This window comes from Anser cygnoides, chromosome Z (genome assembly GCF_040182565.1).
Source record: "Anser cygnoides isolate HZ-2024a breed goose chromosome Z, Taihu_goose_T2T_genome, whole genome shotgun sequence".
NCBI lineage: Eukaryota > Metazoa > Chordata > Aves > Anseriformes > Anatidae > Anser > Anser cygnoides.
Genome location: NC_089912.1, coordinates 1 through 142916, shown reverse-complemented (window position 1 = coordinate 142916; position 142916 = coordinate 1). Strand labels below are relative to the sequence as shown.

Below are 142916 nucleotides of genomic sequence, written 5' to 3'. Positions count from 1 at the left end.
ACTGGAGTGCTGAGGAACCCCCTCCTCCTGGCACCGAGTCAAAGGGAACCATTAGGCAGGCAGGCAGCTGCACAGGACGCAAGAGGAACAGGGACAAAAGGGGCCTGTGAATAGGCTACTCTCTGCAGGCAGGTGTTCTGACCAATCTACTGTAACTGCAAAGTAATAACGATGCTTGGCCTCTTTTATTAAATGCTTTTAAAATAAGAAAATGCAACTGGAACACTTGTGCAAGTAAGTGTGCCTAATTCAAAACATGACTAGGGATCTTTATGACAAGATTTAGAAATTTCTAAAGCTGTAGTTTGCTGGCAATGGGAGCACAAAACAGCAGAAATCTTTGGGTAACTGCTAGAATTGCAGAGATCCAGAGGATGTAACTTACGATTTTGAAGTATTTTACTGGGATATTTCATCTTGAGTAAGCTAAAATTTCATTTATTATCTGGACAATATTCACTGTGAGATTTCTCTTCCCCAGATTTTTTTTTTTTTAATTCTTTTACTCAGAGTTGTCCCGATTAGAAGTTGTGTTTTACACAGTAACAGTGGAGCAGCCAATAAACTCATTAAAGTTCACATATGTCAAGCAGTTACCAGGCCTTTTTAATAACCACCCACACACTTTTGCAGATCTTGGATTCCTGGTGTGTGCGCTATCTCATGCCTCCCATAGAGGTAGGACTCACTTAACAGGCCAAATGTCCCCGCACAGATTGAAGCATACCTTCTTCTTCCTTCATTTTCTTTGGGTCATCCTCTCCTACCAAGGAGACACGCCTGGGAGGCTTATCCATCTGCTGCTGCTTAACCTCAACTTCAAAATACTTCTGCCTCTCACGGAAGGGTCGCTGTTCGGGGCTGTGCAGTCCACTTGACATCGGCACCTGTGGGAGATGCACCAGCACTGCCCACAGAGCGACCAAGCCAAGGCTCTCTTCCCATACCCCCCTGAATGCGTGCCCTGTGCGTGCCCACCCCACTCACATGCTCCATACCCACACCCTCCTCCTCCTCCCCAGCCCTTCAGTGTGTGCCCGCACTGGGATCCTGTCTCCACATCCACAGTCCCGAAAGCCTGAATCCTCTTTGAGTCCCTGTCCTAGTTCCTGCTCCAGCCACCAGAACTCACCTCTAGGGCAGTTTTGGGTTTCTCTGTGCTGGTCTGACCAGGCAGTTCCTAAGGATACAGAGAAGTGGGCACACTCTAAAAAGAGGGTTTTCTACCATCACTCCTCTCCCACAACTAAGTGTCAATGATGCAATATAAAACAGCAGCAGTCAGGGACATCAGCTGATGGACTGGTTCACAGAACAGTCACAGAATTAACACAAGGCAAGGCAGCTTCAGACAGCAATTGTGAGTAGTGGGCAAAGAGGATTTAAGTTAATTGAGGGATAAACAAAAACAGATAGTGACAAAAGTTTTCAATTTTAAAAGGGCAGAAACTGAAACTTACAGGGAAATCAGTGAACCAAACAGGAGCAGAGGGCTTAGCTTAAGACAGAGGTTTAGATTTTCTTTAAATCAAAGATACAACTACGTAAAATTTACTTCTAAGAAGTGGAAATTTCACTATCAGGAAGTAAAAAAATCTTATTTAGCAGAATAAAATAACAGAATATTGGAAGAGTAGAATTACAGGGAAAAGAAGAAATTGATCCACAAAATCCATCCGTGAACCAGAAATCAGAAACTGTAAGGGTAAAATGAGAACTGCCAGAAGTTATTAAGAATCTCACCCCTGCAGATCACTTTTCAAGAATTCTGAATAAAAAGACCCAAGAAACTCAAAGTCCAACAAGGATCTTTTTTTAATTGACTTGTTTGACTAGGTGGGCATTTATGTCTAAAAGATAGCTAATATCTTGTCAGAATCAAGAAGCAGGCAAAAACAATTTGAGAAGGAGAGTCATTAGTCTAATATAAGCATTGTAAAAAGCTCTAGGACAAACATTCAAGGATGAAAATGCAACATGAAAATAAATGGAAAAAAGTACAGTGGAACAGGTGCAATGAAGATTAATCTAATACCCTCATTTGATAATATAATTTTTTAAACAAAGAACTGCAAAGATCTGTAGTCTTGAGACTACAAAGACCAGTTTTGTGACCAATCTTGGTTAACATTTGCATTGCCAAATTTGAATCAGAAACCAAGGAGGCATGAAAAAAGTTGATGAATGACAAAAAAGACCAGAACACAGCTTTGCAGAAATGCAGAGTTGTCAAAGGTCTCTGCACTTTATTTCATTCATCCACTCCACTGAATGGAGATAAGTACTGTTAAAATTCAAAAGGTTTGGAATAGAATCCTGGAATGATAGGTTGCTTTGAGGAGGATGAAAATAATTGAATTTAATAGTACAAAATACAAGGTGAGCTACTTCAGGATCAATAATTGCTTCCTAAACCATGATACAGCAGCTAGAACTTGAGAAATCATCCGTATACAAGATGAGTCAAGACATCTAACTCATGAACCTAGTTCATCCTCAACATCACACACAGCATATTTCTTTGGGGTAAACAAGTTGCTACCTCCTTCCTACCCTCACACTTCCCGTGCTCACTTGCAATGTTTTATCTTCTGTGTGTTCCACTGTTTGGGCAACATTTCCCCCAGTCAGCACCAGTTACCTGTATCTCGAGCAGAGGGTGTGACAAGGGTACTGCTGCAAAGGTCTTGTATGCTTCCTTGACATTGATGGGAATCTCGTCAGGAGAGGGTGGTGAAGGTGGCTTTGGCTAAAGGGACAAATACAGAATATAAAAAGAATCACAGATTTATAGAAAAAAAAACAACAACAACAACAAAAACAGAAAATGAGGGAAACTGCCTCAAAAGCCTGCCTTCAGCCTGCAAAGCCTGGAATACAGAAGTGACAGCTACTGCAGCCTTCTACAGAAAGGTGAGCAGTGGACACTATATACAGCAGCCTCATTTTATATATATATATATATATATATATATTTATTTATTTATATATATACATAGCCTCATTTTATTTCTTGGATGGTGGAGGACTGATACTTCTGGTGGTACAGATCCACACTGACTTCACCAGAATTTTGTGACTGATCTCTTGGCCAAGGTGCCAGACTGCTCTCTTGATCCTTAAGGATTTCCAGCCAATTCAACTAGAATGCACTTATTTGAATCAATGGGCTTTGGACGCTGGAATACAGCAGATATACAGTTGACTGACCCTTATTTAGAACTGATTAGCCAATTTTAGTCTGCTAGAAAATGGAAGATAAGCCCTGGCTTTATCTAGTACTTCTGACTGTGAGAAACTAAGTTGTGTTTTTGCAGTAGAGAACTAATTTTCTGTATTCAAAGGTAGCTGTGCAGTCATAATAGGGAGAAATGCTCAGTAGGTAAGTGGAGAGTAGAAGGCCTCATTGTTCCAAAATAAGGTAGAAGCTTGAGAAAAACAGGATGAGCAGTGTGAGAACAGTAAAACAAAGATCGCAAGTTCTCAAAACATAAGAAAGGAGAAATTAAAGGGTTGAAAAAAAGAAAACTTGTACATATATGGTATAGAGGAGCGTCGAGTAGCTTGTGAACCTGTAGTACTCAGCCAATGAGGAAACAGGGGAGGTGATCAGGCGTCGGGTAATTGGGAATAAAAGGTTATGATTTGTTTACTAAAATGTGCTCCTAATTGACAGGATGCCCGCCATTGCAATCACAAATAAAATAGCTTCGCAGAAGATCCTGTCTGAAGAAAATTATTTGAGATTTTTCTCACATGACTAAATGAGCCTTCCTTGTGGGAAGGGATCTATCAGTCTCAATCTATTTTTTTCCCCCAGTGGCTCTCGTGCTGTTTCTAAAATGACCGTTCCATAGTTCTGCACACTTCAAGGCTAATGGTCATAGCCTCCTAAACCAGTGGCAACCCACTCAGGGATCAATAATCTGGAGAATAATAGACCTTGATCTCAAGTCTTCCCTTCACTTATTCAGAGAAATGTCTGTAATCTGCTATAATTTCATATAGGTTTTAATAAAAGGGAAGAGCTATAATACAGGTGCACAAGTCATGACAATTCTTACCAAGGCAAAGACCAAAATACCTAATCTTTCTCCCCCATCAACATAAATCCCAGATAAAAATAATCTTTGAAAAAACAATTATTTTGCAAATCAAAAAACTTATTATCAGTGAGATGATATTGGCTTTTGTTCGAAGATACAAGACATTGACAGAAAAGATTCTGAATGATATATGCCTCAACAGAATGCAACAGTTCATAAATAAGGATTTAAAACTAAGTGCTGTGAGGATTTCAGCCACTATTCAGTTTCAACAATGCAAGATTTTTGAATGGATAAGTGAAGACACAAGGCAGCCTGGTGAGGCTCTTTTATGTTAGAAAACTGAACAGGACACATTGACTATAACTCTACTTGTAGCGTATGGGTTCTTAATCAGGGCATCCAGTCTGATGCAAATTCAAAACCAGCTTTAGCTAAGGCACATGGTCTGTAAACTACAAAGACACCACTGGGAGGCTGTGTCCAGCCTCCCCACCAGAAAAAGTGGCACTAGAGCAGCCTAGGACAAGCTTAGCAAGAAAGAACTGCAGGCCACTTACAGAGTTCTGGATACTGGAGCAGGGCTCAGGTTTCTGGAAGGGACTGGGGCTGTCCCTGTCCTCCGAATTATGTGAGGCAGCATTTTGACGCACTCGAGAAAGAGGCTGAATGACACCTGGTTTGGTCTGCTTGTGTCAATATCACATAGTAGGGGAAAAAGCAGAGGAAAAGAGAGAGAGAAGAGAGGTGAGAAGTTAGGGGAGCAAGGTGTCTCTGGCATGCAAGTGAATAAGACAAATCCATGCACCTGAGCTCAATTCTACTCAATTCAAGTAGTTCAACTCAGTTGAGCTACTGAAGCAAACACCAAACACCAAGCAATGCCTCTGGTACAAATACTTTGTACAGGCAAAGAGATTCAGACAAGTCAAGGTGATAACAGGAACAACAAAGAATAAGCCCAGGTCCCAAGCAAGAATCTGCCATAAAAGTGGCAGCGACAATGGTCAGAGGGGTACGGCACAAGTATGTCGGAGCTGGGAGAACGTATGCACCATGAATGGGAGATACAGCTGGGAAACATCAGTGATAAATGGGTACTGGCAAAAGCCGGAGGTGCAAATGAACAGAGAACCAGCTAGGCCTCCAATTAGAAATGCAGGCACAGATAGGAGCAAAGAGTGGACATAAAAGTCTGAGATTTGACCTAGATGCCATCACTGCTGGTTGTTGTGTGGAAGTGAACAAAACATCACATACTGAAGAGATTAGGAGCAGAACTTGAATAATCCAGCAAAAAGCACGAGTGAAAGCTGCAAGCGTAACCAGGAATAAAAACTGCAAGAACATTTGCATCAAGTTATCAAATTAGGAATATTTAAGTGCATTTGTACAAGCTTGATGTATCGTGGAGGACTGAAGGAGAGTACAAGAGCCAACACTGGAACTTACAGGGCTGAAAGTAAGCACACACAGAAGGAACAGGTAAGCTCTGTGCACTGCAGAACGCATAGGGACATTACAAAAAAGTCTCGTAACAGATGTACTTACTGATTTACTATCATCCTGTGATGCAATGAAATTAATGGAAGCCTGAAAACAGAAATAAAGGTGTAAATGTGAAGACCAAGCCAGAACCCTTTAGCTAACCCTGCTCCATACAAATAAAAAGATACAAAACTCTTTACCCACACCCCTCTCCCCTGTACCAGAAATAAATCTTAAGTCCCATATCAACCCCTGAAATGCCTTCTTCAGGTGGGGAGCCCATGTTCAGAGCCCTCCCACAAGAGGAACTGCTCCTAGCTCCTCTGTGATGTGAGAAGGCACTCACAGCTCTCTGTGCATCTCCATGCATTGACCCCCACCCGCTCCTTTTCTGCTCCAGCTCAGCTGATCCTGGCCCTTGTTTACATCCCCGGCACTCTGCACTTGCTACTGCACTCGAGCAAAGCCATCAGTGCCACAGCTTCTCTGCCAGAAAGCATTCCCAGATGCCATATCATCAGTATCTAGTGGAAAAAGCCTCTCATGCCTTGGCTGGCTGCTCTGGGCACTGCTCTCTGCATTGAGCCCACGGTGCACACCAAGACCAAGAGCTGGGGAGCACAGAGCTGGCGGAAGATGAGACGAGCAGCGGTGCCGGGTGAGATCAGCACAGAGCAGCAGCACACACTGCACACCAACAGGCGCTTACGAAGCGGGTCTCCCTGCCTGACAGGTGAGCAGGCCGAGTGGCTGCAGGTGTCTGGAGGGAGGTTACGCCAGAGGATTGCCAGGGGAGAAAATGGAGAGAAAATGAAGATACCAGGGTTCCTGCATGAGAGGCTTAGACAAGCACCTTTCTCAGCACAGAGACTGCAATTACCCAGAGCTATCAGTGCTCTGTCAGAGGTCCTTGCTGCCTGCCATGAAGGAAGCCCCACTGCCGTCCCCTGTACGTACGCCTAACCCCACCACAAACAGATCCTACATCCCCCCACCTTGCTTGCTCCCCATTGGAAGATGGCAGAACTCAAGGCCAGGCAATACCATCACGACACCAGCCTCTGGACAAAGGACTTGACTTCTCTGAATAATTCTCTGAGCTCTGAAATAAACCTGTAAATTCTGGTTTGACTACAAGATGTCAAAAACAATGAATTTACATTAAAAATAGATGGAGACAAAGAATTAGAGATGCCATTTCTTGGAATTTCTACTTTGGTGCAGTAACCTGAAGGCCAGTCTCCTGAAATCCCAGAAAACGTGCAAGCCCCAAGGCTATTAATTGCCTTATGTCCTTCATTATCATCTGGGGGACCTGTTCCATTTTGTGTAACATTCACTGTCCAAAGAGAACTAAATCTACCAGATATAATCTTACCTGACATGCAGGAGACTGCTGTACAAGGCTTTGATTCAAAAAGTATTAAATCATGTAATTGTGACAGAAAGCTCATGTACATAACACGGATGAAGAATACCACTAGCAAGACTAATGCTTCACTAACTGTGACACCAAAGCGCCTTCAAGAACTCGAGTCACTAATTCGTAACAAAAAGCATCAGGGGTATCACAAAAGCTGCCCATGACACGTTGAAACTAGGGACATTCTAGCCAAATGCCAGTTTAATTAAAAAAAAAAAAACCAAACCAAACCAAACAAAAAAAAAAAAAAAAAAACAAAACACCCAAAACAACAAACTCGCAGTGACGGTACTCAAACATTGAAACATTGGAGATGGTGTCTAGAAAGATGTGGATTGTCCATCTCTGAAGGTGTTCAGAATTTGAGTGGACATGGACCTCAGTAACCTGATCTAATTGGGTCTATTCCAAGCAGAGTCTTAAGTCCAGAGGTCCCTTCCACCCTAAATCACTCTGTGAGCAGATACAGGGCCACCCTTTGAGACCTGTGCTTGTTTTTTAACTGAGAGCTGATGTTCCTTAAATTCAGAGTAAATTAATATCACAGAATCATAGAATGGGTTGGGTTGGAAGGGACCTTAAGGATCATCTAACTCCAAGCCCCTGCCATAGGCAGGGAAGTCACCCACTCAGGTGGTTAGGTTGGCCAAGGCCCCATCCAGCCTGGCCTTGAACACCTCCAGGGATGGGGAATCCACAGCTTCTCCTGGCAACCTGTTCCCATGCCTCACTACCTTACAGTGAAGACTTTCCTTCTAATGTCTAAATCTATCTCTATCTATCTATCTATCTGTCTAAATCTATCTAAATCTATCCTCTTTTAGTTTAAGATCGTTCCCCCGTGTCCTATCATTATCTACTTGAGCAAAGTGTCCTTCTCCATCTTTTTTATAAGACCCCCTTTAACTATTGAAAGGCTGCAAGGAGGTGTCCCCGGAGCCTTCTCTTCTCCGGGCTGAACATCCCCAGCTCTCTCAGCCTTTCTTCATATGAGAAATGCTCTAGTCCTCTGATCACCTCTGGAGTCGTTCCAATATGTCCATGTCCTTCTTGTGTTAGGGTCCCAGAGCTGAACACAGTACTCCATATGGGGTCTCACAAGAGCAGAGTAGAGGCGGAGAATCACCTCCCTCAACCTGCTGGTCATGCTTCTTGTGATGTAGCCCAGGATATGGTTGGCTTTCTGGGCTGCAAGTGCACGTTGCTGGCAATATCTAGATTTCTTTCCAATGTAGAATGAGGAGTATCATCTTCACCCCAAGAATAGTTCTTGACAAAAAGACCTTAATCTCAAAGAAAACTGGCAGATAAACAGCCCAAAATACACCTCTGAGGATCTCTTGTCAAAAAAGCAAATAAATAAATGTATGGAGCTGAAACAGAATGCATTGAAATACCATTATTTTAATGAATAGTATCTTCTCCCAATCTTACTGTGTATCTGGTGCTCACTTGGTATCAAAGGATCTAAGAATCAAGGAATATGCAAGATAGGCTAAGGAAGCAAGGAAGCAATACTCCACAGCGGTATTCACTACCCCCAGCCATGTGGTCCTGACCCTTCTCCTTTGTCAGTGTTAATGGTCACCTCACCCCAAGATGATGTGATTTACCTCATTGAGCGGGCTAAAAATTAACAAAGCAAAAAAGTAGATAGCTTTTGTCAAGCTCAGGTTGCTGATATTGACTTGCAGAAAACGGACTCCACAATCAGTAAGATTGTGAAGTAGGTATGTTTATTCAGCGCTGGGCAGCACAGGGGGTAGTCTTGCCAAAGTCGTGCGCGCCTGACGCGACAACTTGCCTTGGTTATATGCAGCAAAGAGTTACATATGCATGAAGTTTCACAATACGCCTATACATATTCCTAACCTGTCCCCGCTTCATATTAAAATTAGTTCCAAGGAGTCATTTCCATAAGCTCCTCCCATCTGCGCTTGCGCAGTGTATTCTGGTGGTGGTCGTCGGGGGTCATGGGGATGAAGATTGATGACTCTTCCTCGTCACCGCTAGTTGACCTCTTGTCTTTGCACAGACTCAGTGGCTCCTTGGCTCTTGTCCATCTGCAGGACCAGTTTCTCCCAGTTTCTTAAGACAGGCTCACTCTCTTATTAGGAGACTGACCTTGGTAAGGGGCCCAAGGCTTCTTGCTTTAGGTAATTTGCACAACGCACCATAGTTAGCAAAGACGCTAAGTAGCATCCTAGTTTAATGCCGTCAGCGCTCTCTCTCTACTTGATAAGATTCTCCTAACTCCCTCTCTCAGTTACTTAACAGATGTGTTCACTGTGAGTCATTTCTAAACCCAAGATAAATCAGTGTGTTTGACACTGCTGTGCCACAAAGCCTATCCTATGGACTGGATGTAACACTGAGAACAAGAAGCTTCCACTTACATTCCAGTTTTCGGTGCTTTCACAGACCTTCACTTGTGAGCTGTGTTTAGCCTAGATTCTTCTACTTCCTAGAAAAAAAAAAGCTTGAAATGCACAAAGCAACTGTTTAAACCTCACAAATGTGGAAAAACCTTGAGAACAGGATCTAGAAACACTTCGGCTTAAAGACTTCTTAAAATTGAAATATTTTTTTTTAGTTACCCTCTGTCGTTCCTCACATACTCATGTTGAAATATCCAGTTTCCTGTACAAAACCCTATTATTAAAGGATACAATTAAATACAGCCAGAATTTCATCTCTCAGAATTAACTTTGCACGAGTGGCCACTGCAAAGGTTAGAACAGCACAAATGGCTAAATTAACTTAGAATCAGAGAGAAGAAAAAAACAAATTCAGAAACACTGTAACATCACTCTTACGTTGCACGTCATTTTACACACATTGACCATTTGATCACCCAGAAGTGTCAATATCCCAAACTCTCCAAGCTCCGAGGCTAATTATCTTGACTTCTTATCAGAACAATCAAGCCCACAGAAAGCTCCATTTTGTCACAGCTGGAATACTTTGTGTACACAAACTCCCAGCAAGCACTGCAGTCTTCACTAACATGAAGTTCTCTACAGTAGCTTATGATTCCTCGAGTCACGGAAGATACTTGTAGACTCACTGTTTGCTAGGCAAAGTCATCTGCTGCACTGTGGCTTTAATCAGCCGTCAGCCTCAAACAGCATTTGAGCTGCGCTGTTTGCCTGCTTGGTCATTTTTCCTCCCCCCTCTGTTGGGAAAATTACCTTTAATCAGAACAATCCTCTTCCCCAGAAAGATGTTTCGTGTGCGCATGTGCATGCACACAAAACCTTGGAAAGGGTTGGCTTTGCCGTGTAAAGTATCCGTGATGCAGAATCTGTGTCAAACCTCTCAGAAGACCCTACTCCCTCTTTTGGTTCACGATCCTGCAGTTGATATCAGTGGCAGCAAAATCAGGCCTGGCCAAGTTCCACCCTGAAGGCAGGCAGCAGACCTGGAGTTTACTGTAGAAACAGTTTTGTAACAACAGGGGGCTTGGAGCGACGTCGCAAAGACATCAGCAACTTGGAGCCAGACATCCGAATTTCTCATCTCTGCAGAGCACGACGTTCACAGCCATGCCAGCTGTTAAGAGTGTAAGCATTACCAGGTAACAAGAGATGAACAGGTATATGAAACAAAAAATTAAATACCTGTCTCAAGGTATCCAACATCAGGGAATTCTGTTATGCCAGGGAAGTCAGACAACAGTCTAATACAGCATTACTACTGCAGTGGCTGATTTAACCGGGCGGATTTTAACACACATTTTCAAAACGGCACACAGTAATTGCCGTTGACATGCACTCAGTCTATTTATCACTGCTTACCTGACAGTTTGCAGTGCAACAACAGTCCACTGTATGATCCCTGTTTTAAAACCTCCTCCTTTGGCATGCTGTCTCAATTCGAATGAATTGCCAGTCCACAAACTCACTGAAGCAGCAGCCTCTGCTATATCATTATTGGTGTATCAGCACTTTCACTCAGCTTCTGCTTAGACGTATACTTCAATTGCTCTAAAAATTAATCCTAGAATACAGCTTCTACAGAGCTGTAGGAAAAAATAAAACTAAAACGATACACACAAACAAGGTGTGCATATGCAGTTAGTTACAAGCTCCCAGGTTGTTTTCATTAACTGGCAGCAGGAAAGTGCCTTTCATGGATTGCAGCTGAACTTGCTGCTCTTCTCTCACCTTTCCATTTACTGCTACCTGCTTAAGCATGTAGCAAGTGTTTTTAAAATTCTGATAGCCTCCGTGCAGGTTTATTTACTAGTCATCAAACATTCAAACCCAACGGTAAATAAACTAGGGCCTACATATCTTACTGCAGTCAAAAAAAGTAGTTCTTATTACTTGCAGCTTTTAATATTTCCAGGCTCTATTGATACTTTGTTATTCAAAATTCAATTGTTTTGGAGCAGAACTTATCAACATTATATGCGCCACTGTCTCTATATGCAATAGCTAATAATATATCATAAAAATACAATGATATGGGTCTAAACTGCATACTACATTTAATATACCTATAATGATAAACCTCAGTTCTGTAAAGCGGTGAAAATCCTCTCATACACCTTGCGCTGCAAACATTTAAGACTTTGCTAGAGATCAACACTGAAAAGCCGTTCCTATATGGATACGCATGCTTAGAGTTCGGACAAAAATAAGGAAGTCATGTATTCTAGAGGATGAGTTTTATGTGGAAATACTTAAGTTTGGGCTACTATTTTAGTCACTAATGACATGGAAGTTGTTTAACTGAAATAAAGTTAGAGCTTTCTGCCAAAATCACAATACGGCAGGTATTGTCCATACAGCGCTAAACTTCAATTTATTTGAAAAAATACTGACTGTATAGATGACTTATTGCAGTACTTTTAAAAACCTTGTAAGGGCAGACATGCATCACTTACAGTCTTCTGAAGCAAGACTCTTTCCTAAAGAAGTTAACTGCCAGGTAAGAGAGATCTGGGATCTGTTTCTTACAGTTTCCAACAACTAATCTTCACAGTCATTCTTTTATTCTAACAGAAAAAAAGGTGAAAGAACAGGGATGTCAGAAAATCTACTGTGATAATCTTACAGTGCGAGTTCATAACGACAATTATTGTGTGTTGCTTCCTTAGAACACTGACCATTGCTCTTCTGGTATGCTTATTAATGCACGCTGATACTGATACAGCGGTTAAATCTAAGCAGAGCGTACCAATTAACACCACACGTACGCAAGTTACTTTAGCTCCAAGCAATCCCAGCCAGTGCCCAGAAGTCTGTTGATCAAAACCGACCGTACAATCCAAATTTCAACTACAGCCTTTTAAAGTTTTCTCTTCCAACAGATACCTTATTTTGGCAGAACAGAATTAAAAAGCCCAAGAAAAATCATCCAACAGCAATTTTAGTAATGAACTACGATTGAGCAAAATCAGTGTTCGAAATAACTTAGTACGAGTATTTACTTTCAAAAGAAATCTCATGTTGTCCACCCTAAAAGAACAACAGTAGAAATACTGTAAGAGCTGATTCATCATCCAGCTTCCATTTTAACTTGCATTTTCCACTTCTCCTTTGGACAAGTGAAGATACTACCGCGAGCTATACAAGTTGTATTAATCCAGTTGTATAAAATAACACACTTTCTAACCACTTCCCAATTTTTTCTTTTAAGCTCCCGTGCTTCTTACTTTCAAAAGGTGGCAGGGCAGAAGGCTTTACAGGAGTCTTGGGAAGTAATTTCTGCAATAAAGGTAAAAGGCTTCTTTCCCTTCCTTCGCTTTACATCAACATACTGGAGATACCAGGTGACAATCTGTGCTTCCCTCACACTTCAGTTCTCCTGCCCCCAGTAAACTAACAGTTAAACAAACCCATTAACATTTTAACAGCTATTAATTGTGTATGCTTCAAAGGCCTTCTTTAGAAGATTCCTGGCAGACACGTGCTTAAGAGTGTTTAATTCTACATCGCACCATCAAGTCAGCAGCCCAGAAGTTTCAAGTAATGCCGTGCCCAGGCCAACTTTGTGTTTTCTCCTCAGACCAGAGGGTGCTCTTTCATACAACACAGACTAGCGGTTTTGACACAAGCCGGGTATCCAACAGTTCACACGAGTTACCATAGGCATTGTATAAGCAGCCTTCTAGTCAAGCAACTAGGTTTTGAAAACGTTTGTTTCCTCCCTTATTGCCAAAAATGGTCCCTGATAGAACAGCAAAACAGAAGCCCTGAATAAAAACAGAGCAGAGAAAGACTGGCCATATATATGTTGTTCTTTATATGCACGTGCATGAATATTGAGATGAGACACGCACACATTTCACATTTTGGAAATTTCTTATATTACTATACTATGCGCGCAAATTAGTATTAGTTTCTGCATTGTAATTAACGCAGGTGAGTAATACTTCAAAGAAACAAGACAACTCAAATCTGCTCTGGATATATCTGTTCCAAATCAAGTTCTGCCAAAGACTATTTTCTGCCAAAGACTATTTCCAAGGAGTGTAAATAGAAGAGCAATAATCCAGAAGGCTGGACAACAGAAACTATATGTACTGCACGTCACATAAAACCTAACAATTAAGAAATGGCGCACTTCTTTCTGGAAGAAAGAAGTCAAAGAGTCATTTCTCAGTACACAACATTTCACGTTAAAAAAAATCTGTTTTACCTTACAGATGGCTGACTGTGCACAAGAAATCCCATCAGTGTTTTTCTGGTGAACTACATCTCCACGGCCAGTCAAGCTAAGGACGCTGAAGCACTGAACTGATAAAGGACTACATAAAGGAAGTCATTTGCAGTCTATCTATTAGGACAGTTGAGAAGCTCTACAAAACCCAAAATCCATTAAATAAATTTGAATGCCAGCTAACACAATATATATTCCAACAGAAAAAAAATGCTGTCATCTCAAAAGAGCTATGCTTGCCAAAAGGCCTGCATTTGAGAACAAATGCTTTAATTACATGCAGTGAAGTAGAGGAAGCAAACAGCCATTCTGGAAGCAACTGTTTACAAGCCAGCATGGAGAGGCATGTCCATTACGTGGAGAAGATAAAAGAGGCAGATCGGCAAGGAGTTCACCGTGGGTCAGTTCAACCAAGCTGCTATTCAGAAGAACATCTCAGCCTTTCTCTGTTCTCTCCTCGTGGAGAGACAACACTCATTTGTGCTTCTGCCTTACCTGAAAGCCTGTGTCCATCCCTATGGAACCTTATGAAACTGCTGAAGGAGACAGCAAGCAAAAGCTTCTAAAAGTGATTGAGAAGAGGCAGCAGCAAACAACCTTGAAGATCAAGGAATGAAAGGAATGGGAAGCAAACTGTGCAGAAAGACTAACAACAGATACTTTCGGCTGAAAGCAGTGGCAGCCCATTCTTTCACCAGGACTCGAGGCCCAGGTGGGCTTCTTGTTCCATATCAGAGCCCCAGGCAGTTAATTATGTGCAATGCCTGTGTCTTTTTACAAAAACAGATGCTAAGTACCTCTTCTAAACTCTCCCACCTGGGTTTCTAAGGCAATCTGTCCTAACATAGGAGCCATCCAATGCTTTCATTGGTGGGAAGAAGAATTAAGAGATAGATGTCCTGAAAGAAATTTCATGCTTTAAATCTTATAATCGAGATGCAAGTCATCATCCTCGCTTTTGTTTTAACAGGTCTCGGAGCAAAACATTCAAATACAAAAACATTCATGGGTGGTAACACCGCCTCAGGAGTTACAAAGGCTACTACTTTAAGTATACAGTGAGTGACACTGCATTGACACTGGCTTTCCACCTTGCATGGCTATTCTAGGTGTTTTGGGTTTTTCTGCTCTCCCCACCACAGGTGACTGACAGAGATGGCCTTTTCAGGCAAGCTAGCTTACCACGACATCCAGCTTCATATCCAGTTCACTCCAAGAGATGGAAGACATAAAAAGGTTAATTACTAAACCTGCATGCCAAGCACCTGTGAAGCCCGTTCAGCCTGGAGAAGAGGAGGCTGAGGGGGGACCTCATGGCAGTCTACAACTTCCTCGCGAGGGGGAGTGGAGAGGCAGATGAGCTATTCTCCGTAATCACCAGTGACAGAACCCGCGGGAACCGTGTTAAGCTGAGGCAGGGGAAGTTTAGGCTGGACATCAGGAAGAGGTTCTTCACTGAGAGGTTGGTCGCACACTGGAACAAGCTCCCCAGTGAAGCAGTCACTGCACCAAGCCTGTCTGAATTTAAGAAGCGATGGGACTGTGCACTTAGTCACGTGGTCTAAACTTTTGGGTAGACCTGTGCGGTGCCAGGAGTTGGACTCGATGATCCTTATGGGTCCCTTCCAACTCGGGATATTCTATGATTCTATGAGTCTAAGATACCAATAGTCAACAGATAACCACAGCCTCCAAAGAGAAAGGTGGTTTTCTAAACTGCCAAGTGTTGAAAGAGTAGAGGTTAAGTATCCTTACATTTGAAGCAATCCTTTTCTTCTGTTACATATTCAACAGAATAGATTCCTAAGTAGCATGGATCAGAAATAATCAATTAATTGGCTTCATAGTTCCCAGCATTAACAAATCAACATTAAAAGTATCACGTGTAATGGTGATAAAGAACAAAACTTCTAAGTGAATTGCTTCACAGAAATAATTTTCAGACTATGGTGCATGTGTTATTGCAAACTTCAGTCACATGCCAACACGGGAAGAGGGACATCATTGGATTGTAGGTACCTCTGAAAAAAAGCCTGCAGTGCAGGAATGCTTAAGCATACTTTCAGATCTAGTAAGATGCTTGCGGAGGTAACTAAAAATGCAACATACCTAATGTATTTGTTAAAGTATACCATCTTCAGTCACAGAAGCCATAATTTATTTTCAGCCACAGTCAGGTCTCTCACACGAGGTGTGGTCCTAGACCATTTAGGCTTTCCATTGCTAGCTTCATATATATCTCTATCTATCTATCTATCTATCTATCTATCTATCTATCTATCTATATATACACACACACACAGGTCATTTTAAAAAGGAATTACAGCTTAACTACTTACTACAGAATACTTAGCTTCAACAAGGAAGCCATTGTCTTTTCAAAATGATATACACCTACATGAAAGGTGTTCTCTTTAAAGTAAGTTTCCACAAGAATGGCAAAATAAGTTCTTTACATACTTAATTCAAGTCGGACAAAAAACTATCAAGGGCAAGTATAATGTAGCTCTTGTGTAATTAAGTCATTATTTGCCTTTCCAAGCAGATTCAAGAACGTATTCACATACAGTATAAATTGATTTTAAATGAACAAACACTGGACACGGGTGCTGGTCAGTGCATCAGTAAGAGCAACATCACAGTGTTCTCAAATAGAATTCTGTGCAACCAGAGCTTCAAGGAATCTTTATGTATTGCCTTAAACTGGGACTCAGGCTTTTCTTACAACTTGTTGCTTGTCTGAGTTTTACGTACCAAAACAAACAGTTTAAATTATTAGGTTTCAATCTGAAGAAATCTAAGGAATAGATGAAAAAACTGTTAACATGTTTCAAATTTTGCAGCAAGATGCCTCTTGCTCTGCTTGCCCAGCGAAACAAAAGGGTTTTATTGGGGTAGAGAGGAGAGTGTGCTTATGCATTGGTCTATCCATGCACCAAATTTCATAGCTCAGAGTTTTTAAAAAGCTATTAATTCATGAAGTATTTGCTAACATTACTTAGAATTTAAGAACAGGTTTCTCTCTTAATGAAAGCCTACACTTTGTCTAACTACAGTTACCAGTAATGTAAGTATCAACTAGGCATAATAAATTTTTTTTAAATACATTTAGCTTTTGAAGTCAGAAATGTAACTATCAAGTGCTGGCTCTGTATTCCCAACAAAAATCATTAAAAAAGAGGACGGTCAATGACTATTTTCCCCCCTCATGGTAATGTTCCCTTTTATCTTTTCAATGATAGGGTCAGTTCTGCTTTTGGAAAAGCAAATCGCTCATGCTGACAAACGCAAATAGAACGGGGCCAATTTTGAGCACAGAACTGAATCACTGAGTGCGTTCTGAAAACCAGGCAGGACAAAAGGCTTTTCCATGATGAAGAAGGGAGATTTTTTTTTTCCCTTTTAAAAGCAAAGTAGTCACCATTATGACCCTACTTTGAGAAGTGAAGAATCGGCAGAAGTAAAGACAAGTTATAGAAGTCCTCCAGTAGTTTTTCCAGGAGATCCACCAGCATTTGTACACTTCTGAAACTCTAAATCCTTTGCAGTTTTAGGATTTCAAATAAATAGGTCATTAAACTAGCAATTACTATGACAATATTTACCTTCCTCAATGTGGTGTAAAAATTAAAAGAAAAAAAATAAGTATGTTAAGGCAGATTTCAATCAAAATGTGCCAAATTGCACAGTTATGTTGGTCAGTGGTCTAAAACATTCTCTCCCCAGGTCAATGAATTAAAGTTATTTAAATGCTTGTCTAACGCCAATTCAGACCGGCACTTGACCGTTTTATTTTCTATGTCTTCTGGAAGATAGACAACTAACATTACATATACCATACCATATATTTTGCACTCCAATTTAAGATGAAATTATGCTTTTACAAAAGGTGAGATGACTATGTTACAGGCTTTGTGTAGTTAGACCACCATATGCATAGATGCCCTAGTGCTCAATTCTCTTCTTCAGTATCTCATAGTACTGGAGGCTCTGAAGTATGGGAGGAACTTGTAACACAGACTAACCACAAAGTACCAGATATTTCTTGCCATTTGTGATCTTGCAATAAAGATAACCCAGACCAGGATCACAAGAACTGTATTGAATCCATAGCGTATATTCCTTAACTTAAGTGGGGAAAAAGGAAAAAAAACCAAAAAAGTAAAAGCCAAGGTACGAAGAACTACAGGGAAAAGAATATTAAAATGACTTCTAATGTAGAATTTAACTTGTTCATCTATTCATCTCAAGATACTTTATTAAAGTGGTATTAAATTAGTGCATTAAATAAGCTAGTAAGTTGAAGAACAAGCAGAGAAGGCCTTTCTGGTTCTGATTAAGGATATTCACTTAGTCCTCTAGATCCCTCACTTTTTTCAGTCTTTTCTGCTTTCAGCGTTAATTCTGTCAGTCAAGTCCTTGTCAAGATTCAGAATTATTCTCTGAAAATCCAAAAAAACCTTCATTCCCATTAAAAATTGCCTGCAAACGTGTAATTCAGGCTTACAACATATCTAGCTGAAACCCATAATTTCTCACAAATTCAGATTACTTTGTTGCTATACCATGTGTATATTACAAGCATGTATCACAGCTGTGTCTCTGAATATGCTATTGTAAGGTTAACACTGGCAAGTTTGGCCAAAATTCTCACTGAGATTGTGCCATGCCAATCTCTTTTGAAGACGGCCTAGACCACTTTCCCTCAGGTTGTCAGCATAACAGATAAGCAATATTGCAGAACAAGATAAATTGTTCTTTTTTCTTTCTTTAAAGAGAAAAATCAAAAAGACTGTCTTTATGAATTGCCCAAGAATAAAACAAATGGAACTCTACCAGTAAAGTTCTGAATAATTACAACGCATTCAAATTGGAGGAGTTAAGCCACAGATAAGACGCTAAGAGACTTCGTCTTACAGCACCAACATCACAGTTTCCTGCGCTGAGGTGGAAAGTCCATGCCTGTTTACTTGCCTGCTTCCAGCAGTCATGTTCTCAAAAGAAACAATTATTGTTGTATTAAACCAGCGTAGTCGAACAAACCATTCTGACCCTGTATTACTGTGTACCTTTTTGATGTTCCAAAAAGGATACACAAGTAACATCAGAAACCTGGATTCCAGTATACGCTAGTGATCAGAGCTATAGCCATAAACCCAGACATACCAGGACTTCTAATACAGAGAACGAAGCAAGATCTACAAATGAAAGAAGAAAGATGGCATCTGACTAAAGCATTAGAAAACGCTTTAGACGACATGCCTGGAATAGAAGAACTCTGGTGGAACTAAACAAGTGCTATTAAGAACAGTATAGTATAAAATGGAAAAGTAAAACTTGACAAGGACAGAGAAACAAAAATAAGATGCACACTTACTTATTCAAGTGTTTCCAAGCTGCAGGGAGGCCAGACATTTCTTCATTCAGCACGTATTTCTTTGTTCCCATGCAGTAGTTTTCCATGTATTCTGCCCAATGTAGTTGTCGAACATCAAAATTAAAAGCCTGCATAAAATAAAAGCTTTCACTATTAACTGCCAAGAAAGTCAATCATTTCTGATAAAGATGTAAAGAAAGTAACTACCTTTCTATCAGATCAATTTCATTGCAATGACAATTTTTTTTTGTCCTTAATCATAAGAATGATTCACGTTTAGATCCATCTGTGACCCAACCAGCTTCTCGTACAATCAATCTCCTGCAAATTTCAACCATTCCATGCCTTATTTTTCCTCTTCAGTAATATTCTTCCCTCAGCTTCCAAGTGCACTAGTTTCACATTTCATTTGTCTGTAAAGAACTCTACTCTAGAAGTAACAATTTTGTGTTGTTTCCTTTCCAGCCAGGAAATAATTCTCACATGCTATAGAATAAGCACACTGCTCTGTACCGAGTTCACTGATAGAGATGCGGTTTGTTTAACTGTGCTTACAGTTGTACCACTATGTTTTAAAAAGAGTCATAAGAATACCTACTGCAGAAGTTACTACAGTACATTCACAACTTCACTTTCTCACTGACGTCCATTACTTCATCCCAAACGATACTACAGCAGCCAGTTAAGTCCCGATAAGGACAATAAAACCTCTAGCTCACAGCTTCTGAACAAAATACTTAAACGTTGCTCTGTAAGAACCTGCCTAATACGACCGTTCTATGAAATCGCACGCTAATACAACAGCTTGTTTACTGGTTCTGCAAGTTTCACTCCTCTGTTGTTCCCAATCCCTCCTAGCTTGCATGTTCCCACTAAATGTCTTGGAGTGCTCACAGTGATCAGCTTTGACACGTTAAAAGAGCAGAAAAAAATAATCCATTGAGCAGAGATGGGAAATCTCATGCTTAACTACTAAAAATACTGTATTTAATGACATTTGAACAAGCCGATAGTGAAATTTCACCAAACAGAGCAAGTCAGAAATCGATTACAGCTTATGCTATGAAATGTAGTTAGTAACAATGAACACACAGTTCCACTGTGCTTCAGAAAATAACATACCTAATTCTGGAAAAACTATCAAAATCTGGGAGGGGAGGGGATGGAACAGGAGGAAGAGTGAGGTATTTCTTATGAGACATTTCGTTCACTCTTACTCAGGTCCTCTGTTCAACAACAGTTTTTGTTCTTCCTCAACCACCTTCAGGACTTTCGTCATCCTGCTTCTAGGTAAACTTCCCCACTGCATGGGGCAGTTTTAGTTCACAGTGAGTGAGAGAATTTGAGGACATGTAGCTGTATTGCCAAAGCGTGAAAAGCACACACAGAAGTTGTCACTAGTTTGAAACACAAAGAGCAAACAAAAAAGCCCCTCAAAACCTACCTCCTGTTCCTCAGAAAAAGGAGACAGTGGTCAAGAAACAAAGCCTTGTTTTACTCATGATGCAGGTAAAACCAGTAACAGCTTGGCTACTTGGCTGACATATAGGGCAACACCTGATCATGTGCGATCAAGCCACGCTAACAACCATCATTGTATACAGCCTCCTTCAAGGGGTCCTGTCTTTCTTCATCTCCGATCAGATCACTGATCCGGCTTACAACACAGCCCTGTACAGACACCTCGGTACATTCAAATGGCTGTGGCAGGACTATCCAGAACTGAGTTAGTACCACACTTAGTTCTGCGTTGCGGTAAGCAGCATTACTGACTCGTGTCATCTTAGAACAGTAAGTTTGTATTTCACTTTCAGTCTCCATATCACACAGCTACTTACCTTTTTGTCTTCAGGGGTTAGCTGATTCATTAGCATAGTCATATTTTCGGTATTCCAGACCCAAGAATTGCTCGTAAAATATTCTAATAACATTATGGCCTTATGAAGACATGATATTGTTTTCAACATCCTACAGTCCAAGGAATAGAATGAACAGGTTACAGTGGTAAGTATTAGTTCAAACAAGTAAAACAATAAATTTTATAACCCCACACCTCTACTTCAACATAACCCATCCTACTCTGTACCCAAACCATGAAAAAAGTTATTCAGATACAGAACTACCCTATCAGTCTAAAGCGAGACGTTACTGGACTTTAGCTGTCCAATCTTGATATGAAAGCAGAGCTTACCAGACAGCCTTTTTTTTTTTAAATTCTACTTCCCCATGGAACAATAAGTTTCCTCTCTGAAAAGAGCGGCCAACAGAAGACAGCATTTTACCATCCTTTCTTTGTAATTTAGGACAGTGATACTTAATGCTTTTCACTTCAGTGTAACTGAAGCATCTAGCTGTACCGAACAATTTAAGTTGATGAACGTGTTTAAAATAGAGTTACACAGTGCAGAACACAGCAAGGGAGTAAGTTTCCCTAACCTTCTGGCACACTGTGCAAGGCCACATCTCTAAGAAAAGAAAACCCATTTATTACGGTCGGTAAGAGACCAAGGCTTAGAAGCACCAGAAATACAGCTTTGCCCCATTCTCCCTACTGTTACTGCAGCAAAGAGCAGGACGTATTCAGTGGGGCAGATAAACCATAGATCCTGCTAGTTGGGTGATCAGTGCCAGGCTACTTCAAAATATGCAGAAATACCTTCTGTTATCCTTTATTATGCAGGGGTAACAACTCTGTAAAGATATCACTTGGCGTACAGAGAAACTTTGTTAGAAGGATCAATTTGGGCAAGTTTCCCTTTGATCAGAATACCTGAAGTAGACCCAAAAACCATGAGTTATCCACTCTTAGATGAAAGAATTTCCTTGTTGTGAAGGTGGGAACTTTGCAAGCATTGCAGAACTACAGACGATCCCTCAGCTTTAGTAAGTACTAGCTAGTACTCACATGAAATGCTATTACATTTCCGCTTACGGGGCTTGAGCTATTTCCATCTCACAGAATTGCTTCCAATTTGATCCTCACAGCAGGGCACAATGGTCATTTTAAGCAAAGCAGAGGGGCACATAGGAAAAGCAAAGAAAGCAGAACAATGGCTTTCTGAAGCTAAGTTTTGTTCAATAAAATACATAGCAGCAATATAACTCCCCGATTTTTCTCTGAAAGTTGCCTTGGTACATTCATACTTGTAGGGGAGACAGAGCACAATCCCAGAAACTCTTCCATTACAACATATTGACTAACATTAATGACTGCTATCTCACTATCTAAGGGAATAGTGAAATTGCCTCTAAGTCTCACGAAACGGAGTATTACAAACGGCCGAGACCATTGAAAAAGCAAAATGTATTTGAAGTACAAAAAATATGAACACTTCCTTAAAACCTTCCACAGGAGCATACTTAAAGAACTGTATTCCAATTTTAGACCATCAGTTAATTTCATCTGAAAGCATCTAGGAATGTCTACTAACACCCATTTACAGTGTCCGCAGCTGGGCAAGTTGGCTGTATGGGAGCTGAGTTGGAGTTCCTCTGATTCAAAAAATAATTAAGCATATAGACTGTGTCCAATACATATCCTGCGCTAACAAGGCTGAACTAAACATCCAAAAAAAAAAAAAAAGGAATGATCCTCCAGCAACTGTCTTAACAGATATAAGTCCAAAATAGTCAGAAAAAGATAAACTCGGAAAGCAAAGAGCTCACTGGTCAGAAGAGCCAGAAAGACCACTTAGCAAAATGCCCTGGATAACAATAATGCAAAACAGGACAAGGCAGCTACATGCTTAGACTCTTCTGTGGATGCCTGTCCACTGACAGTCTTAAGTTTATTTAATGTAGTTGAACTTATTGTGCCACTCCGGTTTGTTCTGCTAAACCGGAAGAATAGCTGGATTCTAGTTAGAGCGCCTAGACTGCTTCAGTACAAGAAAACTTGCGTCCCTGCAAAAAACTAAATGGTGTAAATGAAAAATCTGAGTAAGTGTAGATTTGGAGCTTGCTACCGGCCCCTGACATTATTTTTAGCTCTTCGTTTTCTAAGAAGAGTCTCTAACATTTGCAGGGAATCCTGCTGTCTCTACTTATGGGGATGGTTTTAGAACACAGATAAGCTGATTTGAAAAATAAAACAAACACACTCAAAACAAGTGGCTAAAGACAATTCTTTTAGCTCAGCTGCAGATTCTGTCTCACGTTGCATTTAGTGACTGGCAACAGAACCAGCTAATTGAGTTCATCATCAGAAAACAGTGTTGTTTGCGGTGTGATTTTTTTTTAGGATTAGCTTCTCATTATATCAGCCAAAACAATCAAATGCCTCTACATTCTCTTAACTGCTCGATCCGACTCGAAGGAAGTGAACATGTGGCTAAGGGATGGCAGCTTCCCCAGTGACAACTTGGTAGCCTGCACTAAATGAACCTGAAACTATGTTTCCCTCTCCCACCCGCCTGGCAAAAGAAAAGGAATTATGGTGACAACCTCTTATATTCAGAGATGTCAGCAATAAGTGTCATTTACTGGACACTTATTCTGGCAGACTAAGTTTTGTTAGAGAGATTTTCTGACTTCAATAGCACCATATTCCTCCTGCAGATGGGAATACAGATGACAAAGGAGAATGTGAAAAGTATGTAATGAAGCTTTCTCTCTCAGCCTGAAACTGATATATACACTTGATGGCAGTTAGCTACAATTCTTTAATATCAAAACTATATATAACCAGTCAGCGTAATATCAAACACTGCATCACCCCTTCATAACCTTAGGACAGAAAAATCAGACCTGCTGATCGTAAGGAGCTGAACACTAGCTGCAGTCAGCCAGTCGGTGTGACAATATGCAAGGCTTTCACCTACGCTAGGTATAATTTTGCCTCTACTAGCCAGCCCTTATTGTCATTAGCACAAAATACACACAAAACACAACCGATCAAGAAGCACATCACAGAAATTAAGTTTTAAGCAACACTTAGACGAATCAAGTATCCATAAATTAGGTGGGTATGTTTCTGTAGCAGACAAAAAATAACCTGGCTTAAGGTTATCACCACATTTTCAAGTCTTACACCATCTATTTTCTCTAGGCTAAAAAGTTCTGAAGCCAATACAAGACATCCTTCAGAGGATCTGTGTCGTTAGTACGCAAGTCTCTGCATAAGCATTGGAGACAGTTGGAAAAAAAAATATTAAAGATTCCTCCTAAGGTATACGATACAAGTATTCACATTTGTAAAATGGTAAGTTTTTATTTAGCTGTAAGTGTTGAAGTGTAAGACAAGAGGAATTCTTTGTTTCTAGCAGCTCTGTTGTTCCTGTAAGTGCAGAACTTTTTTTGAAAGTATTTGCAAGGGGAAAAAGCACAGTCATCTACTGAATGAAAGCATACTGTTTACGCATTTCTGGTTTGTAAGACAGAGACTATGTCAAGGGTGCTTCGTGTTAAGCTTTAAGAAGCTTTGACTGAAGTGATCTCTTCATGCCTCCCTGCGCTCATCAGCTCTACCTCCTCTTTAGCTTTCTAAGAAGCAGTAGCAGAAAATGCATTGCTGGAGAAACACGTGAATTACAGCTTCAATATTTCATGCTACTTTCTCTTACAGAATCACAGAATGGTTGAGGTTGGAAGGGACTTCTGAAGATCATCCAGTCCAACCCCCCTGCCAAGCAGGATCACCTAGAGCACATTGTGCAGGATGGCACCCAGGTAGGTTTTGAATATCTCCAGAGAAGGAGACTCTACAACCTCTCTGGGCAACCTGTGCCAGTGCTCTGTCACCCTCACAGTAAAGAAGGGCCCTGTCATATTCAGGTAGTACTCCCTGTGCTTGTTCTTCCAGAGTAATTGGAAAGACCTGCCGGGTGTGTATTTTCAATGGCTTTAAGATTTCAAACGTACTGAGCTGCTTTTGAGAAGAGATGGTTCTGCTGTGATAAGTCCTGTGCAAAGTTACAGGCAAGAACTATGCCTTATATTAGACAATTAATAAGCTTTGCTATGCAACTAAGTACATATAGCAAGCTACTGACAACACTGTCAAACTTGTACAGCGAGAATTATCACCACTGTTTATACAGAGGCACAATACTACAAAAGTCTACTTAAGTAGTTTAAAATATTCAATCCTCACTATGACATTCGATCCTTATTGTACTTGTTCCATCTACAAAACTCAGAAGAATTACATGCATTATTTTTTCCTTCATTTTCCTTAACTCTTACTCAGAGAATTGTTAATTTCAAGAATGTTTCACTAGATGCAAAAGCAGTGAAAAATAAGTTCTCCATCTCACTAGAAGTTTTATCTACTTCCACGAGTACAGTGTACCAGAACAATTTCATATTGCATAAAGATTTCAATTGGTTACGTCTTCAAAAAGTCCAAACCCTTCAATAGAAGGGACTTTTGTTTGCTTGTTTGTTTTTTATAATTATGAGCATATTCATTTAGTCCTAAAGGGTTATAAAAACCAATTAGTTCTATTTGCTAAGAATTTCTCATATAGTGACAGTACAATATCCTGACAGTATGACAATAGTGCAGTTCAACCTACGCGGCAATTTCACTGATCAGTTTTTCCTACATTATATGCAATACAGAGCCTAGAAATGTATTCAGATTCTTCACAGAGGGCAGGCTGTAGACCAGGTGAAGTCAAGTTAGCACATATTCGGATTTGCTTGTGCTGATTTCATCATTTTTTTACTACACTGGTCAAGTTTTTCTTGCTAAATTGTGGTGCAGAGAGGTCACATTTTAGACTAAGCTAGCCCTTCACTCAGAAGAGCATAACAACAAGCTTAAAAATCTGCAATTAAGTTTCCAAGGCTCTAGAAGTTCCCTAGTGCACGCTACCTGGTAATTAAAACCAGAGGTCAACCAGACAGAATGACAACAGCAACAGTAGTACACCCCTATACTAGTGCCACCTCCAGCCCCTCAGTTAAAGTAGGTTTCAAAGTACTTTGAGCCAGACAACTAGAAAAAAGCAGAAGAATAAAGATCTGGCTCATTTCTCTGCTATTATTAAATAATGCATGAAACCCATTAGGATTTAAAACTGCATGTCTCCTTTGCATCTCGATCAGAGTTCCCTTCTATTACGCTTTAAAGAAAAAAATGCCCTCTTTTTAAAAGGGCTTAAAATTAAAGAAAAGAATCCCTGTATAATGAAAGCTATATTCCTGTAAGTGTGCTGGGCATCAAACTTAAAAAGTTTTAATTCCAAGCAACTGAATGAAGTGTGCTACAGTTTGCTACCTTAGCAACTGAAGAATCACTTTTTGATTTAGTTGAACCTCCCATCTTTCCTCCAAACTTGAAATCTTGTGCATGATAGGAAACCTATCCAGTCACTACTACATAAAACTAATTAGGAATACTCAAATAATTTATACTTCACAGGCCAGAAGATACACATTTAACGTCACCTCTTGTACTAGTACCGATTAAGGTTTAAATTCTGTGTTTGAACACTAAACAGGAACTCCAGAAAAAGCAAAAAAACAAGATTCAATGTTTCCAATGTTATACACCTGTAAGAGCGTTCTAAACAATGTGTTTATTTATAGCCTTGTTTTACTCCCATAGGTCAAATACTTAAAAGACTGGACTTCCAAAGACTGACACGACTCTGGCAGCATCATTTCCCGTTTGGAAGACAGCAGGTTGATATTTGTAGTATAATTATTTTTAGCAAGTGATGGAATCTTGACGTATATCAGGGAATTTCTATTAATTTTTATTAAGAACATTTTATATTGCAAAAGAACCTAAAAAGCTAGGAATTCATGCTTAATACCTTCCTGTGATACACAGAGCTTAAATCTTTTCAATGTGGAGAGATGACTGCTCAGGCAGAGATCTCTGTCCCTACTGTTGCTATGAGTGCTACGCTATTGAGTAGGCTTGGAACAATGGAACCCAAGGCAGTTTAGAAGTTTTTGCCTACGAACTACCTACATTGCTTCCTTTTATTGATCCGGTGCTAAGCATTAAAGAATTTTTCCCCTCCTTGTAAGACAGACCGAGACTACAGGACAATGAATGAATGCTCACTTGTATTAATACACTGTCACCGTAGTGGAGATTTTAGAGTCTGATGATGAATACTTTTGAAAACATAATATATGCAATGAGTTAAGATCATATGGCTTGGCAGATCTGAAACAAATTGCAGTGACATCTTATATTCCTTCTATGCAATCTAGTTTGGCCTAGTTAGCAGAATTATGCAATTTTTACCACTTCAGAAGTTAGCCAGCTAGTGGTGTAATTATTATAAACTGAATGGAATGTTGAGATGATACAAAGCATACCAGATGGAGCTGTATCATCTACAGGAATAACCCACAGTTATTTACTCTGCCTCCCTTCCACTTTCAGTTTATAATCGCAACAATAATCTTAATGCCAACCGCTTCCCCAAGTTTACTGACTGACTAGGATTCTGACCCGAGACACATCGTGGACAACGTTGGTGAGTCAGACATTAATCTCTTAGAAATGCAGTCAATGGATTGTTATTGCTTATAGTTAGTAAATCTAAATAGTACCCTTGTCGTGTCGTCTTCATCTCCACCACCTTATCAAAATATTTTTAGCCCTGTCCTTCTTACCATGGCTTATGACCTGTCAATCTGAGCAAAACATCATGAAAAAATGCAGGCGATATATGGGAGACTGTGGTCCGACAGTGATGCAGAAGGGGGTTTGAACAAAGACTCATGCTACGGTGCCTTACTGCACTGCTTAACGGATTTGTTGTGTAGTTCAAATATAGGTGCTTTGCTGTAGGAGAAAAATAAGGATCAACATATTTTAATTATTTATCATTGAAGAATGAACATAATTTGCTAGATCTTGTATTCTGTTTACCTTGATTACTCAAACCCCCAAACAAAATATCCAACAAAAAACATCCTCATTTTCGCTAGAAAGTTTAAACTCGCTTCGAATTCAATGACCTATTCTCAGAGAAAAAAGTAGAAAAGGTGAGTTTTAGTCACACAGCATTCAGGGGAAGAAGAAATCAATATACATCACAGTGGAAGCATAGCTTTGTTGTTTAAATCTAAGAGGAACAGAAGAGACAGAGCTAGTCACCATTACCTTGGGCTTCTTCCAGTAATCCTGAGGTAGATATCCTACAGGAATGCTGGGGCCTTATGGCTTACAGCAATCCAGTAATGATATAAAAGGTGATCGGAAGTTAGATTAACACTGGGCCGTCTGAAGGCCTGTTCAAGAGGATTCCTCTTGAAAGCAGAAATTACATGGCACTCTGAGAAAGAAAAGCTGCGTAACAGCTTTGGTATGTAAAGTTCAATGGTTTTCAAAGTACATTGCAGCGTACAATATTTACTTTAGTATGCTATTTAAGTAACCATCCTAGCTCTTCTAATAACCACAAAAACTAAAACAGCTATAAGCTTTAAACCTAAGATACTGTTAAACTGGTTCTTATTATATCGAAGCTTTTTAAACCTTTACCTTCAGAATATTTTACTGTAGCTTCTCTTTCTGGTCCTCTTCCCTACCGTCAGTTGATTTTGAGAATTCAGAGCAATTTCAGTTTACGTAGCATGTAAAGCTATTTAAATATCCATCTGTATTTCATAAAGAAGGCTATTCTAATCTTTTAAATGAAGAACACTTTAAAAAAAGTAGGCTGAGGACTTTGCAAGCATCTGAAGTGCATTTCAAATTACCCATATTCAAGCTTTTTTAAAAAACATTGTTAGCATTGGATTCCAGGTCAAACTCTCGTTGACAACTGAAAATTCTTCACATGGCAGACACGTACATCTTAAAAAACTACATCAGAATTCACTTTATCTTTGTAGTCATCTCTTGTAACTTCATTCCATTGCTTACAGGAAGCCTTTAAATACCTCAATTAGAATCGTAATATAAATGAAGCCAGCAACTTTCCAACTTCAGCTGAAATGATAAGGCTTATAAATATAGATACATAAAACAGCAAAAGCAAGTAAAAAGGGTGAAGAAAGTAGTCAAGAGATATAATATGGATTTAAGTATTTAAGATAAAGAAGAAAACTAATAATCTTTACTGAGAAATTATTTCTAAAAAAATGTAGAGCTAATTAACAGCTTTACCATACCAGCCAGCTTGCTTTGCTATTTATTACAGAGCTCTTAAGCCTATTACAGAGCTCTTAAGATGCAGGTTACATTTTAGTCGGGATATCTAAGATGAAAAGAAGTGGCCATACTTAGAGATTACTTTTCCCTCAACGGGAATAGAGGAAGTCTCATGTAACCATCTGAAGACTAAGAGCCACCTCAATCGACAATTAACTGAAGCTAGACACGACAAAAAAGCTTCAAGTGCAAAACTTGTCATACACCCTCAATTATGCAGCTGTATAAAGTAATCCCAATGTTGAGCTCTTTACTCATATATTTACAGGAAGGTTGGCATTAAACCCAACATTAGTACTGCTCCTCTCGGCAATGCTTTTCTCTGCACACTACCCACACTCTACAGATTAAGCCGTTGAAGCATCAAGCAGAAAAATCAGTTCTGCCATACTTTAAAAAAATTGAATTAAAAAAACAGGAACAAAATGGAAGCGATAACTCTACCAGGAGAGAAAATTAACGGAAGAGAACAAAAAAACATGAGGCACTGCAAAATTGAGTTATGGCTGTTATACTAATTTCAACTATAAAAATAAAATTTGACCTACAGACTATAGCCTGTGCTTTTATTACTGATCTTATTTTTCTATTAAAGCTCATAAAAAAAGAAATACGACATACCAACTTCACTCCAGTGGAAAGCGTTGGTACCACATGTTGTACAGTTGTATACCATAATATTTCTTGGTCTGGAGGGGAAAAACATCAAAGAGCACATCAGAAGACAAAAAAACACACAAAACACATCAAAAGCCATATCTAAAGTTCTCTTTGCCCTCACCATCATTTACATAAAGCAAAAGTTGTCAGCCTCACGTTAGGTTTTTTGCTTCCTGAATCCTTCCAGTATTTTAATCCATCTTTGACATCTGTATATATGATAGTTTATAACTATGTATATATATAAAACTGTGTGTATATATACATACATAAATGACAAAAAAACGTATATATTTTTCCCCAGAGAAGGCTTTGCCTACATTATTCTAAGTCATACTGATTGCACTGAGGCCCAGGAAAAAAAAATCAGGTATAGCTTATACAATAGTATCATAGGTGATGTCTTCCTCCTCATCGTCAAATGTTGGCCATTATCCTAAGTTACACTCTGCTGGACTAAAGCTGTTAAAACCTTAGAACCCTTTTGTCCTAGATGAATAGCAGGACACCGATTAGAAGTTCAACAGAAGACTGATTTATCAAAATGCACAGTACCATCACTTCAAAGTACTCAGTGCTTTCAATTGTCACCTGCTGTACCTATTAACTCCAGAATACTAGGCTGCAGACAGTGTCATACTGACAACAACATCTACTGGAACAAGACCTGCTACTGCACCATTGGTAGCTCTCATTGTTCAAAGAATTCCTTTTCCTGCCTTAAAGGAGAAAAAAGACAAGACGCACCAGTAAAACACAAGAAGCTTTGCTGTCTCCAAAAGGAAGAAACATTTTTTTTCATTACTTACAGCAATGAAGAGGCCACTAGGTCCACTGAAGTTATCAATCCATCCCTATCACAAGCAGGTAGGAAGGAAAGGTTTTCGTGTAGTGAAGTCAACAGTTTAAAGTGGAAATTTGACAAGTTAACCCAGGAGAGCAATACTAATTTCCATGTGTCTAAATGAAGTTCTTCCATAGTAACTTGTTATATCATCAGATTTTGCTACAACTCAGACATGAGATCCACCTGTAGTTTCACTGGCCCCTCCAGGTGAGTAGCTAGCTTGTTATTTCTTAGCTAATAAACCGCAAAGTATTTCCTACATAAATACATTTTGTTGAAAATATTTCACTAGCTTATATCAACTCAGTTTAACAGTCAATAGCAAAACTGCTTATCTGTCTTTTGTGTTGTGTTTTTTTTTTTTTGAATTTTCAGATAGACATTTTCACTCAACTTCAATGCCAGTGTTTAAACATTACATACTTAATTAAAATTTATATACTTACTGTCTGACATATATGTATATTGTACCTACTCAAAAAGGCATGTGATGTTGATGTATTTTTAAGTGCTTACGAAATATTCAGCGTTGAACTGGAAAAGCCGTTCCAGCGCTATCTCCCATACTGGAAGAAGCATATAGCATATATACTATACATCAATGTAACAGAGTTCATAAAGCTTCTGCCATCCCCTGCCTTGGCTAAAACAAGTGGAGTCCAAACAGTTTTACGTCCTGCAGACCCCAGTTTCATTAATGATACTATTCAGCTATTGACACACCAGAGCACCTCAAAGAGGGAAAATAGATGAAATTACCTTTCTTACTTCACGATTCTGTATAACTATTTTGTGTGTAAAACAGTATCTCCCATTGTGACAGATGTGTATTGTTCTATGCTTAGAAGTAATTTATCCCCTAAGCTTCCCACATACGAATGCTGTATTTGATATCTTTTGTATGAGAGTTGTTATTCAGAAGCAGTCAAGCCACAGCTTTAAGTTTAAAAGATTTTCCTCTATGAAGGTCACTACAAACACAAGCTGTCAATACGTGCTACAGTTTACAGGCGTGAGTCATGTGAAAACTCAACTCACAGGAAAAGGCTCCTTCCAGCTAGCACCAACAACAGATGGCCTTATAACGGCTATGTTTATTTTTGCAGCTTCTTGCTGTACTACATATTCGGCTAAGGCTTTTGCACAAGTGTAAGTGTTAGGCCTATCGCCAATCAGTTTAGGTGTAAGATTCGTTCACCAGGCCATCATCCATCCACCTACAAAAACAAAATAAGAGGCAAGTGTAAGTTACCGCATACTATTCTACTGGGGAAGCGAAGAAAAAAGGATAACTAGATAAATCAAAAATAATTCTGCAAGTAAAACTAAAATACAATCTTTTCTTCAAAATACCACCCAGGAAAACAAACGCGGAAGTATTATCATTACCTCAGTTCATTTTTAATGCTACTGCTGTTATATCTATAATCAGTAGTAAAATGTCTTCCTTACCTTGATAATTATGAAACTAAAAATGATTACCTTACAAAAGGTAAGATTTTCTATGACATGGAGGAAGGGATAGACTGATTTAGAGATATGATTATTATTATTAATTACATTGTATATGACTCATCTCATACTTGTCCCATTTCACTTAGGGCTTGACAGCTACTAAATAAGACTACTAGATAAGACCTCAGGACAGCAAACGTACACAGGCAATACAGAACAAGTAACTTTCCCCTAGTAATATCCAATTTAAGAGTAAAAATCTATAGAACACGGGTATTCAGAAAGCACCAACATTAAAGACCTAACAGAACTGCTTGTACATTTTTGTTTCTGAGCAGTTAAAAGTATTTCAGTATATCAGACCGATCTTGCAATGGCCTTAGGTGGAAGTAGTGAAGGTTGCTGCTAAAGGTGAGCTGCTGTCTTAGTTCTCTCTGTCCTTCACAGTACCAGCACCAGTACATCTGGAACAGTGCAGCTTTCTTCTGTTTGTTTTTAATAAAAAGCTCCCTTGTTTTAAAAAAAGCTCCTGATCTAGCTCCTCATACAGCCGAAGAGCCACCAGTCTCAGCATACAGGAGGCTTCAGGAATGGCCTGGAGCATCTCCCTCTTTCAGCACTGCTCCACACCTGGCTCAGCTTAAAAGCGACCATGAAACCTTAGCCTATTTCCCTTACAGGAAAGGGTAGCATCAGCCATGTATTAGACTAACAGAACACCATCAGCCAGTTTCTTCATCTTTGTTTCTTAATCATTGGTTGGTACTTCATTACTAGGAAGGCACGTGGTTACAGATTACTGAAGTAACTTGATAAAATAACACATACTCAAGAGAATCCATCAGTTTCTTGGGATCAACAGGAGGTGGATAAACAATTTCCTCAATGTGTTTTCGATTGCAATATGCATACGCAGTCGAAACACGTATGAATACTTCTAGATTCGTCATTCGGTGTGCCAATGAGAGGAGCTGTTTCGCAGAAAGCACATTTAACTGAACAGCATCTCTGTTGATTAAACAGAAACTTGATTAGTAGAAAGCAAAACGAAAACAGCAAGCAAAAAGAAATAACCAGTCAATCCCCTAATTCTTTCCTAAATGCTTCAGTGGTGGCTGTTTATACAGTAATTCTAACATTCTGGACCCCTTCCTCCACCCCCCAAAAACACTATGGACATTAGTATCCTAACCTTCTACTCAGAACAACATGACACATTCCATCTAGAAATTTCTCTCTGTCTTCAGGATAGTTTTCCTAAGTTTCCCCTTGTTCTTACTGGCATCCTCGTGCTCTGTTACTAAACAGGCAAAGTCAGCGTACCTTCGATCTGCTCAAGCTAAATTCTAATCCAGTAAGTTTTTCCTAAAATGTGATGGAACAACTGCAACAGGACACCTAGCTGCCAAATGATATAAATGCCAGTCAATTTTAACAGCAGCTTTGAGCTTCCTAGGTCAAGACCTCAGAATGAAGGTTTAGGGGGGCTAGTAAGTTGGAAGTGATTATCATCTTCATGTAAGATAGCACAAGACTCAATAGTGCAACAGGATTACAGGAAGGAAGAAAAAGTGAAAGGAGGAAAAAATAAATAAATCAAGATCCACACTTTCATCCCTCCAACCTGACTGCTTCTCATTAAAATAGAGTCCTTAAGTACACTGTAGCAGGCAAGGTATATCTCTACATTTTGCACTGTATCAGAACACAGCTTATGGCCCAACTGCTACGATGATTTTTATGTATTTCAGATCTTCTCTCCAGCCTCTAAAAACTTATTACAAGCACTAGCCTTGTTTACAATGTACAAATCAATTAAGTTGTAAGAATACTGCTAAAAAAAACTTCATCAAAATCTTTGCATTGGTGTTACAGTTTAAGGATTCTTTATCGCACATTATTACTAAAACATTAGGTGGGCAATGGACAAGGAACCCCCGTCCCAAGGCAATTAAGTCTAGAAAGTGTTACCTCGGAAAAAGTTACTTTATCTAAAATAACGGTTTTTAAGTCTTCAGTGCTTCTTTCAAAGAGGTCAAAGGAAAGAGGTTCATAATCATAGCTGTAAGCATTGTTTTAAGATATAGAAACACACAGCCAATACAAATCAGGAAGGGTTCCAAAATAAGCCAAAGTATTTTGCTTTCTTGGCTTTATTCCTACCACTGACCCTGAGCTAAATACTTTGAACTTTACATCAACTAATCCCAGTAATAAATACGTGAAGGCTGCTGGAAGGTATACTCAGATTTGCCAGGTTCCTCAAAAAAAAAAAAAAAAAAAAAAAAAAAAAAAAAAAAAAAGCACCATTCTAGCACATCTGCTACGTGCTCCGGCCTCAAATCCTTCCTAAGAAGCTAATTTTCTATTTTGCTAAGCAATGCACTAGGCCCTCCAGGAAAGTGCAAACTGCCAGAAGCTTGCTGTATCAAGACCTTTCCACCAGTTTTTCCAATCCCACTGAAGTCCCTCTAGACTTTTCACAGGTTGGCAGTTCCCTAGCATTGAAGGTCCATGAAATAGCGATAAATAGGGGCTACCTTATGTCATTTCAGTATACAGTTCAGCATTCTCACAGAAGTAGTGCCAACATTTTAACAACTCAAAATATTTCTCAACTCAGATTTTCTTTACCTAAGAGTTGCTTTACATTCATAAAAATTGGAGTTATTTTTCACAAAGTCATTTCTCCAAATTGTTTATTTATTCCAGTGTTTCAACACTGAATCAGGTCATTTTTTCTAGAAAGCAAATATCTTTTCTTGCTTTTGGGAATCCCTTTTTATTATTATTATTTCCTTAATAAACTCTGTACAAGATGGAAGTTATTCAATTTTGAGTTTTAAGCTTTCTCCCTCCGCACCTAATTCTCCCTACACCCTCCAATGCAAACTTGCATTCTTCTTACTGGAGGACTTTCTGAAGGCTGGGCAACATTTAATTCGCTGTTGGTTCATCAAGTAAAGAAAGCAAGCACTAGAGCTTCCGCCCCATCCCAGTTTTGGGGAAAAGTTATCCTCTGAAAAGATACACTTGCTTTCTAACAAGGGGAGCTAAAGGAATAGTTTGTGTTCTCTTACACAAAAGAAGCTCCGATATGAGTAGTGAGCACAGTACGTACTGCTTCAGATTATTTATACCCTCTTCAGCCATCCCAGAAATCAGAGCAACACGTGATGTTAGGAAGACTTGGAAAAGCAGTATGTTCTCAAGTCTCTCTCAACAGCTTCCCTTCAAAAAGGCCTTTGAAATTCAGGTACCAGAATTCAGTAAAAACACCAAGGGGCCTATAACACAGTACAAAAGTCATGTTTTGCTTCTAAGCACCAAAAATGGATGTCTTTTTGCCTAAAGCTTGAAAAAGATGTGATTTCTTTCATGTCAAATCGTGTATTCTAACTGCTGGCAAAGCAGGTTTAAATAACGTATCTTCTGTCTGTCTATGAAAAGCAAATGAACACCCAATAGCGAGTTTTAGGTAGGGAGAAAAGGTTAACACCCAAGGGGGAATCATTAAATTGACCAGACACACAAAAAACAAATGAGATTAGTAGTCAGACAGCCTGAATATTTGCAAGATTTTGCAGACACCTGATTCACCCCTTCCCTCTGAATACCATCAGCTTACCAAACTAGAGAATACAGTATTTTAAACTCCCCTTAGCATTTCATTGAATCTGACTGTAGCAGCACAATGAAATATGATATTAATACAGTCTATAAGTTTTGGTTGGATTGGGCTACTACGGTCCAGTTCGGGCTGTGTAAGTTCACTTGTAATTACTATTATTTTTTCTTTGAAGTCAGGCTGCTCCTCTCTCAACCTGTCAAAGAGCTGTCAAAAAAAAAAACAGGACTAAAAATTCAAACTAATAGCCAGTGAAGATAAAAGACACGTTTTATAAGTGAAGATAAAACACATTTTCTGCCCATATATAACTATATTGCCTTATTTCTCAAAACCAGTAGTGTTAAGTAGTGTTTTAGGAGTCCTACAACACGTTACTGACTTACCATGAACATATTCAGTGATGAAGTTGTTCATATACATTTTAACCCAAGTGGTGAAAACAGAAGTATTGCATGCGTTGCACAGAAAGCAGTGAGATTTCGATGTATACTTCTAAAAAGGAGGAAGAAAACAAAGGAAAAGGCTACAAGCGGGACACAAGCAGCAAGAGAGGAACTGGGTGGACGGACAGCCAGCGGGGCAGAGGGACAGAAGAACCACCCAGGGGCAGGGAGCAGGACAGGTGTGATCGACAGGGTTGGACAGAGAGCCCAACAGAGACACAACTGCGACAGCCAGGATGACCAAGAGTAATAATAGCAATTTTACTCTTACTGACATCAGAGAGTGTTGGTTTGGGATGAAATCAGAGTTTTAGTTTTTGGATCAGAGATGACTCTGTTGAACAGTCTCTGCCTTTCCAGTATGCGAAAGGAAAAGCCACGAGGATAAGCGCAGAAGTATGAAGCTATCATTACCAACAGAGATGCTGGAAGTAGGCTTCTCAGTATCACTTTTGGTACTCGTGGAATAATTGCCTGAAGTAACTAGGCAAATTAAACTAATATTCACATTTTAAAGAAGATGTACAGCATTGAAGAAGCTTTCAGGGTGGAGGGTAGCTGCGCTACCTAAGCGTTACCTAGGCCTCTAACTTTACATGCTATCGCACTAGGGGAACTCGGTGTGCTAACTCTAAGGAACAGTACAGAGCGTAGAGCGGAGTGGAGACATCACGGATAGGCCCTGTGACGAGATGGGGACCCGATGCTCTTGTGCACACTGAGACCGATAAGCTGCACGTTTGCTACCCTGAGCCAACGACCTGTCATGGTTTTGACAAAACGCTGTACTCTAGTGAACTTTTTCTCATTATATCATCATTATAATATCAAAACACACCTCCACCCCAAAAGCTCCATGCCTCCAAGGTGCGACCACCCCTCACTGAGCACGCGCTCTGAATTTCTCCTTTAAACAAAAGCAAGAACACTTTCTACCAATCATAACCAAGATATGCCTGACTAGAGTCACTCAAGCTCCACCTAAAAGGACAGAAAATAGTCATAGAATATCCTGAGTTGGAAGGGACCCACAAGGATCGTCAAGTCCAACTCCTGGAACCACACAGGTCAACCCAAAAATTCAGACCATGTCACTAAGCGCACGGTCCAAACGCTTCTTGAACTCCAACAGGCTTGGTGCAGTGACTACCGCCCTGGGGAGACTGTTCCAGTGCACGACAACCCTCTCAGTGAAGAACCTCTTCCTGATGTCTAGCCTGAACTTCTCCTGCCGCAGCTTGACACCATTCCTGCGGGTCCTATCACTGGTCACTAAAGAGAACAGATCAGCGGACAATGTAAATTGGCTTAAGTGAAAGGGGATGTTAGGGAAGATACCATCACGAAGGATACCTTTCTGACTTCCGGGATCAGTCGACGGGCTGAGCCTCTTTTCCCCCCGCGTTGGGATGTGATAGGGTAAGATTTGAACACTTGGTTGTACCAGGTGTCTCCATGGAAACTCAGAAATCTCTAGAGCCTTTGTGCCTTTTAACGCATTAATAGCCAGGACGAGTGCCTGTGTATTTCATGTGTGCTCGCTTGCTTTTGCAGACAGTGAATTTATCTCCGGCAATCCAAAGAACCTGTGTCCCTGTTGCTGTAAGAAATTGCCCTACTAGATCGAGGACGTGCTACGTTACTGGTGAATCCGTGACCGTCAGAGTTCAATAACCTGAATCCGACCAGACCCGTAACAGTTAGTCAGCTACGCCCCTTAACACAACAGTATTTCATAGGGAAAAACATAAAGCCTAAGATTTCTCATCCCTGAGGCCTTGGGAGGCAGGCAGAGAAGGAATCCGAGACTCTTAGTGTCTCCTGAGAATCGCAGCTTACAGTTACTCCACGTCTTCTGGTCTCACAGGATGAGGCAGAGGTATCATTAATTCCTTCTCCATCTCGCTGGAAAGAGCTTTTCTCCTCTCTGTGACAAAGGAAAAAAAATGCTATGATCGTGGGAGTCATTATACAAAGCCACACTCGGTGAATTCACTATTACAGTTAAGATCGTTTTTAATCAAAAACACCTTGGCAGCAATGTTACCACTGCAAACATAGCGCTGCAAAAAAATTCAACTCAAGAGAAAGAAAAGGGCGAGCTAAAAGGACAAATAACGTGACCAAAGGCATCTGCAACTGTTAGCGTTCATAAAGACACATAATCCACAAAGTGATTATATGAAGGTGCTTTATTAGGCGCCGGAAGCTAGGGGCATGCCTGCCCAAATCTAACTTCGTCCAATTTGTTCACTCAGTTCTCTTTTATCTCCTAAAATATTACATATGCATTAAGTTTCACAACACATCTATGCATATTCATCTCCTAGCTCCGCCTAGCCCCGCTTCGTATGCTAATTATCATATCAGTCCTTCTGCGCTTGCGTAGTACTCTCTGGTGGTCGTTGGGATGAAGTAAGATGTCTTCATCAGAGTTGAACTTTTTAACCTTTTCTTCTTACGCATGTTCTCTGAGCCCTCGGTCTCAGTCCAAACCGCAAGGTTGGTTTGATCCAGTTCCCAGGGTCCGAGAGGCCCCAGTTATCTAGGTGTCTTGCAAATCGGGCATTCTTTAAGTCCTCCTCCTTACTCCTCATCATGAATCGGTGCATTCTCTCATGCTATCCTTCCACATAAATTTTGTATCTTCCAAGCGCAGCCCCGGAACAGCACATCGCAAATGTAACACATATTAAGCAATATTGTATATTTCATCTTCCATTACCAACACAACAACCATCTGGTAGATGGTTGTCCACAGCCCTCGGATTTCATGGTCGCCTTTCCTGACAAACGAATCCTGGAAGAACAGAAAAGATACACAACGTGTCCACTAAAACTTTTGGGGAGACTACTGAAAAGAAAAACAAAAAATACAGAAACAGCAAGCGGCCAGTACGTCAGTTTTGTTAACAGAGTTACATTAACAGACTTGAAACTTCCACGTTCTGTGTAGCCCCAAGGTGGTGCTGGGTACATCCACTGATATTAACGGGGTGGCACAATGTAAGAGATAGTTAATAGACCAGGTACACCTGAGGTGCACAGATTGCATATCCCAGGCAACAAAAAAGGCACAGCTTGGCACCCAGTTTGGATCAGTTTGCATATGAGTCTGCTCATACAGGAGTATATGCAACAAGCAGAGAAGTCTTTTACTCCACGGACTCAGTTTCATTATATATATACAGACATATACATATGTATGTATATATATATTTATATAACAAACAAACAGTTTAAACTTTATAACCACTTGAGTAACAACCGTTAGCTACACCTACGCTTAAAGCCAGGACTACACTTAAGTGATTAAGTAAACATGGAGCCTTATCTGTGAAACGCTGGGAATGCCCCATAACCGCTGGGCATCTTATGCACAGCGTACATAATTTTTGCACAAACGTGCATCTTAATACACAAGGAGGAGGGGCGAGGCGACAAAGGTTTTAGAGACGCGTCAAGACCAGAACAACCACTGGGCAATCGCTCAAATGTGCAAAGCTCAGCTAAAACCTGCGCAATTCCACTGAAGGAAGGAGGCTACCTACTTGTCTGCTTAAAACAACCTCCACAAAGAACATATTACAAAATCAAAAATGAAACCATCGTCCAGCAAAACAAACATCTGGAATACAAAGGGCTAAAACTGACAGCTGAGGTTTGATTCTTTAGCGATGTCAAATGTCTTCAGATCCTACCTGACTTCTCGTGGATGGTGGTGTTGCAGCACAGAAATGAGGGGATCGGGAAGATCACAACAGGCCAAATGTGGTGCTGAGCTCCTAAAGGAGCTGGTGGGATAGCACTGATGAGAGTGAGACCGGCTGTCAGCCTTCTGCACGAGCTGAAGAAAAGGAGCCCAAGTGTCGGAAGAAGCTGTTTCTTCTCATACTTCATTTAATACATAGCGTCTTTAAATCCGGGGCGTCTCCTTAGGGAACAGATAAAGAGGTAGAGTCAGCGGCTCCAAGGACACTTCAGGATCCTAGTTCTTTTTATAGTTAGCTGCTATCCATAAAACCAAACCAGTTAAAATGGAGAGTTATGTTAAAAATTCTGGATAATAACAAAAGTATGGGATTAAAAAAAAAACAAACACACGCTTGCATGGAAAGGAGGTCAAATTATCTCTTTCATTTCCCAATTCCCCTGCAAACTCTATGCTCAGCTCCTCTTAACTCACTCACCTATCCAAACACCGGGCAGATGCATCAGTTCTCATTGTTCTTGGTAAAAAGACAACATTTTCACGCTTGCTCTCAAATATCATCTCTTTCCAGCACACTTTCCTGCAAGCTATGCTAATTCCTCCAGACTTTTTAATATATGCTAGAAACTTCACTGTTTTATCCTAATGACCATCTCGATGGGAGTCACCGAGCTGCTATCTTTCATTCTGCTGTCTTCACAAATACAAAGAAAACAGTACTTCAGCAATGCTCTCTGACAAACTAGGCGATACGTGCATCGACCTCATACATAAGGAAGGAAAGAATTCGTAGACAACATCCAGAAAGTATTACTTTGTTAGATATCAGAGTGGTGGGGCAGAATGACAATGCTACACAAGACTGTACCTATGCTCCTGGGATTGTACACAGTTTGCTGGAATACAAAAAAAAAAAAAAAGTAAGGTCACTGTGTGGAACAAGTTCACTCACTCCATTATTATTGTGAATGATAAGAATATTTTAGTAAGCGTTCTTTTAAACCCGTAGAACTTTTCGGATTTATCGCAACTCGGCTTCATGAAAACTGAAACTTGCAGTGCAAAGATCATTTATAAAAGCTTTTAGCAGCTGACCTTTTAAAGCATGGATCTGGTCACCTTCCTGGTGGGTAATATTCGTCTCTCTCCCCCTTCCCCCACCACCACCAAAAAAAAAGCTTAAAGATCACAAACTGGGACTTCTTGGAGGTGCGACTCCATTTTTCACCTTACCTAATACACACTGTTTCTTCGCTATGCTAAGCTTTCACCATGACTGCATAACAGAGTCTCACTGATACTGTTTCCGTCTGAGAGTTTCATACGACTTCCTCCAATTGAATGAAACGAGCGTTTTCCGTTGTGATGGACGTCAAAACCAGCGATGTCTCTCGTCAGCTGTGGAGTCCTGCTGGCAGTATCACCAGCTCTCACACAACCCCATCTACCTTTTGGGGTCCGCCCCATCCGTCCTCAGCAGTGGGAAGTTCTTCCAGAAGCAAACAGACTGTTATTCGTTCCTCGGTGGAGCTGAGGCTCTGCAAGGCTTTGCTTTTTTTCTTCCCTCACTCCCCCTTCATTTCCAAGCTTAAACTTAACACATAAGCTCGTGGGGCTGCGGCGGGAACCCCCAAATCAAATCCCAGCCCCAGCATCCCACAGTCCCCTACTCTCAGGCCCATCAAGCTACAAATGCACACAATGCTACAGACTGCAGTGGGCAGGTCCTTCAGGGCAGGGATGTCGTCATCTTTTCAGGTGATGTTCAGCTCCCTGAAAGGGCTGAAATACCGCGCCCATACTCACTTCCCCTACTTGATTCACACAGGTGTAGTCAGGGGAGCAGGGCCACGCCAGCACTCCCTGCTCACAAAGCCGACTGCCTACCTCCAGGTTTGCATCATTTCCCTGGATTACTGCTGCTTCTGACACATTCCTGCTACGAAAGCATAGCTCACTGGCATTACGCAACCAAACGCGTGGATTGTGCTGTCTGCAGTATTTTGTCCCACACGCTCCTGCCCCAGGACAGTTATTTAATCAGCTGGTGAGCCCGTGCCTCGAGCAAGCATCTTGCTGGGTAGCCAGCTCCTAGCCTTGAGGGGACACGTGAGAACTTCCAACTTTGTTTCCTGCTAATGTTTGAAGTAAAAGCAGTAGGGAAAACCCCTGGAAGAAAAGTCTTCCTTAAGCTGAAGACCTGCAATATCGCAAAACTGCTATGAAATATTACGAAGGCAGAAGGATGGCTCAGTCAGCCCACTCTGACCAAATGTCAGTGACCTCCCAAAGGTCTTTCTGTTTGCAGGAGCCCGTTTTTGAGATACTTTTGTGCTGCTACCCTAGTGCATGCTGTGTGTTTCTCAGGCCACCTAAAATTCTAGAAATGCAACAGTTCTGGTTTTCCCACCTATTTATTATTAGTACCATTCTTTCAAGACAGTCAAAAGAAGGAATTTACGGTTTTATTTGGTAGAGAGTGAAATTACTTTCGCTATTATGCTGTCACCAAAGTCAGCTGAAACTATAACAGAATGATAAATGAGAGATAAAATAATTTTTCTTTCTCGGATAGCGTTTGCTTCAAATACTCATGCCAGAACCAGTTTAAGGAATCCACGGGTTCCAAGGGAGGGAGGCTTGCCAAAACACATTCTGTCTCTCTGATAATTTCTCAGTGGAGCATTTCTCCCTTCGGTGTTACTGGGGTAAGGACAACGACTTGGATTTCAGAGAAGCAAGGTTTGCAAGGATAGGTAGTACCTTGAGATAGATGAGATTTCAGGGATACAACCTCGATACCTACCAAAACCTGAATTCCACAATGCTGCTTCTGCAATCTGAGGGTCAAACTCTTTTGCCACAGATGGGCAGGGATATCGGACCAGCGCAGAGGATCGCTTCAGGGGTCAGCAGAAGTGGTAACGAGAGAGCTGCATCCCTCTGTGATAGATACCTGTGCCCAAACAAGCTTTCCTTCCGCTCACAGGGGAAAAGACCTGGCGTCCTACAAGAAGTCTCACGTCTACCACTTTGGGGGGTTATCAGTCAGCTTGTCTGTGCTTCAGCTTCCCTTTGAAGGAAGTGGAAAAGTACATAAAAACCTCCTTCTGGTATCTCGGCACTGACCTGCAAGCCAGCACCAGCAGCAGGGCTCTGTCACGCTTCGGCCCGGAGAAGAGGAGGCTCTGGGGAGACCTCATTACTACTTTTAAACACGTATAATGGACTCACAAAACAGGCAAGGACTTTTTACCAGGGCCTGTAGTGACAGGGCAAGGCAACAGCTATAAACTGAAAGAGGACAGATTTAGATCGGACAAAAGGAAGAAATTCTTCACGATGAGGGTAGTAAGACACTGGAACGGGCTGCCCAGAGAAGTTGTGGAGGCCCCATTACTGGAGGTGCTCAAAGCTGGGCTGGATTGGGCTTTGAGCAACCTGACCTAGTGAAAGACGCTGCTGACGCTTGCGTGGCAAGGGGGATGGACTAGATGATCTTTAAGTGTCCCTTCCAACCCAAACCAGTCTGCGATTCCGTGAAAGGAATTGCCTCCCAAGTCTTTTTTGGCCAACCACAACTAGCATTCTGGAAAGCCCTGCAAGCACTTGTTCATTATTTCTAGGATAATTCTTAAAGCTGAAGCGGGACAAAGTTTTGTCCACAAAGGCCTTTGGGAAGACTACTGAAAGGAAAACCAAGCCAAACCAAAAAACTAGGAACAGCAAGCGGCTAGTACGTCGGTTTTGTTAACAGAATAACACTAACATACTAGAAATTTCCACGTTATTTGCCCTCTACCTTGAAAAAGTCACCCAATTCTGTCAGTGTTCACCATCAGCATTTTTTTTGAATTTTCACATGGACATCCGAGAAAAACATTTCAAGTCCCTGTCACTGAGGGAGAAGAGGAGAGAAAAAAAAGAGGTGGGGGAGAAGCGCAGCCATTCCTTTCCTTGGTAACGTGAGCAAAAAGCTCAGGCGCTCGGCAACAATGTGCTTTGAAAGATAAAACACAGAAAAAACTACACGTTATTTAATCTCAGCTGTAGAGTCACGTGTATGTGTACCTGCTCATTTATTCATCTGCCAGTATATTTTGCTACAGAACGTAGAAACTGCAAGGTTACTACTGCCTTTTGTAACCGATGGGATCTTCGGTAGTGTTGGTAATGGAAGATGAAATATACAATATCGCTTAGAGAAATACAAGATCACTTAGAGAACCGGTTGTCAGAACGCAGGGAGAGGAAAACCTCCGAGGCGCAGTCCAACGATCAAGCGCGGCGAGGACCCGCGCCCGGCCGCCGCAGCCCCCACCCCTCCCGGCCCGACGCTCCGGGGAGGCACCCCCGAAGGCTCTGGCTCGCCTCACCGCCGGCGAGTGATCTTGAGGTCTCTTCCAACCTAGAAATCTGTGATACTGTGATACTGTGTGACCGCGCTCGCAGCCAGCGGCAACCTGCGCCTCCCGGCGCGCACGGCCCGGCCCGGCTCCCGCTCCAGAGAAGGGCACCGCCGTTTGGGCGCGGGCAGGGGTCCTGCGGCGCCGCCCGGCTCCCCCTCCCCAGGCGAGAGCGGCAGAGTCGCAGGCAGGGCTTCCCGGAGCAGCGCTGATGTGCGAGCCACAAAAACCAACCAACCAAACAAGCAAACAAAAAAAAAACGCCACTCACAGCTTTATGCGTTTACACAACTTAGTGCAGAGGTTGCCCCTGTGTTGCCCCTTTTTTTTTTTTTTTTTTTTTTTTTTTTAATTAAGAGGGTCCGGGTGTGCTTGGTCCTCTCTCATTGCATATTGCAAGAGGAACACAAACACCTCCTCTGGAGGCTGCCATTGCTCAAAGAAAGAGCACCCCATTAATAGCACTGTTATTCCGCTGGAAATCAGTCTCGGTTATGCACAAGAACAACCGAGCTCCCGTTGTAAGGAATGGTCCAGCAATTCGTGCCACTAAGGGATTTGAAGGGTTAACATTGAGGCCTGGGTTTAGGTGAGAAGAGAACAAAGGGATTTCTTCAGAGAAAAACCGCTGACTCTGCACGGATGTGCAGTAACTTCTGACATCCGGCCAAGAGACCACTAGATAAGGAGGAAGAATATGAGCCTCCCCGTCCGAGCGGCCCCCGAGAGACTAACAGAGACTGATAAGCAGGCGCACCTGGGAGGACTTCGGATTCGGGAAACCAATTATAATAACCCTGCCTCTTCTAGCAGTAGTAATGAATATGTATTAGCCTAGGAGCATAAAAAACAGTCGCCTTACGTAACGGGTGTGCGTCCTGGTGGAGCAGAGACCCCTGGTGCACCCAGCGCTGTTTGCTTGCCTCTATTCGTTTAATAAATTGTAAACTTTGACTGTAATCCTCTTTGGGACTCAGTCATTTATAACAATTGGGGGCTCGTCCGGGATGGTCTTGGTTCCTGAATTCTGACTTGATCTAGGAGGGGCGCCCCCACCATTTGGTGGCTCCTGTTCGAGTCGGGTCGGGACTAACACCATCTTGAACCTGAATAAGGGCAAGCAAAGATTTAGATTTGCCGGCTGCAGCACTATATTTTGCCCGTAATTCTGTGCACGAAGATCTGAATGGAGACGACGGAGTCATAAGTATTATATATTATAAGTCATAAGTATTTAAGGCGTATACCGTTCGGTTGGGTGGGATTCGGTTGCCTGTGTGTGTGTGAGAGTGTGACTGAGACGGAACGTAGTTCCGAAGCGATTGTGGAGGTCTTCTAACCGCGGTTCCAACCTCCCGCGAGGGACTTGGCCGGTGAAGGACCAAAGGGATTCCTATAGGATTCGTGGGTGGGTGATAGGTCCTAAACCCCCTGCAAGACACTCTCACTAAGGCAACCAAGGGCTGTAGGAATTGCCACAGTAAAATTCCTAGATGGGTCAGACAAAATCGAAGACCCGGGACCAGAGAAAAGGGAGCAGATTACCAGACATACCACCAGAAAGTCCATTAGGGATAATGATTAGAAATTGGAACGATAGGGGCCCCAGAAAAGGAAAAAGTAAATTAAAAATGGTCCAGTAGTGTATGATAGAATGGCCAAAGGAGCCTTTAAGACCACACGTCTTTTGGCCCGTTTTCGGATCCTTCGAAGACTGGATTGACCAGGCCTTAAATATACATGTTAATTCAAAGGAACCTTTTAGCCAGGAGGAAAGTGATTATGCAGGATTATGGATCAGGACTTCACGTCCTTTTCCAGCCTCAATATTTACACTAAAAGCAGACGAGAAGTTTGAAGGAGAAAAAAAAAAAAAAAAAAAAAGGAAAAAGAAAAAGATGATGAATGGGAGTCATTGGATAACCTACCACCTCTATATCCTAACAATCCACCCCCGGTGGTGCATCTTGTAATCCTATTTTGTTCTTAAATGTTTTGACTATGTCAACGAGGAAGGTGGGAGCATTATCTAAGTAACAGTTTAGAAGTTTCGGTATATTCGCGGTGGTGTTTGGTCAGTTTCCCAAGTATTGGGGGAGAGGGGCTGACTGATTATCAAAGTGGTAGAACGGAGAGTCACTTCTTTGGTGGTTCGGGCCTGAGCCCTGGGAATTTGGTAAGAAGGGGGAGAGCGAATTTATTTAGGCCTCAATACCTTTTTGAAGCCCCATCTTGACGGATACACAGGAGTGATTCCTTGTTTTGTGTAGGCTTACTAACAAAGTGCATGAGAAAAATTAGCATTCGGCTCGAAATTCGGTCTTGTTGAAATGTAAATTTTGTGAAAAAGGTGGTATTGTTTGTCTAGAAGACAGAAGACTGAGTGCTTCTGGTGTTTTTCCGAAGTCCTGTGGATTTATGATTGGAACGGGGCTCATTAATAATCTGAAACAGTGGAGTTTGTATGTGGAAATGTGGGAATAGAAATGTTGTTTTTGCAGTGTTACATTGTATAGAAGGAAGGAATGTGGTATTGAGATATGCTTACTGTGATAAGAAAGCTCAGCAGGTGACCTCCTAAAATGCAGACAACCAGACTCCTTAGAGCAATCAGGTGAAAATCACTATGTTAAGTCAAGCCAGATAAGGGGAGAAAACATTACCATCTCAAAAACAGGCCGGCAACTGAAGGCCAGGCATTGTCTGTGAAGCATCAGATAGATTGTGAAACTGGATTACCCACTCCAGTGGGGAAACAGGGGTGGGTCCTGTCATCAAAAAGTATATAAACTGTGTTTTTGGAACTAGTAGGTGCGCTGTCCTGCTTGTGGGGCGCCCGCCATTGCAATCGCGAATAAATTACTACTTCACTGAGATCCTCGCCTGAGCCTAAGTTATTGGCTACAGAGTGTTTCTCACAATTTGGGGGCTCGTCCAGGATCCAGTCACCTACTGGGGAGCCCCACCGCCGCAGCAGCAGGAAGGCATGCCCCGCTGATTTCAGCGGTCCTGTGCATCGACGGCGGCGGTTCTGCGGAGAGCTGACAGAGGGCCCGAGACTGATTAAAGAGGCAGGATCCGTGAAGTAGTGGGGAAAGGAAGAAGGTAGGCACTCCGGGTTTTAAGAATTGATCCGGTAACTCTGTGCACAGACCAAGGTAAGAAATATTAAGTATTGCCTTGGGGGTCGGGTGAGACTCTGTGTGATGTGTGATTGAGACGTACTTTTGTACGAAGCGAGTGTGGAGTCCTGATCCGCGGTTCCCTAGCTCCGCGAGGGGCGCGGCTGGAGACGGACAAAGCGTGAGATAAGGGAGAGAAAGGAAGAGTCTTGGGAAATTTGGTGTATGGTAAGCCCTTGCACAGGGAAGTGCTTGGCAATACACCAGGGAAATTTGGTGTGCGGTAAGCCTCGCACGGGGAAGTGCTTGGCAGTACAGCAGGGAAATTTGGTGTACAGTAATCCTTGCACGGGGAAGTGCTTGGCAGTACACCCCCATTTTCCAGAATAGGAAAAATGGGAAATATGAGTTCCAGGGGACAGGGAGATATCCCTGGGGGAGTGCCTACCGAAAGTTCTTCCTGAAGAATTATAAGAAATTGGAAAAATAATCTCAAAATCGGAGGAGATGGTAAAAAAAAAAAAAAAGGTTAAATATTGTGTATTAGTCTGGAGAAAAGAACCAATTAAGGAAACAGCAGTATTTTGGCCAAAATACGGGCCTGATGAAAATTCAGGCTTGAAATTTATGTGTAAACAATAAGATTCCCTTTTTTTTTGGAGGAGGAGCCAAGTTATGCTCCCTATAATCCTAATATTGCACCAGTGGCAGCAGCAGTCGCTCCAGGAAAGGAGACAGGGACTGCAATTAACACTGTCCCTAGAGAAGAGTGTACTCTAGGCTCTGGCAAGAATTAGAACAAGGTAGAAGAGGTACTGAGAATTTTGCCTTCCCTGATACTAACAGTACTAACACTAACTGTGTATCCTCTTAAGTGAACTTCCCCCCCTCCTTACCAGCAGAGAGGTTAGGAGTTTCCTAGGACCTAACTTATACCCTTGGGGAGGGGGAATTATGTATATAAATATGTTGTTTACAGGGAAAGAAATGGGAATGATCAGGAGGAGAGCTGCTATACAAAAATGGGAAAGAACTCATCCTCCAGGACCAGGGGTAATACCGGCAGGGCAGAAATAACCACTTGCCGATCCTGGCTGGAAGAATAATAGTGTGCAACACAGAAATCATATGAGAGACTTGGGGTCAGAATGAGAAAGTACTTGGGGATGAATCCTGAGGACCCGGTATCCCAAGGGCTCTTGAAAGTTCATTTTGTGATTGAAGCCTGGCAAGATGCACAGAAAATGCTCCAGAAGGTGGGGGGGGATGTAGTGAACAGTCACTGGGGGGCTCTCCTGTGGGAGGCCCTGAACGTGTGTGTCAAGAGGGAAGATGAGAAGGAAAAGCAGAGAGTGAAACTAATGGTATTGACAGTGTAGCAGGTAGTCAGGCAGAGGGTTGGAGAAAGAGGAAGAAAATCTTCAGGGGGAGTCAGGGCCAGGATGGAAAAGAGAGGAAGAGAGATGAAGGAATGGCAGGCAAGGAAAGCTACCCGTGTTGTGGCCTGAATCTTAGCAGGGACAGGCTTTGATGGGATGTTTTAAGTGTGGGCAGGCTGGCCACTTCAGGTAGGAATATCCGGAGTGGAAGAAGGAGGAGAGAAGGAAAATGGGATGAGGGAGAAAGGTATGGAGTTAAGTTGGCTAATGACTGAGACTTTGGTGAAAGTACAGGCTGGAGAAAGATAAGAAGAAGTGTTAAAAAGGGTTATTGAAGGTGTTAAAGGTGGGGTATGTAATGTTTGACAGAGCTGTTTTTTTGAATGAGTTGGGAAAGTTGAATGAGCAGGGAAAGAGGATGTAGGCATTATCTAAGTAACAGTCTAGAAGTTTTGGTATATTTGCTGTGGTGTTTGGTCAGTTTCTCAAGCATCGAGAAGGGGGGGGGGCAGGGGGGGCAGCCTGCTCCACCAGGGGCGTCTCCACAGGCCACAGGGGGCTTCGGCTCCGGCGCCTGGAGCGCCTCCACCCCCTCCTTCTGTGCTGACTTTGGTGTCTGCGGGGAGGTTTCTCACTCCTCGCTCTCCCAGCTGCTGTTGAGCAGCAGGTTTTTGTTTGTTCGTTTTCGTGGATGTGCTCTCACAGAGGCACGGACTGTGTTGCTCATGGCTTGGCTCTGGGCAGCGGTGGGCCCCTCTGGGGCCGGATGAAATTGCCCCTTATCTGCCACGGGGTGGTTTCTGGATTCTCCTCGTGGGGGCTGCCACTGCAGCCCCCTCCCGAACCTTGCCATCAAACCCAATACACTGGGGCAGCAGCTAGGTCATTACTGGCCTGTAAAGTATCAGGGATTAAATTAACTAATGAAACCCTAAAAAGTGATGGGGGTAGAAGGGGCTGGGATAACAGTGCCACCTTTGGGGGGTACCAAGCTGAGACTAGGGGATAAAATGATCTCTGGGCAATTATTGTATGTACCCAAGGCAGGGACTAACTTGTTGGGAAGGGATTTGATGATGAAATTGGGCATTCAAATAGTAAATTGGTAGACTGGAATAACAGTGTTATTAATGGAGTGTTCTCAGGCCCTGAGAGCAAAGATATATTCACCTCTGACTGGAAAGACTCTGAAGTGGGACGGAAGCAACAATACATATGGACAGTTTTACCTCAGGGGCTTACAGGGCCACCGATTAATTTGGGCAAAGTTCTAGAACAGATTTTGGAGCAATTCCAACCTCCCAAGGAGGAATTTCTATTACAAAATGTGTATGATCGTTTATTGTCAGGACAGGAGAAAACAGTTGTGAAGGAAGCTACTAACAAGCTATTCAACTTTCTGGGAAAGCAGGGCTTGGGAGTATTGAAAAATAAATTACAATACGTAGAAAGAGAAGTCAGGTATTTAAGGCATCTAATGTCTGAGGGAAAACTGAGAATAAATCCAGAGAGGATTCAGGGAATTGTTGAAAACTAAGAAAGAACTAAAAAGTTTTTAAGAGAGATTTCTTTAAGGAATCAGGAGCCACGAAGCCTGAGGGAAAATGGATACTCCCTGATGGGAGAGAAATGCTGAATAAAGCACCAATGAGGCAAATATGATGTTTTACATCAAGAGAGTCATTGGGAGATGCAAGCAATGTGTGATGTTGTGCTAAGAAAGTATGTCTGTGTAGGAATATACACTTTAGTGAAGCAAATATGCAGAGGATGTACCGTATGTCAAAAGGCAAATAAAAAGGTCATTTGTAACTAACCTAGAGGGGGACGGGAGCCAGGGATTCGACCTTTACAAAGTATACAGGTAGACTTTACTGAGTTACGTAAAGGAGGGAGATTTAAGTACTTGTTTGTCCTAATTGACCACGTGACTGGATGGGTGTAAGCTTTCCCCTCTGTATCTGCCACTGCAAACACGGTGGCTAAGGTATCACCGGAGCAAATAGTCCCTAGATATGGGATAGCTGAAAACATTGATTCAGATCAAGGAAATAATTTCACTTCACAAGTACTGCAAGGGTTAATGCGGGCCTTAGAGATTGAGTGGGCTTTTCACACTCCCTGGCACCCCTCCTCTTCTGGGAAGGCAAAGCGAATGAACCAGACATTAAAGAAGCAATCAACTAAATTAGTGTTAAAAACCCAACTTCCTTGGGTAAAATGTTTACTTTTAGCACTCCTACAGGTTCAAACAGCACCAAGAAACGATATAGGAATTTCACCGTATGAGATGCTGTTCGGATTACCCTATCTGGGCAGAAGGGATGAGATACCACAATTCGAAACAAGAGAGTTTTCTTAAGAACTGTATTCTGGGGTTGTCCTCTTCTTTGTCATTTCTCAGGACCCGTGGGAAATTGGGTCCTGATTCAGACCTGGAAAGGATCAACTCCGGCCCGAATGGGAAGGACACTTCCAAGTACTACTAACCACTGAAACGGCCATAGGAACTGCGGAAAAAGGTTGGACTCACTATACTCGAGTGAAGGCATCCATCGACCCTAGTACCTGGGAAGCTGTTCCTACAGAAGACTTGTTGGAAGCTGAAATCGAAGAGAAAAATCTCATAGTGGACTCTGAGCGGGATAAGAGCTTGCAATTGTAAACTAACCTTTTATTTTCACAGGTAACTAATGAGTGTGACTTGTGATTGAGAGAAAGGACTGGCCTATAGTGAATTGAAGTGTTCCCAAGGGGGGTTTGTTATGGTAGTAGTGTATATCTTATTCTTTGTATTGATAATTATTTGGAAACCTAAGGTTCAAAAATAATGACAGGGAAAAATCAATTATTAATTTTGTTTTTAGTGATTGTAGGTCTCAGAGAAAGCCTTGGTCAATTGGCAACTTGGAAAAGGCATGACCAGATAATAGTAAGACTGGATACCCCATAAAAATATGGGTGAATGTGACAGAGGGTTATGTACCACAATCTGTCATGTTTGATGCTTGTGAGGTGTTAGCTTGTGGAGATTTAAATGCCCAATGACAATTGAGCAGAGAGAACGGTGGTCGTCCAGGTGGTCGTCCAGATGAAGTAAGGAGTCTTCCTCTTCGCTGAACTTTTCACCTTTCTATTCGACGCATGCTCTCTCCGCTCCTCGGTTCTGCTTCAACTCACTTCATCATTTCCAGGCCCTTATCCAAGGTCAGGTTGTACCTGTTCCCTCCCAGGGTTCCCCTTCAACGATTCCTTTAAATGTTCAGTGTACTCCCTAGGTTTCCAGTATACATAGATTACTTGATAATGTAAGTACATTTAATAATATTTAATTATACCGTATGATCCATCACCTGAGAAACATTAATAGAACATCCATTCGATTCTCCCCAACACTAACAGAACAAATAACTGGTAGAGACCCAACAGCCAGATTGAGAATAGCTGTATGGAAACGATCCTCTATTGCCATCAGAGAAAGGGAGAAACTCAAGGAGAAAACAGGAGAGAAAACAGGAGGCCCTCTTTGAAATGCGGCAGTTCAAACATTTGAGATTGAAACAGAGTATGGGGATGTGAATGCCTGGATAGAATGGGTCAAATATACTGTCCAGAGTCTCAACCATAGCAATTGCTATGCTTGTGCCTCGGGATGACCGATTGCCCAGATAGTGCCCTGCCCATTGGGGTGGACCGAGGATTCCCAGGGAATGCGATGTATGATTGCATTGTACCAAGAAAAGACTGCCTGGGGAAATGAGGCCTGTAAGTCTCTCTCTTTGCTATTCCCTTCCTTGCACGATAGCAATATCAGGGCTCCCCCTGTATTCTCCACAGCTATAGGTAACCATACAGCTTGCCTCTCACGGCAGGGTGTGAGTGCTACCCAACATCTGGGAGAATTTGCCTTGTGCACGAGGACCTTGAATGCTACCGAGGACTTGATGGGAAACTATTCAAGACTTGAGATCCCCAGGGCAGATCTCTGGTGGTACTGTGGAGGGAAGATCTTATGGTCCATCCTGCCATCTAACTGGGGAGGCACTTGTGCACTTGTTCAATTAGCTATACTCTTCACCCTGGCATTTGAAAGAGAAACATCACAAATACCCAGAAGAAGTAAAAGAAGCTTAGGAGAATCATTTGATGATAGAGCGTACATAGATTCTATTGGGGTGCCTAGAGGAGTTCCTGATGTAAAGCCAGGAATCAAATTGCTACAGGGTTTGAGTCACTGTTCTGGTGGGTAACAATTAATAAAAATGTGGATTGGATTAATTATATCTAGTATAATCAGCAGAGATTCATAAACTATACAAGAGATGCGATAAGAGGAATCGCTGAACAACTAGATGCCACCAGCAAAATGGCTTGGGAAAACAGAATAGCATTAGATATGATTCTTGCGGAGAAAGGTGGTGTGTGCGTGATGCTGGGCAACCGTTGTTGTACTTTTATCCCTAACAATACTGCCCCGGATGGCACAGTAACTAGAGCATTGCAAGGGCTTACCACCCTTGCCAATGAATTGGCAGAAAACTCAGGAGCAGACACTTCCATCACAGGATGGTTGGAATCTTGGTTTGGTAAATGGAAAGGGATGGTAGTGTCCATATTTACATCCTTGATTGTAGTAGCAGGAGTTTTGACAGCCATTGGTTGTTGCATTATCCCCTGTGTAAGGGGACTTGTCCAGCGGTTTACTGAAACTGCACTTTTGAAACAAATGACCATGGATCCACCACCCTACTCAGATAAGATGATGATATTAGAGGAAATGGAAAGCAAAGAAAGTGAAGAAGAGGAAGACATCTACCAAATTACATCTTAGAGAAAAATTTTGCAAAAATCAACAAATTATAAAAAGAGAAAAGGGGGGAATTGTGGGAATAGAAATGTTGTTTTTGCGGTGTTACATTGTATAGAAGGAAGGAATGTGGTATTGAGATATGCTTACAGTGATAAGAAAGCTCAGCAGGTGACCTCCTAAAATGCAGACAACCAGACTCCTTAGAGCAATCAGGTGAAAATCACTATGTTAAGTCAAGCCAGATAAGGGGAGAAAACATTACCATCTCAAAAACAGGCCGGCAACTGAAGGCCAGGCATTGTCTGTGAAGCATCAGATAGATTGTGAAACTGGATTACCCACTCCAGTGGGGAAACAGGGGTGGGTCCTGTCATCAAAAAGTATATAAACTGTGTTTTTGGAACTAGTAGGTGCGCTGTCCTGCTTGTGGGGCGCCCGCCATTGCAATCGCGAATAAATTACTACTTCACTGAGATCCTCGCCTGAGCCTAAGTTATTGGCTACAGAGTGTTTCTCACAGAAAGAAGAGTTTAATCCCAGAGAATTGGGACATTTGGGAATAAGATTAGGAAAAGATAGTAAAAACCTGCAATAAAAAGGTTTGCGTGGAAATTGAAACAAGGGACAGTAACTAATATAAATAAATAAAAGGGAATGGGAAATCAAGAAAATGGGTAAAATCCAAAACAAAGACGTCCTTAAAAAAAAAAAGCCTCCTTGGGTGCATATTGGCACATTGGAAGGATATTGTTAGAAATGGGGGCACAGAAAGCAAGAGGACTTCCACTGAGTATTGCAATCAATGGTGGCCACTATATAAACTAAATGGCCACTTTATGGATCAATCGACTATAACAGTGTCTTGCAATTAATGTTGTTTTTGAGGAGAGAAGGAAAATAGGATGAAATCTTGTATACTGATATGTTGTTTCAGCATCTTGGAGGGAAAAGGTATGGAATTAAGTTGGCCCCTGACTGAGCCTTTGGTGTTGGCATTAGAAAAGTACAGGCTGGAGAAAGATAAAGGAAGTGTTAAAAGGGTTGTTGAAGGTGTTAAAGGTTGTGTGGCATGTAGTATTTAACAGAGCTGCTTGAAGCTGAATGAGCAGGGAAAGAGGATGTAGGAATGTTAATAGTTCCGCCTCAACCCCCGAGGCTGAGATCTCTAAATCACAGGTGTGAGCCCTCTGGGGCAGAGGGACCATGATGGGTCCGAGAGAGTTGTCATGGAAACAGAAAAGCAGCTAACTCTTAAAACAACCTGAGTTCATGTGTGAGTTCAGATTGCCAATGGGACTGCACAGGGAACTGTCAACGATTGCATTCCCCTGACCGACCCCCTCACTGAGACCCTGATCACCCCGGAAATTATGTAAATACCAAAATCTGGATAAAGTGGCTATTGGGAATTGAGAATCTGTTCCAACAAGGTCCAAAAGAAACCCCTATGGAATTTATGGAATTTTTGGACCAACTTTGAAATGCAATGAGAAAAAAAAACGGACCTGGCTTAAAAAAAAAACACAGAGGCAACTGGCTAGCCTCTTTCCAGGGCAATTGGCCCCTGATATCAGAAAGAATTTGTCTTAGGCTGCAGGACAAACTTACAACAGTCGGGAATGACGGGGACATGGGGCATCTACCCTAGCAGGTCCACTAGTTGAAATAAAGCTAGGAAACGAAGACAGAGGCTTGAATTTTTTGTTGGTTATGGGAGCTTCTTTCTCTGTGTTAATTAGTCAGTAAATGTAATAGGAGCAACATATTCAGTGTTAAATAGTTTAAAAGGACGATTAGGAACTAAGACAACTACAATAATTGGAGCCACAGGGAAGGAGGAGGAACGGCCATTCTTACAACCCCTTGATTTCCATTTTGGGGGTAAGGAACTAACCCATGAATTTTTGTATGTACCAGAACGCCCGATTCCACTCTTGGGACGGGATCTATTAGCCAAATTAGATGCAACAATAACCTTTGAGGATGGAGAATTAATAATGAAGGTACCTGAGTCCAAAGTAGGACAAATCCTAATGATCAAAGATAAACCCTTTGTTAATATTCCAAGAGAAGTAGAAAACGCAGTTATACCAACAGTAAGGGAAACAGATGTACCAGGGAAGTCGAAACTGGCACAACCGGTAAAGGTGGAATTAAAGGAAGGAGCCAAGCCTGTTCGAATCAAACAATATCCACTTCAGATAGAAGCTAGGCAGGGGATAGTGAAAATTATTGACAAATTTCTCAAATATCAGATTCTGGAAGAATGTAAATTGGAATACAATACTCCAATTTTTCCAGTAAAGAAGCCAAATGGCGAGTATAGATTGGTACAAGATCTTAAAGCAATAAATGAAATAACAAAGGATATTCACCCTGTAGTAGCTAATCCTTACACATTGTTAACATCTGTGAGAGAGAAATATGAATGGTTTACCGTGATAGATTCAAAGGATGCCTTCTTTTGCATACCTCTTGATAAAGATAGTAGAAAATTATTTGCCTTCGAATGGGAAAACATATTGAAGTTTTTGGACCACATATGGTAACAACCGTTTTAGAACAAAAGGGGGGGGCCACTGGTTATCACCCAGCCAGATGATGAAATATCAGCCAATACTAACTGAACAAGATGACATAACCTTGAAAACGACTAACCTGTTATATCCAGCAGTATTTCTAGGAACTGTTCCAGAAGAAGTGGAACACAGTTGTGTGGAAATAATCAAACATACTCATGCCAGCCACAAAGATTTGAAGGATGTACCCCTTGAAAGGTATTCAGTGGGAATACCACACTCCGTGGCACCCACAAAGCTCAGGGAAAGTAGAAAGGATGAATCAAACAATAATACAACAATTGGCTAAGTTAATGATCGAGACACAGCTGCCCTGGACGAAATGCTTACCATTGGCACTTTTAAACATAAGAACTAAACCACACAGTGAGACTGGATTATCATCATATGAAATGTTATATGGTATGCCTTATTCTCAAGGGATGCCCCTAGGGAACAATGTAGTTGAGGATCATAGTATCCAGAAATACATAATTACCATTGGAAGGAGATTACAGGAGCTAAGAGAAATTGGGATGATGGCTCAAACACCACCTTTAGGATTTGCTATTCATAAAATACAACCAGGAGACAAGGTCTTAATAAAAACCTGGAGAGAAGAATCATTGAACCCCCGATGGGAGGGACCGTACCTTGTTTTACTTACTACTGAAACAGCTGTGAGAACAGCAGAAAGGGGTTGGACCCACGCATCCAGAATAAAAGGACCAATAACTACCGAAGCCTGGAGGGTTGAGTCCACTCCTGGGGAACTGAAACTGAGACTAAAGAGGAACTGATATCCCAGCAATGAGGTTCTGCATGAATTAAGGGCACTGGATAAAGAGGACAAGTCTGAAGGGAGGAAAGGGAGAAGGCAAGACTGGGGTAGGACCCTCCACTGCGGCGTGTATGGTCTACCGAGGGAGGCAACCCCTATGGGTATTGACCGCCGAGTGAGAGTGCCTCGACCGGACTTCTCCCGCGCTAAGATCAGTTTGTCCTGAGAAAAATAACATGAGAACCTTTTAAACCCATAATAAAATTGTGATTAGTTTTTCCAGGAGCTGGATCACCCCGAAGGGCTGAATGGTAACACAAGCTCTGAAAGCGGGCCCAATCCCATGATTGAAGGCGCTTCCCACACTCTCAAGATTGGACGGCGAAAAAGGATAAGAAATGCTATACTTCCTGGTATTGTTTTTACAGGGGCAATTGGACCATGGGCAGGAATGGAGGAATAACTTTTTCACTTTGGGGGAGGAAGTGGCCAAGGCCTTTAACCTTAGTAACTGCTGGATTTGTGGAGGACTGGGGGGGAACTGAAAGTTGGCCCTGGGAAGCAGGCCCGTTCGAACCCAAATGGTGGGTCAGTAATTTGAGCGAAGTTCATAATGGGACGCAATTTTGGAAAGAGGAAGGAGGCCCATGGCAGTTGCACTCGTCAGCTCGGGGTGTATACTGCTTGAACAGAACAGGAACAGTGGCGGTGGGAAAAAGCATTTGCAATTGGACTCTGTCCCCCGGATATGATTGTACCGATCCTGGATGTAGTCCTGTAAGCTGTACAGCACGTAGTGGGAAATGGAACACCACACATGTTCAGCTGAGAAACAGGACTTGGCTGAAATGCTCATATTGAGAATTTTTTGGATCCGGATGTGAAACTGTGGCAAGAGCACAAGCGGTGGGACAATTCGATAGTCAAATCTTGAGCTGTCAGCGTGATAACACCACTAAGGAATAGCATGTGGTGCGTGTCTATCGTTGGAAATGGCAGGATGAGAATGGGAGGCGAGTGTTCTTTAAACATTTCTGGTCAGCTTATAATATGACAGGCCGCCAAAGAGAACTGAATTGTGACTGTAAGTGGAAACCCAACGTGGGAGCTTGGAAGTGCGCATATACGAGTACAAACGGGGCAGACATTGTAACAGGAGCACTCGGTAAGAAGGACACTCTGTATTATCACGCCCCAAAGGGTAAAGAGGGATGGGATGGTCCTTTTCCAAACGGGACGTGGGCCCTAAAGGGACATTACTGAGTGTGTGGCAAACATGCTTACAAGAGGCTACCCGGAAACTGGTCGGGAATATGCTACGTGGGGTACATAAGACCCTTGTTCTTTTTATTGTCACAAACACAAGGAAATAATTTAGGAATAAGATGATATGATGACCTGAACAGAGTAAAACGATCTATTGATACTTCCTTAGCTGGGGGTAGTGCCCAAAACTGGGGAAAGGATGAATGGCCTCCTGAAAGAATCATACAGCATTATGGGCCAGCTACCTGGAACCCGAATGAGTTGGTATCAGGAGCCCGAGAACCTATTTATAATTTGAACCGAATAATTAGGTTGCAAGCTATCCTCGAAGTTGTAACCAATCAAACAGCGATGGCCTTGGATCTTCCGGCTGATCAATCCACTCAGGTGAGAAATGCTATCTTTGAACATAGAATGGTCTTAGACTATTTACTAGCAGAAGAAGGGGGAGTGTGTGGAAAACTGAACGATTCTAGTTGTTGTTTACAAATTGATGATAATGGAAAAGTGGTTAAGCAGATAACAAAGGAAATTAGGAAGTTAGCCCACGTCCCAGTACAAACCTGGAAGGGTATGGATTGGGATTTCTTTTCGTGGTTGCCTGGTGGACCATGGGTTAAAAGGATGCTATTTTTATTTTTATGTGGTGTAATGACATTATTGTTTATACTTTGTCTGATACCTTGCTTTACGTTGTTGGTACTGCGAATAATAAATAGCACCCAATTTGTGATGACTTCGGGAGAGAAAAGGTGATGTGTCGATAATGATGCTTAAGAAACGGACACCCCGAGAACTGACTGATGAAATCCAATTGTTACTAACAAAGGTTGAAGAAGAGACACAAATTGACGATATTAAAAAGAAGGGGAGGAATTGTAAGGAATGGTCCAGCAATTCGTGCCACTAAGGGATTTGAAGGGTTAACACTGAGGCCTGGGTTTAGGTGAGAAGAGAACAAAGGGATTTCTTCAGAGAACAACCGCTGACTCTGCACGGACGTGCAGTAACTTCTGACATCCGGCCAAGAGACCACTAGATAAGGAGGAAGAATATGAGCCTCCCCGTCCGAGCAGCCCCCAAGAGACTAACAGAGACTGATAAGCAGGCGCACCTGGGAGGACTCCGGATTCGGGAAACCAATTATAATAACCCTGCCTCTTCTAGAAGTAGTAATGAATATGTATTAGCCTAGGAGTATAAAAATTAGCCGCCTTATGTAACGGGTGTGCGTCCTGGTGGAGCAGAGACTCCTGGTGCACCCAGCGCTGTTTGCTTGCCTCTATTCGTTTAATAAATTGTAAACTTTGACTGTAATCCTCTTTGGGACTCAGTCATTTATAACACCGTCTCATCACAGAGCTTAGCCACGGCGCCTCTGCTCCGCTCTACACTCCGTACTGCTGTTCCTCTTAGAGTCAGCACGCCAGGTTCCCCCAGTGTGATCAACATCTAAGGCTGGAGGCCTCGGGATCTTTTATGCAGAGCAGCTATGCTCCACCCTGGAAGCTTCTTCAGCACTGTACCTTTTCTTTAAAATGGGAATATCAGTTTAATTTTCAGGTCACCTGAGGCAATTATTCCCCACGGCAGGGACTAGGAATGCTAAGTAGAGGAGAAAATGAGTGTTGTGGGCCTCAAGCGTGCGCAAAGAGCGTAAGGAGGGCTCCTGAGAGGACGGGGGAACAAAGGGAAAGCTGCTTACCTCTGACAAGTCGTCCTCGATCTTCGTGCCACGGACGTTTGTCTCGCAAGCTCGGCGCACGAGTTAGGGGTCCCCGTACATTTGAAGGCTTCTTACCTCTGAGAAGTTCCCCCCGGGCTTTCTTCCGCCAGACGATGGCTTTCCTGGGGACTTGCTGCCCCGCACGGAGAGATCCCTGCCCAAGCAGCTCACGGCCTGCGACGCCACGCGCGTGCAGCCATTCTCAGGAAGAGGCACGCGCGGCTTTACAGCCTGAGTGGGAAATGGCAAGCGTTTCCTCGGGGCAGGTTTTCCACCATCATCTGCCTCCGCAGGAAAGGGAAAAGTCGCTCCTGTCGGCTGCTCCTCCTAACATTCCTAACATCCCCCCACCTCCCCGATCCCACCTTCCCCTGCTGATTTTGGTCCTCTCGGGTCGCTGCTCGGTACCCTCTCTGCAGCTATCCCTATTGTGGGAATGGCAAGACAACCCCGCAGGTCGTCCGTACCCAACGGCCTGAAGGATCCGGTTACCCGGAAAGTTTTGACAAGAGATTACAGAAAAAGAGTCGCACCTCTGCGCAACGCATCCCCCTTTCCAGAGAGACGCAAAGACGTCACAGGCGACCTCCCTGTAACTTTTTCAAATTCGGCAACGGTTTGCGGTGGGTATTACGAAAAATAACATTAGAAAGAGAAGACCGGTTCCTGACAAGTTCCCGAAGCCAGGAGAACTTGCCCAATCAACCCCAAACCGTTCGCTAGAGTAACTTGTTAGTCCGTTTCCTTTTGAAAGCCAAACGAGGAGGCGCGCGTTCTACTCTTTCCCATCCATGTTCTCGTTCCAGCTTAACCCGGCAGGCAGCCAGAGCGAATGGCTGAGTGGTGCTTTTCTCCCCACCGTGGGAGACTCGGGAAGAAAAAGTAGTCAAAGCTCGCGGGTTCGGATAAAGACGGTTTAATAGGACAAAGAAGGCAGGGAAATCATAACAACGATGAGGAGGGAACGTTGCAAAGCAAGCGATGCGTGATGCTATTGCTCACCACCTGCTGACTGACGCCCAGCCCTCCCCGAGCAGCGGTCCCCCCCCACCCCCCGCCATCCTGTTCTCCACCGTTCCACCGGACAGGTTAAGAAAGGGGCCAGGCAGCAGGACACTCACCGCAGCTCCCGCTCTGTGTGCTGCCGGGACGATTTCACAGTTCAGGCGCTTCTTGCTCGCTCTCTCCCCCGGCTTCCTCCTCGGTAAGGATCCGGAGGCTGAGCTGTCACCCCCCGGGAGAACACACCAAGAAGAAAGGAGAAGGAAAGCTTTTGCTTCCCTGGCCACAGCGTGTTAGAACCCCAGCAGGCAGCTGAGCACCACACAGCTGTTCTCTTACTCCGTCCTTGCACCGGGAGTAGGGAGAGAGCTGGAGGGTCCAAAGGGAGAAAAGTCAGGCATTGAGGGAGTGCCCAAAGAGAGTGGGCTGGCTTCTCCTGCGATGTCAGCCATTGCTGCGATGAGCACTGAGCCAGGGCCAGGGAAGGCGCTGCAGCTGACATGCGGGACAATGGAGGGATCAGAAGCAGCCAGCGTGGGTTTCTGAAGGGCTGGTCCTAGGTCTTTGTGCCTAAAAGCAGGACTCCGCAGAACCACCAGCAGGGGACAGGTATCAACCCTTGGGCCACTGGGTCCTCAGGGTTCATCCCCGAGTACTTTCTAATTCTGACCCCGAGTCTCTCATATGATTTCTATGTTGTGGGTTGTTACTGTTTCAGTTGGATAAGCGGATATTTCTGCTCTATCGGAATTACTCGTGGTCTGGGGGGGTGTTACTTCTTTCCTATTCTTGCATAGCTGCCTGGCAAATCATTTCCCTCCTAAACATTCCTCTCCAGTGAATAACGTACTCAAGATTGACATTTCCCTCTCAGGAATACAAATTAGGCCTTAGAAGCGGATTTGACTGTTCTGCTAGGCCCTCACTTAAAGGCTTCATTTCCTTCTGAAAACTCCTAACCTGTCTGCTGGTAAGGGGGGAGTGGCACCGGCCCCGGGTCGGCCCTGCACGGCCCCGAGGCCCCACCGGGACCCCCCCCCGGCTCCGCTCCTGCCGCTCCTCGCTCCCTGGCGCGACTTCTCCAGGGACAGCGTCAATTGCAGTCCCTGTCTCCCCTCCTGGAGCAGCTGCCGCTGCCTCCGGTGCAATATTAGCATTATAGGGAGCATAACTTGATTCCTCCTCTGGAAAAGGAACCTTATTGTTTGCATATAAATTTCAAGCCTGAATTTTCATCAGACCCGTATTTTGGCCAAAATACCGAAGCTCCTTTTATTAGCTTTTTAGGCCAGACAATTGCACAATATTTAACCATTTTTTAATTATATTTTTAAAAATCTTTTTCCCTAGTTTTTGGGTTGTTTTTCCAAATCCTTACCATTCTCTCCAAAGGGCTATCTTTAGGCACAGTCCCGGGGTCTCCAACCCCACCCTGCTGACTCTTGGAACCCTTAGTCCCCAGCTCTTCCTGACGTGCTGCTGTGGCCTTTACCACCCACAGGGTACCACACGCCTTCACCTAGGATTAGGACAGAGGTGGGGTGTACTGCCGAGCACCTCACTTCACTGTGCTCGGGGTACCATACACCTAAGGGCCCAAACCCCCGAGACTCTCTTTCGCTCTTCTCTCTTTCGCTTCATCCCTCTCCAGCCGAGGGGACCTCGTTCGTCCCCTCGCGGGACTACAGAACCTCGCGGATCGGGACTCCACACTCGCCTCGCACTAAAAGTGCGTCTCATTCACACTCCACACAAGAGTCTCCCCGAACCCAGCTCGAGGCAAGGCACGGTAAAGTTGCCCTTACCGCGGTCCGTGCACGGCTTCCCGGTCCGGGTTATCAGCAGTAATGCCTGTGCCTGTTCCCGATCTGGGCTGGACTATGTCTGGGCTGTGTCTGTGTATGTCAGTGCTGGCCTCCCTTCTCCCCAGAGCTTCGCAGAGCCTGTCTTCAGATTAACGGTCTCGGTCCTTTGCCGGCCGTACCGAGACAACCCACCACCCCCGACGGGACCGCTGAAGTCAGCAGGGTGCCCCTTCCTCTCTGTGGTGGCAAGAAAGCTTTGGCAGGCGACAAGATCCCAGACGAGCCCCCAGATTGTGAGAAACATCTCAAATAATTTTCTTCAGACAGGATCTTCTGCGAAGCTATTTTATTTGTGATTGCAATGGCGGGCATCCTGTCAATTAGGAGCACAGTTTAGTAAACAAATCATAACCTTTTATTCCCAATTACCCGACGCCTGATCACCTCCCCTGTTTCCTCATTGGCTGAGTACTACAGGTTCACAAGCTACTCCACGCTCCTCTATACCATATATGTACAAGTTTTCTTTTTTTCAACCCTTTAATTTCTCCTTTCTTATGTTTTGAGAACTTGTGATCTTTGTTTTACTGTTCTCACACCGCTCATCCTGTTTTTCTCAAGCTTCTGCCTTATTTTGGAACAGTGAGGCCTTCTACTGTCCACTTATCTACTTAGCATTTCTCCTTATTATGACTACACACTACCTCGGAATACAGAAAATTAGTTCTCTACCGCAAAAACACAACTTAGTTTCTTACACGTTTGGAGAAAGTGCTGACTGCCTTGTGGAATGGGGATGTGAAAGGTTTGACAAAGGAGGCTGAGGGCTTCCAAAAGATTTCCATTGTGAACACTGTTTCCTGGGAGCCATAGATGGGGTGGGTGTTGGACGTAGGGTCATGGTTAGGGTTAGGGTAAGAGTTAGGTTTGGAGAGAGAGAAAGTGCAGACTCCCTTTATTAGTGGGGTTTTGAAAGGGCTTCTAAAGACAGTTGAGAGCTAACAGAAGTTTTCCCATGTGAGCGCTGTTTCATGGGAGGCCTAGGGTGGGGTGGGTGTTGGAACTGGCTGCTCTCCAGGGTTAGACTTAGAGGCAGGGGTAGGGTTTGGAGAAAAATAAAGCTCATACCACTCTTGTGAGTTTGGAGAAAGCTAAAGCACAGACTACCCTTATGCATGGGGCTGTGAAAGGGCTGAAAATGAAGCTGAGGTCTACTAAAAGACTTCCCTTGTGAGCAATTTTTCATGTAAGCCTTAGGTGGGGTTGGAATAATACCCGGGTGTTGACTAGGATTAGGTTTAATGTTAAGGTCAGGGTTTCTGGTATGGTTAGGGTTATGTTTTGGGGAGAGAGAAAGCTCGGGCTCCCTTTGTAAGTGGGGCTGTGAAATGGCAGCTAAAGGAATTTGTGGACTATGAAACGCCTTCTGTTGGGAGCACTGTTAACTGCCATTCAGTAGTCACTCGCCCGAGGCGATGGGCTCCGGGGCAGATGTATTCTGCAGTGGAGTGGAGATCACAGCGTGCAGCCCTCAAAGCAGCTGAGGGAGCCACCAGAAGCCAGCAGCCCTCACGAGGGGGCTTTGCTGCAGCCAGGAGTGCCCCCCTCTGTCATACAAAGGCAGCCCCTGAGGAGGGGTGGGAAGGCTGAGCTGCCCGGGCACCAGCCCAGCGGTCAGAACAGCAGTGGGCTTTCTGTGCAAAGGGGAGGGTGGGACGGGCCTCTGTGCTCACAGAGCAGCCTGGCCCGTGCCCCCCCCCCAGGTCTTGACGCCAATGCTGGCATAGTGACAGCAGCGCTCTGCCTGCCCTGCAGATCAGTGCCAGCCCCTGGCAGCTTCTCATGATTATTTTCAGTAACATAGCTATGCTAGTAAGATGCCTGTTAAGCAGTGTGTTTTGTTAGATTGCGATAAACTGCATGGATACAACTGCTGTGCCAAAGAAGTGTGTCTTTTTTTAACAAGTGCTTTTTTTTGATGGCCTAGCTAAGAAAGTAACTTAACTGTAGGCGAAAGAGAAGTCGTTGTTCACAGCTAGCAGTTGCCTCCACAGATGACTATTTTTAAATACTGTTATAAATGACTGAGTCCCAAATAGGATTGCAATCAAAGTTTACCATTTATTAAACGAATAGAGGCAAGCAAAAAGCGCTGGGTGCGCCGGGAGTCTCTGCTCCACCAGGACGCGCACCTGTTACGTAAGGCGGCTGGTTTTGATGCTCCCAGGCTAATACATATTCATTACTGCTTCTAGAAGAGGCAGGGTTATTGTAATTGCTTTCTGGAATCCAAAACCCTCCCAGGGGCGCCTGCGTATCAGTCTCTGGTGGTCTCTCGGGGGTCGCTCGGGCTGAAGGCTGGTGGTCTTCCTCCCTTTTGTTCTTCAGTCGTCCTTCAGCTCCCCCTTCCTCCTTATTTGGCAGCCTCTGGGCTGGATTTCAGAAACTCTCGCAACATCTCGTGCAGTAGTCAGCAGTTTTCTCTAAAAACTCCCTTTGTTCTCTTATCACCTAGACTCGGGCCTCAATGTTAACTCTTCAAATCCCTTAGTGACACGAATTGCTGGACCATTCCTTACAATCCCTACTGTGTCGATAAATATTTCCCATGTATCTTGCAGTGCAACGTACAGCATGATTTTATTTAGTAAATTCCAAATTTTTTTTTTTTAGGTCTGCACATCTAATTCGAGACTGTTTAAAATCTGTAGCCAGAAGCACTAGAAGTTTGGACTAAAGATGTTCCATTCCCTTTGTCGTTTTCTGACTTGCAGACTCTAGCAGGTCAACACAATGTCTTGCCCGGAATTTCCTTACATTCTAAAATTAGAGAAGTGTCTAAGAAACAATAGCAAATCAAGTCTCTAAATGTCCTGCTCTGGCTTGAGGCTTGGCTGTCATTTAGGCTTTCACCTACTTCCTTTTTTCTTAAACTGATTTTACATTAGACAAACTGAATTAAGAAGAGCTCATGCTGCTCAAAATCAAACTGAATTTACTCTTCTCCTGATAAAGCTTTTCATACTCACAATGAAGTGATACACATACGATTTCTGTTAAGCTTGAGTAAATCTTAGACAGCAACCTTTGCCAAGCGTCACAGCCTAAAGGGTTACCTGGCCTGCGAGTGTGCAGAGACTGCAGCGGTGAGTTTTCAGGATTCTGTAGGACACAAGCACACGGGAGCTTTCTTTCCTGAGCTTCCTTACTTCATTACAAGTTACTACAAATCATGAGCATACCAATGATTAAGAAAGCAGGTATACTTCAACCTCTTACGAATTATTAACAGGGAAGCACACATATACATCTCTATTATCAATAGAAGCAGCAATCAACGGTAGCAGCAATCAGTAGTAATACCCGAGAAAATACTCAAGGATCAATATTAAAGGTTACTACAAACCTATCCTTAGTAAAGAAGCGAATGTATTTACGATTGGTTCCCTATACGTGCATGTATATACACGTATTCCAAATGTTACCGGTATCAGGTGTGATCAAACTGATCCCTCAAACCGACCTCAAAAACAGCCTAATTGAGAAAAACAACCGCAGAAAAGGGTCAATGAAGAAAATGGACTTCATAAGGCACAACCCCCCCCTGCATCCCCCCCAAAGAGGGCCCAGGTGTGGCCCTCTTAAAATAACAAGTCTCATTTTGAAGATGACCTGCCTTAGGGAGTTCAGAGTCAGCCAGGTGTCCCTAGCGAAGGTCCAGTTTGTTTAGGAAGTCCTGGAGGAAAAGGGAAGGTTTCACAGTATCACAGTATCACAGATTTCTAGGTTGGAAGAGACCTCAAGATCATCGAGTCCAACCTCCGACCTAACACTAAGTACTCCACTAAACCATATCGCTAAGCTCTACATCTAAACGTCTTTTAAAGACCTCCAGGGATGGTGACTCAACCACCTCCCTGGGCAGCCCGTTCCAATGCTTAATAACCCTTTCGGTAAAGAAGTACTTCCTAACATCCAACCTAAAACTCCCCTGTCGCAACTTTTGCCCATTCCCCCTCGTCCTGTCACCAGGCACGTGGGAGAACAGACCAACCCCCACCTCTTTACAGCCTCCTTTAAGGTAACTGTAGAGAGCGATAAGGTCGCCCCTGAGCCTCCTCTTCTCCAGGCTGAACAACCCCAGCTCCCTCAGCCGCTCCTCGTAAGACTTGTTCTCCAGACCCCTCACCAGCTTGGTCGCCCTTCTCTGGACTCGCTCGAGCACCTCCATGTCCTTCCTGTAGCGAGGGGCCCAAAACTGAACACAGTACTCAAGGTGCGGCCTCACCAGAGCCGAGTACAGGGGCACAATCACTTCCCTAGACCTGCTGGCCATACTGCTTCTTATACAGGCCAGGATGCTGTTGGCCTTCTTGGCCACCTGGGCACACTGCTGGCTCATATTCAGCCGACTATCAACCAATACTCCCAGGTCCTTCTCGGCCAGGCAGCTTTCCAGCCACTCATCTCCCAGCCTGTAGCTCTGCTTGGGGTTGTTGCGCCCCAGGTGCAGGACCCGGCACTTGGCCTTGTTGAACTTCATACAGTTGACCTCAGCCCATCGCTCCAGCCTATCCAGATCCTCCTGCAGAGCCTTCCTGCCCTCGAGCAGATCGACACACGCACTTAGCTTGGTGTCATCTGCAAACTTACTGAGGGTGCACTGGACGCCCTCATCCAGATCATCGATAAAGATATTAAAGAGGACCGGCCCCAGTACCGAGGCCTGGGGGACACCACTAGTGACCGGCCTCCAACCAGATTTGACTCCATTCACCACAACTCTCTGGGCCCGGCTATCCAGCCAGTTTCTAACCCAGCGAAGCGTACGCCAGTCCAAGCCCCGAGCAGCCAGTTTCTTGAGGAGAATGTTGTGGGGAACGGTGTCAAAAGCCTTACTGAGGTCAAGGTAGACCACATCCACAGCCTTTCCCTCATCCACCAAGCGCGTCACTTGGTCATAGAAGGAGATCAGGTTCGTCAAGCAGGACCTGCCTTTCATAAACCCATGCTGACTGGGCCTGATCGCCTGCTTGCCCTGCAAGTGCCGCGTGATGACCCTCAAGATAAGCTGCTCCATGAGCTTTCCTGGCACTGAGGTCAAACTGACAGGCCTATAGTTCCCCGGGTCTGCCCTGCGGCCCTTCTTACAGATGGGCGTCACATTTGCTAGCCGCCAGTCAACTGGGACCTCCCCCGATAGCCAGGACTGCCGATAAATGATGGAAAGCGGCTCGGCCAGCTCCTCCGCCAGTTCTTTCAGTACCCTCGGGTGCATCCCATCCGGCCCCATCGACTTGCGCACATCCAAGCTCCGTAGCAGGTCGCCAACCATTTCCTCATGGATAGCGAAGGCCACATCCTGCTCCCCATCCCCTTCCACCAGCTCAAGGCACTGGGTATCCAGAGAACAACCGGTATTGCCGCTAAAGACTGAGGCAAAGGCGGCATTAAGCACCTCAGCCTTTTCCTCATCCTTAGTAACTAGGTTCCCCCTCGCATCCAGTAAAGGATGGAGAGTCTCCTTAGTCCTCCGTTTCGCGTTGATATATTTGTAAAAGGATTTTTTGTTGTCTTTAACGGCAGTAGCCAGGTTGAGCTCCAGATGAGCTTTGGCCTTTCTAATTTTCTCCCTGCACAGCCTCGCTACATCCTTGTAGTCCTCCTCAGTGGCCCGCCCTTTTTTCCAAAGATTATAAACCCTCTTTTTTCTGCTAAGCACAAGCCGCAACTCTCTGTTGAGCCAGGCCGGTCTTCTTCCACGCCGGCTCGTCTTTGGGCACGTGGGGACGGACCGCTCCTGTGCCATCACGATTTCCTTCTTGAGGAGCGCCCAGCCTTCCTGGACTCCTCTGCCCTTCAGAACCGCCTCCCAAGGGACTCGGCCAACCAGCGTCCTGAGCAGCTCAAAGTCAGCCCTCCGGAAGTCCAAGACAGCAGTTTTACTGGTCCCCTTCCTGGCCTCGCCAAGAATAGAGAACTCTACCATTTCGTGGTCACTCTGCCCAAGACAGTTTCCGACCACCACATCTCCCACCAGTCCTTCTCTGTTTGTGAAGAGAAGGTCTAGCGGGGCACCACCCCTGGTAGGTTCACTGACCAGCTGCGTCAGGAAGCTATCTCCCACGCTCTCCAGAAACCTCCTAGACTGCTTTCTCTGTGCCGTGTTGTGCTTCCAGGATATGTCCGGGAAGTTGAAGTCCCCCACGAGGACAAGCGCCGACGATTTTGCAACTTCTGTCAGTTGCCTATAAAACTCCTCATCCGTCTCCTCATCCTGGTTCGGCGGTCTATAACAGACCCCGACCAGGATGCTAGCCTTGCTGGCCTTCCCGCGGATCCTAACCCACAGGGATTCAACCTTATCATTCCCAGCCTGGAGTTCCACAACATCAAAAGATTCTCTAATGTAGAGAGCCACGCCACCACCCCCTCTGTGCTGCCTGTCCCTCCTGAAGAGCCGATAGCCAGGCATTGCAGCACTCCAGTCGTGGGAGCGGTCCCACCACGTCTCCGTGATGGCAACCAAGTCATAGCCTGCCTGCTGCACGATGGCTTCCAGCTCCTCCTGTTTGTTACCCATGCTGCGTGCATTAGTGTAGATGCACTTCAGCTGGGCCATTGTTTCCCCCGGCACAGCTCCAACAAGCCTTGTTTGAGCCCCGTCCCCCTTCTTACCTAGTTTAAAGCGCTCTCTACGAGCCCCGCCAGCTCCTGGCCTAGGATCCGTTTTCCCCTTGGAGATAGGGACCCGTCTGGGGCCATCAGGCCGGGTGCCGAGTAAAGCTCCCCATGGTGAAAAAACCCAAAATTTCTGTGCTGGCACCAGCCTCTGAGCCACCTATTAACCACGCGAGCTTTCCGTGTCCTCTCCGTGCCTCTCCCTTCCCCCGTAGGGATAGACGAAAACACCACCTGCACTCCCGCTCCCTCCACCAATCGTCCCAGCCCCCTATAGTCCTGTTTGATAGCCTTGAGGCTTCTCTTTTCAACATCGTCACTGCCAGCCTGGACTATCAAAAGCGGGTAATAGTCAGAGGGGCGAACCAGGTTGGGAAGCTTCCTGGTAACGTCTCTGACCCTGGCCCCAGGGAGGCAGCAGACTTCCCTATGTGTGGGGTCAGGCCGACAAATAGGGCCCTCCGTTCCCCTGAGGAGGGAGTCGTCCACAACAATCACCCTTCTTTCCTTCTTGGTGGAGGCAGTCCTGAGGCATGGAGTCAACTTCCTCACCTCAGGCATCCTCCTGGGTAGGCTTCCTACCTCATCCTCACCCGCCGGTCTCTCAAGCTCCAGGGCCTCAAACCTATTGTTCAAGGGCACCTGGGAAGGCGGCACCGGAAGGGGAGGGCATCTCCTGCGAGGTCGAGCAGGGACCTGTCTCCATTCCTCCTCAACTCGCAGGTCCCCTCCCTCTGCCCGATGGCGACAGGGCAGGGGGTCCACCCCCCTTTGGAGCGTCTCACCCTGGTCCCTCTCCCTCCGGTCCTGCAGGGAGTCGCTCCACCAGTCTATCTCCCGCTCGCACTCCCTGATATCCCTCAACCTCTGCACCTCCTCCTTGAGTTCCGCCACCATGCGGACCAGGTCGTCCACCTGCTCGCACCTCACGCAAGCAGTCTCCCTGCCTCCCGCCGATGGCAGCAAGAGGCTCAGACACTCCCCGCATCCGGAGACCTGAACTGCCGCATGTTTGGACGGGCAGTCGGTCTGGGTGTGTACTGACTTCCTAGAGAAAGCACCATGCCTGGTGGAGACCATCGCAGCCCAGCTGACGGGAGAGTGCCGTTGGAGGAGTTGTCCCTATGGGCGGGTGTGAGCGGTCTGCCCTTCCTGCCCGCCCTGCCCGCGCTAACTGCCTCGCTAACTGCCTCGCTAACTGCCTCGCTCACTGCCTCGCTCACTGCCGCGTCACTCCCTGTTTGCCGGCCCTGTTTGCCGCGCTCCTGGTCGCTCGCGCTCCCTAAGGGCTGCCTTTGAACGGCCGGGGGGAGGAGCTGTCGCTGACGCTGCTGGCCCCGCCTACGCCTCGTCAGCCTCCCTCACGAGGGCTGCCGGTGCCTGGCGGCTCCCTCACGTAGGCTCGATGCCCGAAAAATAGCCCTGCCTGTCCCGATCCCGCGCTCCGCTGCAGCACGCGTCTGCCCCGGAGACGGTCGCCTCGGCAAGAGTTTGTGTGGCACGAGAAGTTCTTATAAGAGAGAGGCTTCCTTTTTGGTCCAGACCAGGTCATTTCTGTGTCACAGAGATGTAAGAGGGTGTAGGACACCTCCTATTAGATCAGCCAAGAGATGCTGCTAATTTCTGTGATCTTTCACTGGCGACAACCAGTGACGTTTCCTATTCTCTCAGAGAAAAATCTTACATTTGCCAAACTGCTTTCTTTTCTTGCAGCTTAAAGAGCCAAGAGGGGCTGACATTCCTACTTTCCCCCTTTCCCAAAGTATTTTTCACCTTTTCAGACAATAAACTGCTGTTAGAGTTCCTCCTTTTTGCCCTTATCAGTGGTCGCTAGGGAGGTTTCTGCTTCTTAGGTACGCAGCTAAAGTTCCAAGAGGCCACCTGGGCCTTCTGAAGGATTAGCAGTTTGCAGGCTGCCTGGCAGTTGCATCTGCCGGTGTTTTAGCAGACCTTTTCTGTCAGAACGTCTCCCAGGATTGCCAGGTTACCTCCATGGCCGCTCTGGCCACTGAGAGGGAGAGGCAAGGCTCTGGCGTGCCCATGAAGACAAAGGGAGGTCCTTCGGGCACACTGGCACTCTGGGACGCACCACAGAGCCACAGGGAGGTCCCAAGAGGCTGTGAGGGCACACAGGGGCCTTGGGCATCCAAGAGGACTCAGGTGCCCGGGCCTCACGCCCTCCGCCCTGGAGACGCCTTCCCCCTTCTGACCCGGGTGACAAGTCACAGCAGGGCCCTTTGTGACTCGTCCCTGGGACAGCCATGACTACCCAGCACCAGCAGGGCAGCCCCACAGTTCCCAGGAGGATCACAATGGGACAAGGCAAGAGTTGTGAGGCTCCTGAAGATGCCCAAAAGGGCACTGAAGATCTTGCCCTGGCAGGGCTGCTATTAGTTGCCCCCAGGATCCTGGTGGCTGAGAAGGATGGCAGGTCTCCTGCCGATTCTCTGGGGGAAACCCATCTGCTCCAGGAGGGTAAGTACGCAGGCACCACTGGGCCCGTCCAGCCTGGCCCCAGTTGCCAAGGCTCCCCAGCAGGCTGGAGTCGGGGCTTCGCCAGGGACGAGTGCCGCAGCATGGCACTGCCATGCCACTGCCACCACTGAGGAAGCCAAGCGAGCGAGGGTCCGCAGCGGGCCGGGCGGGACCAAAGTCAGCGAGTGCACCCTGTTCTGCAGCGCGAGCCCGTTTCCCTGGAACATCAGCAGTGGGGTACAGCCGGCGGGGGGCATGCCGGTTCCTGAAGGGCAGGGCGGCTGTGAGCCAGGAGCCAGCCCCAGCACAGCCTCCCCTGGCAGGAGGGGAGGCTCCCAGCGGGAGAGAGTGGAGGGGACCCAGCTCCTGCTGCGGGGACAGGCAGCAGAAGGCTGCTCACCTGGCAGGAGGCTGCGGTGCTGCAGGACAGGCACCTTTCCTGCTCTGCTGCCAGCGGCAACCTTGAGGAGAGGGGGCATCGGTGTTCTGACCCAGGGCTTGCAGTTGGCAGGGCAGTGGGCACAGGGCTGAAGAGAGGGCACGCCTCTTCCCTCTGCCTCCTGCCCGGCCTACAGCTCTGCCCACTCTTTCTTAATCAGATGCTGCTTCTGCTGCCTCCAGCAGGCCGCTGGAGGGCAAGGACAAGGAAGCCTGTGACTACTTCTGGGCGTTTCTCACTGGCACCCAAAAGGTAACTGCAGACCTTGTCAGTGCGTGAGGCTCAGCCTGCTGCTCCCAGCTGGGAGCCGCCGTGTTTGCTGCCCACGCACAGGCTCTTGGAGAGCTGCTGGCTGTGCTGAGCTGCTGCCCTCCTGGCCCCTCGTGCCATCACTGCACGCCCCGCGGTGCAGTGGCCCTGCCGGCCACGTTGCCGCCCTCTCACCCTCCCTGTTTGTCTCTCTGCTCCCTGACTGTCAGGAAGAGGACTCGAAGCTGAAGTTTCTGGCCTCGATCTGCACCCTCTGCGGCGCCAGGCTGGAGGGGAGGTACCTGCCCGATGGCAAACTGGGAGCGGAGAAGATGGTGAGGGGACACCCAGTGGGACGGGGAGGGGGGGAAGGCTGAGCTGCCCGGGCACCAGCCCAGCGGTCAGAACAGCACTGGGGTTTCTGTGCACAGGGGAGGGTGGGACGGGCCTCTGTGGGCACAGAGCAGCCTGGCCCGTGTTCCCCCCCGGTCTTGACGCCAATGCTGGCATAGTGGCAGCAGCGCTCTGCCTGCCCTGCAGATCGGTGCCACCCCCTGGCAGCTTCCCGTGTCCCATCCTGACCACGCTGTCTCCCTCCAGATGCAACTGCCTAAGTCATCCTCTGCCCACCTGCGCGCCGTGATATTCCTGGGCTGGCAAGCTGCGTACGCCATCACTGAAAGGAGGTACCTTCCCCAGACGCTGGCTTGGCCAGGGCCTCTCCACAGCATGGGCCTGACAGCAGCAGGCTTCCCCCGTCCCGGCAGGACTTCGGTGCTCTGTCTTAGGGCCTCTGCTCTCCCCTGCGCTCTGCCCATCAGTGGGACAGATGGGAGGGCAGAGGGTGCCGTGCCCAGGGGCTCTCCATTGTCTCCCTTCCTGGCTTTTTTCCCTGAAGGGAGAGGCAGGAGCTGGAAAGGGCTTTGGGCACTGCATGCCATGACTGCCCTCTGTCCCTGGCTCAGCAGCACGGGAGAGGGAGAAGATGCTTCCACACAAGCCTTGCCCACCCAGTACGGGTCCCACCTGGTGACTCCAGGCCCTGACATCTACGGTCACCCTTCCAGGGCATCCGGGCACTGCTCCTAGTGCCAGCATCCAACGGGCGCCTTCTCTCCTCTCCTTGCAGCAAAGAGAACCTAGCAGTGCTGTCACAGCACCTCGGCCCCTGCATCAACACCATCTGCTCTCTTGCTCCAGAGAGGGAGAGGGGCAAGTTGGATGCTTCAGTTTATGCTCAGGTAAGCACTGAGTGAGCTACAGAGAGCCTGCTGCCCGTCAGTTCCCGCGCACTTCTTCCTAGTTAGCTTTGGCTGCTGGAAGACCACAGGAGAAGCAGAGAGACAACAGAGATCCTGAAACACCACCGGGCAGGTTGCTGGCACCACTGGGCAGCTGAGGCCTGCCTCAGGCAGCAGGCATTCAAGCCAGCTTCCCATGAGGAAAGACCAGCAAGAGAGCCCCACCCGCTCTATCCTCCTTACAGATTCTGAAATCTCTGGACAGCGTGCTGGAAGTGCTGGTGTGTGCTTCGCCAGGCTACACTGCCTCCACCCTGGAGATCATCTTGCAGGTCTGTCCCCAAGGCCGCGACGGGGCAGCCCCGCTTTCCAGGCTCTTCTCTTGCTCAGGAGAAGCCTGGGCGCCTTGCGTAAACCCTGCCCGGCGTTTCGCAGAACTGCCGCTACGGGAGCTGCCACCGCATCCCAAGGCAGACCAGCAGCTTTTCTCTTCTCAGGCCCTGCTGCCCTTCACAGAATCCCAGAAAGCGGCAGTGCGTCGGTGTGCCGTGGGGAGGATTGCCAGACTGAGCGAGGTCCTGGTCCCCGCTTCTCTGGTGCAGGTAAGGAGCTGGTGGTTCAGGCAAACTCTGAGCACCCCCTCACCCTTTCCTGGTGTCTCAAGCGCACCAGCTCAGCCAAGCTACCGCTGTCCATCCTCTCACCCCCAGGACTTGTCCAGACACAGAGCGGGCACGGTCAACCTTTGCCCCTTCCAGACGAAGCCTGTGCCACTCCTGGGGCAGCTGATGGGGTGCCTCACCCTGTGCTGTGCCGAGGAGGACCACGACATCAGCTGCGCGTCTGCAGAGGCTCTGCACGCCATCCACAGGATCATGATGGTGCGACAGAGTAAGAGAGGCTGGGGCGGGCCGGCACCTTCCAGACACAAGGGCCCAGTCAACACCAGGCACGGTGCTGTGCCGCTTTGTCCGCCCTCCCCAGCTAGAGGAAGGAGTGGCAAATTCCTCCAACGGCGGAGCAGGGGAGCAGCCGTGCTGCACCAACCCTAGGGGGCTCCCACAGCCCCTGTCGGAGCAGCAGGATGTCCCCTGGGGCAGTGGCTTAGTGGCACTCCTGAGAACCAGCGGACTGGAGAGCCTGTAGCAGTAGCAGCATCGCGGGGCTTCTCTCCTGCTTCAGAGCAGAAAGCCGGACCAAACTCTCTGGCCTTTCTGCAGACTACGAGGCGGTTTGCCCTTCTCCCCCTTGCAACAGAGGACCCATTTCCTCCCCGGCATGTCTCCTGTCCCCACCCCCACCCCACGCAGAGTGCCCCTCTTTGCCAGACACAGGGCCCTGCCGCAAACAGAGCTCTCCTTGATGTTCTCAGCTGTCTTCTCCAAGCAGCAGCTTCTCCGTCATTCCTACCACTCACCCACCCTCTGTTTCCCTTGCTGCCCAGGCTACATGATGACACCTGCCCATCCAAAGCTCAGGCTGGAGGAGGAATGCCCAAGCACCTTCCTGCCCAAGGAGACTGCTAACGAGATGACGGTAATCAGCCCCTCCCTCGCTGGGATTCTCGGCTGTGAGGTTGACAGGAGACCTGGATGAACCAGCGCCCCAAGAACTGTAGGCAGGAGGCAGGGTCCGTCACGGCCTACCAGCAAGCCGGCTGCGGGGTCCCACCATGTCTCAGCAGGGAGTAGCCAAAGGCTGGGGTCAGTGGCCAGCATCAGCACTGCAGCTCCAGCTGTCCTGGCCACCCGCAAGGCCTGGCTGCCCACACACAGCCAAGTGTGCCCCGACCCTGACCTCCACCACCTGCCTTCACCCTGCGCGGCGGTTCCCTCTCCGCAGCCACTGAGGCTACAGTCACCCCAGCCCAGGCCAGCCCTTGCTCCTGCCTGTGCTGGGGGCACAGTGCCAGCACTGCCCTGGCTCCCTCTCCAGAGCTGCCCCCACCGCTCAGCTGCGCCCCGCCACCAGGGCAGGCTGTGTGACATGTCTTCCCTCCCACAGGTATTTGGCAGCTTCCTCCTCCCCATCGAGAGGAGGGCCTTCATCCTCACCGTCTTGGAGGGCATGACACAGCCCAGGGTCGCTGACACAAAGGTGGTTGCCCGTGTGTTGGATGTGATCACAGACTCACAGATGGAGGAGGTTAGCAGTTTGCAGACGGATTGCTTTTTCCCCGTGCCTTTTCCCTCTTGGGGGCTGTTCCCCCTGGCCTGCGTCCAGGGCTTGGGAGCCCCCGACAGCCATTCGGGCTGGCAAAGAGCCACAGGAGGGAAGCATTTGCTGGTGGCAGCTGGGGCCATGGCTGTGCTCTGCTCCATTCTCCCTCGTCTCTCGTCCAGGTGCCATGGGTCATGCAGATCATCCACGACTGCCTGGTGTCGGTCAGCAAGGAGTCACTCCTGGACAGCCTGAACAGGACCCTTTTCCAGATCACCTCCTTGGACCCTGAGCATGCGGTCCAGGGCCTGCTGGAGGCCTTCCCGTGGTGCGATAGGTATGGGGCCCACCCATCCACCTCTGGCACAGCTCAGGACGCCCAGGGCCGGCACAGGCCGAGGGGCAGTGGCTGGGGTGGCCCCACCGACAGCATGCTTTGTCTCTGCAGGGTTGCCACGGCCATGTGGCAGACGATGGTCTCCGAGCCCCGCGTTGCAGAGGACGTGCTGAGAAGCCTGCTGATGCAACGCACAGGGCCTGAGCACGATGGCTTCGGCCCACAGCACAGCTGCGTCCGCTCCTGGGCTGTGAGTTCCTGGAGCAGGCCTCGCTCACCCCCAGCGGGGCTGCACTCCCCTCCCCGTCCCCTCCTCCACTCTTCCCCTGTTCCCGAACGACAGCCTCCCCTGGGGCTCCCCAGTCAGGGGGCCCGGGAGCCAGAGCCCAGCAGGGCCACGTGCACTGCTGGGGCCCCACTGCGCACAGGCACACAGCCTGCCCCGGCGCTGCCACTCTCCGTCCTCCTCCCTCCCCACCTGCTCCTGCCTTGCTGGGCAGCCCGGGGCAGGGCGGCTCCCTGGCCCAAGCAGGCTGCAAGGTGTGGCCCAGGGAGCCCAGGGCAGCTGGCAGGACCCCCGGGGACTGCTGGGGCCTTTGCTCTGGATACGAAAAGCTGGCTTGCCCGTGACACAAAGCAGAGCCGACCCCAGAGAGTCGCTGGGGCTGGGCCCCAGGCCAGGCAGCCAGGCAGCAGGCTCTGCCCTGGTGTCTCCGTCAGCTCAGAGCGGCGCCTCGCCCTCACCTCCCCCACCCCCCAACCCGCAAGCTCTGACAGTGCTGCAGGGACATCCGTGCACTGAGAGCTGCGCCTGGCTGTTTTCTGCAGGTAACCAGTGCCATGCACAAGATCTTCCAGCTGCCCTCCAGCAAAGGCGTTGCGCAGTCCCTGTTCCACAAGTTCTACGTTGCCGTGCTCTTCCAGATCTCCTTCACCCACGAGTGCACGCTGCAGGACTTCAGCATGAGCAGCAGTCAGACGGGGGAGCGCATGTGGCCCCCGGGCAGCTTTCTCAGGTGCTCCATCCCCACTGCCAGGTCTGTGCCCCAGGCCAGAGCCAGGGCCGGGGCTCCACATGTGACGCACGCTGCGCTCTGCATGCAGGACTGCTGTGATGACCATGAGAGCGCTTTTCCAACACCTGAAGGGTGCCGCTTTGGTTGAAGACATCCAGACGCAGGGTGGCTGGGACATGCTTTTAAGCCCTGAGACCTTCCACACAGGTGTCGCTGTGCTGACTAGGTGAGCGCCTCATCAGTTGTCCTTGTCTCCCCTGGCATTCTTCTCCCGGAGGTGGAGGGCCCCACGTGATCCCCTTCCTCGTGGCTGCTGGGGTGTGCCCAGGGGTCCGAGGGACAACGCTGACCCTGAGTGCTGGTGACGGAGGGATCTCAGAAGAGACCGACAGGGGGAGAGGCCGCTTTGATCTTTAAGGTCCCTTCCGACCCGAGCCATCCTACGGTCCATTCTGTGATTTCCACGCCGCTGCCTCTGAGAGTTCCTGGGAGAAGGGCTGCTGTTGCCCGGTGCAGGAGGAGGACTCGCAGGACCTGTCACCTTCCAAAGCGCCCCTTCCTCGGGGACCAGCGGGACAGGAGAGTGCTGGGGCTGGCTCTGCAGGCAGTGCCGCAGCCTGCGCTGCAGCTGTGTGGCAGAGCAGCCGGAAGGGTGGCCAGCGAGCATGGGAAGGCCCGGGGGCCTGGGGATCCGAAGCGGTCAGGAAATGGCATCTGTTGGAAGGCCACAACTTGCGTGTAGGCGGGGCGTCTCTCAGTAAACCGAGCACATCTATGCTCGTCACCCTCCATGCTTGCAAAAGCAAGGTGTATGGCGAAGGGCGGGCGGCCTCTCCTCAAGCGGATAGCACCAGCTGCTGAAGCAGAGCGCAGAAATGCAAGCCTTGCCCTGGCCTGGCCCATGGGATAGCAGCTAGCGCTGGCTGCGCAGTCCCAAGGAGGTTCGTTTGCCCAGCTTGGTGCTACCAATGCGTTCTTCCCCTGGCCAGGGCTCTGCGAAGCAAAGCGCCGCTCTACTGCGCCTCGATGTTTGAAGAGGCAGTCACGGGTCTCTGCCAGAGACGGAAGCACAAGGAGATCGTCGCCATGGCTGTCTTCACGGAGGTAGGGCCTAGCGGCAAGTGGTGCCTTTCCGAGGTGCCTTGAAACTCCGGGCTGTCTGGCAGATAGGGGAGGGGCCAAGTTGCCAGTCTGATGGAGCTGGGCTGGTGACTGCGCTCTCCTCCCAGTCACTGAGGCCTTTTCCACTGAGGGACCGGGCCTGAAGCATTTGCATTTTGTCCGTCCTCGTGGACAGCTCCCTGCACACAACCTCTTCCGAAAGTGCAGGGAGCAAAAGGCTGCAAGTGGTTCAGCGGGCAGAAGCAGCAGGCGAGGGAGCTGCGCTGCGTGCCGCGAGGCAGAGCTGTGACTGGCTCCGGGGCCCTTGCCCCGAGCTGTGTGGGAGGGGTGATTCAGCGTACTGCCAGGAGTCCTGCCGGCTGGGCCAGGCCCTCACGGGGCTGCTGGGTGTCTTTCAGTTGCTGGACTGCGTCGACTTTGAGCAGCACATCGACGACTGCATCCTGAACCTTCTTCAGTCACACATGCACAGTCAGTCCTTGGTGCTGCGTAGGATGGCGGTCACAAGCCTCGTCGTGCTGTCTACGAGACCCAAGACAGTGAGTGGGGGCATCTGGGCCAAGTGGCGGCATCCACCTGGGGCGGGGCTGCAGGCGCTGTTGCCCGCAGAGGCTTGCTTGGACTTTGCCAGGAATCGGGAGGGGCGGTAGTGGCTCCACTGCTCTCACTGCCTTCTTCATCGGCCCCTGAGCGCTTCTGGCCAGCCCCTGGACCGTGCAGCACGAGGAGAGCCGCGCCAGTGTCCGCTCAAAGGCACCTCCTGCTGTGCCAGGAAGAGGTCAATGCCAGGCCCCAGGCCGGCCAGCGCGGGGCTGCCTCCGCTGCAGGAGCACTCTACTCAGAGCAGTCATCCTGCTGAGGTTGGGAAGATGAGCCCCCACACGGGGCCAGGCTGACACAAGTGGCTGCTTCGGCAACCCAAGGCAGCAGCCTTCTGTCCCGAGGGGCCTCAGCATGCTCCGTGCTGGCCTGGAGACAGACCTCTGCCCTGGGCTGCGCCCGCTGTGAGCAAAGGGCTTCTGCTGGAGTGGTCCTCGGTGTTTCTGAAAAAGAACTGCTGTGTTTCATGCAGGCAGTAACTCTGCAAGGCCTGCTGCCAGAGGTCATGCAGCAACTGCAGGATGCCGACGGCGACATCAGTATGAAGGCCCTGACTGTCCTCCGCAACGCACTCCGCCTGGCAGATGGGCAGGTGGCTGGCCCCATCGCTCTGCAGCTTCCGGAGAGGCTCCTGCCCCTCTTTGAAAACGTAAGGCTGGTGGGCAAGCAGGAGGTTTGGCCAGCGTGGCCACGGGGCACGTGAACGTGGCCTGGGGGTGGTGCGTCCCTCTCCGCGTGTCTCACTGGCCTGCGAATTCTTCTCCCACCACGACCCCTGGCCACGTGCTGGAAACGTTTTGCTTGGTGCTTCTTGGGCTCTCCTGCTGGGGCAGTCCCTCCCTGTGCAGAGCCCTGCAGACGTGTGCTCCACAACGGCAACTTCTCCTCGGCCCCTCGCTGCCCGTGGCAGCTTCTCCCCTTGCCACGTGTCCCCTTGCCAGCCCCAGGGTGGAGCATCTGCAACCCACTGCCTTGCCCTTCCTGCGTCCTGAGCCATTTTGCACTGCCTGCACGCTTGGCCTTACCTACCACAGCTCACTGCAGCGTGAGAGCCAGGAGCGTGTCTCCCTATGAGCCACACCGACCCCTTGCTCACTGTGAGCTCGGAAGAGCCTGGACTGAGGTCCTCACTTGTTCTGTCTCGCCAGGAGTCCAGCTGCGTGAGAGAGCTCTCCATCCTTCTCTGCAAGGACGCCATGGAGGTGGCAGAGGGCACCCATGAAACGGAGATGAAGAAGCAAGTGCAGAGCACCCTCCTCCCCCTCTTCTTCCACCTGCACGACCAGAACCAGTGTGTGGCTCAGGTGGGGATTTCTAAGCTGAGCGGTCGCTTGAGGGGGCAACACCCCTCAGGAGGGCCTGCGCATCAGGGGCACGGGCTGTTAGCAAGGCTCCCTCTGAACGTGCCTCACCCTGGGGCCGAAGCTCCTGAATCCAGAAGAAAGGTGCAGAGCCCCTCCGTGCGTGCACCAGGCCCACCACAGCCGTTTTGTCCTTGCTGCGCCTCCACCCACACAAAGGGCCAGAGCGGAGGGGCCTCTCCCTGCCCCACATCCAGCCCCACACGCCGCCCTCCACAGAACAGCCCGCTGGGAGGCTTCCTGCAGCCCTAGAGCTGTCAGGGGCCGAGAAGGTGGGCACGGGCGTTTTCCAGGCCCGCCCTGCCTGCTCCCAGCAGTGCTCAGCAGTGGTGCGTAGCCACGGATACCTAGGCACTAGAGTTTTCACGGGCACCGGCCTGGGAAGGGAGCTGCAGCCAGGGCAGGGCTCTGGCCCTGTGTCCGCGGTGGCGGGCTCAGGAGCCCAGGCCCTAGGGAACAGCCTGCTGGGGTCCCCGTGGGTGGTGCCCCCGGCTGCCTCCTGCCGCGGCGCCTCGGTGACTGCAGCGCTTCGGCTGCCTCCTGGCCTTGGCTGCAGATGAGCAGCTCTGGGGGACCTCTGTCCTGCAGCCCCAGCAGCACAAACTGCCAAGCCTGGTGCTTGCCCCACACCTCTGCTCGAGCACTGAACCCTCTGGCAGACGCCTTCCCCGGCTGCTGCACCTCCCCAGCAAGGGCCGGGAAAGCCCCCGAGCCTTGACGACGTGCGGGACAACCAGGTCCTGTCCCACGCGCACTTGTTTCATCTCCCGCTCTCTGCTGCTCTGCAGGCCTCTCGGGAAGCCCTCCTTGGTGCTGCCAAGCTCCTCAAGTGGAAGCAGCTCAGGAACCTGCTGGAGACAGCGCAGCCACAGAGGGTTGGCAAGTGCCTGGTAAGGACAACTGCCCGAGGGCTCCCAAAACCTGGCCCAGGCGAGGCCTGCCAGCCCTGGCCCAGGGTGTGGGGTGGGTAACCCTTGCCTCTAGCCACTGCTGCAGGCCAGAGCCCCCAGCTTGCAGCCACGCACGCGCCCCCACCCCCACCCCCCAGCACATAGCAGTACAGGCTCTTCGACAGCCTCGTCGCTCTCCCAGGTCCCAGGCATGCCGACAGCTGACCCCTGGCAGCGGGGTGGCACCTCAGCACCCTGCCCCCTGCTCCCTCCAAAGCCTCGCCCCAGCACCAGCTGGCTGCTGGCTGGGCATCAGGTGTCCCGGCAGGGGAAGCCAGTCCCGGGCACAGGGCCTGCCTGGCCAAGGGGAGAGGCTGCACCAGCCCCATCCACATGTACTGCTCTCTTCCAGCTGCTGAGGCACAGCAGCAGAGTGGATGATTACCTGTGCCAGAGCCTGCCGTACCTGTGGAGCCCCCAGGAGCCCCTGCAAGAGGCGGCCGTCAGGTTCATTGGTGAGTCACAACCCCACGGGCCCTCTGTGCCGCACAGCAGCTCGGCCCCAGCCCCAGCTGCTGCGGAATCAGCCACGCGGCTGCAGAGCACTGCCTGCTCAGAGTGGGCCTGGAGTGCCTGTGGGGCTCCCTGCCGCCCTCGCCCACCCCTGCCCACGCAGCGGTTGTGGTGGGAAGCTTAGCGGGTGCCTCGCAGCCTCCTTGGGTGTCGTCACGCTTGGGCACACGTGGCCAAGCCGGCGGGGATGCTGAGGGGGGACTGTGTCTGGGCCGAGCTGGCCAGCGGGATCTGTGATGGGCTGTGTGTACCTAGGGCTTGCCGGGCAGCACTTGGTGGATGGGCGCGAGGAGAAGCTGAAGAACATCATCGAGGGTGAGTGAGGGCAGTGGGCTATCAGCAGGAACTGGCTGGGAGGAGAAAAGACCCTGGGCAGTGAGCTGCGACCCCTGCCCCAGCCGAGGAGGTGGGGCGGCCTTGGCAGGAGGGGTTCCTGGGCTTGCTTCCCACTGATACGGGCTCTGACCTCCGCTCTCTTCCTTTCCATGTCAGCACTCAGAAGCACGGAGGGCTACAGCAGCCCTTCGGTCTCCTCCCTGGTGGCTGAAACCATCCTGGTCCTGCGAGCTCCCTCTGAATTCAGCCTGCAAGCGCTACGTTACCGGCTCCGGAGAGTGTGGGAGAGGAGGCCCCGCGTCCCGAGAGCTGGCTGGCTGTGCTGCTGCAGCTGTGCTCAGCGCTGAGCCCAGCTGCAGCCCTCGGGCCCTGCCTGCCCCTTCGTGTGCTCCCTTCGTTGCGCCCTCTGCTGGGCTTTCCCCAAAGAAACAGCCCTCTTTCTTCACCGCTTGAACGTGTCATTTTTTCTGCGAAAACCGGACGGTTAGAAAACTCCACGGCACCAAGCTGCTCTGCTAGGCTGCGAAACCAAGAAAGGAGAAGGAAAGCTTCTGCTTCCCTGGCCGCAGCGTGTTAGAGCAACCCACCGCCTCGGCCTTCCTGGGCCTCGGGCCATTTGGCTAGGAACAGCACAATTTTAGAGCGAGCCCGATGGTACGGAGCCGATAGATTGCATGGCCAGCCCTGAGGCTGGCTGACAGCCTACTCACGTCCCCTGGATGAACTTTGCTCATTATAATCTCATTAAAATGCCCAGATACACCTCCGTTCCAAAGGCTACCTGCCTCCAAGGTGCAACTCCCTCTCACTGAGCACGCGCTCCGAATTTCCCTGAGCGAACGCAAAAGCGAGAAAAATTTATACCAATCACAACGCAGACGCATATGACTAGAGTCACTCGCTACCTAAAAGCAGGAACATAGGCTGAGCTGTCACCCCCCCGGAGCACACACCGGGGTGTGACACGCCTTACGCGGGCCAAAGCGACGGTGACGACGGGGTCAGTCGCGGCGCAGCGACCGAGGCGGCCGCCCGGCAGCGCAGGACTACAGCTCCCAGCATGCCTCGGGACGGAGCAGCCCACGTGACCCCGCGGGGACTCCGCAACGCCCCCCCCCGGGGCCGTTCCCCGCCTCTCCTCTCCTCTCCCTCTCCTCGCTCTCCCTCCCTCCCTCCCCCGCCCCTTTTCAGCCGGGCTCGCCGCCGCCAGACCCCACAGCCCCGCGGAGCACGGGTCCGGCGCGGCGCGGCGCGCCCCCCGCCCCGCACAAGGGCCGTTGCCCCAGGAACTGCTGCTGACGGTGCGGCGCCCCGACCGCCCGCCGCCTCGCCCCGCGCGCCGTCCCGGGGCGGCCCCAACCACCAAGCCCGTTGTGCTGTGGTGTGGTGTGGTGTGGTGTCCCGTCCCGTCCCGTCCCGTCCCGAACCGAGCCGAGCCGAGCCGAGCCGAGCCGAGGCGACGCGCCTTCTGCCCCGGAGCAGGGCGCCGCCATTTTGCCGCGGGCAGGGGCACCGACGAGAGTGCCGGCGGCGCGGGCGCCACCGCGCATGCGCGGGGCCGCTTAGCCTGCAGTACCGGCTTTTGGCCAGCAGGTGGCGGCAGGGGGCCGCAACCGCGCCGGTCCTCGGGTGCTCGGGTCCTCGGCTTCCCAAACCGTTTTCCCGGAGACCCGCAAAGGAAAACGGCAGAAAAACGCACCCCACGCCGTCTCGGGGAGGAAATACCTGCCCTGAGCAAGGCTGGAGGGGAGGCACCTGCCCGATGGCAAACTGGGAGCGGAGAGGAAGGCGAGGGGACACCCAGTGGGGCGGGGAGGGGGGGAAGGCTGAGCTGCCCGGGCACCAGCCCAGCGGTCGCAACAGCGCTGGGGGTTCTGTGCCCCCCAGTGGGGGTGGGACGGGCCTCTGTGGGCACAGAGCAGCCTGGCCCGTGGCTCCCCGCCCCGGTCTTGAGGCCAATGCTGGCACGGTGGCAGCAGCGCTCTGCCTGCCCTGCAGACCGGTGCCAGCCCCTGGCAGCTGCCCGTGTCCCACCCTGACCATGCCGTCTCCCTCCAGGTGCCCGCACGGGCCCCAAGGGAGCCTTCAGACCGCCTCCCCGGCAATGCAGCTTGTGCTGACGGGCCTTCTTCAGTGCCCCGCATCTCTCGCTGTGGGAGCGAGCTCTCCCTTTCTGAGAAGAACTTTCTTCTTATTTCCAACCTGAACCTCCCCTGGCGAGCCCCGACAACCACCACCATAAGAGAGCAGATGTTTTATTAAGACACGCTAAGAAGAGGAGGGATACAAAGGCAGTTGGCGGAGTGGGAGTCTTCTTCCCGAGCGGAGTCCATTCTCCTGTCCGTGTTGGCTTTCATGAGAGCTGCCAGGCGGGAGAACCTCCGTCCTCCTGATGTGCCCTCCAGGCTGTAGAGGTGCCCCAGTAAGGAGAGGCAGCGGGTCTGCTGAAGCTTCCAGGCGAGCTTCTTCCTCCTGGCACACAAGAGAAACTGCTGAGCCCAGAGGCACGGCTGTAGAGCACCAAATCAGGCTGGGCAGGGGAAAGTGGGGTGGCGGCTGAGACACGTCCGCCTCCTCAGAGGAAGGGAGCTGGTGCTGGAAGGGCTGCCGGCATGGAAGTGGGCAAATGAAGAAGTGCTGCCAGGGGCAGCCGACCGCTACAGAGGGTGTGCTGGCACTACGGCACCGAGGGGGGGGGAAGTGATGCCAGGCACCAGCAGGAGAAGGACTATCGCAACTCTGCGCCTCCTCATCACGCTCCCCGCCCCGCACGCACACCTTAACCCAACCCCATCCCGTCCCTGGAGGTCACTCCAGACTGCCTTCCTTCCCTTGTTAAGCCCGTCCTCCCTGTTCACACCTCTCTGTTCCCAGGCACCCCTGGCCTCATCTGAAACGTGCCAGCAGGTGCATCCCTCGGCACAAGCTGCTTTCTACCCAAAGGCCCAGGGACCGCACAGGGGGGCAGCGTGAGGCTGCACTGCCCGCTGTTTGACCCACACGTCGTGCCTTAATGCCTCGGTCCTGCTAATGAGCTATGGGACAGCGTAGGTATGGCCTGAAGTCCAGGCAGGCCTGGGCCTGAATGCCTGGCACCAGAATACTCTTCCTTTCCCATGTGCTCCCTTCTGCTGCTTACCGAGCCTCTGGCGGAAGGGAGGGTGTTCTTCTGTTTGGGGCACAAAGAGCACCCTGAAACCTTTCCCACAGAGACTTGACAAAGGCTCCGGCGCGCGTCTGAGGGAATCGCTTTTTCAGAAGGCTCAGCGCCCGCCTGGTCATTTTCTTGGCCAGCTTCACGCGTCCTAGATTACAGCAGACCTGCACAGGAAGAGGGAGACGGGCAGACATGGACCGCTTTCCCAAGCCTCTCCTCCTGCAGAGGCTGCAGAAATGTACCAGGGGCTGGCTATAGCAGGGACGCCCCCTGCAAGAAGGGAAAGCATCCGGCTCCATCCTCCAGGACACCCCTCTGCGTCACCCTGCCGCTTTACCTCCCCTTTGAGGCTGAAGAAGGTCGCCTCCTCAAAGCAGTCTAACGCAGTTGCTGTCTTCTCCATGGAGTTCCTCAGGGCCTCCGCTTCGTTCAGCTTCATAAGGGCCTTCGAGCAAGCACACAGGCAGCAGGTGAGCATCGGTGCAGAGCCCCTGGCCAGCTCCGTCCTTCCCTCTTGCCTCCTGTGGCACCTGCCTTAGGAGGGCCCGCATCTCCCCACGCGATCCCTGCCCTAGCACAGTGGCCCGTGGGCTCGGAGCTCAGGCACCAAGGGAGCCTTCAGACCGCCTCCCAGGTAAAGCAGCTTGTGCTGACGGGCCTGCTTCAGTGCCCCGTGTCTCTTGCTGCGGGAGAGGCAAAGCGCAGGAAACAGTCCGGCTCTGCCCCCGCTGTTTCTTTTGGGAGGCCCCTTAGCGGGCGTGTCCTGTTGCAGTGGACTCCAGGTGCGGTGCGTGCTGGCAAGCAGGGCCACTCACCATGTAGCTGTTGGAGACGTGCAGGTAGGCAGCCGCACACTCCAGCAGGTAATAGAAGGCTCGGGGAGCGTTGCCTATGGCCACATAGTGGCGAGCCAAAGGCACAAGCACTGATTCGATGATGGCTTCGCATTTGCAGGAACACTCGCCACCTTCCTTCTCTTCGGTCCTGCTGGGCTGCGCAGTTGTCCCTTCGCCCTCTGGTGGAAACCGCTCGGACGCTCTGGTCAGCGGCAGGATGCCAGGAAAAGAAGAGAGCAAAGAGCGGATGAGCATCACCTGAGATGACCCTGCTCTCCCTACAGGTAGCAACAAAAGCCCAGTTTCCTGCTGTCTCATCCCAGCTCCCACCCCACAGCCAGCCTCCTCCTCCCAGAGCTGGAGTCCCAGCCAGCAGCCAAACGGCAGAGCTCCATCTGTCTCCTCTGGAGCTCACTGGTTTCCACAATCATCAGAACCTTGTCTCCTCACCTCAACTCCTCCTCCGAGAAAGCCTGCTGCTGCTGCAGGGCATTTGCACTACCTGGGAAGAAGAGAGAGCGTGTCAAGGGCCTCCCCACGTAGCCCGGGCTAAGAGCTGCGGGCTTGCAAGGCTCCTGCCGAGCAGACCCAGGGCACAAGAGCTGCGGTGATCATCCTCGTCCCCTGGCTCATCCCTGGCAAGCTGGGGCCCACCAGGTCCCCAGCACATGGGCCTGGGCTTCCAGAGGGAGGGGGCTCCGCAGCACGCACACAGCTTACCCTCAGGGGTGTGAGTCCTGTCCTTCTTCAGCTGTTCTCCAGCGAGCACCAAGGCCTCCCAGCTGTGCCAGTCATCCTCGTCAGCAGAGCCCTGGCAGTTTTCCCCATCCTGGGGACTGGGGACGGCAAAGCGGTGGAAGGCCACAAAGTCCCCTCCGTGGCAGCTCCGGCATTTGTGCGCGTGCTTCTCCAGGAACGCAGCACACTTGCGCTGCGCGTTGGCCCTCTGCCTCTCCGGCCACAGCTCGTAGGCTGCCTCCCGCAGCAGCGGGGCACAGAAGGCCAGGACGCCAGCCCGCCACTCCGTGGGCTCCTCGCTCATAGACGGCCTCTCCGCCCCTGCAAGGCAATGGATCGTGGCCTCAGACAGAGTGGTAGAGGCATTCTCAACAGCCGCTGGGAATTTCCCTCTGCGCAAAGCTGGTGGGGGAAGGCCCCTTTCAGCTACAGCGCTCCTGGGTCTACGTTACTGCCACCACTTACCGCTCCCTGCCTGCTGAGAGGTGGCCGGCCCCTCTCTAGCATCTTGGACGTCTCTGGGCACCCCTGTGTTCTTCAGCCACTTAATGATGTTGTCGCCCACCAGCACGTCCAACAAGTAATTCATCTGCTGCCTGATGCAGGTGGGAAGGATGTGAGCCAGCAGCTGGGTGGTAAACACCGGCCCTATGATGGCCGCAAACTTCAAAACCGTCTGCTTCATCAGCGTGATCCGGTCCAGCTCAGCCAGCGCAATCTCTGTCAAGAAGAAGCAAAACGTCTCTCTCTTTTGTGTCCCACAGCCTGAGCTTGGAGAGGCTGGACATTTCCACCACGGGAAACAGGGTAGACTTTGGCCTCTCTTCCTCAAGATGGCACCTGCTGGGCAATCGCATCCCAGGGGAATGTCTTCAGGATGGCTCCACTCCTCTGGCAACCACAGGCCACAAGGCCCAGGGATAAGAGAGACCCAGACAAGAGCTCCTCCACCAAGGATGGGGAGGGCACGATCCTGCGGGTACATGCGACCCGCGATGCGACCTAGCAGAGCTGAACTAGGCTGACGCCCAGCAGTGCACACAGAGAACAGAGAGCGCTTTCACCACCTCAGAGCTGGACTTGGAGCTCCCCGCAACTGCTGTGCGCCTCACAGGTAGGCTCACAGCTGGTCCACAGCCCGGAGGGGGACATCTGTGCCCTTAAGCACAGAGCTCTTTCTGCTCAGACCGGAGTCGCTTTCCTGGCAGGGACCCCCCGGCTGAGCGGGTGACTCCGCAGCATGCCGATGCCCAGCCCCTCTCTCATGTGCACCCCAGGAAAGGACCCCAGCACAGCCGCGAACCCAGCCCCTCACCTTTCAAGGTGGCCGGCAGCACGGTGGTCTCCAGGCTGACGTCTGGTCTGATGGTGCAGACCCTGCCGCTGTTATTCCCAGCACTGGAGCTTGAGGTGGCTGAGACGAGGTGTGAAGCCTCGACTGCAGAAGCTGGGGAGAGAGAGAGAGAGCATGAACAAGGTGGGGCAAGTCCAACCTGTCACGGTCGGGTGCGCTTCATGGCCCGCACCGAATGCGGTCAGTGAGCGGGGCAAACCGGTTTCCACTGCAGTGTTTTTGTCTGCATCACCCTTGCAACTCTTTTTCCGCCTTCAGACCAGCTGCCCAGCTGTACTGAATGAAAGTCCCGCGACAGAACACAGCAGTTGCTGCCTTTGACAGCGCTACCTCCCACAGCCAGGGAAATTGCTGGTGATAATCCAAAAGGCAAAGCCCATGCAGGCTGTCCCCAGGGCAACAGCACTCTGCTTGGCATTGCTCTTGCAATTACTGCTCTTGCATTACTGCCAAGCTCCTCAGTTCCCAGCGCCTTTGCGGGCATTTATGGTTTTGGATTACAGTTTCCCAGGTCTGTCCCTCTCCTGCAGAAGGGCTTTCTTCTCAAGGGAGCTGGTGGCTTGCCAAGGTGACAGCAAGGTGTGCGGGAGCCCACACCTCAGCCAGATCAAGTTCTGTCCTGCTGCCAGATCGGACTCTGCCCAGACTCACTGGAGAGCCACAGGACACGGTCGTGCCGGGGGGACGGAGGTGCAACAGCGTCTAGCCAGTGCGCAACAAGAGTGCTTACCGACCAAGCCCTCCCAGTCGTCCTCTGCTTCTTTGTCCTGCCTCCCAGTGCGGAACAAGAGCATGTTGTTGCAACGCAGGCAGCGCAGCAGTTCCTCGCAGTAATATGGGATGCCAGAGCTTCTTTGGATCAGGAACCTGGGCAGGAGCAGAGCCAGCAGTGACCAACACCAGGGAAGTACGGTGCGACACAGTTCTGATGGGCGGGCGGCGAGTCACTCAGCCTCACAGGGTAACCAGCCTCTTTGTCACAGCTACGGCGCACTTCAGAAGGGGGCGGTCCTCCCACTGGCTTGGACCCCCTTGGTTTAGGACCCCCTGACCCTACACCGTTTGCTGGAGTCCATGGGGAAATGGTCGTGGACAATGTCCCAAGCACAACACAGCAAGCCTGACCTTCCCTGTCCTCAGGAGCCCAGATCTGCTCTGGCAGCTGGCTGGACCCTTGCTCCTGGGAATCCCTCCTGCAGCCTGGCCACATAGGTCAAAGCCTTTTGCACGCCTCAGCCATGCTAAGGCTTGGGCACCCACTCCCTCTGCTCTCCTCTTCTCTCCCCTTTCCTCCCTGCCTTGCCCTCCCTCCTCTGCAACAGCAAAGGGCTGTCACTGCCCACGTGCTGCATCTTGGGAGCTGCCTATTCTTAGCTCACGCCTGCTGTGGTGAGTCTTAAGGAGAAACCCAGGTCCTTGCTGGAGTCAAGGATGCTGCCAGAAGGCCCCGTGCTTCCTTTCCTGCGGGGCGACTTCCTTCCGTGGGCGGCGTAGGTCCAGCCCCTCCGGAAGAACTCCCTGGCCTGCAACATACCTTGCTAGATCCCTGGGGATGCTGACCACTCCAAGGTCCCGGCAGGCTTTCTGCACCACAGCTGCAGGTTTCAGCTCTTCCAGATGAAGACAGCTGATTCTCTGGGACATTGTGCTGTCTGCTGCAGCTTTGAAAAAGCTCTCCGTTCTCTCGTGGCCAGGAGCTAAGCTCATGACCATAAAGAGCGTGACGCTTTGGAGCACGGGCCACATGATAATCCAGGAGGCAGGGTCGATGAAGTGGGCGTTGTCGATGACAAATATGCCGAATTCTCCTCCAAGGGTCTGAAAAAAGCAGATGGGTCTGTGTGGGGTCTGGCGGATTCTCAAGCGTCTTCTAGGGGAGGAAATGTAGCCCCTCTCTCCGGAGACAGAGAATACTCAGAAGTCTCTCCCCAGCCGCTTCCCTCTTCAGAAGCTTACTGGCTGTTCATTTCTGCGAGACTTTAGGGTCTCCTCAGACATCACTTGCCCTTCTGAAGGAGGGAACTTGGGCAAAGGAACGCAGAAGGCGTCAATCCTCCTCCAGGGCACATACCCTCCAACTTAACAGGAGGCGAGCTACTAGGCATATGGGGAGGGCTCGAGAGGGGCTTCTGGGAGGAGGGTCTCCTGGGCCCTGAAGGGCGATGACCCTGGCACGTCGTCCTGCTGCCCACTCAGGCCGCTCTGATGTGGAGCCTGCAGCGGGCAGGGTTGTTTTCTTTCTCTGACCCAGGTGGAAGGAGGAACGCTCACCTTCTGTAGCACTTGCGTACAAGTCAGGTGCAACTCCCTTTTCCTTGGAGTGTCATGCATCTTGCGAATCTTGTCCGGGATGGCAAACTGGACAGGAAAGCGGAGTCAGAAAGAAACATCATCCTGGGACCAGGCATGCCTATCCACCAAGCTAGACGGCAGAGCAAAGCGCCTCTGCTTTTGCATGAGGTCAGCACGAGCCTCTCTTCACTGGCCTTTCCAGGGTGCTGACCAAGACACCTGGCTCATGCACAGGACATGAAGTCACCACAGGCAGGGAGCCTCCCCGGACCCAGGAATCAGAACGCGGTGCCATGAGCCCCGCAGCTCCCAGCCCGGAGCTAAGCCTGCCCAGCAGAACACCCAAACAACAACCAGCCTACCTCAGGAGGCCTCCCTCTGGCTCTCACCTTGACGAGGAAAATGTCATTGAGGAGGCAATATCTGCTCTCTTCTATCGCCCCTTGGAGCTTGGCCTGCAGGGTGCGCTGCCTGTCCTCGCACGTTTCACCCGCCTGCAGGCCCAGAGCCCTGGCCACCAGCATACGGATGGCAGAGAAGGGCTGCCTCACGTTGGCCTCGGTCAGTTCCACGGTGACAACCCTGCGGTGCAAAAGCAAAAGGCACCTGAGCTGCAGAAAAGGCCCCCAGTAGCCCACGCCTGCCAAGACAGGAGAGCTAGAGATTCACGCCGCCTGGTTCTTACTGCAAAGGAACGCAGGGTGCGCAGTCCCGGGGGTGGGGGAGGAGGGCCAGGCACAGGGCAGAGGCATCGCAGTCTTCCACGAACGTCAGGGGACAGGCACGGGAAGGGTCTCAAAAAACCCACTTACCTGTGCCTGGCGGCCTGGCCTAGAAAGGCCAGCTCGGTAAGTAAGTGGCTCTTTCCAGAGCCCAGGATGCCTACATACGCCAGGATGTGCGGCTGTCCCAAAGCCTCATAGGCCTTCAAGCTGCGTTCAAAGAGGTCAATCTCCACCTCGCGACCTGTGAAGACCAACCAGGAAACAAGCTGCTGCAGCATGCTGAAAAGCAGGGCGGCATTCCCTTTTGCTGGCGCGGCGGCTTCCCCCCACCATGTCAGCAAGCCTGCCTACACCCAGGCCTCCTTCCAAGCCCCTCATCTCAGCTTTGGCACCACTGCCTTCCTTAGAGCACTAACAGACCCGCCTGCCCGCTGGCCACACGGCGCAGCTCCTAGGACCTCTTTCACCTCGGCTTCTCCTCCCAGAGGCAACGAGATTCAGCCAGCTGGACGCAGCTCCCCACACTGATCCAGCCCAAGACTGGAGGGCACACTTTGAGGCACTGCAGGCAGCTGCGCCCAAAAGGCATGCCAAACATCTCACTGCACCCTGAGCTCCAGAGCTCTTGCCAGCACCCTGTAGCTAAGGCAGCGTCTTCGGGCCTGTTCTGGTTTTGGCTGCGATACAGCTCCTTGTCTTCACAGGAGCTTGGAGCGAGCTGTGATGTGGTGGACTTGCCACCAAAGGAATGCTGAGAACACACTGAACCCTTGCCGAGCAGTGCTGGCACAGTGTCAAGGCCTCTGCACTTTCTCATGCTGCCCCACCAGCCAGCAGGCTAGAGGAGGGAGGAAGGGAGGAAGGGAGCGAGCGGCTGTGTTGGGCTCAGCTGCCTGCCGGGGTTAACCTCCAGCAAGGCGCACAGCTTTGGGCAAAGGGAAGCAGCTGGGGTTCTGAAGAGCGAGGACTTCTCTACTTACCCAGCAAGGGGCCATAGTCCGACCTCTCCTTGGTGAGACCCATGTCAAAGATGCTAGAAGGGGGAGAAGACAAAACATGCGTCTCACTTAGCTGGTCGGAAGCCAGGGAATATAGAGCCTGCTGTGTTAGGGGAGGAGACCCTCCGCAGGTAACTGCTTTTCTTTCCAGCAGCACGCTATCCGGAGCGTGCTCCCCGGCCAAAGTTCGAGTGGACATGCCAGGACAGCTTCAAGCACAAAGAAGGCCAGCAGCCGTGGCGGGACAGCAGAAGGTGTTGGGAGTCCCTCGCCAGAGGCCAAAACCAAAGAAAACCCAGATGGGGCAAAGAAGCCAGGGTGTGCTGTAGGCTAGTAGACTGCTTTGTCACCCTGGACAAGCAAAAGCAGCCTCTTGGAAAGGAGGACCTGTGTCACTTAGTGGCTCAGGACACCAAGCATCTGGCACCTTTGGCTCAAGTCTTTTGATAGTTTTCAAGAGACAGCAACGTTAACATTCAGAAGGTCCTCCAACCCTGGCCCAGAGGGACACCTGAGAACTGAGCAGGCAGACAGGAGGAAGAGTGGCCCAGTGGCCCACCTTTCCCCAGGGCGACATGACAGACCCAAAACTCCCTGCGCAGAAGGAGCTGGGAAAAAATTCCTCCTTGCGTCAGAATGACCTCTGCCGTAGCCTTGCACGTAGTGGAGCAAGCACAGCGCAGGGAGCCCAGCGGAAAGCCGCTTGGACAAAGCCTGCATGGCTAGCGTGCGTCTCCAAAGCAGGACAACCTTCCCCACCCCACTGGCATCACTCCCGGCTCTCTTAGCAGCAGGAGACAGAAGGGCAGAGAGGTACAAAGCAGACCCGTGCCAGGCCTTTGGATCTTCCTGGCCACGGGGAAGGGATGTCTGTGGGAGACCAGGCTGGTCTCTTGCTGCACAGCTCCTCTTTGCCGGCCAAGGTTGCACCCTTGGGGTCCCTGTGCCCCCATCCAGATGGCTCGGAAGACACTCACCGCTTCTCGGTGATCCCCACATATTGATAGATATGGCCGGGATTGGTAACGCCTTTCAGCTTTGTCTCCGGCAACTCCTTGAAGAAGTAACCAGGCAGGCGAGAGGCTGCGTAGGTGGCTTCATCACAGGACACCAGCCTAGGGTAGTGCACCATCAAGCGGGCAGCCAAATTCACCTTATGGCCAATCACTGCCACAGAGAGAGAACACGTTGACATGGTTAGGAAAGCAGCCTTGCCCCACCCTTCAAGGCCAAGGGCTACTTCCCCTTGTTGTCCATAGGTGCATGCCCAGTGGACTGCACCAATAAGCACACAGAGCTGAAATCCACACGAAGGTCTTTTAATTAAATAACTAATTATATAACTCTGCAGAGTCAGGTGCTTGGCGATCTTTTGCAAAGCCAGCACACTTCAGACTTGAATCACCGTTATTTATACACAGCAAACTTGCAAAAGCTATCTCTTTGGCTACTTTCGATTGGCTATTACAGCTCACCTAACTTATGTCTACTGAGTTTGCACATTACAGAGGAAGAGCGGGGGAGGAGGGGACACCAAATCCCACATCAGCATACATTAGCATTTTGATGGGTATGTTTTTTAATATGTTTATGACCCTTAATGAGCAAAAGGTTACTATAGATCAGTCTGGAGCTGTTGCTCTCCTTCTTGTTTTTACCTTTTATCCCATATCTTCCTTGCTTCTGCTAGCTCAAGGCTGCCTGTCTCTCTGCTCCCTTATTTTCTCAGCTAAAAGACTATACGAGCTATAGAAAAGACTACACAAGCTACGGGCCTCCCTATATTCTTCAAGGTTTCCTTGTTTTTTTTTTCCCCAGCTTTGGGACTACACCCTCAGGCACAGGTCAACCCAGCGGCAGGGCAAGCGGACCCAGCGGGAACCACAAGTCTCTGAGCCCATTCTCCCACCTCAGGTGGAGACCGGTGCCATCTGGGCCGCCACCGGCAGGCTGTGGCATATGTGCTTGCCCCAGCCTGCCCATCTCTTCATGACTGACATCCTTAAGCGCACCCACGCCAGCCTCCCACTCTTCAGACTAAGGTGCGGTACCTGTATGTTCGGCCCTCTCAGGGTGGCCACAGAGGCCGCAGAACACCGTCCCGCTGGTGACCCCGACGGACACTGCCCTGGCACGCAGGGAGAGAAGCGCAAAGTCAGTGGCGCCCCAGGCGCAGTCCTGCTCGCCCCGCTCCGCCCCTTCCCACATCTCCCCTTGGCGCCAGCCAGGGCCACCTGCTGTCCCACAGCCAGTGCGTGTCTTGGGGACTTGGAGAGCTCGGGGCGCAACACACCCCGCTCACAAGGGACACGGGGAGGGCGCACGCAAGATGGCTTGGACCCTTCCCCTGAGGCACGATGGCTGCGACCTGCAGCAGGCCACAGCCCCTCTCATTAGTGGAGGAAAGCAGGTGCTGCCCACAGAGCACCTACAATGCCAGCGACTTGAGATCACGGGGCTGGGCCCGAGCCCTGTTCCTGGCCCTGTTGCCCAGAGGGGCCTGCCTCTGGCACCAAGGAGCCTCGTGCCCTGGTGAGGGCTCGCTCCAGCACCACGACTGGCAGGCTCTGCTTGGAGGGCCTGCGCCTGGCTGCCCTGAGCTAAGCCCAGGGGCCGCCTGCTGCCTCTCAGGGTGCTGCCTCAATCCTGCCAGGGACAAAGGAGGCCAAGCCAGGAGGCCACATCTCTTGCTGGTCAGCCCCCTTGCGCTGTCCCAGGCAGCACGCACGCCCTGCAACGCTGCCACACACTCACTCAAGTTTCCTCAGCGACGCGGAGCACATGCTGACGATCTGAAGAGCGCTTTCCAATGCATGGATGCTCTCGTGCTGCAGCTTTGCTCCAGACAGTCCCAACACACAGAGGAACGTGCAGCCCTGCAGAGGACGGATGCAACACATCTGGTTACAGTGCCTGTGGCCAGCAGCTAATGTCGTTCCGCTGCAGTCGCCAGGGAGACCAGCACAGCTGCAGGTCAACACAAAGCCACAGAGGACTGATCCCACCGGCAAGGCAGAGCTGCTTCTCAGTCCCTCTCCACTAAACAGACACAGGCCACCCTCTGGGGGTGGGATTGCTCCCCCACGCTCACCTTATCAAACAGGAGGCTTTTGTTGATTTCACCCTTGTGAGGACTGAGGATTGCTGAAATGATCCTGTTGGCATTAGAGAGGCCCCTCCTAAGATCCAGTAAGCTGGCCTCTGCAGAAAACTGCAGCTGGACAAAGAGGCTGGTGACTGGCCGTAGCTCAGACCACAGGTGCAGCGGCACATCCTCATCCATCTGGAAGGGAAGAGCACGACAGCTTTGCCAGCCTGTTCTCCCGGGGGTTCCTCTGGGCCCGTGCCATGTACCAAGGGAGAGCAGGCGTGCTCGCAATACCAGGTACTACTGGAGGAAGGGTAAGTCCTCTGCTCGGTGCCAATCGCAGGCCAGCCCGCGGCAGGCAGGTCATAGCACAGTCATAGCACAAACGACAAAGGAGGGGAATGTTCCAGCAACACCCCATCTTGTGACAAGTACGGACGCGAGGGGCGACCCTCTGGCACGTCCCAGGGACTTGAGCAGACTCGCCCCCTTGTCCTCGCCTCGTGCCCACAGCACGTCCCAGAACAAGAGTCGTGGAAAAGACAGAGGGAAGGCCACCTCCCGCCACCCGCGCCTCTTTGAGGAGCAGCACAAAATGGGCAGTTTCCTGGCACATGCAGCACCAGTAGCCCTGGCATCAGTTCCCCTGGGTTCCCGCCTCAGGCTGCTTTTCCTTTCATTTGTCTGTTTTCACGAGAGCTCCACCCCTGCAATGCACACCTTCTTCTGCCCTCCCAAAATGCAGCCTCCAGCAGCGGTGGCCTTACCTTCCTGAGAGCGGCTGCCGGTATGTGCTTCTTCAGCCTTGCTGCCACTGTAGGATCACTGGACATGATAAGAGCTGGCCTTCGGTGCCCTAAGGGAAGCAAACACAGGCCTTCACTAGCAGGACGGGACTAGAAGGGGGCTGAAAGACGGGGCTAGCGCTGGGCAAAGCAGAGCAAAGATTCTTTGGTGTTTCCTCCTGCTCCCCTCTGCAGCTGCTCGGCCGGAGACGTCCCCTGGCAGGAGGGGGCGGCAGCGACAGCCTCAGCTGAAGCACAGGAGGGCCAAAGGTACGAACGTTGACTGAAAGGTGGAAGAGGGCAGAGGGAGTTCCTCCCTGGAACTCTGAAGCAGGCAGGCCCCATTTTTCCCGCCAGTCCCAGAACACGGTGAAGCAGGGACTCACTTATCCTTTCCAAATGCCGCATCTTCGCGTGTTGGTCAAAGCGGCCTGCAGCATCTTGGCGTTCCGATCCAGACCTGTGCTCCATCCTCAGAACCTGCAGACACGCAGAGGGAAAGTACTGCCACTGGCCGCCCCAAGGAGCCCCAGGAGACACAGCTGGCCCCTCCACTCTCGCTTTCCAGAGAAGGGCAGAAGCTCTTGGTGCAGCAAGCCCACTTCTCTGGATTTTCAGCTGGGACAGAAGTGCCTCCTCAGAAGGACCAGAGCCACGCAGGCATCACCCAAGCATGCCCCAGCTCTCAAGGACAGCTGCGGCGACCCACGGGGGACATTGCTGGTGGGGCCCAGACCCTTCCCGTGCTTCCCTCGGCCCCTCACGCCAAGCAAACACAACCCAGAGATACCCCTGAGGTGGAAGGGCAACTGCTTCAGCTCTCCACCAACCCTTACGGCTACAACTCTCTCCACGTCCAGCGCCTCAGCCTTCTAGCACCTGCCTCCTTCCCTTCCGGGTGCAGGTCTTCAGAAAGGCTCTAGAGGCCAACCCGTCCACCTACCTTCAGAGACCGTTTGCCACCAAGAAGCTTGGTCTGGATCTGTTCCTGCTCACACAGCTCCCAGCAGGTGGGTGAGAGGACCACTTCACTTTTAACTGCAAGGCTTTGGGCCTCCATAACTTCATCCAGGGCCTGGCTGCAGATGAAGTAATGCTGCTCCCTGTCTCCGGCAGTCAGTAAGGTCATTTGCCCTGCGGAGATCCCTGGGGAGAGAGCGAGAAGAAGCACTGACACCGGGGAGCTTTTGACCTCTATGGCCCCCCAGCACCTCAGCTGGCCAGCAGCTCAGCTGAAACCCAGCCTGGAGACAGGCATTAGGGAGGGGGAGGAGTAATGGTTTTAGACTAAGAAGAAGTAGATTTACATTAGATATTCTACTGTAAATTAGAATTGGCGTCTGCAAAGACACCAAAGAAGTCGACGCTGACGATGTGTTGGCACTGCCGGGCATCTCACCCTGCTGCCTGTGCCACCAGCCCAGCAGAACAGCAGGTTTGATCAGTGCCTGCTCTCTTTGCTGGCACGCAGGTTGTAGTTGTCTGCTTAAGGAAAGATGGGAGGCTCTCAGATAGCGGGGAAGGGTGGAGCTTGAGGTGAAGATGAGGTGAAGAGGTGGAACAAAAGCAAGCAGGGAGACACAGGTGATGTAAGGAAGGCTGCAGTCCGCTGCTGTCGCCTGCTCATTTGCGACAATCCTTCTCAGCAACACCAACCCTTGGCTGCTTGGCTGCCGGAACATGAGGCAGCTTCCCAGAGGCGACGCGTGCCTTACCCAAGCGGCAGGCAGGGCAAAAGTGCCTGTGCAGGGACTCGGTGTGGAATGCTGGCAGGGGAGGCTTTCCATTGGCGCTGGCCCCTGCAGAGGTGCCAGCCTTGCTCTGGAGGCAAGAAGCAGCCAGCAGCACTGGAGAGTGCCAGGGCTGTGCACGTGGCACAGCTGACCCAGCAGCGCCCATACCTATCTTCAGTTGGAGCTTCACACCCACGTGCGTGTCACGAGTGCCATGCTTCTTCTGGATTTGCTGGCAACACTGCAGCACCAGGCCGATGGTCTGAGGCAGCTGAGCTTCCGATGCTCTCCACAGCACCAGCACAGCATCCCCTGGGGAAAGGGAGGGGAAGGTGAAGGCTCTCCTGAGGGACAGCAGCAAGCGGCCAGCCGGCGTGCAGAGGAAGATGGGCTTGTGGGAGGGCATCCTCCTGAGGGACGGCACCCTGGCCACAGGGACCCCTCCCCTCTGCCGGGCCAGCCACAGCACCAGCCAGGGCGGCAGAGGAAGAGGGTGGGTGGCGGGGGGACCCTCTGCCCGGCACTCCTCTGCAGCTGCAGCGGCCAGAGAGCTGCTCCATCACGCCAGAGCACAGAGCAAGCGGCTCCCGCGGGAAACACTGCACAGCAGCAGGACACGGAAGCAGCCTCCTCCTAAGGACACACCTCCAAACTTCAGGATGTCTCCTCCAAAATCCAGCACATCTGCGGAGAAAGAGAAGGGAAGGCAGAGTTATGGGGGTGCCTTCTTCTGGAAGCCGTGGGGCAAGCCACTGTGGCCACAGCCCTGGCCCCTGCACAGCGAGCTGGGAGGCAGTGCCGTGGGATGCTACACAAGCACAGTACGCTGCAAGCTGGAAGGCACCTCTGGAGATTATCTGCTCCAGTCCCGCACCCCCGTCTCCACTCAAGCCGAGCCACCAAGAGCCACCTGCCTGGGGCCACGTCCAGATGCCTGGTGAATATCTCTGAGCGGGGACACTTGCAAATGCTGCCAAAGTGGTGGCCACCACATGCTCGCGGTCAGAGACATCCCCCAGCATAAGGGGCTCATGAGGGCCACACACAGATGTCAGTGCCAGCATCCCTAGGTCACTGGCACGCTGGCACTCACTGGATGCCCCCAGCCTGCCCGGGATCCTAATGGCACCAAAGCGGTGTTCCATCGTGGAACTGGAACTGTCTCTCTGCAAGCACAGAGGCAGATGCTGAGAAAGAGGGTGTCCCCTTGCTCATGCTATCAGAGAATGATCTAGGTTGGAAAAGGCCTTCAAGATCATCAAGTCCGACCATCCACCTGGATGTCCATATCGACTCAGTAGGCCAGTATCTGATACCGACGTCAGACTGACAGGCCTGTAATTCCCTGGAAAGTCCTTCCAGCCCTTCCTGTCGCCTGGAGGCACGTCTGCCAGCCTCCAGTCCGCTGGGGCCTCCCTGGTCACAGTGGGCAGCAGAAGAGACCTGCTGCGCTCCTGCCTCGCCACGGCAGCCCCACGGCTCCCACTGTCCCCCCAGGCCACAGTGAGCTCCACAGCCCTTCCAAGGAGGCAGGAGCAGGCGGAGCAGCAAGGCTGCCTCTGCCCTCGGCAAGCAGCCTCAGGGCCCGATGTCCAACAGCCTGGCAGCATGGCTCTTACCCTCCAAAATGTCACACATGTAGTCATTGAGCGTTTGCGCCAGCTCGTCAGCACCTCTGTCTGCGCCGCTCTGCTGGACGCACTTCTCTGAAAACGCAGTGAAACCTGCAGGAAGGACACACAGAGATCAGGACATGTCTACGTGGGCCAAAGGACCTGGCAGCCAGTCCCGTTCTGCCAAGCCCAAGCGCCCGTCAGTCGCTGCGTCACAAGAGAAGCCAACCCATGCTCTCTTTAGCCATCACAGCAGGAGTCCTCAACAGTGACAAAACAGCTGTGCCATCTACGGGCCAGGGCTCCCGAGGGCCTGGTGGCTCGTTTCTGTGGAGGCTCCACCGTGCCCAGCCCACCTGCAAAATCCGCTAAGAACAGCACTCCCCCGATAACCGTGGGGACCAAGTTGTCCCAGATGAAGTCCTCAGAAAGAAGGAGATCGGGGAGGAGCACGGTTCTTTTCCCCAGCTCAGAGTAGCGGTATTTCCTCTCCCCGGCAGATGCCATGGTCAGCGCCCTGTGGTACCGGGGTACCTCAGCAGAAGATGACCATGCCCAGCTGGGAGGGAGGAGATGAAGACCCCTCAGCACCGGATGGTGCAGTGAGCCTGGGGCTTTCTTGAAGGACAGTTTAGTCTCTGCCGCCATGGGTCATCACAATCACCTGGCTGTGATGTCGTTCATAGGTCATCGCTTACTTATTGGCTGCCCTCCAGCAACACCGTGGGCTAACAGTGCCATCCTCCACAGCTCACTGCCTGCTGAGCAGCAGCCATTGTGACCCTGTGACCCAGGCGTTCTCGTTTACGCCGAGCCATGGCCTCCAAGGACTCCGTGGCCTCACTTACTCAAGGCAGTGCTGAGCTTGCATAGCCTCTGCACACAGCCAGTTGCCATTTCCCGGCTCCCAGGGCCTCACACACTGCCTCCCCCACGCACACCCATTTGCTAACACCAGTCCCACCCCTGCAGTTGCACAGTCTGTTGCCACCTTCCCAGCATGGTGGCTCCTTCTGACTTGCGGAAAACAGACTCCACAACCAGTAAGATTGTAAAGTAGGTATGTTTATTCGGCGCTGGGCAGCACAGGGGGGTAGTTCCACCAAAGTCATGCGCACCTGACGCAGCAACTTGCCATGGTTATATGCCGCAAAGAGTTACATATGCATGAAGAGAACCTAGCACTGCTGTCACAGCACCTCGGCTCCTGTGAGAGAGGGAGTTAGGAGAATCTTATCAGGTAGAGTTAGAGCGCTGATAGGATTAAACTAGTGGATGCTACTTAATGTCTTTGCTAACTATTGTGCATTGTGCAAATTAATTAAAGCAAGAAGCTTTGGGCCCCTTACCAAGGTTAGTCTCTTGATAAAAGTGTGAGCCTATCTTAAAGAATTGGCAGAAGCCGGTCCTGAGGGTGGACAAGAGCCAAGGAGCAACTGAGTCTGCGCAAAGACAAGAGGTCAGCTAGCGGTGACGAGGAAGAGTCACCAACCTCCATCCCCATGAACCCTGGCGACCACCACCAGGAGACACTGCGCAAGCGCAGATGGGAGGAGCTTATGGAAATGACTTCTTGAACTAATTTTAAGATGAAGAGGGGACAGGTTATGACTATGTATAGGCGCATTGTGAAACTTCATGCATATGTAACTCTTTGCTGCATATAACCATGGCAAGTTGCTGCGTCAGGTGTGCACGACTTTGGTGGGACTACCCAAGTTTTCCAAAATTAGTGTGTGCTAGAAATCTAGAGTTGATCCCCATTTTAGCAGTGTGGTGCTTTTACTCAGGTAGACGGCCGAGCTCCACCACAACTACTCTCTCACTCCCCTCCTCAAAGAGGAACAGGGAGAAAATACGATGAAAAGGCTCAAGGGTTGAGATAAGGACAGAGAGATCGCGCAGTAATTATTGTGACGGGCAAAACAGACTCAGCATAGGGAGATAGTAAGATTTATTGCTGATTACTAACGAGCTAGAGAAGTGAGCAAGCACACAGCAAGGCTGTTCCTCACTCCTCTCACTCTCCCAGCTGCTGTGTGGCCCAGCGTTTTTTTTTTCCCCTGTCTTAAATATGCTCTCACAGAGGCGCAAAACAACATCGCTTACTGGCTCGGCTCTGGACAGCAGTGGGGCCCTTACCTAACATGGGGCAGCTTCTAGATTCTTCTCACGGAAGCCACGCCTATGGCCCCCTGCTACCAAAGCCTTGCCATGTAAACCCACTACATTCCACCCCTCGCTTCTGTGAAAAGCATATTTAAGAATAATCACAATATTCTCTCACTTTACAATCATCACAATCTTCTCAAACTTGACTTACATTAAAAAAGAAGAAGAATTCCCCACACCAAAATAAGCATAACATCACAACACCGACGAGGTGGACAATTTACATACACACCACCCCTCGTCCCTTCACCACACTAACATGAAACATATTCCTTCACAATTACTGCTTTCTTAGACTCTTCACAATTATTACATTCATAACAATCATCCAGTCCATGTTTTGCCCGTTAATTCTCTCAACTATCATCGTCTCAAATTCCTCGAGCCCCACGTTGGGCACCAAAAAGGACTGTGGTGCTTTTACTCAGGTGGGCGGCCGAGCTCCACCACAACTACTCTCTCACTCCCCCTCCTCAAAGAGGAACAGGGAGAAAATACGATGAAAAGGGCTCAAGGGTTGAGATAAGGACAGAGAGATCGCGCAGGAATTATTGTGACGGGCAAAACAGACTCAGCATAGGGAGATAGTAAGATTTATTGCTGATTACTAACGAGCTAGAGAAGTGAGCAAGCACACAGCAAGGCTGTTCCTCACTCCTCTCACTCTCCCAGCTGCTGTGTGGCCCAGCGTTTTTTTTTTCCCCTGTCTTAAATATGCTCTCACAGAGGCGCAAAACAACATCGCTTACTGGCTCGGCTCTGGACAGCAGTGGGGCCCTTACCTAACATGGGGCAGCTTCTAGATTCTTCTCACGGAAGCCACGCCTATGGCCCCCTGCTACCAAAGCCTTGCCATGTAAACCCACTACATTCCACCCCTCGCTTCTGTGAAAAGCATATTTAAGAATAATCACAATATTCTCTCACTTTACAATCATCACAATCTTCTCAAACTTGACTTACATTAAAAAAGAAGAAGAATTCCCCACACCAAAATAAGCATAACATCACAACACCGACGAGGTGGACAATTTACATACACACCACCCCTCGTCCCTTCACCACACTAACATGAAACATATTCCTTCACAATTACTGCTTTCTTAGACTCTTCACAATTATTACATTCATAACAATCATCCAGTCCATGTTTTGCCCGTTAATTCTCTCAACTATCATCATCTCAAATTCCTCGAGCCCCACGTTGGGCACCAAAAAGGACTGTGGTGCTTTTACTCAGGTGGGCGGCCGAGCTCCACCACAACTACTCTCTCACTCCCCCTCCTCAAAGAGGAACAGGGAGAAAATACGATGAAAAGGGCTCAAGGGTTGAGATAAGGACAGAGAGATCGCGCAGGAATTATTGTGACGGGCAAAACAGACTCAGCATAGGGAGATAGTAAGATTTATTGCTGATTACTAACGAGCTAGAGAAGTGAGCAAGCACACAGCAAGGCTGTTCCTCACTCCTCTCACTCTCCCAGCTGCTGTGTGGCCCAGCGTTTTTTTTTTCCCCTGTCTTAAATATGCTCTCACAGAGGCGCAAAACAACATCGTCTTAAATATGCTCTCACAGAGGCGCAAAACAACATCGCTTACTGGCTCGGCTCTGGACAGCAGTGGGGCCCTTACCTAACATGGGGCAGCTTCTAGATTCTTCTCACGGAAGCCACGCCTATGGCCCCCTGCTACCAAAGCCTTGCCATGTAAACCCGCTACAAGCAGGTAGATCCAGTCCCTAGCCACAGAGTAACAGCGCGAATCAATAACAGTCGGTCTGTCCTGTCTCTTCTTTTGCTGTACATTTGATTTACAAATATTTTATTCTCCATAGGATACAGCTTAATGCTGTAGAAATGTATATAGCTACTTCTTCCTATGAGGTTATAAAAAAAAATAAAAAAAAAAAGTAGAAATAAGTTTAAGACTGGAAGAAGGCAAAGAATATAGATAACATTCATCACCAGAACCTTCCAGAATGGTTGCTCAGTTCTTCTGGTCTGGGGGGGCGGCTGGGGGCTGGGGGCAGGGAATGCAGGCTGCTGTTCAGTTAAGGTCAGTGGACCACTGACACGACCAGACTGAAAAATGCAAATACATAAATAAAATTCAGAAATTATTCTATTCTGGCTAGAAAAGTTGTTTCATGTTGTTCCATCCATCCAAGAAGAAAGGTGGAAAATAACAGTGACAACGTGAAGTTTAAGAGAAGAAGAGATAAGGAGTGAAGGATGGAGGATGAGGATGGTAACATAAGCAGCAAATGCTGGTTAGTAATTAACCTCTTAGAAGATCACTAGAAAAGAGATATTTAAATAGGAGATTTGTTTTGTTTTGTTTTGTTTTGAAAACACTGGCTTGTGCTTTTAAGGGTCACCGATCATCTGAACTGTTTGCAAGGTCACTGCCTGAAAACTGGAAAACTTGTTCAATAAAATTAACAATTCTGTATTTTGAAAATGATACCGTTTAAATACTAAACTTCATAAACGTTATAATTTGTGTATTACGTTTATGAATCCAGTAGTTCTTAACTGAAAACAGAACCAAATGTCTTAATTAAGGTTCAATAGAAAATAAATGTATTTCAACTTTCCAAACTCATTTTTCAGCAATTTTAGCCTACTGTAATTCCAATTACTTCATTCAAATCATGCTTCAGTCTGATGTAACAACAAAATCAAGTTTAACTCTCATTATTCCATTATTGCCTAACATTTTCCCAAAGTAAAAGTAATTTAGATGCATATAAAAGACACCGCACGTAACCAGCACAAAACCAGTCACTTCATTTTTAATGTGCATAAAAACAAACAAACCACACACACAAACCCACACACATGAATGGTTAACTTTTTGTTCACTTTTTTTTCAGACAAAACCTTCATCTTACTTCAGAGAGCAATGTATTGAAAAGCTGAAGGAGCTCCCTCCTTGAAATCACCCATTCCTAGAGTCAAAACGTTCAGTAATTCATCTACTCACAAACACCTTTTCTCCTCTTCCTCCACAAATTACGTCTCATCTCAGAGCAGAACCATGCTACTCTGCCATGTTATTATACCTTCAGCTGGGATTTACATGGCTGGGATTCGTGTACTTTTAGACCAGCAGAGATCATTCAATAAATTCGTTTGACCTCCTGCATAATGCAAACCACAGAGTTTCACCTCAACATTCCCACATCAATCCTGCAGCTCCTAGTTCAGCTATTTTATGGTTTATGATTATAGCTAAGCTTGGCAAACATTGCTGAAAAGATCTACAAACTAAAATTTTGCTAAATAATGCTCATAATGCTATCAACTCATTTTCCAGAAAGATTCATACCCATGTTTTTTCAGTTAGAACATTTTTAGGAAGCCAGATTTTGACTGAAAACTTATCAAAGAAATATTTATAAAAAATGGCCAGAGATAAAAGTGTTCAGCATGGATCATCCTAAATCTATTAACAAAAACAGTGCTGGTGATGGATTGCTACTCTACCAAGGACAAACTGTTAAAAACACACAAGGTAAATTCTTCACAAGTGGTAAGTATGTTCCCATTGTGCTTGTAGGTTCACAGTTGCTTTAAACCAACCCAAGTTCAGGCTGCTACCAAAAAGACAGCTGTGCCAATCTCCAAAAAAAAGCCCCTGTTGCTGCTATTCCCCTTGCGCTAGCCCCAGTTCTGGTCAGGCTGTGTGGAGAGCTGAATACTCTTCTTTTTTGACGTAGCTGGATTGGCTTCTTGATTAAAACTGTTACTCAAAAATTGCGTTGGCACAAGCGTTCAAAGGAGGAGGAATGAATGCATGCATTGAACAGATCAGTTCATTCTTTTGGATTGCAGCCTCCACTTTTGATTGCAACCTCCATAATTAAGAATACTTAAACCAACCATGAAACTGAAGCCAGACTGGACTTTAGACGTGATATTGTCCTAAAACCAGACTTAGAGCTTTCAGTTCTGTTCTAAGCTTTGCCACGACCTCCTATCTGGTTCTGGTTAGCAAACACATCTGAGCTGAACATTCGGCGATATTTAACTCTCAACTACCACACTCTGGGAACTAAAAAGTTCTTTAACTAAAAAGTTCTTTTTCTTAGAGCATGAAGATTCCTGAAAGGACAAAGCATCCTAATAAATTTTTAGTAGCGTAACAAAAGTTAAAGGGCACGGTCACCCCGTATCTCCATAGCTCCAACAGGATAGTTGCTACCACCCCTGCACAGCTTACACCCACTCCTCATCCTCCCAAGTATTAGTCAGCCCAGTATATCAAATTCCCTTAGATACAGACGACTTTCTAAGACTTTGTGCTTTCATCCTTTCCTCCCCCGCTACCACTGTGCTCCCATTACAGCCTTAAGCACAACTGAAAGGGCCAGTGTTCTTGCCTCACAGAGAGGCATTTAGTTATGTTTTATTGCTTCTAATTAACTAAGGCAAGGACTCGGAGGGAGCGGTAAAACAAGAAAGGCTGGCTTTTGATAGCGTTTTTACTTTAACTTGCTACATCCTTCTAAATTCTTAAGTTGACCTGTCAAGGCACAAAACAAAGCGCACAATAGCAAGAATGTTCAAATGAGTGCTTGGTGGAACAAAAACCCACAGAAGTGCCCCAAAACTTTCTTTCCTCGGGACATTTAATCTTTATTTCAAACTTCTGGATATACATCAAAATCTATTTGAGTTTCCTGTGCAAAGGAATAGTGCAACTTCAAAAGAAAACGCATTAAGCTCTTTTTCATTATGCAAAGCAAAGCGGAATAGTTGCTATACTAGCCAAAAGTGACCAGAAACCAAAAGAAACAACACCTGCTAGCATTTTCCCACTTTTCACAGTAGCTCTGTTATTCCTGCTTTCAGAACTCAGCAGTATATGAGTATCGTAGATGTACGCTCAGTTACTTGTATCTGTAATGGATAATGCCGTGAAATACATTTTCCCTCAGTGGCTAAGCCTTCTAACTGATGATGATTTTACCCTTCCGAGCAAACAAGATCAAAACCAATCAAGATGAACGATGTCAACAAATGCAAAAACACTGCAGACTATAAAAAGCATGACATGTTAAGACAGAGGCCAAAGCTTTCCTTGGATAAAGTCCAGCCTTAGACCTAGAGCATAACTGATTAATTGGTAAAGGACAAATGAAGAAAGAGAAAGGGAACAAAATTGGGCTTAGCTTAAGTATTTGGCCAGAGTATCTCAACACGCTTCGTAAGAGAAGATGAATACTACCCTTTTTTAGCTAAGGAAAGACTGCCGTATCTACTAAGGAAATCAGTGCTGGTCAGAAGTACCCTGGTTGCTTAGCTCCCAGACATATAGTATCTCCTCAGGAATGTATTGTTACTAATGAAATACATAGTCCAAGAACAAATGTAGGAACACTAAAGCATTACTTTCATGCAACTGTGCTACCGCATGCTGAGCTAACATACTAGCTTTTATTGGCTTTGTTTTTGTTTCCTCCTCTGCAGGCATCTAGAACTTATACTTAGCACCCTCTCACATCCAGAAGGACAAAGCCTGAAACGCAATGAACCTGAGCTCACGAGGCCTTGTACTGCAGTTATTATGAGCACAAAGGGCACGGGGCATCTCCCCACTCAGCAGGCATCTCAGCTGCAAAAGATAAATGGTTGACACTGAAGAAACAGGCCCTCCATTCCCACCAGCTGTCTCAGTCTGCGGTTTTGCACACATACAAGAGAGCGAGGCCTAAAAGGAGAACATCTCTCATTAAATTGCACATCTCTTATTAAACTGATGCATGACAGACATATCATCCAAAATAAAGCCAACAAATGACTTGATTTTCAGAGACCATAGTGAACACACATTCTAATGTCTGATTTTAACACGTGGGAAAAGCAGTTACAGCACTACAGTGCTAAGAAATATGCTCAAAATACATGACCGTTCCATCTCGGTCAAACAGCAATTAGATAAATTCTTGCATATTTTTTCAGAAACATACTAAAGATAAATGTGTAGCACATTAGTGTGGATATGCTGCCAGTGTGATGTCTGTACTTCACATCACATCAACATGAGGACACAAAAGGACCACACTCCATGGTCCCGTTAAGTCCAACATACTAAGTCTAAAACTCAGTATCATTGTGCAGCTGATCTCAGTGAGGGTATCACTGCTTTACTAGTGCAGAGGTGAAACCAAGTCCAAATGAGATGGTATTAGAGATGAAAGATTTGTCAAAGTAGATTAAAATTCCAGGAGCAAGAGATCCTAAAGTAATCCATGTATTTGCTCTTGAGCAGTTGATGAGACAGCTTCCACTATCACAGAAAAGTGGCACATAACCGTGGTCTACATGCTCTTGACCACACTTGGTCTCTGTGGCTTAATAGCTTATTTTCGGGACCCAGTATGCAATGCAGTCAGCCCAGGAAGAAGCAGAGAGCTGGGTAACAGCCTGCAGCTACTGGTTTAGACCAAGAGGTCCAGCAAGAAAAGAAGAGAAAGGCGAAAGAAGCATGCCCAGAAAAGTTTTTGTGCCAGAACTGTAGAAAGGCAGATTTTAAAATTTTAGGGGTAATTTTCAGACTGAAATCAGAGCAGGGTGGTGGTTTTGTTTGTTGTTGTTTGGGGGGGGGGGGGGGGGCACGCAGGGGGTGCAGTAGGTTTTTATTTGTTGTTTTTTTTTTTGTTTGGTGACAGATAGCAGAAATTACAGTCCCTATCTTTAAACAGGGAAACAGAGACAGAAAAGCCAGAGAAGAAATCTTTAACAGAGCCAGTAGACAGTTCTGTTCTTATCTCACACTATCCTAGTAACACAGGAATACAGGAAGTACCAGGAAGGTCAGCCCAAGCCCACAGAGCAGGCCATTTAGTAGAGATGGGAAAAGTTAGTAAGAACACTGATAAGACAAAATATAAAATTGTTTATTTATAATTAAAACGCAGCCCCTTTCAGAAGCATCTGCACTCATATTTATTGCTCTAGCTTCCACACATCAATACACACAGTAGTCTCCATTGAAACTGAAGTAGGAAGTGGTGTGTTCTGGCTTCAGCTCTGCCATAAGGTGGCAGAGCAACACCGTTTCTGTCATAGGTATAGTTGAGCTACAGCTCACAGCCTGATAGTTGCTGCAAACACGCAGCTATGAAAGTATTGTAACTTATTATTTCATAGCACGCAGCTATGAAAGTATGAAAGACTGATCAAAAGTCTTGTTCATAATCCTCTTAACAGACTTTCAAAGAGTCAGTTCTAAACTGTTTCCGTGACAGCAGAGAGAGCTTGAAGAAAACCAAGAAGCCTAAAATGCTATCTAATCAGAAGGAAAATGACTACAAATAACAGTGACACAATCAACACAGCTCTTCCTACATGATTTTTGTATGGCTTTGCCATTTGTATCTTACCCATGCTGACTGCAGCGACAGTCATTTCTGAATCGTTTCTCCCCTTGACAAATCTAAGCAGGATTCATCCTAGCACGTGGATAATCCTAGCATGTGAATATGCACTGATACAGCATTGTCCAAGTTTTCTGGAATTGTTTCATTTTTAGCTAGCTTAAAATTTCCTAACTGGATTAACATGCCTACTTTCCCACTTCTTTCCCACTTCCATAACTAGCCCTCTGCCTCCAGGAAGCAAAGCAGTGGCAAGCTGCTTCTACCACTACAACCACCTGCAGTGGTATTTTCTGCCACAGGGCACTCACTGCTTAGGTATTATCAACCAGCAATGGAACTACTAGTTCTCCCTTTTAGTGAAACTTACTGCGCATGCTCTGCGGCAGTACATACCACACAGGAGGATTAAAGAGGGGAAGTACGAAACCCTTCTAATGAAGCCAAGGAGACACATTCCCTGTCTCTGCAGTAGTAGATGTAGCTATGAGTACAAAGAAGGAACTTAGAAGTCTGTCTTGCAAGATATTAAGCGTTTTAAGTGTTTTGGATATGTAAACACAACAACTGAGGTTTTTGCAAAAAGAATTGTGGAGAGACGAGGCAAGAACAACCAGCAGCAAGAACTGGTATCTGGGATGAAGTCCAGGTCCCCGCTTTTAAAACAGGCGGAACTGAGACTTCAGGTCTGTTACACGCTGGGTAAGTGTCTTAATGAATTCACGACAAACAGTGGTCTTTCTTTGGAAAGAGGAGCTTAGGAAACACTAGAAGAAGCATTCGAGTACGCTGAGGCCGCTGAACAGCCAGTAAATGCAGAGAGCTTCCATCAAATACTCTGGGTGCAATATGAAAGAGCTAAATAGTGCAGCTACTAAAATGTTTTGTACACCAGAAGTGTGATTGTGCATGCCGTGAAGAGATGACATGGATGTACGGCCATTCATTCCCTCTCAACCGCGCTTTGGAGGGGGTGAATTTCAGCTGTCTCAGCAAGATTTGGCAGATGACAGAGTTTGAGGGTTTAAATTACTGCCATCATATCTGCAATGACAGGCCAGAACAAGCTCCAGGCAGCACATGGCAACAAAATGATCATAGGAGATTCTTAATAGCTAAAGAAAATTAATTTTAAACGAGTTCCAGTGCTGATATGAGACCTTAGTATGATGAAAATTGAACCACATCACTGGTCAATTCTGTTAAAGCACTACAGTCAGAAACTGAAGGCCTTTAATGAACATCACAACGCTACAAAAAAACACATTACGTTCAAAGAGGCATTTGCCTTTAATCAGCATATGCGTGATATTCCACACAATCAGCAATAGTCGAAGCAGCGAAATTCTTTCTACGCAGAACAACTGAAATATAGGCCACCTAAGGTTTCATGTCAACTCTTTCTTCAACTTACAAGATTTCTGGAATAATGCTATGTTGGCAGTTCGTATTTATTACAAGCTCAAAATGATGTGAATTCAACCAATACAGAAGCAGTTTTCAATTAGAATACGCAACTTTTATTCTTAAGTTGATCTTAAGGAAATAAAAACTAGAAGAGGAGACAGAACAAAAACACCCACGAATTCTGTACGTGCTTGACTTACACTACATTGCCACAGGGGTCTGCCACACATTTGTGAGCAGCACCATGCTGATCATGCAAGATCTCTGGCCAGTTCCACAAAAAAAACTAGACAGCCACTACTAACTCCCTACAGATAAACAGCTGAAGAACACTGAGTGGCAGTGTTTCTTTCACAACTTTGTACACAGTGCAACCCTTTTTGTGTAGAAAAGTGCTATGTCAAGCCCCTAGAACACTGCAGCTCACAAATACTGCAGAATACTGTAGTTTTGTGCCACTACGTGCTAGGTTATATTGAATTACAGTACATCACTTGCTGCACTGTTCCTTGCCCTAATGCAATATGCGTAGGGTTAGATCACTAATTCATGGGTCATGAACTTTCTGCCTTCTTCAGCACAGAGGTCAGAGGTAAACTATAGCTTTTGTTATTTTCTCATTCAACAAAATGTGTGTATCTATGTATCACTCAAACTGTGTGTACACACGTGGGAACGGATGGATGAAAGGAAATGGGATAGGCTAGATAAACCTGTAACCTAAGTATAGCAAATTTCAGTGAGGCACATCTTAAGCTGCAGAGTAAGCAAAAAAAAAAAAAAAAAGTTTCCTGACACTGAGATCGTATGGAGTTGAAAACAGCAGGAGATGTACCAGGGCTGTGGGCTAAACATCAGAAGCCAGCCAACGGAAGCACTACCATTGACATTCAAGTAGATATTACAAATAGACAACCCCATCAGGATAGCCGATTTTGCATGCTTTTCTCCACCAAAACAAACAGAGCCATTTTCTTCCCACACTGTTTTGACTATTTTAGAGTTCTTCCACGCACCTAATACATTCTTTGGAGTCCTGAACTGTTGCCCTGTGCAAGAAAGCAAACCAAAAGGTTTCTGTAGTTTCAGCCCCCCATCTCACCTTGCCAGAAGGATTCCAGATTTAAGGCCATGAAGAGTTAATAATTCAACTGGTGTCCAGCATTTTCATTGTTACAGGCAGTAAAGAATCATGCAAGAAACTACTGGTTATGACTTGCGGAAAACGGACTCACAATCAGTAAGATTGTAAGTAGGTATGTTTATTCAGCGCCGGGCAGCACGGGGGGTAGTCCCACCAAAGTCGTGCGCGCCTGACGCGACAACTTGCCTTGGTTATATGCAGGAAAGAGTTACATATGCATGAAGTTTCACAATACGCCTATACATATTCCTAACCTGTCCCCGCTTCATATTAAAATTAGTTCCAAGGAGTCATTTCCATAAGCTCCTCCCATCTGCGCTTGCGCAGTGTATTCTGGTGGTGGTCGTCGGGGGGTCATGGGGATGAAGATTGATGACTCTTCCTCGTCACCGCTAGTTGACCTCTTTTCTTTGCACAGACTCAGTGGCTCCTTGGCTCTTGTCCATCTGCAGGACCAGTTTCTCCCAGTTTCTTAAGACAGGCTCACTCTCTTATTAGGAGACTGACCTTGGTAAGGGGCCCAAGGCTTCTTGCTTTAGGTAATTTGCACAACGCACCATAGTTAGCAAAGACACTAAGTAGCATCCTAGTTTAATGCCGTCAGCGCTCTCTCTCTACTTGATAAGATTCTCCTAACTCCCTCTCTCAGTTACTTAACAGATGTGTTCACTGTGAGTCATTTCTAAACCCAAGATAAATCAGTGTGTTTGACACTGCTGTGCCACAAAGCCTATCCTATGGACTGGATGTAACACTGAGAACAAGAAGCTTCCACTTACATTCCAGTTTTCGGTGCTTTCACAGACCTTCACTTGTGAGCTGTGTTTAGCCTAGATTCTTCTACTTCCTAGAAAAAAATAAGCTTGAAATGCACAAAGCAACTGTTTAAACTTCACAAATGTGGAAAAACCTTGAGAACAGGATCTAGAAACACTTCAGCTTAAAGACTTCTTAAAATTGAGATTTTTTTTTTAGTTACCCTCTTTCGTTCCTCACATACTCATGTTGAAATATCCAAAGTTTCCTGTACAAAACCCTATTATTAAAGGATACAATTAAATACAGCCAGAATTTCATCTCTCAGAATTAACTTTGCACGAGTGGCCACTGCAAAGGTTAGAACAGCACAAATGGCTAAATTAACTTAGAATCAGAGAGAAGAAAAAAACAAATTCAGAAGCACTGTAACATCACTCTTACGTTGCACGTCATTTTACACACATTGACCATTTGATCACCCAGAAGTGTCAATATCCCAAACTCTCCAAGCTCCGAGGCTAATTATCTTGACTTCTTATCAGAACAATCAAGCCCACAGAAAGCTCCATTTTGTCACAGCTGGAATACTTTGTGTACACAAACTCCCAGCAAGCACTGCAGTCTTCACTAACATGAAGTTCTCTACAGTAGCTTATGATTCCTCGAGTCACGGAAGATACTTGTAGACTCACTGTTTGCTAGGCAAAGTCATCTGCTGCACTGTGGCTTTAATCAGCCGTCAGCCTCAAACAGCATTTGAGCTGCGCTGTTTGCCTGCTTGGTCATTTTTCCTCCCCCCTCTGTTGGGAAAATTACCTTTAATCAGAACAATCCTCTTCCCCAGAAAGATGTTTCGTGTGCGCATGTGCATGCACACAAAACCTTGGAAAGGGTTGGCTTTGCCGTGTAAAGTATCCGTGATGCAGAATCTGTGTCAAACCTCTCAGAAGACCCTACTCCCTCTTTTGGTTCACGATCCTGCAGTTGATATCAGTGGCAGCAAAATCAGGCCTGGCCAAGTTCCACCCTGAAGGCAGGCAGCAGACCTGGAGTTTACTGTAGAAACAGTTTTGTAACAACAGGGGGCTTGGAGCGACGTCGCAAAGACATCAGCAACTTGGAGCCAGACATCCGAATTTCTCATCTCTGCAGAGCACGACGTTCACTGCCATGCCAGCTGTTAAGAGTGTAAGCATTACCAGGTAACAAGAGATGAACAGGTATATGAAACAAAAAATTAAATACCTGTCTCAAGGTATCCAACATCAGGGAATTCTGTTATGCCAGGGAAGTCAGACAACAGTCTAATACAGCATTACTACTGCAGTGGCTGATTTAACCGGGCGGATTTTAACACACATTTTCAAAACGGCACACAGTAATTGCCGTTGACATGCACTCAGTCTATTTATCGCTGCTTACCTGACAGTTTGCAGTGCAACAACAGTCCACTGTATGATCCCTGTTTTAAAACCTCCTCCTTTGGCATGCTGTCTCAATTCGAATGAATTGCCAGTCCACAAACTCACTGAAGCAGTAGCCTCTGCTATATCATTATTGGTGTATCAGCACTTTCACTCAGCTTCTGCTTAGATGTATACTTCAATTGCTCTAAAAATTAATCCTAGAATACAGCTTCTACAGAGCTGTAGGAAAAAATAAAACTAAAATGATACACACAAGCAAGGTGTGCATGTGCAGTTAGTTACAAGCTCCCAGGTTGTTTTCATTAACTGGCAGCAGGAAAGTGCCTTTCGTGGATTGCAGCTGAACTTGCTATTCTTCTCTCACCTTTCCATTTACTGCTACCTGCTTAAGCATGTAGCAAGTGTTTTTAAAATTCTGATAGCCTCCGTGCAGGTTTATTTACTAGTCATCAAACATTCAAACCCAACGGTAAATAAACTAGGGCCTACATATCTTACTGCAGTCAAAAAAAGTAGTTCTTATTACTTGCAGCTTTTAATATTTCCAGGCTCTATTGATACTTTGTTATTCAAAATTCAATTGTTTTGGAGCAGAACTTATCAACATTATATGCGCCACTGTCTCTATATGCAATAGCTAATAATATATCATAAAAATACAATGATATGGGTCTAAACTGCATACTACATTTAATATACCTATAATGATAAACCTCAGTTCTGTAAAGCGGTGAAAATCCTCTCATACACCTTGCGCTGCAAACATTTAAGACTTTGCTAGAGATCAACACTGAAAAGCCGTTCCTATATGGATACGCATGCTTAGAGTTCGGACAAAAATAAGGAAGTCATGTATTTTAGAGGATGAGTTTTATGTGGAAATACTTAAGTTTGGGCTACTATTTTAGTCACTAATGACATGGAAGTTGTTTAATTGAAATAAAGTTAGAGCTTTCTGCCAAAATCACAATACGGCAGGTATTGTCCATACAGCGCTAAACTTCAATTTATTTGAAAAAAATACTGACGGTATAGATGACTTATTGCAGTACTTTTAAAAACCTTGTAAGGGCAGACATGCATCACTTACAGTCTTCTGAAGCAAGACTCTTTCCTAAAGAAGTTAACTGCCAGGTAAGAGAGATCTGGGATCTGTTTCTTACAGTTTCCAACAACTAATCTTCACAGTCATTCTTTTATTCTAACAGAAAAAAAGGTGAAAGAACAGGGATGTCAGAAAATCTACTGTGATAATCTTACAGTGCGAGTTCATAACGACAATTATTGTGTGTTGCTTCCTTAGAACACTGACCATTGCTCTTCTGGTATGCTTATTAATGCACGCTGATACTGATACAGCGGTTAAATCTAAGCAGAGCGTACCAATTAACACCACACGTACGCAAGTTACTTTAGCTCCAAGCAATCCCAGCCAGTGCCCAGAAGTCTGTTGATCAAAACCGACCGTACAATCCAAATTTCAACTACAGCCTTTTAAAGTTTTCTCTTCCAACAGATACCTTATTTTGGCAGAACAGAATTAAAAAGCCCAAGAAAAATCATCCAACAGCAATTTTAGTAATGAACTACGATTGAGCAAAATCAGTGTTCGAAATAACTTAGTACGAGTATTTACTTTCAAAAGAAATCTCATATTGTCCACCCTAAAAGAACAACAGTAGAAATACTGTAAGAGCTGATTCATCATCCAGCTTCCATTTTAACTTGCATTTTCCACTTCTCCTTTGGACAAGTGAAGATATTACCGCGAGCTATACAAGTTGTATTAATCCAGTTGTATAAAATAACACACTTTCTAACCACTTCCCAATTTTTTCTTTTAAGCTCCCGTGCTTCTTACTTTCAAAAGGTGGCAGGGCAGAAGGCTTTACAGGAGTCTTGGGAAGTAATTTCTGCAATAAAGGTAAAAGGCTTCTTTCCCTTCCTTCGCTTTACATCAACATACTGGAGATACCAGGTGACAATCTGTGCTTCCCTCACACTTCAGTCCTCCTGCCCCCAGTAAACTAACAGTTAAACAAACCCATTAACATTTTAACAGCTATTAATTGTGTATGCTTCAAAGGCCTTCTTTAGAAGATTCCTGGCAGACACGTGCTTAAGAGTGTTTAATTCTACATCGCACCATCAAGTCAGCAGCCCAGAAGTTTCAAGTAATGCCGTGCCCAGGCCGACTTTGTGTTTTCTCCTCAGACCAGAGGGTGCTCTTTCATACAACACAGACTAGCGGTTTTGACACAAGCCGGGTATCCAACAGTTCACACGAGTTACCATAGGCATTGTATAAGTAGCCTTCTAGTCAAGCAACTAGGTTTTGAAAACGTTTGTTTCCTCCCTTATTGCCAAAAATGGTCCCTGATAGAACAGCAAAACAGAAGCTCTGAATAAAAACAGAGCAGAGAAAAACTGGCCATATATATGTTGTTCTTTATATGCACGCGCATGAATATTGAGATGAGACACGCACACATTTCACATTTTGGAAATTTCTTATATTACTATACTATGCGCGCAAATTAGTATTAGTTTCTGCATTGTAATTAACGCAGGTGAGTAATACTTCAAAGAAACAAGACAACTCAAATCTGCTCTGGATATATCTGTTCCAAATCAAGTTCTGCCAAAGACTATTTTCTGCCAAAGACTATTTCCAAGGAGTGTAAATAGAAGAGCAATAATCCAGAAGGCTGGACAACAGAAACTATATGTACTGCATGTCACATAAAACCTAACAATTAAGAAATAGCGCACTTCTTTCTGGAAGAAAGAAGTCAAAGAGTCATTTTTCAGTACACAACTTTTCACGTTAAAAAAAATCTGTTTTACCTTACAGATGGCTGACTGTGCACAAGAAATCCCATCAGTGTTTTTCTGGTGAACTACATCTCCACGGCCAGTCAAGCTAAGGACGCTGAAGCACTGAACTGATAAAGGACTACATAAAGGAAGTCATTTGCAGTCTATCTATTAGGACAGTTGAGAAGCTCTACAAAACCCAAAATCCATTAAATAAATTTGAATGCCAGCTAACACAATATATATTCCAACAGAAAAAAAATGCTGTCATCTCAAAAGAGCTATGCTTGCCAAAAGGCCTGCATTTGAGAACAAATGCTTTAATTACATGCAGTGAAGTAGAGGAAGCAAACAGCCATTCTGGAAGCAACTGTTTACAAGCCAGCATGGAGAGGCATGTCCATTACGTGGAGAAGATAAAAGAGGCAGATCGGCAAGGAGTTCACCGTGGGTCAGTTCAACCAAGCTGCTATTCAGAAGAACATCTCAGCCTTTCTCTGTTCTCTCCTCGTGGAGAGACAACACTCATTTGTGCTTCTGCCTTACCTGAAAGCCTGTGTCCATCCCTATGGAACCTTATGAAACTGCTGAAGAAGATGGCAAGCAAAAGCTTCTAAAAGTGATTGAGAAGAGGCAGCAGCAAACAACCTTGAAGATCAAGGAATGAAAGGAATGGGAAGCAAACTGTGCAGAAAGACTAACAACAGATACTTTCGGCTGAAAGCAGTGGCAGCCCATTCTTTCACCAGGACTCGAGGCCCAGGTGGGCTTCTTGTTCCATATCAGAGCCCCAGGCAGTTAATTATGTGCAATGCCTGTGTCTTTTTACAAAAACAGATGCTAAGTACCTCTTCTAAACTCTCCCACCTGGGTTTCTAAGGCAATCTGTCCTAACATAGGAGCCATCCAATGCTTTCATTGGTGGGAAGAAGAATTAAGAGATAGATGTCCTGAAAGAGATTTCATGCTTTAAATCTTATAATCGAGATGCAAGTCATCATCCTCACTTATGTTTTAACAGGTCTCGGAGCAAAACATTCAAATACAAAAACATTCATGGGTGGTAACACCGCCTCAGGAGTTACAAAGGCTACTACTTTAAGTATACAGTGAGTGACACTGCATTGACACTGGCTTTCCACCTTGCATGGCTATTCTAGGTGTTTTGGGTTTTTCTGCTCTCCCCACCACAGGTGACTGACAGAGATGGCCTTTTCAGGCAAGCTATCTTACCATGACATCCAGCTTCATATCCAGTTTACTCCAAGAGATGGAAGACATAAAAAGGTTAATTACTAAACCTGCATGCCAAGCACCTGTGAAGCCCGTTCAGCCTGGAGAAGAGGAGGCTGAGGGGGGACCTCATGGCAGTCTACAACTTCCTCGCGAGGGGGAGTGGAGAGGCAGATGAGCTATTCTCCGTAATCACCAGTGACAGAACCCGCGGGAACCGTGTTAAGCTGAGGCAGGGGAAGTTTAGGCTGGACATCAGGAAGAGGTTCTTCACTGAGAGGTTGGTCGCACACTGGAACAAGCTCCCCAGTGAAGCAGTCACTGCACCAAGCCTGTCTGAATTTAAGAAGCGATGGGACTGTGCACTTAGTCACGTGGTCTATACTTTTGGGTAGACCTGTGCGGTGCCAGGAGTTGGACTTGATGATCCTTATGGGTCTCTTCCAACTCGGGATATTCTATGATTCTATGAGTCTAAGATACCAATAGTCAACAGATAACCACAGCCTCCAAAGAGAAAGGTGGTTTTCTAAACTGCCAAGTGTTGAAAGAGTAGAGGTTAAGTATCCTTACATTTGAAGCAATCCTTTTCTTCTGTTACATATTCAACAGAATAGATTCCTAAGTAGCATGGATCAGAAATAATCAATTAGTTGGCTTCATAGTTCCCAGCATTAACAAATCAACATTAAAAGTATCACGTGTAATGGTGATAAAGAACAAAACTTCTAAGTGAATTGCTTCACAGAAATAATTTTCAGACTATGGTGCATGTCTTATTGCAAACTTCAGTCACATGCCAACACGGGAAGAGGGACATCATTGGATTGTAGGTACCTCTGAAAAAAAGCCTGCAGTGCAGGAATGCTTAAGCATACTTTCAGATCTAGTAAGATGCTTGCGGAGGTAACTAAAAATGCAACATATCTAATGTATTTGTTAAAGTATACCATCTTCAGTCACAGAAGCCATAATTTATTTTCAGCCACAGTCAGGTCTCTCACACGAGGTGTGGTCCTAGACCATTTAGGCTTTCCATCTCTAGCTTTATATATATATATACACAGGTCGTTTTAAAAAGGAATTACAGCTTAACTACTTACTACAGAATACTTAAGCTTCAACAAGGAAACCATTGTCTTTTCAAAATGATACACACCTGCATGAAAGGTGTTCTCTTTAAAGTAAGTTTCCACAAGAATGGCAAAATAAGTTCTTTACATACTTAATTCAAGTCGGACAAAAAACTACCAAGGGCAAGTATAATGTAGCTCCTGCGTAATTAAGTCTATTAAGTCTCTGTAATTAAGATTTTTTTTTTTCCTTTTAAAAGCAAAGTAGTCACCATTATGACCCTACTTTGAGAAGTGAAGAATCGGCAGAAGTAAAGACAAATTATAGAAGTCCTGCAATAGTTTTTCCAGGAGATCCACCAGCATTTGTACACTTCTGAAACTCAGAATCCTTTGCAGTTTTAGGATTTCAAATAAATAGGTCAATAAACTAGCAATTACGATGACAATATTTACCTTCCTCAATGTGGTGTAAAAATTAAAAGAAAAAAAATAAGTATGTTAAGGCAGATTTCAATCAAAATGTTCCAAATTGCACAGTTATGTTGGTCAGTGGTCTAAAACATTCTCTCCCCAGGTCAATGAATTAAAGTTATTTAAATGCTTGTCTAACGCCAATTCAGACCGGCACTTGACCGTTTTATTTTCTATGTCTTCTGGAAGATAGACAACTAACATTACATATACCATACCATATATTTTGCACTCCAATTTAAGATGAAATTATGCTTTTACAAAAGGCGAGATGACTATGTTACAGGCTTTGTGTAGTTAGACCACCATATGCATAGATGCCCTAGTGCTCAATTCTCTTCTTCAGTATCTCATAGTACTGGAGGCTCTGAAGTACGAGAGGAATTTGTAACACAGACTAACCACAAAGTACCAGGTATTTCTTGCCATTTGTGATCTTGCAATAAAGATAAGTCAGACCAGGATCACAAGAACTGTATTGAATCCATAGCGTATATTCCTTAACTTAAGTGGGGAAAAAGGGAAAAAAAAAAAAAAAAGTAAAAGCCAAGGTACCAAGAACTACAGGGAAAAGAACATTAAAATAACTTCTAATGTAGAATTTAACTTGTTCATCTACTCATCTCAAGATACTTTATTAAAATGGTATTAAGTTAGTGCATTAAGTAAGCCAGTAAGTTGAAGAATGAGCAGAGAAGGCCTTTTTGATTGTTTGCTGCTCAAAGAGAAACGTGAAAATTCAGGAATAGAACCAGCCTTGTAGCTAACTACATATACAACTGCTTCATAGTTGCTTGGTAAAACCTTTGAATGCCAAGGTCACACCCATTGGCTCACCTCAAGACAGCCACTCACCTAAAACCGGGCTAATTTCACCCTAGCTCCCTTCCAAGCATTTAAAATTATGTATTTAAAATTATGTATTTGTAGAAACTTCTATTACTGCTGACAAAAAAGTTTAAGATTTTTCCAGCCACAAAGTTCATAGTCTCCATGGCAATTGGAAACTCCCTCCTTCTCAGAGAACTTCCTTCTTAATCCTTTAAGGATTAGGAGAAAGGAAGTGTGGAAAAAGGAAGTGCTGTTTTAGAGTCTCTCTGATTTTTAGCCATCTTCTCATGTAAAAATGGAAGCTGCAAGATGACTTGAAACCAGAATTTGCTCAGATTCATTAAAAAGAGCATGACATCTTTGGTTCAGTAGACCATAACAATTTGTATTTGAAAGGTAGCTCTTTGTAAGAAAATACTCACTGGCCTTATCTTGCTGTACAGGCATAGTGGGTGTTATTACAGCCAGGCCTTCCTTTACATAGGATGACCAGATGCCATTCCAATATAAGACTATTTCTCATGTTATTTTGGCACGATCCTTTGTACAAAGAATGTCACTTGTGTTCAGCGCATTTCCGAACTGCATCTAAGTCCAAAACTAGAAGGGGACACCTCTTCAGCTATGGCCGCCATTATCAAAGAAAGATTACCATCTTTAAAGAGTACATTTGAGATTTTAAATTTCTTCTTCTTTTTTTCTTTTTTTTGACAAGAGCCACATCATAAGAGAATTCAGGAAAAATGTAGTCAAAGTAAACATACAAGGATATTCACTTAGTCCTCTAGATCCCTCACTTTTTTCAGTCTTTTCTGCTATCAGCCTTAATTCTGTCGGTCAAGTCCTCGTCAAGATTCAGAATTAATCTCTGAAAATCCAGAAAGCCCTCATTCCCATTAAAAATTGCCTGCAAATGTGTAATTCAGGCTTACGACACATCTAGCTGAAACGCTTAATTTCTCACAAATTCAGATTACTTCGTTGCTATACCATGTGTATATTACAAGCATGTATCACAGCTGTGTCTCTGAATATGCTATTGTAAGATTAACACTGGCAAGTTTGGCCAAAATTCTCACTGAGATTGTGCCATGCCAATCTCTTTTGAAGACGGCCTAGACCACTTTCCCTCAGGTTGACAGCATAACAGATAAGCAATATTGCAGAACAAGATAAATTGTTCTTTTTTCTTTCTCTAAAGGGAAAAATCAAAAAGACTATCAACTGTCTTTATGAATCGCCCAAGAATAAAACAAATGGAACTATGCCAGTAAAGTTCTGAATAATTACAACGCATTCAAACTGGAGGAGTTCAGCCACAGATAAGACGCTAAGAGACTTCGTCTTACAGCACCAACATCAAAGTTTCCTGCGCTGAGGTGGAAAGTCCATGCCTGTTTACTTGCCTGCTTCCAGCAGTCATGTTCCCAAAAGAAACAATTATTGTTGTATTAAACCACCGTAGTCGAACAAACCATTCTGACCCTGTATTACTGTGTACCTTTTTGATGTTCCAAAAAGGATACACAAGTAACATCAGAAACCTGGATTCCAGTATACACTAGTGATCAGAGCTATAGCCATAAAAACAGACCTACTAGGATTACTAATACAGGGAACAAAGCAAGATCTACAAATGAAAGAAGAAAGATGGCATCTGACTAAAGCATTAGAAAACGCTTTAGATGACATGCCTGGAATAGAAGAACTCTGGTGGAACTAAACAAGTGCTATTAAGAACAGTATAGTATAAAATGGAAAAGTAAAACTTGACATGGACAGAGAAACAAAAATAAGATGCACACTTACTTATTCAAGTGTTTCCGAGCTGCAGAGAGGCCAGACATTTCTTCATTCAGCACGTATTTCTTTGTTCCCATGCAGTAGTTTTCCATGTATTCTGCCCAGTGTAGTTGTCGAACATCAAAATTAAAGGCCTGCATAAAATAAAAGCTTTCATTATTAACTGCCAAGAAAGTCAGTCATTTCTGATAAAGATGTAAAGAAAGTGACTACCCTTCTATCAGATTAATTTCATTGCAATGACAATTTTTTTTGTCCTTAATCATAAGAATGATTCACGTTTAGATCCATCTGTGACCCAACCAGCTTCTCGTACAATCAATCTCCTGCAAATTTCAACCATTCCATGCCTTATTTTGTCCTCTTCAGTAATATTCTTCCCTCAGCTTCCAGGTGCACTAGTTTCACATTTCATCTGTCTGTAAAGAACTCTACTCTAGAAGTAACAATTTTGTGTTGTTTCCTTTCCAGCCAGGAAATAATTCTCACATCCTATAGAATAAGCACACTGCTCTGTACCGAGTTCACTGACAGAGATGCGGTTCGTTTAACTGTGCTTATAGTTGTACCACTATGTTTTAAAAGGAGTCATAAGAATATCTACTGCAGAAGTTACTACAGTACATTCACAACTTCACTTTCTCACTGATGTCCATTACTTCATCCCAAACGATACTACAGCAGCCAGTTAAGTCCCGATAAGGTCAATAAAACCACTAGCTCACAGCTTCTGAACAAAATATTTAAACGTTGCTCTGTAAGAACCTGCCTAATACGACCGTTCTATGAAATCACAAGCTAATACAACAGCTTGTTTACTGGTTCTGCAAGTTTCACTCCTCTGTAGTTCCCAATCCCTCCTAGCTTGCATGTTCCCACTAAACGTCTTGCAGTGCTCACAGTGATCAGCTTTGACACGTTAAAGGAGCAGAAAAAAAAAATCCATTGAGCAGAGATGGGAAATCTGATGCTTAACTACTAAAAATACTGTATTTAATGACATTTGAACAAGCCGATAGTGAAATTTCACCAAACAGCGCAAGTCAGAAATCGATTACAGCTCGTGCTATGAAATGTAGTTAGTAACAATGAATACACAGTTCCACTGTGTTTCAGAAAATAACATACCTAATTCTGGAAAAACTATCAAAATCTGGGAGGGGAGGGGATGGAACAGGAGGAAGAGTGAGGTATTTCTTATGAGACATTTCGTTCACTCTTACTCAGGTCCTCTGTTCAACAACAGTTTTTGTTCTTCCTCAACCACCTTCAGGACTTTCGTCACCGTGCTTCTAGGTAAACTTCCCCACTGCATGGGGCAGTTTTAGTTCACAGTGAGTGAGAGAATTTGAGGACATGTAGCTGTATTGCCAAAGCGTGAAAAGCACACACAGAAGTTGTCACTAGTTTGAAACACAAAGAGCAAACAAGAAAGCCCCTCAAAACCTACCTCCTGTTCCTCAGAAAAAGGAGACAGTGGTCAAGAAATAAAGCCTTGTTTTACTCATGATGCAGGTAAAACCAGTAACAGCTTGGCTACTTGGCTGACATATAGGGCAACACCTGATCATGTGCGATCAAGCCACCCTAACAACCATCTTTTGTATACAGCCTCCTTCAAGGGGTCCTGTCTTTCTTCATCTCCGATCAGATCACTGATCCGGCTTACAACAGAGCCCTGTACAGACACCTTGGTACATTCAAATGGCTGTGGCAGGACTATCCAGAACTGAGTTAGTACCACACTTAGTTCTGCGTTGCGGTAAGCAGCATTACTGACTCGTGTCATCTTAGAACAGTAAGTTTGTATTTCACTTTCAGTCTCCATATCACACAGCTACTTACCTTTTTGTCTTCAGGGGTTAGCTGATTCATTAGCATAGTCATATTTTCGGTATTCCAGACCCAAGAATTGCTCGTAAAATATTCTAATAACATCATGGCCTTATGAAGACATGATATTGTTTTCAACATCCTACAGTCCAAGGAATAGAATGAACAGGTTACAGTGGTAAGTATTAGTTCAAACAAGTAAAACAATAAGTTTTATAACCCCACACCTCTACTTCAACATAACCCATCCTACTCTGTACCCAAACCATGAAAAAAGTTATTCAGATACAGAACTATCCTATCAGTCTAAAGCGAGACGTTACTGGACTTTAGCTGTCCAATCCTGATATGAAAGCAGAGCTTACCGGACAGCTTTTTTTTTTTTAAATTCTACTTCCCCATGGAACAGTAAGTTTCCTCTCTGAAAAGAGCGGCCAACAGAAGACAGCATTTTACCATCCTTTCTTTGTAATTTAGGACAGTGATACTTAATGCTTTTCACTTCAGCATAACTGAAGCATCTAGCTGTACCGAACAATTTAACTTGATGAACTTGTTTAAAATAGAGTTACACAGTGCAGAACACAGCAAGGGAGTAAGTTTCCCTAACCTTCTGGCACACTGTGCAAGGCCACATCTCTAAGAAAAGAAAACCCATTTATTACGGTCGGTAAGAGACCAAGGCTTAGAAGCACCAGAAATACAGCTTTGCCCCATTGTCCCTACTGTTACTGCAGCAAAGAGCAGGACCTATTCAGTGGGGCAGGTAAACCATAGATCCTGCTAGTTGGGTGATCAGTGCCAGGCTACTTCAAAATATGCAGAAATACCTTCTGTTATCCTTTATTACGCAGGGGTGACAACTCTGTAAAAATATCACTTGGAGTACAGAGAAATTTTGTTAGAAGGATCAATTTGGGCAAGTTTCCCTTTGATCAGAATACCTGAAGTAGACCCAAAAACCATGAGTTATCCACTCTTAGATGAAAGAATTTCCTTGTTGTGAAGGTGGGAACTTTGCAAGCGTTGCAGAACTACAGACGATCCCTCAGCTTTAGTAAGTACTAGCTAGTACTCACATGAAATGCTATTACATTTCCGCTTACGGGGCTTGAGCTATTTCCATCTCACAGAATTGCTTCCAATTTGATCCTCACAGCAGGGCACAATGGTCATTTTAAGCAAAGCAGAGGGGCACATAGGAAAAGCAAAGAAAGCAGAACAACCCAGCAGTAACAGGAAATGGCTTGCTGAAGCTAAGTTTTGTTCAGTAAAATACATAGCAGCAATATAACCCCCCGATTTTTCTCTGAAAGTTGCCTTGGTACATTCATACTTGTAGGGGAGACACAGCACAATCCCAGAAACTCTTCCATTACAACATATTGACTAACATTAATGACTGCTATCTCACTATCTAAGGGAATAGTGAAATTGCCTCTAAGTCTCACGAAACGGAGTATTACAAACGGTCGAGACCATTGAAAAAGAAAAATGTATTTGAAGTGCAAAAAATATGAACACTTCCTTAAAACCTTCCACAGGAGCATACTTATAGAACTGTATTCCAATTTTAGACCATCAGTTAATTTCATCTGAAAGCATCTAGGAATGTCTACTAACACCCATTTACAGTTTCCCCAGCTGGGCAAGTTGGCTGTATGGGAGCTGAGTTGGAGTTCCTCTGATTCAAAAAATAATTAAGAATATAGACTGTGTCCAATACATGTCCTGCGCTAACAAGGCTGAACTAAACATCCAAAAAAAAAAAAAAAGGAATGATCCTCCAGCAACTGTCTTAACAGATATAAGTCCAAAATAGTCAGAAAAAGATAAACTCGGAAAGCAAAGAGCTCACTGGTCAGAAGAGCCAGAAAGACCACTTAGCAAAATGCCCTGGATAACAATAATGCAAAACAGGACAAGGCAGCTACATGCTTAGACTCTTCTGTGGATGCCTGTCCACTGACAGTCTTAAGTTTATTTAATGTAGTTGAACTTATTGTGCCACTCCGGTTTGTTCTGCTAAACCGGAAGAATAGCTGGATTCTAGTTAGAGTGCCTAGACTGCTTCAGTACAAGAAAACTTGCGTCCCTGCAAAAAACTAAATGGTGTAAATGAAAAATCTGAGTAAGTGTAGATTTGGAGCTTGCTACCGGCCCCTGACATTATTTTTAGCTCTTCGTTTTCTAAGAAGAGTCTCTAACATTTGCAGGGAATCCTGCTGTCTCTACTTATGGGGATGGTTTTAGAACACAGATAAGCTGATTTGAAAAATAAAACAAACACACTCAAAACAAGTGGCTAAAGACAATTCTTTTAGCTCAGCTGCAGATTCTGTCTCTCATTGCATTTAGTGACTGGCAACAGAACCAGCTAATTGAGTTCATCATCAGAAAACAGTGTTGTTTGCGGTGTGATTTTTTTTTTTAGGATTAGCTTCTCATTATATCAGCCAAAACAATCAAATGCCTCTACATTCTCTTAACTGCTCGATCCGACTCGAAGGAAGTGAACATGTGGCTAAGGGATGGCAGCTTCCCCAGTGACAACTTGGTAGCCTGCACTAAATGAACCTGAAACTATGTTTCCCTCTCCCACCCGCCTGGCAAAAGAAAAGGAATTATGGTGACAACCTCTTATATTCAGAGATGTCAGCAATAAGTGTCGTTTACTGGACACTTATTCTGGCAGACTAAGTTTTGTTAGAGAGATTTTCTGACTTCAATAGCACCACATTCCTCCTGCAAATGGGAGTACAGATGACAAAGGAGAATGTGAAAAGTATGTAATGAAGCTTTCTCTCTCAGCCTGAAATTGATATATACACTTGATGGCAGTTAGCTACAATTCTTTAATATCAAAGATTCTTTAATATCAATAATTCTTTAATATCAATATTAAAGATTCCTCCTAAGGTATATGATACAAGTATTCACATTTGTAAAATGGTAAGTTTTTATTTAGCTGTAAGTGTTGAAGTGTAAGACAAGAGGAATTCTTTGTTTCTAGCAGCTCTGTTGTTCCTGTAAGTGCAGAACTTTTTTTCAAAGTATTTGCAAGGGGAAAAACCACAGTCATCTACTCAATGAAAGCATACTGTTTACGCATTTCTGGTTTGTAAGACAGAGACTATGTCAAGGGTGCTTCGTGTAAAGCTTTAAGAAGCTTTAACTAAAGTGATCTCTTCATGCCTCCCTGCGCTTATCAGCTCTACCTCCTCTTTAGCTTTCTAAGAAGCAGTAGCAGAAAATGCATTGCTGGAGAAACACGTGAATTACAGCTTCAATATTTCATGCTACTTTCTGTTACAGAATCACAGAATGGTTGAGGTTGGAAGGGACTTCTGAAGGTCATCCAGTCCAACCCCCCTGCCAAGCAGGATCACCTAGAGCACATTGTGCAGGATGGCACCCAGGTAGGTTTTGAATATCTCCAGAGAAGGAGACTCTGCAACCTCTCTGGGCAACCTGTGCCAGTGCTCTGTCACCCTCACAGTAAAGAAGGGCCCTGTCATATTCAGGTAGTACTCCCTGTGCTTGTTCTTCCAGAGTAATTGGAAAGACCTGCCGGGTGTGTGTTTTCAATGGCTTTAAGATTTCAAACGTACTGAGCTGCTTTTGAGAAGAGATGGTTCTGCTGTGATAAGTCCTGTGCAAAGTTACAGGCAAGAACTATGCCTTATATTAGACAATTAATAAGCTTTGCGATGCAACTAAGTACATATAGCAAGCTACTGACAACACTGTCAAACTTGTACAGTGAGAATTATCACCGCTATTTATATAGAGGCACAATACTACAAAAGTCTACTTAAGTAGTTTAAAATATTCAATCCTCATTATGACAGTCGATCCTTATTGTACTTGTTCCATCTACAAAGCTCAGAAGAATTACATGCATTACTTTTTCCTTCATTTTCCTTAACTCTTACTCAGAGAATTGTTAATTTCAAGAATGTTTCACTAGATGCAAAAGCAGTGAAAAATAAGTTCTCCATCTCACTAGAAGTTTTATCTACTTCCACGAGTACAGTGTACCAGAACAATTTCATATTGCATAAAGATTTCAATTGGTTACGGCTTCAAAAAATCCAAACCCTTCAATAGAAGGGACTTTTGTTTGCTTGTTTGTTTGTTATAATTATGAGCATATTCATTTAGTCCTAAAGGGTTATAAAAACCAATTAGTTCTATTTGCTAAGAATTTCTCATATAGTGACGGTACAATATCCTGACAGTATGACAATAGTGCAGTTCAACCTACGCGGCAATTTCACTGATCAGTTTTTCCTACATTATATGCAATAAAGAGCCTAGAAATGTATTCAGATTCTTCACAGAGGGCAGGCTGTAGACCAGGTGAAGTCAAGTTAGCACAATATTCGGATTTGCTTGTGCTGATTTCATCATTTTTTTACTACACTGGTCAAGTTTTTCTTGCTAAATTGTGGTGCAGAGAGGTCACATTTTAGATTAAGCTAGCCCTTCACTCAGAAGAGCCTAATAACAAGCTTAAAAATCTGCAATTAAGTTTCCAAGGCTCTAGAAGTTCCCTAGTGCACGCTACCTGGTAATTAAAACCAGAGGTCAACCAGACAGAAGGACAACAGCAACAGTAGTACACCCCTATACTAGTGCCATCTCCAGCCCCTCAGTTAAAGTAGGTTTCAAAGTACTTTGAGCCAGACAACTAGAAAAAAGCAGAAGAATAAAGATCTGGCTCATTTCTCTGCTATTATTAAATAATGCATGAAACCCATTAGGATTTAAAACTGCATGTCTCCTTTGCATCTCGATCAGAGTTCCCTTCTATTACGCTTTAAAGAAAAAAATGCCCTCTTTTTAAAAGGGCTTAAAATTAAAGAAAAGAATCCCTGTATAATGAAAGCTATATTCCTGTAAGTGTGCTGGGCATCAAACTTAAACAGTTTTAATTCCAAGCAACTGAATAAAGTGTGCTACAGTTTGCTACCTTAGCAACTGAAGAATCACTTTTTGATTTAGTTGAACCTCCCATCTTTCCTCCAAACTTGAAATCTTGTGCATGATAGGAAACCTATCCAGTCACTACTACATAAAACTAATTAGGAATTCTCAAATAATTTATACTTCACAGGCCAGAAGATACACGTTTAACGTCACCTCTTGTACTAGTACCGATTAAGGTTTAAATTCTGTGTTTGAACACTAAACAGGAACTCCAGAAAAAGCAAAAAAACAAGATTCAATGTTTCCAATGTTATACACCTGTAAGAGCGTTCTAAACAATGTGTTTATTTATAGCCTTGTTTTACTCCCATAGGTCAAATACTTAAAAGACTGGACTTCCAAAGACTGACACGACTCTGGCAGCATCATTTCCCGTTTGGAAGACAGCAGGTTGATATTTGTAGTATAATTATTTTTAGCAAGTGATGGAATCTTGACATATATCAGGGAATTTCTATTAATTTTTATTAAGAACATTTTATATTGCAAAAGAACCTAAAAAGCTAGGAATTCATGCTTAATACCTTCCTGTGATACACAGAGCTTAAATCTTTTCAATGTGGAGAGATGACTGCTCAGGCAGAGATCTCTGTCCCTACTGTTGCTGTGAGTGCTACACTATTGAGTAGGCTTGGAACAATGGAACCCAAGGCAGTTCAGAAGTTTTTGCCTACGAACTACCTACATTGCTTCCTTTTATTGATCCGGTGCTAAGCATTAAAGAATTTTTCCCCTCCTTGTAAGACAGACCGAGACTACAGGACAACGAATGAATGCTCACTTGTATTAATACACTGTCACCATAGTGGAGATTTTAGAGTCTGATGATGAATACTTTTGAAAACATAATATATGCAATGAGTTAAGATCATATGGCTTGGCAGATCTGAAACAAATTGCAGTGACATCTTATATTCCTTCTATGTAATCTACTTTGGCCTAGTTAGCAGAATTATACAATTTTTACCACTTCAGAAGTTAGCCAGCTAGTGGTGTAATTATCATAAACTGAATGGAATGTTGAGATGATATAAAGCATACCAGATGGAGCTGTATCATCTACAGGAATAACCCACAGTTATTTACTCTGCCTCCCTTCCACTTTCAGTTTATAATAGCAACAACAATCTTAATGCCAACTGCTTCCCCGAGTTTACTGACTGACTAGGATTCTGACCCGAGACACATCGTGGACAACGTTGGTGAGTCAGACATTAATCTCTTAGAAATGCAGTCAATGGATTGTTATTGCTTATAGTTAGTAAATCTAAATAGTACCCTTGTCGTGTCGTCTTCATCTCCACCACCTTATCAAAATATTTTTAGCCCTGTCCTTCTTACCATGGCTTATGACCTGTCAATCTGAGCAAAACATCGTGAAAAAATGCAGGCGATATATGGGAGGCTGTGGTCCGACAGTGATGCAGAAGGGGGTTTGAACAAAGACTCATGCTACGGTGCCTTACTGCACTGCTTAACGGATTTGTTGTGTAGTTCAAATATAGGTGCTTTGCTGTAGGAGAAAAATAAGGATCAACATATTTTAATTATTTATCATTCAAGAATGAACATAATTTGCTAGATCTTGTATTCTGTTTACCTTGATTACTCAACCCCCCAAACAAAATATCCAACAAAAAACATCCTCATTTTCGCTAGAAAGTTTAAACTCGCTTCGAATTCAATGACCTATTCTCAGAGAAAAAAGTAGAAAAGGTGAGTTTTAGTCACACAGCATTCAGGGGAAGAAGAAATCAATATACATCACAGTGGAAGCATAGCTTTGTTGTTTAAATCTAAGAGGAACAGAAGAGACAGAGCTAGTCACCATTACCTTGGGCTTCTTCCAGTAATCCTGAGGTAGATATCCTACAGGAATGCTGGGGCCTTATGGCTTACAGCAATCCAGTAATGATATAAAAGGTGATCGGAAGTTAGATTAACACTGGGCCGTCTGAAGGCCTGTTCAAGAGGATTCCTCTTGAAAGCAGAAATTACATGGCACTCTGAGAAAGAAAAGCTGCGTAACAGCTTTGGTATGTAAAGTTCAATGGTTTTCAAAGTACATTGCAGCGTACAATATTTACTTTAGTATGCTATTTAAGTAACCATCCTAGCTCTTCTAATAACCACAAAAACTAAAACAGCTATAAGCTTTAAACCTAAGATACTGTTAAACTGGTTCTTATTATATCGAAGTTTTTTAAACCTTTATCTTCAGAATATTTTACTGTAGCTTCTCTTTCTGGTCCTCTTCCCTACCGTCAGTTGATTTTGAGAATTCAGAGCAATTTCAGTTTACATAGCATGTAAAGCTATTTAAATATCCATCTGTATTTCATAAAGAAGGCTATTCTAATCTTTTAAATGAAGAACACTTTAAAAAAAGTAGGCCGAGGACTTTGCAAGCATCTGAAGTGCATTTCAAATTACCCATATTCAAGCTTTTTTAAAAAACATTGTTAGCATTGGACTCCAGGTCAAACTCTCGTTGACAACTGAAAGTTCTTCACATGGCAGACACGTACATCTTAAAAAACTATATCAGAATTCACTTTATCTTTGTAGTCATCTCTTGTAACTTCATTCCATTGCTTACAGGAAGCCTTTAAATACCTCAATTAGAATCGTAATATAAATGAAGCCAGCAACTTTCCAACTTCAGCTGAAATGATAAGGCTTATAAATATAGATATATAAAACAGCAAAAGCAAGTAAAAAGGGTGAAGAAAGTAGTCAAGAGATATAATATGGATTTAAGTATTTAAGATAAAGAAGAAAACTAACAATCTTTACTGAGAAATTATTTCTAAAAACATGTAGAGCTAATTAACAGCTTTACCATACCAGCCAGCTTGCGTTGCTATTTATTACAGAGCTCTTAAGCCTATTACAGAGCTCTTAAGATGCGGGTTACATTTTAGTCGGGATATCTAAGATGAAAAGAAGTGGCCATACTTAGAGATTACTTTTCCCTCAGCGGGAATAGAGGAAGTCTCATGTAACCATCTGAAGACTAAGAGCCACCTCAATCGACAATTAACTGAAGCTAGACACAACAAAAAAGCTTCAAGTGCAAAACTTGTCGTACACCCTCCATTATGCAGCTGTATAAAGTAATCCCAATGTTGAGCTCTTTACTCATATATTTACAGGAAGGTTGGCATTAAACCCAACATTAGTACTGCTCCTCTCGGCAATGCTTTTCTCTGCACACTACCCACGCTCTACAGATTAAGCCGTTGAAGCATCAAGCAGAAAAATCAGTTCTGCCATACTTTAAGAAAATTGAATTAAAAAAACAGGAACAAAATGGAAGCGATAACTCTACAAGGAGAGAAAATCAACGGAAGAGAACAAAAAACATGAGGCACTGCAAAATTGAGTTATGGCTGTTATACTAATTTCAAGTATAAAAATAAAATTTGACCTGCAGACTATAGCCTGTGCTTTTATTACTGATCTTATTTTTCCATTAAAGCTCATAAAAAAAGAAATATGACATACCAACTTCACTCCAGTGGAAAGCGTTGGTACCACATGTTGTACAGTTTTATACCATGATATTTCTTGGTCTGGAGGGGAAAAAGACCAAAGAGCACATCAGAAGACAAAAAAACACACAAAACACATCAAAAGCCATATCTAAAGTTATCTTTGCCCTCACCATCATTTACATAAAGCAAAAGTTGTCAGCCTCACGTTAGGTTTTTTGCTTCCTGAATCCTTCCAGTATTTTAATCCATCTTTAACATCTGTATATGTGATAGTTTATAATTATAACTATGTGTATATATAAAACTGTGTGTATATATACATACATAAATGACAAAAAAAGTATATATTTTTCCCCAGAGAAGGCTTTGCCTACATTATTCTAAGTCATACTGATTGCACTGAGGCCCAGGAAAAAAAAAATCAGGTATAGCTTATACAATAGTATCATAGGTGATGTCTTCCTCCTCATCGTCAAATGTTGGCCATTATCCTAAGTTACACTCTGCTGGACTAAAGCTGTTAAAACCTTAGAACCCTTTTGTCCTAGATGAATAGCAGGACACCGATCAGAAGTTCAACAGAAGACTGATTTATCAAAATGCACAGTACCATCACTTCAAAGTACTCAGTGCTTTCAATTGTCACCTGCTGTACCTATTAACTCCAGAATACTAGGCTGCAGACAGTGTCATACTGACAACAACCTCTACTGGAACAAGACCTGCTACTGCACCATTGGTAGCTCTCATTGTTCAAAGAATTCCTTTTCCTGCCTTAAAAGAGAAAAAAGACAAGACGCACCAGTAAAACGCAAGAAGCTTTGCTGTCTCCAAAAGGAAGAAACATTTTTTTTCATTACTTACAGCAATGAAGAGGCCACTAGGTCCACTGAAGTTATCAATCCATCCCTATCACAAGCAGGTAGGAAGGAAAGGTTTTCGTGTAGTGAAGTCAACAGTTTAAAGTGGAAATTTGACAAGTTAACCCAGGAGAGCAATACTAATTTCCATGTGTCTAAATGAAGTTCTTCCATAGTAACTTGTTATATCATCAGATTTTGCTACAACTCAGACATGAGATCCACCTGTAGTTTCACTGGCCCCTCCAAATGAGTAGCTAGCTTGCTTATTTCTTAGTTAATAAACCGCAAACTATTTCCTACATAAATACATTATGTTGAAAATATTTCACTAGCTTATATCAACTCAGTTTAACAGTCAATAGCAAAACTGCTTATCTGTCTTTTGTGTTGGTTTTTTTTTTTTTTGAATTTTCCCATAGACATTTTCACTCAACTTCAATGCCAGTGTTTAAACATTATATACTTAATTAAAATTTATATACTTACTGTCTGACATATATGCATATTGTACCTACTCAAAAAGGCATGTGATGTTGATGTATTTTTAAGTGCTTACGAAATATTCAGCGTTGAACTGGAAAAGCCGTTCCAGCGCTATCTCCCATACTGGAAGAAGCATATAGCATATATACTATACATCAATGTAACAGAGTTCATAAAGCTTCTGCCATCTCCTGCCTTGGCTAAAATAAGTGGAGTCCAAACATTTTTACGTCCTGCAGACCCCAGTTTCATTAATGATACTATTCAGCTATTGACACACCAAAGCACCTCGAAGAGGGAAAATAGATGAAATCACCTTTCTTACTTCACGATTCTGTATAACTATTTTGTGTGTAAAACAGTATCTCCCATTGTGACAGATGTGTATTGTTCTATGCTTAGAAGTAATTTATCCCCTAAGCTTCCCACATACGAATGCTGTATTTGATATCTTTTGTATGAGAGTTGTTATTCAGAAGCAGTCAAGCCACAGCTTTAAGTTTAAAAGATTTTCCTCTATGAAGGTCACTACATACACAAGCTGTCAGTACGTGCTACAGTTTACAGGCGTGAGTCATGTGAAAACTCAACGTACAGGAAAAGGCTCCTTCCAGCTAGCACCAACAACAGATGGCCTTATAACGGCTATGTTTATTTTTGCAGCTTCTTGCTGTACTACATATTCGGCTAAGGCTTTTGAGTAAGTGTAAGGGTTAGGCCTATTGCCAGTCAGTTTAGGTGTAAGATCGTTCACTTAGGGCTTGACAGCTACTAAATAAGACTACTAGATAAGACCTCAGGACAGCAAATGTACACAGGCAATACAGAACAAGTAACTTTCCCCTAGTAACATCCAATTTAAGAGTAAAAATCTATAGAACACGGGTATTCAGAAAGCACCAACATTAAAGACCTAACAGAACTGCTTGTACATTTTTGTTTCTGAGCAGTTAAAAGTATTTCAGTATATCAGACCGATCTTGCAATGGCCTTAGGTGGAAGTAGTGAAGGTTGCTGCTAAAGGTGAGCTGCTGTCTTAGTTCTCTCTGTCCTTCACAGTACCAGCACCAGTACATCTGGAACAGTGCAGCTTTCTTCTGTTTGTTTTTAATAGCTCCTGATCTAGCTCCTCATACAGCCGAAGAGCCACCAGTCTCAGCATACAGGAGGCTTCAGGAATGGCCTGGAGCATCTCCCTCTTTCAGCACTGTTCCACACCTTGCTCAGCTTAAAAGCGACCATGAAACCTTAGCCTATTTCCCTTACAGGAAAGGGTAGCATCAGCCATGTATTAGACTAACAGAACACCATCAGCCAGTTTCTTCGTCTTTGTTTCTTAATCATTGGTTGGTACTTCATTACTAGGAAGGCACGTGGTTACAGATTACTGAAGTAACTTGATAAAATAACACATACTCAAGAGAATCCATCAGTTTCTTGGGATCAACAGGAGGTGGATAAACAATTTCCTCAATGTGTTTTCGATTGCAATATGCATACGCAGTCGAAACACGTATGAATACTTCTAGATTCGTCATTCGGTGTGCCAATGAGAGGAGCTGTTTCACGGAAAGCACATTTAACTGAACAGCATCTCTGTTGATTAACAGAAACTTGATTAGTAGAAAGCAAAACGAAAACAGCAAGCAAAATGAAATAACCAGTCAATCCCCCAATTCTTTCCTAAATGCTTCAGTGGTGGCTGTTTATAGAGTAATTCTAACATTCTGGACCCCTTCCTCCACCCCCCAAAAACACTATGGACATTAGTATCCTAACCTTCTACTCAGAACAACATGACACATTCCATCTAGAAATTTCTCTCTGTCTTCAGGATAATTTTCCTAAGTTTCCCCTTGTTCTCACTGGCATCCTCGTGCTCTGTTACTAAACAGGCAAAGTCAGCGTACCTTTGATCTGCTCAAGCTAAATTCTAATCCAGTAAGTTTTTCCTAAAATGTGATGGAACAACTGCAACAGGACACCTAGCTGCCAAATGATATAAATGCCAGTCAATTTTAACAGCAGCTTTGAGCTTCCTAGGTCAAGACCTCAGAATGAAGGTTTAGGGGGGCTAGTAAGTTGGAAGTGATTATCGTCTTCATGTAAGATGGCACAAGACTCAATAGTGCAACAGGATTACAGGAAGGAAGAAAAAGTGAAAGGAGGAAAAAATAAATAAATCAAGATCCACACTTTCATCCCTCCAACCTGACTGCTTCTCATTAAAACAGAGTCCTTAAGTACACTGTAGGAGGCAAGGTATATCTCTACATTTTGCACTGTATCAGAACACAGCTTATGGCCCAACAGCTACGATGATTTTTATGTATTTCAGATCTTCTCTCCAGCCTCTAAAAACTTATTACAAGCACTAGCCTTGTTTACAATGTACAAATCAACTAAGCTGTAAGAATACTGCTAAAAAAAACTTCATCAAAATCTTTGCATTGGTGTTACAGTTTAAGGCTTCTTTATCGCACATTATTACTAAAACATTAGGTGGGCAATGGACAGGAAACCCCCGTCCCAAGGCAATTAAGTCTAGAAAGTGTTACCTCGGAAAAAGTTACTTTATCTAAAATAACGGTTTTTAAGTCTTCAGTGCTTCTTTCAAAGAGGTCAAAGGAAAGAGGTTCATAATCATAGCTGTAAGCATTGTTTTAAGATACAGAAACACACAGCCAATACAAATCAGGAAGGGTTCCAAAATAAGCCAAAGTATTTTGCTTTCTTGGCTTTATTCCTACCACTGACCCTGAGCTAAATACTTTGAACTTTACATCATGCTCCGGCCTCAAATCCTTCCTAAGAAACTAATTTTCTATTTTGCTAAGCAATGCACGAGGCCCTCCAGGAAAGTGTAAACTGCCAGAAGCTTGCTGTATCAAGACCTTTCCACCAGTTTTTCCAATCACATTGAAGTCCCTCTAGACTTTTCACAGGTTGGCAGTTCCCTAGCGTTGAAGGTCCATGAAATAGCGATAAATATGGGCTACCTTATGTCATTTCAGTATACAGTACAGCACTCTCAGAGAAGTAGTGCCAACATTTTAACAACTCAAAATATTTCTCAACTCAGATTTTCTTTACCTAAGAGTTGCTTTACATTCATAAAAATTGGAGTTATTTTTCACAAAGTCATTTCTCCAAATTGTTTATTTATTCCAGTGTTTCAACACTGAATCAGGTCATTTTTTCTAGAAAGCAAATATCTTTTCTTGCTTTTGGGAATCCTTTTTTTATTATTATTATTTCCTTAATAAACTCTGTACAAGATGGAAGTTATTCGAGTTTTAAGCTTTGTCCCTCCACACCTAATTCTCCCTACACCCTCCAATGCAAACTTGCATTCTTCTTACTGGAGGACTTTCTGAAGGCTGGGCAACATTTAATTCGCTGTTGGTTCATCAACTAAAGAAAGCAAGCACTAGAGCTTCTGCCCCATCCCAGTTTTGGGGAAAAGTTATCCTCTGAAAAGATACACTTGCTTTCTAACAAGGGGAGCTAAAGGAATAGTTTGTGTTCTCTTACACAAAAAAAGCTCCGATATGAGTAGTGAGCACAGTACGTACTGCTTCAGATTATTTATACCCTCTTCAGCCATCCCAGAAATCAGAGCAACACGTGATGTTAGGAAGACTTGGAAAAGCAGTATGTTCTCAAGTCTCTCTCAACTGCTTCCCTTCAAAAAGGCCTTTGAAATTCAGGTACCGGAATTCAGTAAAAACACCAAGGGGCCTATAACACAGTACAAAAATCATGTTTTGCTTCTAAGCACCAAAAATGGATGTCTTTTTGCCTAAAGCTTGAAAAAGATGTGATTTCTTTCATGTCAAATCGTGTATTCTAACTGCTGGCAAAGCAGGTTTAAATAACGTATCTTCTGTCCGTCTATGAAAAGCAAATGAACACCCAATAGCGAGTTTTAGGTAGGGAGAAAAGTTTAACACCCAAGGGGGAATCATTAAATTGACCAGACACACAAAAAACAAATGAGATTAGTAGTCAGACAGCCTGAATATTTGCAAGATTTTGCAGACACCTGATTCACCCCTTCCCTCTGAATACTATCAGCTTACCAAACTAGAGAATACAGTTTTTTAAACTCACCTTAGCATTTCATTCAATCTGTCTGTAGCGGCACAATGAAATATAATATTAATACAGTCTATAAGTTTTGGTTGGATTGGGCTACTACGGTCCAGTTCAGGCTGTGTAAGTTCACTTGGAATTACTATTATTTTTTCTTTGAAGTCAGGCTGCTCCTCTCTCAACCTGTCAAAGAGCTGTCAAAAAAAAAAACAGGACTAAAAATTCAAACTAATGGCCAGTGAAGACAAAAGACACGTTTTATAAGTGAAGATAAAACACATTTTCTGCCCATATATAACTATATTGCCTTATTTCTCAAAATCAGTAGTGTTAAGATAGTGTTTTAGGAGTCCTACAACACATTACTGACTTACCATGAACATATTCAGTGATGAAGTTGTTCGTATACTTTTTAACCCAAGTGGTGAAAACAGAAGTATTGCATGCGTTGCACAGAAAGCAGTGAGATTTCGATGTATACTTCTAAAAAGGAGGAAGAAAACAAAGGAAAAGGCTACAAGCGGGACACAAGCAGCAAGAGAGGAACTGGGTGGACGGACAGCCAGCGGGGCAGAGGGACAGAAGAACCACCCAGGGGCAGGGAGCAGGACAGGTGTGATCGACAGGGTTGGACAGAGAGCCCAACAGAGACACAACTGCGACAGCCAGGATGACCAAGAGTAATAATAGCAATTTTACTCTTACTGACATCAGAGAGTGTTGGTTTGGGATGAAATCAGAGTTTTAGTTTTTGGATCAGAGATGACTCTGTTGAACAGTCTCTGCCTTTCCAGTATGCGAAAGGAAAAGCCACGAGGATAAGCACAGAAGTATGAAGCTATCATTACCAACAGAGATGCTGGAAGTAGGCTTCTCAGTATCACTTTTGGTACTCGTGGAATAATTGCCTGAAGTAACTAGGCAAATTAAACTAATATTCACATTTTAAAGAAAATGTACAGCATTGAAGAAGCTTTCAGGGTGGAGGGTAGCTGCACTACCTAAGCGTTACCTAGGCCTCTAACTTTACATGCTATCGCACTAGGGGAACTCGGTGTGCTAACTCTAAGGAACAGTACAGAGCGTAGAGCGGAGTGGAGACATCACGGATAGGCCCCGTGACGAGATGGGGACCCGATGCTCTTGTGCACACTGAGACCGATAAGCTGCACGTTTGCTACCCTGAGCCAACGACCTGTCATGGTTTTGACAAAACGCTGTACTCTAGTGAACTTTTGCTCATTATATCATCATTATAATACCAAAACACACCTCCACCCCAAAAGCTCCATGCCTCCAAGGTGCGACCACCCCTCACTGAGCACGCGCTCTGAATTTCTCCTTTAAACAAAAGCAAGAAAACTTTCTACCAATCATAACCAAGATATGCCTGACTAGAGTCACTCAAGCTCCACCTAAAAGGACAGAAAATAGTCATAGAATATCCTGAGTTGGAAGGGACCCACAAGGATCGTCAAGTCCAACTCCTGGAACCACACAGGTCAACCCAAAAATTCAGACCATGTCACTAAGCGCACGGTCCAAACGCTTCTTGAACTCCAACAGGCTTGGTGCAGTGACTACCGCCCTGGGGAGACTGTTCCAGTGCACGACAACCCTCTCAGTGAAGAACCTCTTCCTGATGTCTAGCCTGAACTTCTCCTGCCACAGCTTGACACCATTCCTGCGGGTCCTATCACTGGTCACTAAAGAGAACAGATCAGCGGACAACGTAAATTGGCTTAAGTGAAAGGGGATGTTAGGGAAGATACCATCACGAAGGATACCTTTCTGACTTCCGGGATCAGTCGACGGGCTGAGCCTCTTTTCCCCCCGTGTTGGGATGTCATGGGGTAAGATTTGAACGCTTGGTTGTACCAGGTGTCTCCATGGAAACTCAGAAATCTCTAGAGCCTTTGTGCCTTTTAACACATTAATAGCCAGGACAAGTGCCTGTGTATTTCATGTGTGCTCGCTTGCTTTTGCAGACAGTGAATTTATCTCTGGCAATCCAAAGAACCTGTGTCCCTGTTGCTGTAAGAAATTGCCCTTCATTGCATTGTTCCTAGCTGTGATAGTTCTCATTGAATGCGACTACATCAAGGACGTGCTACGTTATTGGTGAATCCGTGACCGTCATAGTTCAATAACCTGAATCCAACCAGACCCGTAACAGTTAGTCAGCTACGCCCCTTAACAGGACAGTATTTCATAGGGAAAAACATAAAGCCTAAGATTTCTCATCCCTGAGGCCTTGGGAGGCAGGCAGAGAAGGAATCCGAGACTCTTAGTGTCTCCTGAGAATCGCAGCTTACAGTTACTCCACGTCTTCTGGTCTCACAGGATGAGGCAGAGGTATCATTAATTCCTTCTCCATCTCGCTGGAAAGAGCTTTTCTCCTCTCTGTGACAAAGGAAAAAAAATGCTATGATCGTGGGAGTCATTATACAAAGCCACGCTCGGTGAATTCACTATTACAGTTAAGATCGTTTTTAATCAAAAACACTTTGGCAGCAATGTTACCACTGCAAACATAGCGCTGCAAAAAAATTCAACTCAAGAGAAAGAAAAGGGCGAGCTAAAAGGACAAATAACGTGACCAAAGGCATCTGCAACTGTTAGCGTTCATAAAGACACATAATCCACAAAGTGATTATATGAAGGTGCTTCTATTAGGCGCCGGAAGTTAGGGGCATGCCTGCCCAAATCTAACTTCGTCTGATTTGTTCTCTTAGTTCTCTTTTATCTCCTAAAATATTACATATGCATTAAGTTTCACAACACATCTATGCATATTCATCTCCTAGCTCCGCCTAGCCCTATGCTAATTATCTTATCAGTTCTTCTGCGCTTGCGTACTACTCTCTGGTGGTCGTTGGGATGAAGTAAGATGTCTTCATCAGAGTTGAACTTTTTAACCTTTTCTTCTTACGCATGTTCTCTGAGCCCTCAGTCTCAGTCCAAACCGCAAGGTTGGTTTGATCCAGATCCCGGGGTCCGAGAGGCCCCAGTTATCTAGGTGTCTTCCAAATCGGGCATTCTTTTAGTCCTCCTCCTTACTCCTCATCATGAATCGGTGCATTCTCTCATGCTATCCTTCCACATATATTTTGTATCTTCCAAGCACAGCCCCGGAACAGCACATCGCAAATGTAACACATATTAAGCAATATTGTATATTTCATCTTCCATTACCAACATTTCCCTCCTTTGAAAGTATTTCACTCCTTCGTGGAGGGCAAATGCTTTCACTAACTAACTAAAATGTTTTATGCTCAGCACCCACCAATAACATGATCAAGAAAAATTACAAAAATTAGGAATCAAGAAAATTACAAAGATTAGGATTGTCACAACATTTCATAAGTCTACCACTTCTGCTTTATGTTACATTCGCTCTTCTGGTTGGGTTCGCTTGATGTGGAACCGATCTTGTCTATTCGGTCTGCATTCCATTTTGCCTCCTGGGTTCCTCAGATTCTCTCTCTGAAATCTGAAGTTGTTATATGCCGGTGGAGGGTATTGCGGATGTAGTTCCATATGCCGAGCAATGGTTTGCATCACTGTCCGGTTCCAGGTTGTCTTCCTTAGAATCAGACTTTTCAGTATTATAAATGTTAACCAAATTAGTACCCCTACAATCACCAGTATAATTACCCTCTCCAGTAAGAATTTAACCCAATTACTAATATTCCATCCGCTAAAAATTTTATCCAACCAGCTTGTTTTCATATCTTTCTCTTCCTGTTCTGCATCTTGTTCCACTCTAGCCAGTTGTTCTATGTCATGTTCTACATCAATTGTCACATTTGGAATGTGGATGCAGCAATGATCAATACGATCTTTTAGAAATCCGCATACTCCATGTTCCTTTAATAACAGTGTATCTAATGCCAATCAATTTTGTAGCACCATTTTAGTTGTAGCTTGTAGTTAGATATTAATGTCTCTAAAGCCTTCTTTTGTGGCTCTCCCAAGCCTACTCGCTTGTCCTGTGTCCTGGTTCCAGTTAGGACAGAGTTAATTTTTCCTCATAGTAGCTGGTAGGGTTCTATGTTTTGGATTAGGATGAGAAGAGCGCTGATAACATGCTGATGTTTTAATTGTTGCAGAGCAGTGTTTACACCAGGCCAAGGACTTTTCAGCTTCTCGCTCTGTCCTGCTAGCGAGCAGGCTAGGGGTGTCTTTATCTCAACTCACAGGCTTCACTTTCCCGTTTCTCTCCCCCATCCCAGAGAGGGAGGGGGGAGGGTGAGCGAACGGCTGTGTGGTGTTTAGCTGCCAGCCGGGTTAAACCACAACATCCTGTAAGTTTATAAATCATTTCCCTATTTCGATAAGTAGCTACCTGTGCAAATAGAGGTTCTAATGCCCAACTGAATTTTACTCCATCTGAGGGTTCATGCCGTATATCTTCATCTGCCCCTTCTTCTAAACTTCTTTTTGCTCTTCTAATTTATAGGGTTTCCAACTTCCCCTTAAAAGGAGACTTTTTCCATATTGGACACAGTGTGGGGAGGGAGTCCTAGAGTTATTTCTTTTACTTCCCCATCTATCGGCGGGTGTGTAGTCCAAGTTCCATCACTGGCTGCCCATACAAATTGTCCTGGACTTTGTATGGTACTATAGCTACAATCCACTGCGATTTGACTTGCCTGGCTATTTCTTTCCGAATTGTACTTAATTCCTCAGCAAGCACATCCTGCCCTAATATATTGATATCCTCGTTATTACTGTCACAAGTATATTTCTTCTCACAGGTCCACCAAGCTACCTTTGTTGACTCTTGTCTACCACTACTGTCCACCCGGCTTACTATATAAAGCTGATCAGTTCCATTCTGCTTTCCCCGCCATTTAATACACCATGATGTATTCCCTCCATACTGGAATTTCTCCAATAAACTTACTGTCCAAGCACTATCCCACCCTTCCATTCCTTTTGGCTCATTTTTCTCTTGGCATTCCCAAGTAATCTTTTCTCTAGGTCCTTCTACTATACATAGTTCATCGTAATGACACCGTCCCACATTCTTAAATCTGCCTATCGTTACAAATTGGTAGTTCTTCTTTTCACATTCAGACCTTGATGCTGGGGG

The 142916-nt window shown here is 46.2% G+C and overlaps 3 protein-coding genes, 2 long non-coding RNA genes and 2 pseudogenes across 12 annotated transcripts in view; 2 read left to right on the top strand and 5 right to left on the bottom strand.

The window, feature by feature from the left end:
* The window catches only part of LOC106049667 (protein scribble homolog), a 24129-nt gene extending 6359 nt beyond the window's left edge, over window positions 1-17770 (bottom strand). The window contains exons 1-5 of one of the 3 annotated variants that reach the window (XM_066987922.1): window positions 14122-14537; window positions 5598-5639; window positions 4607-4732; window positions 2642-2749; window positions 728-887 (exon numbers count right to left, since the gene is read on the bottom strand). In XM_066987922.1, the coding sequence (XP_066844023.1) occupies window positions 728-887; window positions 2642-2749; window positions 4607-4732; window positions 5598-5639; window positions 14122-14139 (454 nt within the window). In that variant the 5' untranslated portion in view covers window positions 14140-14537. Of the gene's footprint in view, window positions 1-727; window positions 888-2641; window positions 2750-4606; window positions 4733-5597; window positions 5640-14121 lie in introns of all 3 variants that reach the window. The other 2 variants (XM_066987923.1, XM_066987924.1) reach the window with 2 other exon arrangements.
* A 10055-nt stretch (window positions 17771-27825) lies between these two features.
* LOC125181769 (fatty acyl-CoA reductase 1-like) lies at window positions 27826-35740 on the bottom strand (annotated as a pseudogene).
* A 15-nt stretch (window positions 35741-35755) lies between these two features.
* LOC125181656 (fatty acyl-CoA reductase 1-like) lies at window positions 35756-134477 on the bottom strand (annotated as a pseudogene).
* On the top strand, window positions 71726-82559 carry LOC125181574 (maestro heat-like repeat-containing protein family member 7). Its single transcript, XM_066987683.1, has 22 exons — window positions 71726-71888; window positions 72488-72579; window positions 72807-72911; window positions 73177-73262; window positions 73706-73817; window positions 74063-74149; window positions 74315-74419; window positions 74528-74708; window positions 75262-75353; window positions 75822-75962; window positions 76160-76314; window positions 76426-76564; window positions 77143-77330; window positions 77419-77556; window positions 78320-78434; window positions 78851-78991; window positions 79525-79701; window positions 80201-80356; window positions 81202-81303; window positions 81716-81818; window positions 82132-82191; window positions 82369-82559. Exons 1-22 carry the CDS (start codon window positions 71726-71728, stop codon window positions 82557-82559), a joined length of 2829 nt encoding a protein of 942 aa, XP_066843784.1.
* Window positions 84452-118360, bottom strand: ADCY10 (adenylate cyclase 10). Of its 6 annotated transcripts, none has more exons than XM_066987901.1 (25): window positions 117188-118360; window positions 99538-99642; window positions 98564-98602; window positions 98087-98230; window positions 97129-97331; window positions 96572-96665; window positions 96168-96256; window positions 95404-95595; window positions 95067-95188; window positions 94364-94440; window positions 93290-93479; window positions 92295-92347; window positions 91402-91555; window positions 90979-91171; window positions 90569-90655; window positions 89832-90115; window positions 89028-89164; window positions 88259-88390; window positions 87409-87663; window positions 86926-87264; window positions 86656-86707; window positions 86185-86407; window positions 85707-85814; window positions 85352-85533; window positions 84452-84684 (listed from the first exon to the last, which is right to left on the bottom strand). In XM_066987901.1, the coding sequence occupies exons 2-25, from the start codon at window positions 99554-99556 to the stop codon at window positions 84471-84473; spliced, it is 3582 nt and encodes a 1193-aa protein (XP_066844002.1). In that variant the 5' UTR covers window positions 99557-99642; window positions 117188-118360; the 3' UTR covers window positions 84452-84470. The 6 variants fall into 6 exon arrangements, with proteins under 6 accessions (XP_066844002.1, XP_047912361.2, XP_066844000.1 ...); XM_048056404.2 differs by lacking the exon at window positions 117188-118360 and adding an exon at window positions 99888-103241; XM_066987899.1 differs by lacking the exon at window positions 117188-118360 and adding an exon at window positions 101504-103241.
* On the top strand, window positions 103612-107830 carry LOC136788919 (uncharacterized). Its single transcript, XR_010827487.1, has 3 exons — window positions 103612-103972; window positions 104579-105219; window positions 107178-107830. It is a non-coding gene; the product is annotated as an uncharacterized lncRNA (long non-coding RNA).
* Window position 134478: 1 nt separating the features above from the next.
* LOC136788920 (uncharacterized) lies at window positions 134479-141550 on the bottom strand. Its single transcript, XR_010827488.1, has 3 exons — window positions 138193-141550; window positions 137837-138012; window positions 134479-135319 (listed from the first exon to the last, which is right to left on the bottom strand). It is a non-coding gene; the product is annotated as an uncharacterized lncRNA (long non-coding RNA).
* Window positions 141551-142916: the final 1366 nt, after the last annotated feature.

Bases quoted from the DNA above. Each gene is read 5' to 3' on its own strand.
- LOC125181574 (XM_066987683.1), top strand. From the start codon at position 71,726: ATGGGACAAGGCAAGAGTTGTGAGGCTCCTGAAGATGCCCAAAAGGGC. The intron at 72,912-73,176 runs GTGAGGGGACAC...GTCTCCCTCCAG, and splicing joins AACTGGGAGCGGAGAAGATG to ATGCAACTGCCTAAGTCATC. The intron at 77,331-77,418 runs GTGCTCCATCCC...CTCTGCATGCAG, and splicing joins CCCCCGGGCAGCTTTCTCAG to GACTGCTGTGATGACCATGA.
- ADCY10 (XM_048056404.2), bottom strand. From the start codon at position 100,179: ATGGCGGCAGAGACTAAACTGTCCTTCAAGAAAGCCCCAGGCTCACTG. The intron at 87,265-87,408 runs GTAAGTGGTGGC...ATTGCCTTGCAG, and splicing joins CTCTCAGCAGGCAGGGAGCG to GGGCGGAGAGGCCGTCTATG. The intron at 86,708-86,925 runs GTAAGCTGTGTG...TCTTCTTCCCAG, and splicing joins CAGGACTCACACCCCTGAGG to GTAGTGCAAATGCCCTGCAG.